This window comes from Phascolarctos cinereus, unplaced genomic scaffold (genome assembly GCF_003287225.1).
Source record: "Phascolarctos cinereus isolate Bilbo 61053 unplaced genomic scaffold, phaCin_HiC Scaffold_7;HRSCAF=346, whole genome shotgun sequence".
NCBI classification, from domain to species: Eukaryota; Metazoa; Chordata; class Mammalia; order Diprotodontia; family Phascolarctidae; genus Phascolarctos; species Phascolarctos cinereus.
In genome coordinates, this window is record NW_027556180.1 from 88,470,173 (window position 1) to 88,614,351 (window position 144,179).

The 144,179-nt window shown below is 40.0% G+C and overlaps 2 protein-coding genes across 3 annotated transcripts; one reads left to right on the forward strand and one right to left on the reverse strand.

The window, feature by feature from the left end:
- Positions 1-3,582: 3,582 nt before the first annotated feature.
- Positions 3,583-42,885, reverse strand: GPALPP1 (GPALPP motifs containing 1). Of its 2 annotated transcripts, XM_020971503.2 has the most exons (9): positions 42,682-42,885; positions 36,897-37,038; positions 30,955-31,062; positions 26,340-26,448; positions 17,010-17,144; positions 16,655-16,819; positions 10,871-10,969; positions 7,897-8,116; positions 3,583-6,438 (listed from the first exon to the last, which is right to left on the reverse strand). In XM_020971503.2, exons 1-8 carry the CDS (start codon positions 42,764-42,766, stop codon positions 7,898-7,900), a joined length of 1,062 nt encoding a protein of 353 aa, XP_020827162.1. In that variant the 5' UTR covers positions 42,767-42,885; the 3' UTR covers positions 3,583-6,438; position 7,897. The 2 variants fall into 2 exon arrangements, with proteins under 2 accessions (XP_020827162.1, XP_020827157.1); XM_020971498.1 differs by lacking the exon at positions 3,583-6,438 and having other exon boundaries at positions 7,714-8,116.
- An 84-nt stretch (positions 42,886-42,969) lies between these two features.
- Positions 42,970-95,401, forward strand: NUFIP1 (nuclear FMR1 interacting protein 1). The gene is made up of 10 exons (XM_020971517.2): positions 42,970-43,337; positions 47,068-47,153; positions 48,963-49,061; positions 50,168-50,230; positions 50,702-50,778; positions 68,181-68,273; positions 73,247-73,506; positions 83,703-83,819; positions 91,959-92,191; positions 94,424-95,401. The coding sequence occupies exons 1-10, from the start codon at positions 43,064-43,066 to the stop codon at positions 94,571-94,573; spliced, it is 1,452 nt and encodes a 483-aa protein (XP_020827176.1). The 5' UTR covers positions 42,970-43,063; the 3' UTR covers positions 94,574-95,401.
- The last annotated feature ends 48,778 nt before the right edge of the window (positions 95,402-144,179 follow it).

Sequence of the window (144,179 nt, forward strand, 5' to 3'; positions counted from 1 at the left end):
GTCCACTGGGGGGGAATGTGACATGGTTCTAATGGGTGTGTAATGAACCAGAAAGTGAGACACTTCCTCCCCTCCCCATGATACCCAATAATGGGGCTTGTCTCCAACATAACCAAATAGCCTTATTCCCCCACTCCTTCTAACTCCATATGTAAATCACCCACTTGCACAGGAGGCTCAATCCCTCAGGGCAGCTATAATCTAACAGCAACTGCACAGGGATCATCGGAAAAATCTACTATTCAGCCCCTTCCCACAGTACATCTACCTCTTGTCCCCCAGATCCCTTCATGGCTCTGGTAGGTACCTTACTGGAAGGGAGGCTATGCTCTCTATAGCAGTAATCAGAGTAAGGGCCCTGCCTGTTTTCCTTTTCATTTTGGGTGATACAGAATAAGCTATTCAAGATGAGCAAACCTGGATGGGTACCACCTACATCACACATTTCAGTACATTATATTATCTACCCTTTCCTCCCATTCATCCCTCTTCCAAACTTCCCCGTTACTGTCAAAAATACCACCAGCATTCCCCTCAGGTTCACAATGGCCATCCTTGACTTCTCAATGACCTTCACCCCACCTGTCAAATAAGCTACCAAATCTTGTCAGTTCTAACCTTCCACACTTCTCACTATTCATACTCACCCTTCTTTTCATTCTCTCTACTCACAAAGTCTATTTCAGGTTATCACTTGTTTACTGGATTTTGGCAATAGCTATCCCCCACACAGCTGCCAAAGTTATTTTCCTGAAGTGCACTGCATTCCCCTATTCAACAAATCACTGCCCTCTATTGACCTCAGGGGCAAATGCTATCTCACCTTCATCTCATTTTCTAAATTTCTATTTTTCCTTAAGTTTTATAAAGTACATAATTATTGGTTTAGTGCATGTATGTATTTTAAAAAGTAAATATACACAATAGATAGAGACTGGGCCTGGAATCAGGAAGATATGAGTTTAAATCTGGCCTCAGACACTAGTGGTGTGACCCTGGGCAAATCATTTAACCCCATTTGCCTCAGTTTCCTCATCTGTAAAATGAGCTGCAGAAGGAAATGGCAAACCAAACTTGTTTGCCAAGAAGACCTCCAATGAGGTCACAAAGAGTTGGACACAACTGAAACGATTTCAATAACACAAAAATTCACAAAGTGAAGAGATACACTCATTTTAATCTGACAGGGAGGGATAGATGATAAAAAAAAGTTTGGAAAACACTGGTCCAGATAATGTCTGATACCCCTCATAGCTCTATTATGATAAGATGTATCAGTTCTCAGAGCAATTTAAGTACTAAGGCCTGAACCCTTTCTTTCTTTTGCTTTCCTACATTACTATTATTGTCCTTTCAGACAGTCCCTTTTCCCTTATATTCGGAATTCTTATGCCCCAGGAGATCATATTTATTAAACAACCATATTTATGAAATGACTATTAACAAGACTTTGTCTTCTTTCACTTCAAAACTCATTGGTTTCTTTCTTGGTTTGTTTTTGTCTTTTTCAAACTGGGTCTATTTCACCTAAGCTGGAAGTATATAGCAGCCACTCACAGCTTGACCTAACCGTGGATCGGCATGAAAATTTTGACCTGTTTTTCTGACCCTAATGCTAAATCTAGTGCAGACACCTGATTGGCTTAGCGATACTGCAGCTCAGAACTCATGAGCTAGAGCAACCCACCAACCTCAGCCTCCCCAGCAGCTCCCCCTGTGCAATCACAACCCCTTCTCTACCATTAATTCCTCAAATCAGATGTTACCTGATTCTGGGTTAAAGGGAAGAGGTCCTACCGACTACTACCTGCACACCTTGAACCTTAGAGAAATCCTTGGTTTCTTTTAAGGCTATATTCACGGAAGCTTTTCTTGAGAAATGAAACAAATATTTATTAAGTGCATCATGCTAAGTATCAGGGACACAAATAGAAAAGAGACAATCTCTGCCCTCCAGTTTACATTGTAATAGAGAGAGCCAACACTTACAGAGGTTGGGGCCAGGGAATGGAGTGTTTCAAGAGTCACAGGGATGCTGTGTTGATCCACAGAGCAGCTGATCAAGAGAGTCCTTCTAACAATGGTAGAATTGGTTTAATTTCTATGCCCAGAGTAAGAGGAGGGACAAGGGGAGATGGGGCTGATGGGTGGCTGGCTGGGATGAGATGCATGGTCTGGCTTGAGGCTGCCTAGGTATAAGTGGGCTAGTTGAATCAGACCTTTGTCCCAGTCCTCCCAAACAGGAGGGGAGAGGTGCTGTTCCAGGTGGTGAGAAGCAAGGCAGCTGGAAAGATGGCTAGAGTGGTCAGCTAGATGGAATGTAAAGCATGACCTGATAGGTCTGGTCTGAGGCCAGCTATCGAGGTAGTTGAATTTGTGCTTTTCCTCTCACTGCATTATCTTTATTTACTTATTTGTGTACATGTTGTATCCACCCAACAGAATAGAGTAAGTTTGTAACTTAATTTTTTACTAAAAAAATTTTAAGGAACAAAAATCTATTTTCTCTCCCTCTCACCTCCTTTCACCCCCTCCTCCTTGAGGGGAAAAACCCTTATACCAAAGATTCACAGTTAAGTAAAAACAATTCCCACATTGTCCATGTCCAAAGTCTATTTGTCTTCATGCTGCACTGAGTCCATAGCCTCTCTGGTATTGTGGTTAATTATTGTGTTGAACAGAGTTCTTAAGTCTTTCAGGGTTGTTTTCACAATGTTATTGTATAAATTGTTTCTGGTTCTTCACTTCACTCTGCATTAGTTCATACAATTCTTCCCATGATTCTCTGAATCTGTCTTTTCTCATCATTTTTTATAGCATAATAATATTCCATGGTATACCCTAATTTGTTAAGCCGTTCCATTCCAGAGGATCACAGACTTAGCTGGGACCTCTGAAGACATCTCATCCAAGCCCCCGATTTTTAGTTAGGGAAACCAACGAGGAGGCTAAGTAGTTTTTCCAAAGATTGTGAATGGCAGTCTTTTCTTAAACCTAGCCCGCTGAATTCAAATCCAGCACACTTTGGGACAAAGGTTTTTTATGTTTTCCCCCCCTGAATTCCCCATATCTATTATATGGTAGATGCTTAAAAAATGTTTATTGAATTGAATTTGTAGTAGAAAAACAGGATTTTAAATATGATTTAATGTCTGTCCTCTTCTTCCTTCCCCCCCTAAACTGCTTGGTGTTTTAACAGCATCTTCATCATCTCTCTCCTTGCCTGGCTTATATGTTTAACAAATACTCAATACTCACCTTGATGCTGAGATAACAGACAACCCCAAAACTGCCATCACCGTTAGTGTGACGGGGGAGAGAAGCAGGTGTTTTCTCCCAATAGCTCAAATGATTATAGTTGATTTGTAAGTTGAAGAAAATAACCTTTGTGAGAACCATTTATACCAGAAATGCTGACAATTTTTAAAAAAAATCATCTTACAGGGGCTGCTAGGTGGCACAGTGGATAGAGCTCCAGCCTTGGAGTCAGGAGGGCCTGAGTTCAAATCTGGATTCAGACACTTGACACTTACTAGCTGTGTAACCTTAACCTCGATTGCCTCACCAAAAATAAAAAATCACTTTACAATATTAAACAAACCTTTTATTTCGAGGTTAAGAATCACATCTTGGGGAACAGTATTTTTTCAAAAACAGTTCTTAATTGTAAAGTTTATAACGATAAGGCTGTATAAAGCAGCATATACGTATTTTGCCACATTGATATTTCACACCAGAGATAAACTTAAAGTGATTTGTGAGTTAAAAAAAATTAACCTTTGTGTATAGAGCACTGGCCCTGGAGTCAGGAGGACCTGAGTTCAAATCTGGCCTCAAAACATAACACTTACTAGCTGTGTGACTCTGGGCAAGTCACTTAACCCCAACTGCCTCACCAAAAAAACCAAACCAAAACAAAAAAAACAAGCCACCTTTCCCGCAGAAGGAAACAATCTCTTGTGACTTGAGTTTAAATCCCTTGACGGCATCAAATGCAAGTTCAAATAAACTGATGAACTGGAGTAGAAACTCCACAAATTTGTTTCTGTTCAGTGGGCAAGATGTCCTTTTCCTCCATGATGACTCTTATTAGGAATGCCTCAAAGGAGAGTATTTCTTCTAGCAAAATGTAGGAATGCCCCAAACACACAAAAGGAGAAGAGATAACAGTATCTTGAAAATCAGTCTTTGGTTTCTGTACAGTCCATCTTCCAAGGCCCTAGATTCTTAAATACTGTTAAATAAGTGTTAATACTCTTAAATAAGTGTTATTCGTGACAACTAGCAGCTTTGTTCAAAAAAAAAGATAGATTGTATATTAATGCTGCAACATTTTTACAGTCAAATGGCTCATACAGAAAGTCTAATGAATTTTGAGGCCCTATGGTATTAATAACAGATGAACTTCTATCAACAATCTCCACAAAATCCACACAGCAATACCTAAAACACTACTATTTGACAATTGTCAAAGCCAGACAATGATCAAAAATATTAGTGAGAAGGGTATCTGGAGGACAATGACTAGTCCAGATGTACAAGCATAAAACTCACAAGGGTTTGGTTTGTCTAGCAAAAACGGCATTATTATCTATATCTACATCATATACTTTTTAGTCCAGAAAAATTTTGTACACATACAACCCTTTACTTACCTATATCCTAGATACCATGATGAATATCTGAATCGATATGACTTATCAGCTTTTCCCACAATTTAAAGGGATGGCTTTATGGACAATGTTAAATGTTCCCTGGGACAATGTGAAATGCTAAGCTCGACAGGAAAGAATATTAAAATACTTCCTATACATTTCATTAATCAAGGCTCTTTTTCGGTTGAAAGTCCCCTAAACTTAACTTTTAGTGTGCAGGTAAGCCCAAATCTCTGATCAGAGACTGGATTTCAATAAGCCTTCTGCAGGACTGAACAACAGGAAGAACGCTGTCCTTCTCTGCATCTATCCATTCATTTTCTGGGCTTCTGGCAACAGTCAGTGCAGCTTCTATAGCAGGACCAGTTTGGCTAAGTTTAGGGATGCTGGCTACACACCTGGCTGACCACATCATCACACAAATGGCTCGCGCTTTCTCTCTCTCTCTCTGTCTCTCTCTCTAGTGTTGTCTTTCTTAATACTGACAAATGTAAATAGTAGCTCACTAAAGACGAATTACCACTTTCTAAAACAGAAGACCAGTCTCAAAGACCAGAAGAACAGCCATCAGCCTTAGTGGCAGGAGTACTAACCCTGAGGAAACCACAGACCTCTGAAAGCTCAAGTCTGGCAGTTGCTGCTATGCTTCTTACACTGTCATTAAAGGTGGTACAGAACAACTTGCTGGATCTAGCGTGTCAAGGTAAGTGAGCACTTCAAAACACATAAATGTAGGAAGCACAGCCTCCCTTTGGACCTGGGGCAGGTGACAAGTGCTCCCCAGCACGAAGAGAAGAATGGTAACTGTAAGAAAGAGCTTTGTGCAGAAATATCCCTTAAAATCTAAAATATTTTACTAATCATAGTAAATCTATGTTTAATAAGCAAAGTTTCACAAAAGAAAAGTTGAATGACTCAGTGGGCTAACAGCAGGGCGGAGAATCTTTGATTCTTAACTTAGAACTCAGTTTTCCTGCCAGTAAAGAATATGCCCATAAAAGAAGTAACAAAAAAGCCAAAGATAAAATTTTCGTTTCAAACAATAATAAAGCTTTAAAATTTCATGAAGATCTTCTTCAGAATTCCTGAAAAAAGGCAGCTGTACATAAAGACTCTATCAAAAATATTTGTGGCTTATCTTGGTGAAATATTTTTAAAGACAAAAGTAAAAGGAGACCAAGGAAGCCTCTGTGTTCTAGAAGACGGAGAGAAGAAAATGTTGTACTCTGCATCTTTGTCCAGTTGACTTTTTTTTCCCCCAAAGTGAAGTTAATCTTTGATTAGTGACATTTCAGTGAAACTGCTTGTTCACTCTGTTTTAGAAAGTGGTAATTCGTCTTTAGTGAGCTACTATTTACATTTGTCAGTATTAAGAAAGACAACACTAGAGAGAGAGAGAGAGAGAGAGAGAGAGACAGAGACAGAGAGAGAGAGAGCGCGAGCCATTTGTGTGATGATGTGACCTAACAGTTCATTCCATTTATATAAGGTAGTGAAAAGCTGAAATGGAGTTTTCAATAAAAATTAATTTTCCCATTACTGATGTTAGCCCCATATGCCTTTTCCAAACCAGAACAAAGAAGCAGTGGAACAAACATGATTAATTTGTTTAAGAATATGGGTAATGGAATTTGCATCTGAAATTAGAGTTTTATGTCTAACATAGTAAGGAGAAATGTTTAAAGCATTGGTAAGTTATCTTAATACCTTCATTTGGGCAGCTGAAATTAAAGGTTGCATGAATTTCCCATTTACGTTTCTCTTATTCAGGGGATTTAGCCATCTGTAAATAAAAAGGCATCCATGACTGTTCTTTTAAATGTTTGTGAACAAACTATACAAACTTACCCCCTGACAAAACCCAAAGATGAAGACAGCTTTGTCATAAGACCTGAATGAAAAAATGATTGCTCTCCTTATCTCCAAGTAAATATGACAGACCTTATTTCTATTAAAAACGAAAACAACAATAATTTTACTTAGGAGTGATTACTGGCACAAGCAGCTGTTTAGAGGGAAATGCCCCTCAGTCTTAGATTAGAGGACCCATTGCAAATGTTTCCTTCACACACTGATCCCAAGGTAGACTGAATCATGCAGGCACAAACTGTGGTCAGAGCATGGGAAAGGATCAGCCAGCATACAGGGTGTCGGTCCTTGGCACAGGTTTAAACCTTCACAGATTTCACAGCAACACCCAGAGGTCGTTAAGCTTTTATGGCATAATAAAATAATGATGAGATGAAAAGCTCATAATAATTATTTATAGAAAAGCCCATCCCAAGAAGACGGAGCAGCCAGGGGCTCTATTGGATTCTACATATGGGCCACTATTTTCTTCTGCTTTCGCATTTTAAAGGCCACAAGAGATAATGTAGGATTTGTAGGTTTACTTGAGTATGAAAGAAGAGACTCTAAAAACAGACTAACACAAAAGAATAAAGGTAGAACAGAGAGACTGATCCTTCACTTACTTTTACTACATGGAATTATAATTCCTCCCCACCCCATCCCATTCCCCAAGAGGCAAGGAAGAAAAGGTTTGATACATTCATCTATGGCTATAGCTTTGTTTTTTCTTCCCCCTTAACCACTAGGTAAAATAACTGCTATTGTTTTAATACGGTTTTTAGTTTAAGGTAATGAATAGATTATAAAGGTAAGTTTTTAAAGAAAGAGACGCCAGATACTTCATCATTTTCTTAGTCCTTATGTTATTGATACACGTCAAGTATAGCTAGGGAATGAGTATAAAAAAGAAGCATCTTGGCCTTTAAGAACAGTCAAGGCAATGCACACTACTTTTTAAGTAGTGTTTTTTTGGTTAAAGTAAATGTAAGAAAATGCTTATTTCTAAAAATGATTGCTGCCAAGTCTCCTTTCTCTAAGCTTTAATGAGCTGTGTTTCCCAGGGCTCCAAACTACAGCTTCATGTCAACTTTGCCCCTTATGTTTATATTTGAATTTTCTTTAACATTTCTGACAGCAATGTTCTGTTTTTGACTATTAATCCCAATGCAACAGTATGTTATCATTAAATTACATTTTCTCTTCAAGGTTGAGTTTCAAAAACCAAAGATTTTATTTATACAGAAAGGCGGTATTATAATTGGCTCTCTTTTAAAATAAAATACATTTTGTATACAAATAAAAGAATATTTACATATCAAGTAAATGAATCCATAACTTCAAAGTACAGAAGTATGAAAATACACCTTGCTGTAAAGAGTAGGATACTCACATCATAAAAACATGTTGCCTTTGCCATGTGAAAAGCGGCTGTTTAGTTCTCTAGATTTCTTAATCAGAGCTTTCTTCTGGGCTTCATCAAAACGGTTGACTTTGAGATCCTGATCGCGGTCAAATGGCCTTCTCTCTTGGGGCTTATTTTTTTCTTCAGTTGTCTTGTTCTTTAATTTTTTGTGATGTATGTCCATAAGAGATTCTGATCTTTTTGAATCCTGGGGTGGAATGGAAAGCGCCATATGGGGAAAAGGAAATGAAAATCTTAGCATGACATCATAATGATAAAATCTCTTGACAAAGTATAATCATTGGATAACAGTAGTCAACATCAAAAAGAGTGGTGTCTGACTCCCTGCTGCCTTTTCAAAACCCAAAGACAGGTGGAATCTGCAGGACATAAGTTCATGAAAATTAGACACAACTTGGGACCTACATTAACTGTAAACACTGAGAAAAAGAGATCTAGGGGGGGTCAAGCAAACATTTTAATATTCCAGTGTGCAGAATTGACATTAACAAAGGAATACTAAAAAAGGGAAAAAAATTATCATAGCTTACTTTATTAGAGGCTCCTAAAATGAATAAATCAAATGATGCTAAAATTTAGATAGTATATATTCCTTAATAATACTGATAGCAGACAGTCATTACTATACTATTACATAAGAGGGAAATATGGAAAAGGTGAATGAATGGGCTAGAAAAGCCAAATTTTTATTTCAGGTCTATAAAAGACGGTGGTTTCAGAGTCAGTATATGGTCTTCAGAGACAGTCACTTAAACTCTGACAATACAAATCAGGAAAAGAAGATGTTCAAAGAAAGGTAAGAGTGATAATTACAAACTAAGAGGTTTTTGACTACAAGAAATCGAGAGACACAAATCTGAAAAACAAAAAGCCAACGTTAACTGTAACAATCAAATACATGAAGAAATAAAAGAATATATTCATCATAGGTCAATCAAGTATCTATGTACAAAATAAATTAAATACAGTCATGTACGATCTGGAAAGGACCTTGGAGATCATCTGGCCCAACTGCCTCATTTCACAGATGAGGTTAAATGTCTCCCAGTCATTCAGGTTGGATGTGGCAAAGCAAATGTGGACTTTATAATCCCAAATCCAGCAATTTTTCTACTGTACTGTTCTATTACCAAAGTAACATAATAAAGTTTAGTTTCATTTCTAGGCTATGATATACATAGCACCAAAGGTGCTAAATTTATTGGGGGGGGGGAATAATCGTAAAAATATAATAAGAAGCACCAACTCAAAAGAGAAAACAATTAGGAAAAATGTCTGGAATTTATGTGGTAGCTGTCAATTTTCAAAACAGTATGAAAAATAAGGGAAAAAATTAAAAGTTTTTATTTTCCCACATAAGCATAATTCTTCTAAGATTATATATTTGTGAATAAAGCAAGGCTCTGTAATACCTCTGCTGGTGTTCTAAACTTTACAAATTAAGAAAAGAGTAACAACCTAATGAGTTAATAAGCTATGGATTAAAAATGGAGGACCATAAATGTTTTTTTGCTAGAGTTTTGAAAGACTTAATATAGAAGCAGAAAGACTGTCTCATGTATCTGGTGCAAAGACACTTTCAAGTGTCGTACTGAGAACATAAAAGCATCTTCCTTTCAGCTTCCAAGCTAGCAGGCCTACTTTAGTAATCATTAATGTTGCAGAGAAATGCCCCCTACAGTTCTGTGTGTCAACGTAGGAAAGAAGAGCTCGATATAAGGAGATAAGATTAACTAAGATGCTAAATAAAAATCAGTTCTCAATAATCATGTAAGATGAGGCACGATAGTTCTAAATAATGAATCTTATTTGACTTTGAAGTGCAGTCAGAGATACAGACTCAATGTGAAACACATATCCTCAACCAGGGATCCCTAATTCTACTCAGCTCTGCTCTAAGACTGGCAGCCTGGCATCTGGCTGATGGCATGGGAATGGGTTGCTGTGGATAAACCACAAACTCAACAATCAGAAAGACGACCAGAGTAAACTGCCGGGAAATCCATTTTTGGCAATGGAAACCAGAGTTTCCTCGAGGGAAATAATGAAGTAAGGCTGCGGCCATTAACGACTGATCAATGACTAAAACGCTTCTTGCCTTTCTTCCTTTGGTGTCTTAGTAATGACAGAGCAAAGAGTGGGCTGCTCCTTCTGCTACAGCTGCTGTGCCTGTCTGAACTGGAGCACAGGAAGATTATCCAGCAAGATGCTCATCAAGAATGCCGTGTACACTGTAAGCAAGGGGCAAGTTTGACCAGCTATGGTTTTAAGATTTTGGTGACAACCACTGAAATGAGTATCAATGAGGAGTAAGGGAATTTTCATAAAAAATAAATGAAAAAATGTTTTGGGTTTCAACAGTCTCAATGATTTGTATCAGTTTCTTGAAGTTGGAAAGGGTTTCTTAGAAATACTAGAGAAAATAATAGAAAAGAGAAAAGACAATGAAATTCTCAATTAATCTGTTAGCGGTGATTCCTTTAGACTACTCTGGGTTTAGACTTTTACATCAAACAATTCAAATCTATTTCCCCTTTAAACAGCTCTTGAACACTGATGAAGATCTGTATAACTCTGGGAGGCTCTTAGTTTCTGAAGCTGTCTATCCCCTATAATGGAAGTTCTGACATGAGTCACTTCAATAAAATACAAACTGAAAATACACATAAAAAAGATCCTACACAAAGGGGTATTTTTTAAAAAGTCTGACATTGCCTTCAGCAGCAGTTAAAAAAAAAGGCTATAGTGATATTACCATGGAAACCAAGAGAGTTGGGTATTTTTCAAGAGAGACAGAAAGGAAAGCAGGGAAAGAGACAGGTGTACATGTGTGCATGTGTATGTGTTTGAAGGAGGGAAGATGAGAGTGAGGGTGGGTAGAAGATAGAGAAAAAGAGAGAAGTTAAGATAAAGGAGATGGGCATTTTACTTTATCACTCACATTGTATGAAGACACCTGCTCAGCCAATCTCTTATCCCTTCCTGATAATACACGGTCCTCCTCACTCTTACCCGTTTGCTTCTTTGCTTCCTGTGCCTCCTAGTGAATACAAAAAAGACGGATCATTATCAAATCATACAAGAAAAAAATAAATAAAAACAAATCAATACCAGTCATATTCAGGTTAAATTACAATAAAATACTGAATTTAGACTGGGTCTGATGATACTGCTAGATAGAAAACAGATGGGCAGAGCTAGGATATAAAGTTCTTTGTATTAGTATAATGATACTGAATGATTTTGGTGAAACAAGAGAGATGAGAATTTTGTTTTTATATTCAGGGTTTTGCTTGTAAGGCCTTTGTAATTCTACCAGCACCAAGAAATTATCTTTTAGAATCTGGTAATGTCATACATGTTTCCATAAGGATCACATCAGCTCCTTATCTATAAAATGAGGGGGTTGTTCTAAATTATTCCTACATTCTCATCCATTCTAAATTTATGATCCTAAGTAAAGCCAAGTTAGAGACACCTAGCATCACACAAGTTTTTTCCTAATCTGGGCTTTGGTGTTTAAATTAGGATGTTTCCTCCGTTATCCATCTTGGTTACTGAATGAATAAATTAAAAAGCATTTACTAAGTATTTATTCTGTGCAGAGCAGTATGCTTCAGTGCTGGGGATACAAAAGGAAGAACATTCCTTTGGGGGAGATGACACAGAGAGGCTTCATTTGCAAGCCAGAAGGAAAGCTCTGGGGGTCCTTCCCAATCTCTTGTGTTTTGAGAGGCAGCTAGCTGCCAGGTCCCGACTCTACAAGAGCTGCTGGATAATGGTTGCTGGGGATGGCCATAAGCAGTGCATGAAATTAAAAAACATTACTAACACTTATCCTTTCTCATCTTTTCAAGATGCCCTGACTTTCCCAAATTTTCTAAGATGGACGATGACACAAAACGTTTCCGCTCCTCTCAAATTTTTTTCTTCGGTTTCTGGTCTTTTAATTAGGAATGCTTAAATGTCCTCTATTTTGTTAAATATCCATTTTTTCCCCTGAAAGATTATATTCAATTTTGCTGCGTAGGTGATTCTTGGTTGTAATTCTAACTCCTTTGCCTTCTGGTATATCATAGTCCAAGCCCTCTGGTTCTTTAATGTAAAAGCTGCCAAATCCTGTGTAATCCTGACTGTAGCTCCATGATGTTTGAATTGTTTCTTTTTGGCTGCTTGCAATACTTTCTCCTTAATCTGGGAGCTCTGGAATTTGGCTATGATGTGCCTAGGATTTTTATTTTGAGATCTTTCAGGCAGCGACTGGTGGATTCTTTCAATCTCTATTTTGCCCTCTGGCTCTAATATATCAGGGTAGTTTTCTTTCATAATTTCTTGATGTTGTCCAGGCTTTTTTTTTCTTTTAATCATGGCTTTCAGGTAGTCCAATAATTCTTATATTATCTCTCCTGGATCTATTTTCTAGGTCAGTTGTTTTTCCAGTAAGAAATTTCACATTTTCTTCCATTCTTTTTTTAAATTTTATTTTATTGTATTTTGATGTCTCATAGAGTCATTAGTTTCCATTCAATTCTACTTTTTAAGAAATTATTTTTTTCAGTGAGTTGTTGTACTTCCTTTTCCATTTAATTCCATTTTTTAGGGAGTTATTCTCCTCAGCAAATTTTTATATCTTTTCCCATTCTATTTACTCTTTTTTTTCATGTATTAGTCTCATTTCTTTTCTCAATTTTCCTTCTACTTTTCTAATTTGCTTTTGAAAATCCAGAAATTCTTTCTGGGCCTGAGACCAAATTACATTTTTCTTTGAGGCTTCACATGTGGCCATTTTGACACTATTGTCTTCTTCTAAGTTTATGCCTCGATCCTCCTGATCACCATAACTTTCTGTAGTCAAGCTCTTTTTTTTGGCTCATTTTTTTCCTGTCTTTTTTTTGTGTGCGTGTGACTTGGTGTTTTTTACATAAGAGTCGGTCTCTGGTCCTGCACTGTCCTGTCTTTTTGTGTTCAGGCTCTGGGTCTTACTGTTGACTTTAGGGCTTAGCTGCTTGCTTTCTCTGGAGGGTAGGCATCCCTTCTGGCTTGCACTGGGGGTGGGGGTGGGACCTCCCTGTTGGCCTCCCCTGGGTATAGATAGGGTTTAGCTGCTGGCCTGTTCTAGGGGTGGGGCCTTACTGCTAGGTTGCTATGGTAACAGAGTCTTTCTGGTGGCTGGCCCTAGAGGAGGGATCTTGTTGGTCATGTGCCGGATGGGTGGGGTCCTACTGTTGGGTTGCTATGGAAACAAGGTCTATCTGCTGGTAGGTCCCAGGGGCAGGGTCACAAGTTGCTAAGCTTCACATGCTCACATGCCTAGGAGGTTGCTGGCCTGCAGGAGGGTGGGGCCTCACTGGTGGTCTGGCTGTAGGACCCCTGCTGTGAAGCTGGCTGCTGCTGCTCTTGGACCTGGCTTCCCTCCCAACTCCAGTGAGACAGACCTTCCCTGCCATGCTGGTAAACTCCTCCCCTGCTCCTAGATCAATTCTGAGGTGGTATTCTAGTTGTCTGGAGGGGAATCTGGGAGGGCTTCAGAGGTTTCCTTCTTCATTCTGCCATCTTGGCAACGGGAAGTACCCATAAAACAGATTTATAGAAAAAAAAAATAAAGCCAGATCATCTTGAGAATATCTAAGAATGAAACATGAAGGAGGAAGCAAAAAAAAAAAATGGTTAAGACATGTCAAGATTCCTTTAAACAATTTTCTCCATCAATGACAATGGAGCTGCCACATTTGGACTCCACTCTAACCCTGATGTGTGACGTGAGGTGAAGAGGGAGAAATGGAATTGAGGCAAACAAAGCTAGGAAGAGCAGCTGGGCCAGAACAAGACTACGCAGAGGAGGTGCTGGAAGTGGCGAGTGTTTTACATAAAAGATAAGAGGATCCAAATGTCTGAGGGGAAAAAGAAATCACCTAAGCTTTTACAACCGAGAAAAGGCAACTGATAAAATATCACCACTTATATGCATATGCTTACTTTTTCATTTATATAAAATCTTTATGAGAATAATCTACATGTAAACCAAGAAGTTGGATGAAGGTATGACAGGGAATCAGGCAGACTTTTACAAACAATATCAGATGGTCACACTTATCCACTGAAAGGGCCTTACTTACTGAGTGCTTGATTTGGTACAGCAAAATGCCCCCAACCCAACGTCTCTCCTCCCAGTAAAGATGCTCTTGTGCATATGCTAAGACCACATAAGATTCCTCGAAAGATTACTCTGCCGAATGTCCCTCTGATTCTGAATATCAAACAGGGATATGTATGCTTGCCAAAGGCGTTTGCCTGCCTCACAGAGAGAGCCCATCACAGAGTCCAAACTGAAGGATTCCCTCTAGATGAGGGTTCTGTTTGTAGATGACTGCATATTGATTACATTAAGTGCCAGTACATTGCAGAATCTCCTAGATGAGATCCATAGCCACTCGAGACTCTAACCGTCTACACTGGAAAAGCCAAGTGGGTAAAAATTCATATTGTCTAGACCAGGGTCTCGAGGCCACATGTGGCCTTCTAGGTCCTCAGGTGTGGCCTTTTCACTGAGTCCAAGTTTACAGAACAAATGCTTTTATTAAGGGGATTTGTTCTGTGAAGTTTGGATTCAGTCAAAGGGCTGCACTTGAGGACCTAGAAGGCAACATATGGCTAGACCACCCCTGGTCTAGACTATGATATGCAATTCAAAGGACGGCCCACAGGTTGCCCCATCAATATATAACTTGGACAGACAGAGTGAATAGAGCTGAGTACTGACTAGGAGGAAGAGAAACGGCTGGATTGTATTTGGGTAATTGTGTAGTACTTTTAATGACCTGTCATTGTATTATGCAATTAAATTATACTACACAAAGTACTGAAATGACAGTATTTTAATGAGCTTCTTACTGAAACAAAGGCCCATATTTTTAATACCAATATTTTTCCAGTCTGAATAATGAATAATGGGATATCACAATCTCTGAAGAATAAATACCATGAGTCACCCAAAATGCCACGGAGAAGTGCATGGTGCATACAAGCACACCATGGTCTATTACCAGAGAAGAGCTGTTCAGAAGAAGCAGTGCAGAAGAAATTAGAAAGTTGTGGACTGGTCCTGTAGCAAGTCTGAGAGGGAAATGATGGAAAGTCTGAATGGGATGTAGTCCCTAAGTAACATCAACAGACTTAGGAATGGGGCCCTGAGTACAACTAATGGGCTGCTTGTGGCAGATTTATCAGAGAACAGACAGGAGCTGTACAGGATGAAAAGACATGGACAGATGAGCTGTCATTGGTATTGTTGGCTGGAGGTACCCACATTGATGGATCAAAGACTCCTGGAAGTACTGAAAAGTAGGGAAACAACGCACCCCCCCCCCAGATTATATACAGATTGTTGAGTAGTTTTAGAGAGGGAGTAGGGGACAGAGAGCTGGCCCTGGATCCAGAAAGATGTGGGTTAAAGTCCTGCCTCTGAAACATACTAGGTATGTTACCTAACCTCTTAAATGTTCCAGTGGCTTCAAACTCAAATAGAAACTTAACCCTGAGAGGCAGAGCCCCATACTGACTTAGAAAACCCCAATTAACATTGTCTATGTTGTACTGTATTGAATAACAGTCACCTGACTGAATGTCACCGAATTGTTAGCTTTGTTCAAGACTGATCCAGACTGATAGGAAGCCAGTTTTCTGCTCACATGACTGGGGCCAGCAGGCAGCAACAGGCAGCTCTTAAGTATTTAATTCCTCAGATGGGGGTGTAAAGATGCTGCTCTTTCCTGTCCTGCCTCGGACCTCTCTAGCTGCTGCTTCTGTCTCCTTTACTTAAAGTGGGCATTCCCAGGTGCTCATCTGAGCATCTCCTCTTCTTTGTTCCTATACCTCCTCCCTTAACAACTGAATTAGATTCCAAGGCATCTATGCCATGAAGTCACGCCTCAATTTCTTTCTCCTGGACTCTCTCAAAGCACTCGACCTCCCCCCCAACCTCCAGCTGCCATAAGGCCTCTCTCTACCCAGCTATCTCACAAGTACTTCAATTCAACATCCTTAAAGACTAAGCATATTTTCCTTTCCTAATAACTAATATTTCTCCTTCTGACTTCACTATTTTTGTCATTCAATTCAAGAAACATTTATTAAGGGCCTATGCTGCACTATACACTGAGGATAAAAAAAATCTAAGTCAAATATTCCCTGTCTTCCAGAAGCTTACATTCCTATGAAGTCACAGGTCCAGATCTGTGTGCATAAAAACACAAGAAAAGCTATGATAGGACAAAGCCCTCCAGGAAAACAAAGGAGAGAGAACACTTGAAGCTGGGGGAGGCTTCAGGGAAACAGCCCCTAAGGGAGGGAGGAAGAAAGACGTTCTAGGCATGGCAGATAGATGGCAAGTCATATCTGGGGAACATTTGAGAGTTTGACTGGAACAGAGGAATGTGAAACAAAGTTGAAGAGGTAACTGCAGTAAGACCATGGAGAGCCTTGAATACTGGACAAAGGAGTTCGCATTTGATCTCAGAAGCAGCAAGAAGATAGTGTAAGCTTTTGAATTTGGGAGTGACCTGGTCAGACCCATATCATACGAAGATCACTACAGATTACTAGCCATTATCACAAATTAATAGTATATTTGACCCTTTTTTCTCGCTCACACCTCTTGAGTAAAATTTGTCTTATGTATTATTATATGGAAAATCTGTATGCCTAGGGTAAATGAAATCATGCTTACCTTAGCTTTTCTTTCTTTGTCGGCCGGAGTATCCGTCCAAACCGATCGATCGCCAGATTTGTCATCAGCTCTTCTCTTGAAAGTTCTTGGGCCAAGACCAAAACCTTTCAGTTCTGGAGGGAGCTCGGTCATCCATGATTCCCTTGTAACTGGTCTGGACCCATCCTTCATTAGATATTTAATTAAAAAAAAACATAAGAATATACATAACATTTTATATCAATTAGTATACTTTTCGACTGATATTTTTGACAAAATTGTTGTCAGTTAATATTCAACCAGTGAGGAGTAACTGGACTGCTAAATTTACAACCAAGTATTACTTAGGCACCAAAGAGATATTTAAAACACTTACATCATCTCCTTTGGTGAGTTTTTCTTTCATTCTTTGAGCTCTCCATTCAAATTCTTTAGTTACACTATAATCAACTGGTCCTTTTGTAGGCATTGGTCCAATGATGGCCTCTTCATCTTCACTACTCTCAGTTCCCTTTAAAAGCAAAACATAATTACTACATTAAATAAGTTAGAAGGATCAGTAGTATTAAAAACAAAGGAAGGGCAGCTAGGTGGCACAGTGGATAGCGCACTGGCCCTGGAGTCAGGAGGACCCGAGTTCAAATCCCTGGCCTCAGACACTTAACACTTACTAGCTATGTGACCTCGGGCAAGTCCCTTAACCCCACTGCCTAGCAACGCCCCCCCCCCAAAACAAAACAACAAATGAAGTTTCTAAATTATAGTTTTACTTACACCAACTGCCTAGCACCATAAGTACCATCAAAAAATATTTGTCAATCATATAACTAAGTGCTAAGTGCCATAAGACGAGATCATAACTACCTTTTAAAATGAGATAATGAATGTAAAGTGTTATATAAGAAATAATAATAGCTATCATTATTGGCATGTAAAAGGTCTTTAGCCATATTCTCTACTGCCTAGGCTATCAACTGTACAATAAGGTAGATGTACATTAGGGGGTCTGGGAAGCAGAATTAATTTTTATTGGTCAACAGGAGCACAATTCAGTACAGTTAATGAAAAAAAAATGTAGTATCAGAGTTAATGGAGACAATAGATCTGAGAGTTAATGCAGTTTTCCAAAACTTCAAATGGGTGTAGTACATGCCCTAGTAGAGTCTATGTATTTTTATAACTGAACCCAATTTATCTTCATTGAATAAGTTTTGGAAAGAACACTCACAAGTATGATACTTTGCTCTGTGTCACTTACAACAAATCTGGGATTGCAGAAAGAACACGGAATTGAAATTTTTAAAAAATTCCAGTTACGTATTCTAGCTCTCCAATAAGTAACCTACTGTGTGATCTTAGGTCAGTGACTTAAACTCTCTGGGACTTAGACTAATCATCTGTACAATGGGGGAGCTGAATAAGCTGCCACTGAGCTAGATGCTGCTGCTTTCAGTTCTGTGTACAGAAATAAATGATAGTGCTTCCCTCCTGTTTTACCTGCCCCAAGGTAGCAAATAGTATTAAAAGTAGCAGTCGCTCAATCTCATTAGAGATTTTTCACTTGGCGAACTGGTAATTAGGATTTTAGTGGAGGTGGTTCCTTAGTTCCTACTCACTCCACCATTTCCCTAGAAATGCACTGCCAACATTCTTGTACAAATAGTCCATGATTGGATTTTTGCATTTTCCATCTTCTCCCTATTCACTCTACCCTTAATTTGGTTTTGGCCTTCTCGAGTCTACTGAAAACTGCACTCTTGAGTGTCCACTATGACCAACAGTCCCTCCTCAGTCCTCATTCTCCTAGATATCTTTATGGTAATTGATACTGTTGACTCTTCTCTTCCTTGGCTTCCATGATAGTTCCCTAATAGAGGGGACAGAACCTTGGACTTGAGTTAGAAGACACAGGTTCTAATTCTGAAGGCCACTAATGAGCCACGAAATCTTGGGCAAGTTATGTTATGTCTCTAAGCCTGTTTCTTCGTTTCTAAAATGAGGGGGTTGGATTAGTTATCTCTAAGAGCCCTTCCAGCTATAAAGATCTATAGTTCTACTATTCTACTTCTTCTCCTAGCTTTGTAACTACACCTTGTCTCTCTCACTAGCTTTTCCTTCTCTTTTCCCTTAAATGTGGCCAGTCTCCAAGTTTTGGTTCGTAGACGTCCACTTTTCTCGATATTCTGTTTCTTAAAGATTTAATCCATCCTACTCTCATTTCTCTGTGTATGACTACCAAATCTATATATTTATGGCCTTGATGTCTTACTTCATTTCCAGACTTACTCATCCCAAATGTTTTTATGTGTCGTTAAATTTATAATGTTAAATTTAATGCAACTAAAACTCAACTCCTAATTTCCTCCTCTGAAAGTAGTTTCCAAACTGTACTTTTCTATTTTTGTTTTCCCCTACCTCTAATCCTCAGTCATCTTTGATGCCTCCCTCTTCTCCATTATGCCCATGTTATCTTAAAAGAATGGAAATATATATATATATATGATACAATGTATCAAATGGCATCAAGTTCCACAATAATGTATTGCATTATATCAAGCACCACAACAATTTTGTAGACATTTATATCTTCCATTTAAAACTGTTTTCTTCCTTTTGCTTATACATAAATGTCTACATAGGCTTGTGTGGGAAAGACATTCTCCAATTCATTACTCCAAATAAGTATTAAATAACAACAGCTCCATAAAATCTTTCATTAGACTATTTTGGGTTTCATTCCTGAAATGATCTTTCAGACCACGTCTTCTTTACTCTTTCTCTTCCTTCCCCGAATAAGCCAATCAAGTGTAAAGATTTAAGTTTCTGAGATAAAAATTCATTATTTTGCAAAAACTGGAAAGCAATCTGGCTGAAACTGGGCATAGATCAATATCTTATACCATATACCAAGATAAGATCAAAATGGGATATGTGGATTTAAAGGAAGATATTACAAGAAAATTTGAAGAACATGGACTATATTATCTATCAGACTTATGGATAGGCAAACAATTTATAAATAAACAACAGAGCAGCATGAGGTATAAAATGGGTAATTTCAATTACATTAAATTAAAAAGGTTTTGTGCAAATAAAATGCAGCAAGATCAGAAGGAGAGAAAATTGGGAAAAAATTTTTATAAACACATTCTCAGATAAAGGTCTCATCTCAAACATATAAAAGAACTTTGTCAAATCTATAAGAATACAAGTATTCCTTAACTGATAAATGGTCAAAGGATATGAACAGGCAGTTTTCCAAGGAAGAAATCAAAACAATTTACAGTCATAAAAAAGTGCTCTAAATCATTACTGATTAGAGAAATGCAAATTCAAACAACCTTGAGATATCATATAATACCTACCAGATTGGCTAAAATAATTGAAGGTGAAAGCAACAAATGTTGGAGGGGATGTGGAAAAACTAGGACAAAATTTATTGTGGGAAAACTGTGAACTGCTCCAACCACTTAGGAGAGAAATCTGGAATTGTGCCCTAAGAGTTACTAAACCACCTATACCCTTTGACCCAGCAATACCGCCACTAGGTCTGTTTCCCAAGATGATGAGGGAAAAAGGAAAAGAACCTGTATGTTCTAAAATATTTATAGCAGCCCTCTTCATTGTGGCAAAGAACTGGAAATTGTGGGGATGCCTCTGAATTGGGGAATGGCTGAACAAACTGTAGTATATGACCATGATGGAATACTATTGTGTTGTAAGAAATGATGAGCTTGATGATCTCAGCAAAACATGGAAAGCATTGCATGAAATAATGAAGAGTACAATGAGCAGAACCAAGACAACATCGTATATAGTGATAATATTAAGAACAATTCTTAGTGACTAAGTCATTTTGACTATTATAAATACAAAGTTACTATAAAGGACATATGAAGGAAGATACTATCTGTCTCTGGAGAAAGAACTGATAAATAGATGTACAGAATGGTTTTACACACACACACACACACACACACACACACACACACACCCTTGTGTTTAATGGTAGCTATCTCTAGGGCAGGGGAAGGATGAGAGAGGGAAGAAAAAAAGGAAAAAAAGAAAGTTACATAACTTCATTACATATTTTAAAAAACAGCAAGTTGTACTTAATAGATTTGCAGTTTCACGTACAATCATCTTTTCCCCTATTCTACTATGCTATGAAAATGCTTGTTTTATTTCCTAAGTTCAGAATAAAATAAGTAAAATAAAATAAAAAATGTCAAATGCTGGAGAGAAATGAAAAAAGCAGGGGACTGAGAGAAGGCCATTTGATCTAGTGAGAGCAAAGTCAGAGAGCCAAGTGATGAGGTCGGAAGCCAAAAGGCCAAGAGCTAAAGAGTGAGTGAGAGGGGAAAAAAAAAGGAAACGTGGTACAGACAGTTTTTTATACAAGTTTCTTTGCAAAAGGGAGGAGAAATAAAGGATGACACATTGAGGGGATGGCAGGGGCTATTAACATTCTGTCAGGATTAGAAATTTTGTAGTTTTCGATTCTTGAAGTAGAATCCACGTGGGTGATGTGAGATGAGGTCATGAGAGTTGAGGCCACTGAGTAACTGGGAGGTTAGAATGCTTAAGAGAACAACAACATGGATCTTGGAAGATCCTTGGCATAAGGGCCAGAGTTAAGGTGGAGAGGAAACCTGGGAGCCAGGTGCTAAGTTTCTTGGGAAAGGAGGGAGAATGCTTTGGGGAGCTGAAAAGAACTGTTGCTAGGACCTAGATGGGGTGATAAATTCTAATAAGAAATTATAATCACCTATGTAGAAAGATCCCTCCATTGGGAGTCAGAAGATGTCAATTTTAGTCCACACTGTGCCATGGAGGTGATACTAGCCTTGGGCAAGTTACTTAACCTATGAGGGTTTCAGTTTCCTTATCCTTAAAATGAAAAGCTGAGATTGGAGGTATCAAACACGTGGTCCACAATCCTCTCATGTGCAGCCTGACCCAGATTAAAATGTAGTCTCTTGTCCTATCTGTTCCAAAGGGCACAGGAATATCGTCACAGTGCCCCTCCTCTGCCTCATGGGAGACATACACACATTAATAAACAAAGAAAACACTGGTCACTCAGAGACAAAAAAAGCACACTATGGAGCAATGAGATGATTTTTCTCCTTCCCTGCCATCTGCTGAAGATGGCTGCTACAGAAAATCTTTAAAAACATCTTTGGTGGACAATGGCTACCACCTTAAATCTTTTTTAACTAATCAACTAGTAATTCAATTAACTTCTAATTCTGAAAAACAGCTTTATCTCTTGCCCCATAAAGACAAAAGCATATATAATAATATCTAGTAAGTTCTAGGCCTATGAATATATTTTAGAGAAAGGCAGCCATGAAGATGCTCAATTAAAATTTAGTTCTCATTGCCAAAAATTCCTCTAAGCACAGAAAATCTATGCTGTCCCTTTCTAAGGTCTATTAATGCTACTCACTTTCCTTCTTATGTTCTCCATATTGCTATAAACACTATCTTTGCAGGAAATACACTGAATTTCCCCCCAAAATTAAAAAGGGCCACAGAAAAATCTGTCTTCTTTCCAATTACGTCAGGCCCAGTGCCTTATGTACTTTGTCCAAATATCGATTTGTTTGGCTGAACATGTGAAGAAGGGGACCCAAATACAATAAGGAAAGTCTATGTATTGCTAAATTAAACAAGCATTTCAGAAGAGCCATATTTAGCAACATTTGCTAAAGGTCACAAAAGCAATAAATTGACAAAAGCTCCCTGCAATTTTATGGGGCACTTTTCCCAAAGCTGTGATGAAACAAAGTGAATCCTGAGTATTCAAAATTCTATCTTAAGGCAGGATTCCCCATATAGAAAAAAAAAATTACCACTATATTTAGAGGGGGGAAAAAAGAAACTAAGTATATCATGTGGCCTGCAACCATGCTAATTATTTTATGTCTTTCCTGCAGCATGGACTACAATGAACCATACATAACACATTTGAATGTTGACTGACTCTATTGAAAGTAAAATTACTTTAAAATTCCTGCAGCAAAACTGTTTCCCAATAGGAATAATTTTCTTTCAATTTGCTCTATAGTCCTTGATGAATAATAAGTGGAGTAATTTTCTTTTTTACAACATACTGACAACCTGACTTTCATGGTGCTCACAATCATGAATATAGCTGATGCTTAATAAATATTTGCTGAATGAATGAACCAAGAATTTTTCAATAAGAAGATAACTAGTCATTATTTACTAATTAACCATACTTCAACCAAGTATTATAAGATGTCACAGCATCATTCTTCATAGAGACCCTGACAAAAAAGAATGCAAGAGTTGGAAAAATGAATATATTGTCAAAAATCACCCACCAAAGAAAGCCTGTGATAATTATCACAGTCTCATAATTTTTTTCTGAATCCTAGTGTCAGCAGTAGTCTTTCCTGCTTGTTTCACAACGCTGGTAAAATCAGTGATGTATTATATATATATTTAGAGTAGGAGTTTGTATTTGGTTGTAAATCATACAAATAATTGACACTGCTTCCCTTTCACTTCATCCTCCAATAAAAAAAAAGTAGCAGCAGCTAGCAGAAACATTAATAAACAATGAAATATAGCACAAATAAAAGAAGCAAGAAGAGAGGATAGAAAAGTCAAACAAATCATAAAAAAAATCCTAATTCTACAAAGGTATATTAGATCCTTTTGAGATGAAAAACTTTTTTAAAAATAATATTTTATTTTTTCTAATTACATGTAAAAAACAATTTTTAACATTTTTTAAAAAAAGTTTTGAGTTCCAAATTCTATCCTTCCCTTCCCTGCCCCCTCCTTGAGATGGTAAGCAATCTGATACAGGTTATACATGTAATAGCATGTAAAACATTTTCATATTAGTCATTTTGTTCAAGAAAACTCTAACAAAAAAGAAAGAAAGGAAGAAGGAAGAAAGGAAGAGTATGCTTCAGTCTGTATTCAGACAACATCGATTCTTTCTCTGGAGGTGGATAGCATTTTTTCTCATGAGTCCTTTGGGATTGTTATGGATCACTGTATTGCTGAGAACAGCCAACTCTTTCACAGATCTTTATTGTACAAATATTGCTATTACTGTGTATAATGTTCTCCTGGTTCTGCTCACTTCACTTTGTATCAATTCATCTATGTCTTTCCACTTTTTTTGAAATCATCTTGTTCATCATTTCTCATAGCACAATTATATCCCATCACAATCACATACCACAACTTGTTCAGCCATTCCCCAATTGATTGGCATCTCCTCAATTTCCAATTCTTTGCCACCACAAAAGGAACTGCTATAAATAATTTTGTTCAATCAGGATCTTTTCCTTTTTTTTTTTTAATCTCTTTGGGATACAGACCTAGCAGTGGTACTGCTGAAGCAGAGTTTTGTAGCTCTTTGGGCATAGTTCCAAAACAAAAACTCCTTATTTGTCTCAAATAGTTTTGAAATTAACTGTTCTTTAAATGTCTGGTAGAATTTCCTTGTGAATCCATCTGGCCATGGGGACTTTTTCTTAGGGAGTTCATTGCTGGCTTGTTTAATTTCTTTTTCTGAGATGGGGTTATTTAAGTATTTTATTTCCTCTTCTGGTAAGCTCGGCAATTTATAATTTTTGTAAATATTAACTGAAAAACTTTTAAATGTATAGTAACTCTTTTCTATGCTCTCTATGTTGGAATGGTCACACTATCTCATGTTATATTTAAAGGGCCCATGAATAGAAGTGCTAAGGACATTTTGAATCTAAATACAAGGTACATTAGTAAGTCAAGAATTAAATCAGGCAATTATGGGTTTAACATTGCCAGAGTTCAGCAACCCTCCGGTGCAGGCTGGCCATTCAGCCAAGAACTGGTCAAGTATATTGCAATGCATGAGTTAACAGATACTATCAAGAGCTCTCATAGCTCCTTGAAAATTTCATCAAGCAGAATAAATGATGTGAGGACTAAAAGAAATAGGGACATCTCTCCAGCATGGCTGAACTCCTTTACGTTGGTCTAGCTAAGCATGTCCCTCTCTCTATTCTTGGCTAGTAATCCTAGTGAAAGCACCAAGGACTTGTTTTAGCCCTTCGGGGCCATCTCCACACCACAATGCCTGTGCTCTGGCCAGTATCCTCATCTTCTTTCCCACTAGAACCTTCGACTCTGCCCCTGGGGACAACACACTATGGGTGAATTTTCACTGTATCTTGCCCAGGAGCAGGCTTTCACCCTGCTTCCCAGGTGCTTCTGCGCTATGCTGCTGCTGCATGCTCTCCTCTTCCAACTCTACCTGTGGTCCATACATAGACGGAAGGAACTATCCACTATTTTGCTTGCATTTGTATACTCAACACTCAACACAAATCGCTTAATAAATGTGCTCTTCCCCACCTCTTTTCTCTCCATTCTCGTCCCCCTCCCTTCCCCTCTCTGTCTCTTCCCCCTCTCCCCTTCCTTTCCTTCTGCTCTTTGTCTTAATTTCTCTGCTGCTACACAGCTGGGGCTACGTCATTTACCGGCATCTTTGCTTTAAGTCATAGAACATCAGGAGAATGACTAAGAATTGGACAAGAAGCTAGAGAATTGTCTCCTACCTAAGAAGTGACTTCCTACCTTGGGATGAAAGGAACAAGAGGGATGAGGGCCATCTTCTCTTTTCAATTTGGTACTCACCCTAACAATGTAGGCAACCATTACCCAGACCTGGCCATTCAGAATTCAGTTATCTGTGGACAGTTTTAGGTACCCATAAAAATGGGTATCCTGTTCTTTTCTTTTCTTTTTTTTTTTCAGCCAAAGACAAGCTTTATTAAAGATTCGCCATACTGGCCAGACTCTTAGGGAATCTAAACATCTGTGAGCTACTGGCTAGGTTTTAAGAACCTGAGCCTATTCTGTCATTTTCTAGAATGATCTAGTTCACTGGTGTCAAACTCAACTAGAAATGGATCCCTGGGAGTACATATTGACTTACAAAACCATAAATATTATCTATGTGGTGTTATATATATTTTTTATTTTGTTGAACATTTCACAATTACATTTTAATCTGATTCAGCCAGCACTAAGAATTTTGTGGCCACAAGTGTGATATCTCTGATCTACTTTATTCCAATGGTTTCAAGTAGAACTCTATCTTTTTGTATAGAACTCTTCTACACTCTTAAATTATTATTTAAGTCTTTTATTGTTATTTAACTTTTTCTATCTTTTCATCTCCCCAGCTCAATTATAAGATCTTTAAGGGCAAAGAAGATACCTTTAAATTTTTTTTTGGCTTTTATTTGATATAGGTCTCTAGCCTATATTTAAAGATAGTCAAAGAAGGAGATTTTACAACTTCCTTTGTAACCCATTACAGTATTTAATAATCTATTCAGAAATTCTATCTTATCTTTATTCTAAATCATTCCTGTTAAATATACAGATCTAGTTGAGTTTGTTCTGTCTTTAGTGGAAATGGGAAATTGTTGAGTATAACCTTCTGGACTATAGTTCTTTACTTATTTAAAGACCAAGCATAAAATTTCACCTGGGGGATACAAAAATGGCTTAGAATGGTCCCTGACCTCATGGTGATTAAAGGTTTGGCAGGAAAGATCAAACGAGTACAGAATTGACTGTGAAGTAAGTTACGATATGAAAGTTTGATAAGAGAGGCACAGAGTGTTCTGTTCATCTTAATTTTTAAAATTCAATTTTTCCAAACCTCAGAGTTGAAAGATGATGACGCTGGTTCTCCTAGGTCATCTCTGTTTTCCCCAGCCTTTTGTGCTCGGTTATTAAAACCAGGTGGCAATGCAGGACCAATAATTGGCCTAAAAATAAAAGTCAAGTTTATAGATGTTCATATATTCAACATAAAAGTATATAAAACTAGGCTAATTAAAAATCAGGTATGTGGAAAAAATTCAAATTATCCAAATGTTATTTTGAAAAGGAACTCTCTTCTAAGTGTTTTTCTACCAGAAATCAGAAAGAAAACCATTTCACTTTAGTTCTCTGTTAGTCAACAATTAGATCTTCTTTCAGTGATTCTCAACCTTTGAGCTGTATATGAAACTGTATTTTAAACATTAAAAAAACTGGAAATTTTTTCACATTAAATTACCCTTTAATGCCACTTATTGTCATGACATGACCATGGATTAAGTGATATATGACCCAAGAAGTGTACTTGTACCCACAATAACTTAAAAAATTTTAAGAAAGCGAGTTGGACAGATCCTCTTTGGAGGATTTAGGGTGAAACATGGACCAGAATTGCAAAGTGTGAAAGTGCAGATGGATTGTAATTTGCTAATGGTTGCCAGGCATTCTTACATGAAGAAGGTTACTGGGCCACTAGTTACTGGAGAATACTATAGACTGAATCTGGGGAAGTCTGTTCTACTATTTGCCTAGGAATTATCTAAGCCCTCACTTTTGGCAGTCATTTTCCAATGAATGAATAAACAAAAAAGCATTTATGTTAAGGGCTTACTATGTGCAAATAACTATGTTAAGTGTTAGGGACATAAATAAAAATGCAAAACAGGTCCTGCTCTCAAAAACTCACATTCTTATAAGGGGAGACCACAAATATAGGAGTGTTCAATTGCAAGACAGATGGAAAGGTTCCGTGGATCCTGGGATATAGAGGCAAAACAGATGATAATGTATTCATTTTCAACGTCACTTCAGTTAATAAAACAACATGGCTTCTGACAATGAACCATTTGACAGTGCCCAGGACTCTGGGGGTGAGAACTTTGTTTTCCAGGTCTTCAGTAGTTGTGGCTGTAGAGGATGTGAGGAATGCTACATTTGCAGAGGAAGCTGTGAGTTCCCATGTGCACAGGGCTGCTTCCCTGGACTATAACTGCAGGAGCCAGGTTTGTGGTCTGAGGGTGGTGATGCTTCAGTTTCTAGAGGTCTTGGGCTTACCAGCCTACTACTGGTAGTAAGTTGTCAATGGGCACTGTTGGTAGTGGGGACCCAGGCCTCTTCTCCCTAAGGGTTTCTCCCCTTGTTATGGTTATACAAAGGGTAGGTTAGAAGCAGGGCCAGTGATCCGGGGGCCTGGCTATTCCTCAGCTCTTATAGGCTTAGAGGTTGAGGGGAAGGCGGTCTTCGTGTGATACCAATAACGAAATCTATATTAAGAGTCATTAAGGTTATAAGCAGAGGTACTTATGGACAGATTTGGCTCTGGCAAGGATTACAGATTTAATTTCTAACAAGCAGATCTAAAAGGAGCCAGCAACAAGTGAAAAGACACAGCAATAATGAATAGTATTCACAATGTTAGCTAAATTAACTTTCTCAACATCTGGGCTGGCTGGAAATCACAACTGTGATCTCTGACTGGAGCCCAGCACAGATGTCAACTTGAGTTCTTGGTTCTATTTTAAGCCTCTTGACCAGGGGTGGGGAACCGGAAGCCCTGAGGCTACCCGTGGCCCTGTGGGTCCTCCTTTGACTGAATCTAAACTGCACAGAACAAATCCCCTTGATAAAAGGATTTCATCTGTAAAACTTGGACTCAGTCAAAAGGCCACACTGAGGACCTAGAAGGCCACATGTGGTCTTGAGGCTGCCTTGACCTTCAAGTAGGAAACTCCAGGAAGACAAGAAAGAAAACTTCACTGCACCTTTTCGGCTTTTCATGATTCTTCATAGTTTCCTACAAATCTCAAGGTACTGCTAACTATTTTCTCAATGTCTTCAAAGAGGCAGGACAGTGTAGTGGAAAGAGCCCTGGGCAGGGGATCTGAAGTCTAGAAGTCTACTCCCAGCTCTACCACTTCTTGGCCACTGACATAAAATGAATGACCAATTACTTCACCAATCTGAGCCTCAGTTTCCTAAACTTCAAAAAATGAGTTAAGTATCTGTTCTGATATCTATCTAAATTTATTTTATTATTTTGTTTTGTTGATTTATTTTAGATATCTATCTAAAATATTAAGAGTATTTTAAGAATCAAATGAGATAACATGTGAGAATGGAAAGTGTAAGGTGCCATATACCTTTAATGTACTGTTCTCAGGGAAGCAAGAGGTGAAGGTGAGGGAAAGAGCAGGCAGGCAGGCAACAAACATTTATTCAATGATTATTCTGTATGAAGCACTATGCTAAGACAAGCAAAAAGAAAAACAATCCCTGCCTTCAAGGAGTTTACATTTTAACAGGGAAAAACCACATTAAAAAGCCGAAAAGTTGAAGGGATAGGGAGAAGATACTTGTATGGGGGCTTTGAGGTGAAGCCCAGGGAAACCCAAAGCATAGCTAGAACCAAGACTAGTCTGCCTGGCAAACAGCCCCCCCCACCCCCCCCCACCCCCCGGAACTCACCAATAGGAGAAGGGGATCAGCAGGGTCGAGAACATGCCAGGCACAAGGGGCAGCCAGTGAAGAGGCACAAATCAAGAGACAGAATTTTGTGTATAAAGAACAGCAAGAAAGAAGTCTTGCTGGATCATAAAGTATGTGGAATAGAGTAAAGCATTAAGAAGATTGTAAAGATAGCAATGGGCCAAGCTGTAAAGGGCTTTTTATGGCAAGGCATTTTATATTTGCACCTCCTGCCCCAGGCCCACTCCCTCACTCTAATGGGAAAGGTGGAGGATACACATTGGAGAGCTCCTCCCAGATCCCCTACTATTTTAGTATAGTACCCAAGGATTCTCCTCATTTCCCACCCAACTACTTTCTTGGACTTCATCATCTCAAGAAACTCATCATCCTACAAGATAAAATCTACTAGGAAATCCACATTATCTTCAAATCTTTTCCTGCTCTGGCTACATGACTTCATCACACTGCCATGCCAGGTAACCCCACCCCTCCCCCCAACCCCATCCCTACTTTTCAGTTTCTTTTTATTTGTTGTCTCTTCCATTAGACTGTGAGCTCCCTGAGGGCAGAGACTGTCTTACACTGTTATCTGTATCCCCAACTCTCAGCACAGTGCTTGGCACACAGCAGGCACTTACTATGTTGCCTTACTCTGATCCTAGAGATGACAGAGAGCCACTGGAGTTCACTAACTGGAGAGATGGGAGAGGAAATGACATAGTCAGATGTGTGTTTTAGGAAAATCACTTTGGTAGCTCAATGGACGATGGATGGGAGTGGGAAGAAACTAGAGGCAGAGAGACCATTCAAAGACTAGGAAAATAATCCAGGCATAAGGTAATAAGGGCCCATACTGTGATGGTGGCTGTGTGAACAAAGAGAAAGGACCATAGGAGATACATGTTGTGAAGGTCCAAAAAAAATGACTTTGCAACAGATCAGAAATGTGGGATGAATATAAATGAGGAGTCAAGGATGACACGTAGGTTGAGAGCTTGGGCAGTTAGGAGTATAGTACTGCTACTGACAGTAATAGGTAAGTTTAGAAGAGAGGAGGGTTAGGAGGGGAAAAGACAACTAGTTCTGTTTAGAGAACATTGAGTTTGAGAAGCCTAAGGGAGATTACATTAGAGATATCCAACAGGCTATTGGTGATGCCTGACTAGAAGAGAGAGACTGGATTAATAGATCTGAAAGTCATCTGTAGAGAGATGACAACTGAACTCATGAGATGATAAGATCACCTAGCAAGAAAGTGTAGAGGGAGAACAGAAGAGGGCCCATAATTACTGGTGGGTGACACCCATAATTACTGGTCATAACCTGAATGAAAATACAGCCAAGGAGATTGAGGAGTGGTCAGTCAAAGGAATAGAACCAAGAGAAAGCCATGTCATGGAAACCTAGAGAGAAGAGAGTGTGTGGGAGAAGAGGAGGAGCTATAGTGTCCAAGGCTGCAGTGGGCCGGAGAAGAATGAGGACTAAGAAAAGGCCATTAGATTTGGCTGTTAGATCACTGGTGACTTTGGAGAGAGCAGTTTTATTTCAATGATGAGGCTGGAAGCCAGACTGCAAAGGGTTTAGGAAAGCGTGAGAGGAGAGGAGGCGAAGATACCAGTTGTAGACGGCCATCTCATAGAGTTTAGCCACAAAAGGGAAACATTATATTAGGAGTAAAAATCTTTAGGAAATTAAGAGGATAGGGACAAAAATTGTAATTCTACTGGCATAGAGAACTTATGGTCAGCAACTTCCCTCTACCAATGAATGCCAAGCCTTCTCTGCAACTTTTAGTCTTACAGAGTATCCTACAGCTTTGAGGGGTTAAGTAACTTTCCTAGTTACACAGCCAGTATGTGTCAAAAGTGCGGCTTTAACCCAAGTTTGCTGGTTCTCTAGCCCTGAGAACTAGGACATAAAGTATGTTAATTAGAAGAATCTCACTTAGAAAAGATCAACCTGTACTATCATTTCACGTTAATTACCTCTGTGGAGAATCATCCTGTTTTTTAAATCCAGGAGGAAGAGCTGGCCCAAAAAAGCCATCATCATCGTCATCATCATCTTCTTCATTTTGATTTCTTCTCTGTTTTCTGAAAAGGAAGCAATTTCACTTCGTTTACACATGAGAGAAACAACCACAAAATTACTTCAGGAAAATTTGTCAGAAAAACTCTGATGCGAAGTCATATACTCAACTGATTAAAACACTAGACTGAAAAAATTGGAAGTCATCAAAGAAAAAATGAAGTAATTTGACACAGCACATACATTTTTATTGAAACCTTTTTCTGGAGTTTTTTTTTGCTTGCCTAAACATCAGTAAGAAATCTCGTTCTTCTTCATAACAGCAAGAAATCAACTACATCTGAAGTGTCTCTTATAAAGATGTTCTAAGCCCATGAGTGGGCGTACTTAAGCCAAAAAGTTAGCAATTCTACTCTTAAGACCGTATGAGGAAGAGATGAGGGATTGGAAGGTCTGATATTTTCTCAGGGCACAAGAAAGCCTCACTATCAAATAACTTGCCAGATACCAATTGTTTATATTAACCTGTTGATACCTGGCCACAATGACACTGTAAAGGTGGGCTGAAGTTGTAAAGAAATTCAAAAGGTAAATAGAGATTTAGTTTATCTTCAAGCCATCAAATCTGTGCTTACGGAAACTTACTTTGGAAGCAGAGAGAAGGATGCACTGTATTAGTAACTGTCTTAAAGCTGGAAGACCAATTAAGAGGACATTGCAATATCGGCCTCTTTTTGTATTCTTAGTGCTTAGAATGGCACCTGGCACGTACTAGGTGCTTAATAAATCTTTACTTTTTTTTTTTGCGCAAAGCAATTGGGGTTAAGGGCAACTGGGGTTAAGTGACTTGCCTAGTGTAACACAGCTAGAAGTGTCAAGTGTCTGGTCTGAGATCGGATTTGAACTCAGGTCCTCCTGACTCCAGGGCCGTTACTCTATCCACTGCGCCATCTAGCTGCCCTGCCCTCAAAAAGGGCAAAAAATAAATCTTTACTGAATGAATGAAACAATATAAATAAGAGGTGGGAAGGCCTGAAACTAAAGTAGTAATTGTGTGAACTGAGAGAAGACGTTCCATGAGAGATATTTTGTACAGGTAGGAAAGGTATGATTTGGCTCCTGGTTATATATGTGGAATGTCAGAGAGGGAGAATCAAAGATAATGCTGAGATCAGGAAACTGGGCAACTGGATGGATGGTGATGTTTTCAACAGAATATCTGGAAGAAGGGATAGTTTTGGGGAAAAGATAAAGAGTTCAGTTTTGGACATTTTGAGTTTAAAGATACAAGTGTCCAATAGACAAATGGTACGATGAAACTGGTGCTCAGTGTAGAGACTGGAACTAGAGATGTATAAAAACAGATTTATAGATATCTATAGATATCTTTCTATCTACAGATAGTTATATATTCACACATATATACATATTCATGTTAATCGACATGGAAATGATAATTAAGCCCATGAAAGCTGAGGAAGTTTCCAAAAGAGAGAGAGAGTTCAGGAAGAAGAGAACAGGACCTAGAACAGTGTTGGGAAATACCTACAGTTACAGGGTATGGATGATAAGCCAATAAAGAAAATGGAAAAATAGTGGTCAGACATGTAAGAGGAGAACAAAGAGAGTGGTGTCAGAAAAGCCCAGAGAGAGTATCCAAAAGGAGAGAGGCGGGGGAGAGGTCAATAGTGTCAACTACAACAGACAAAGTATAAGGGCTGAGATATTGCCACCAGATTTGCTGATTAAGAGACTGTTGATAATTTCGAAGAAAGCAGTTTCAGTTGAGTCACGTAGCTAAAAGTTAGATTGCAAAGGGCTGAGAAATGAGTGTAGAGATGAGAACAGAGAAAGTAAAGGCAGCAAGTACTGACAGCTTTTTCTGGGAATTTAGCTGAGAAAGGGAGGACAGATTTAACAACAGTTTGGGGAAATGGTATGGTTTAATATAGGATTTCTAAGGATGGGGGAGGCTTGGCTATGTTTGAAGGCAGTAGAGAAGGAAACTAGGATATAGATAGATGCTGAAGAAGAGAAAGACAGACAGACAGAGGGAGAGAGAATGGAGTTTGAAATCTGCTGCAGAAGACAGAAGGGGATTTGATCTATCACACATGCAGAGGAGCTGGCCTTGCCCAGCAGAAAAATTACATCACTGTTAGAGACTGGGGGAGAGGAGCCAAGAGTGAGGGATGATATCAAGAGGTTCTGAAACTAATAAAATGAGAAGACTTTTCAAATGGCCTACTTTTTTCAGTACAAAGATGAGATCCTCACCTATGCACCAGGAGGATGGGAAAAGTATCTCCATTCTTCAGAGTTCAACACACTGAGTATGTTGTGCTCAGCTAGTTCAATAATAAAATAACAATTTTAGGAGTTCCTCTATTCCTTCATGGCTTTCAGGGAAAAGCTGGAGAAGACCTGGGAAAGGGGTGGAGAACCTGTGGTTTCAAGGCCACATGTGGCCTTCTAGGTCCTCAGGTGCAGCCCTTTGACTGGTTTCAAGTTTTACTGAACAAATCCTTATATTAAGGGGATTTGTTCTGTGAAGTTTGGATTCAGTCAATGGGCCACACTTGAGGACCCAGAGGGCCACATGCGGCCTCAAGGCTGCAGGTTCCCCACCCATCACGTGGGAAACTAAGACCCCAGATGATTGAGGGATTGTCGCAAGGTCACACAGTCCATCTGTGATAAAGTCAGAACTAGACTCACATTACTAACTCCAGGTCCAGTACTGTTTCTGCTTGTCCTTTAATTTCCTGCACAAAGCAGTTTGACATATGCAGCTATAACACAACAAACATTTATTGTGTGGCTGTTCTACAAAAGGCACTGGGTGTGACACTAAGGATACAAGGATGGAAAAACAACAGTTTCTGCACTCAAATTTAAAACATAATAAGGGAGGTATGACGTGTACATATATGAGTACAAACATATATGAGTACAGTGTCAGTAGAATGTTATAGAGGTACAAAGAGGAGATTTATGCTAAGAGTCTTAGGAAAATCTGAGGAGAGGTTATTTTCATCTGAGGGGATCAGAGAAGGTTTTCTGGAGGAGCTTGTACCTGAGCTGGGCCTTGAAGAGAAGGATCTCAACAGGTAGAGATTAATCAAAAGGTCACCATAGTTATGGGGGGCAAGAATGTACTGAGGTAGCAGACAACAAGGACCAGACAGCAGCTCAATTTGGATGGAATACAAAGACTAGTATGAAATAATGCTGAACCAGACTGTGGAAAGCATTAAATCCAACATTAAGGAATTTGTAGTTTATCCCAGAAGCAACAGGGAATCTCTGAAAGCTTTTCAGCATCAAAGCAATATGATCAGGCCCATTTGCTAGAAAGATTATTTTGCAAGCTATGTGAAGAATAAGGTAGTGAAAGGAAAGAATGGAGGGAGGGATACTAGTTACTGAGGTATTATAAGAGTCCAGAGGAGCAGTGATAAGGGCTAGACTTAAGGGAGTGGCAATGCAAACAAAGAAAAAGGAACATATATGAGAGATGTTATGGAAGTAGAATTAACCGGACTAGAGTCAAAAATAACATCAAGGTTTCAAGTCTGGGAAGATGTTGGTGCTATTATGAGAAATAAGGAAACCAGCATTAGGGAACAAGGTCAGATGATTTCGGACGATAATGGTAAGTTTGTGGTTCCAATGGAGCATTAAGGTTGAGAAGTTTAGCCAACAGTTGGAGAAGTGTGAAGCAAGAAAGGAGGACTAGATACAGAGTTCTGTGAGGTATTTCCTCCATGATTGAAGTAACAGGGGTGAAAGAGCCTGTCTAGGGCTAGAGTATAATTCTCTCACTCTCTCCCTAAACTGCTTTGTATTTACCTCGAATACATTTTGCATTCAGTCATGTTGTTTCCCCCTCAGTAGTACGTAAGCTCCTTAAGAGAAAGAGTTGTTTTATTCTTGTCTTTGTACCCCAGTGGCTCCCACAGTTTTGGGCACAAAATTAGGCACTCACTAAATGCCTGTTGAATTGAATTTATGGGGAAAAAAAAGAGGACCAAGGACAGAGTTTGGGTTGGGGATGGGGGTGGTGGTCAACTATATTTAGGTACATGATGATGAACCAGACAAACAGTAAAAGAACCAGGGGACAGCAGTGACAGGGAACTCAAGGGGAGAGTGGTGATCAATAGTGTCAAATACAAAAGTCACAGAGGACAAGGACTAAGAAGAGACCATTAGATTTGGCAATTGGGTCACTAGGGATACTGGAGGGATCACTTTCCACAGGTGTGAGATTAGCAGTAAGAGTAGGAGAGTTGACTGGGCAAGTAAGGAAACAGAGGAAGTAAGTGCAGGCTACTTTTTCCAGAAGTCTGGTGATGAAGAGGAAAAAACACGGGAAGATGGCTTGAGGGGATGACAAGAATGGCTTTTTTTGGGGGATGGTGGGGCTTCAGCATACTTGTAGGCAGCAGGAAGGAGATGGCTGATACATGAAAAAAGAAGGCAATTGTCCAGAGTCTAGGAGGAGGGCAAAAGTGGAGGCGTGAACAAGGAAAGGGGCAACTTCAGTTCTGATACTAGAGCAAAGAGAGGATGGATGAGGGTCCAGAGAAGTTGTGAGTTATGTTAGACAGAAAATGAAGGTATTCACAATTGATGGTCTCAATTTTCTTGGTATGAAGTAAGATCATTTTCTGAGAGACAGGGAAAAGTGATGGAGGGAAATAAAGGTGAACTGGAGACTTGAAGACAAAGAAGGAGCTTTGAAACAGTTCCCGTGGAAAGTGTGACATGTGGTCACTCATAATTAATAAAATGATTGCAGTGCAGGGGCCAGGGAAAGTGAGGGTCATCAGGTACCATGAACTTCTAATGGACTAAGTCAGCAAAGTTTCCTAAGTTCCTACAGAAGTGTTTTGGAATAGAGGTGAAGAAGGCTGATGGTGGGGATGACCCTGGGCTGGGTATTTAAAGGGCAGTAATAGGACAAGCAGGAAGGGAGAGATAAGAATAAAGTACAGACTCTCATGGAAATGGCTAATGTCTTGTTCAAGCCCATGACAGGTGGGAAATAAGGCCAAAACAGACATCATCACTGCTGAAGATGAGATGAGAGTGAAAAACTGGTTCAGAAGTAGTCAAGCTGTGAGAGCTAGGAAAAAGACAGGAAATTACGCTTGGTGGACTGCAGAGTCAAGACCTTACAGGTAGCACAGTTTCAGGTGTTCAAATAGTCTAAGGAATGACTGACTACTCATGCCTTTGGGTGAATGAATGCAAACAACAACTTAGAATTTAGGGTGGCTCCTTGTAGAGACAGGCCTAAGTAAGCAAGCTTGCAACAGAAAAGTGGTATGGGGAAATAGATATAAATCCTTCTCCAAAAGGGTAAAAATAGAGCAATGAGTACAAAATAGGATATGTATATTTGGGAAGGCTGGATTTAAAGAGATGTTCTGTCTTAGAAGGAAAATCGTATGCTCAAACAAATTTATATATATGTGTATATATATATATATATATATATATACATATATATATATATGTATACACACACACATATACACACACATATATACACACATATACACACACATATACACATATATATCATAAACTTCTAGACAGATATTATTTTTTGAATCTGGTTGGAATAGTTGTTTGCAAAATATCTCTAGGACAAGTCCATAAATAAAAGGCAACTGGTTGAAACACAACAGCTCCACGTTACACTTAAATTAATTTCCCTTTAATAGATTCAATTTATGATAACAGAGTGAAATGAAATAATTTCTACCTTTTGGCATACACAAATTCAGATGAAAGGTCCTTTTCCCAGATGTCTCTTCATTCAACTGTTCCACTATAGACAATCCTGTAGGGAAGGTTTAAACAATGACTCATGCCCCAAATGACTGACCTTGGGGTTGGACCAGCGTCACATTCCTCTTCAGAATCTTCCTTTCCTCCTTGGTGTGGCAAAGGAGAATCACTGTCTTCATCACTGGATGATGAGTCTGAACTACTGCTCTTATAGTTGGGAGGCAGTGCTGGTCCTGCAACTAAAGAAGATTTGCTAGGGATTCTGTAAGCTTCAGGAAAGCCTTCCTAACCACTCTGAGCTCTCCTATGTACTCTCACACTGCTGTCTACCATTCACTTTGGCACTTAGCATATAGTATCTGGTATTGTTTACTATCATGTATGCATTCAGCTTGTATCCCCAGAAAAGGAACAACATCCTTTTGTATTCTCAGCACCTAGGAGTAGTTATATTGTGATGGTTATCTGATTTCCTCCATGTGGACATACCCTCCACAAAGACAGATCCAACCCCCTCTCATCCTGTGCGGTTCCTGTCTGTCTTCCTTACACCCTTCAATGAGGTCCCATACAGAAGGACCCTTCACTAATATCTTCCTCTGATGTTTATAGTGGTATATAGATGCCCGAGGTTCTAAAACTATGCCAGATAAGTTGTGAACTCTGATAGGCTCAACCAAGCTGGAAAGCCCTAGAGTAAGAGTTAGGGGACGAGGCTGGGCAAGGACGAGCCTCACTGATTCCAGGACACCTCATCTCCAGGTTGGGTAAAAGGCAATGAATTTGTGCTCAAATTAGTTCTACAAAGTAATACAGGGGTTGCAATCAGCATCTGCGAAGGAAATACACTGAGAAAATCGCAAACCTCTGAAGTAATCAATGAGATCTTTCCAAAGCATGGGAGACCTTCTTTTAAGTCTGTTAATATTTTATGGCTACCAATGCAATGTTCAGATTGCCCATCATTTTTTCTTTCTCTCACTATGTAACTTTTCATGTGTATTTTTTACAATTCTTTTCTCTTTTCGTGTGTGTGCACAAATCCATCATTGACAATACGTTGCAATCTACTTACCGGAGTCTTATTTCTCACTAAATACTTAACACAATGAACTTGAAAGCTTATCTGCTTTAATATTTTCAATACTTTGATAGAATTTCCCTTATTGTTCTTTTATATCATTAAATAGAACAGGTTATTTTAGAATCTACCCTAGAATTCAGTAGATTGCAAATTCCTTTAGGAATTTACTGGGTTATCTTTCACCTTTATATTCCCATCACTTAGCATGTTCTTTGCACATAGTAGGCATTTAATAAATGTTTGATAAACACTATACTTTGGAAAATGCCTAGAAATGACTGTTATATAGTGGAAAGACTAAGAATCAAATTATTTTAGACTGAATTATTTGGAAAGATACTTGAATTTTTGTTGCCTAGATTTGCTGAGTCTATAAAATTTTTCCCCTAGTTTATAGAATTCCTAATGTATCTCTGATTTTTCATTTACCTCTTAAACAAGGAATAGCACCACCATCCAGGATGAATGGAGATCATCCCCAGAATGGGGATGCTGTTTCAATTAGAATGCTACTTCAGCATGCTCTTCTCTCACTCACACTAATGGTCCCTTCTTTCTTTCTTTGCTCTTGATTTTAAAGTTTTAAGCAGGAAGGTTTTTTCCTTCTCTTTTTTTCTTGCTTTCCTTGCCCCTTATAGTATAACATTGAAACACACTACGCCTCTAGGTGATGGCTTAGTGGACAGAGCATTGGGCCTGGAGTCATGAAGACCTGAACTAAAATTCAGCTACAGATACTTCCTAGCTATGTGACCCTGAGCAAGTCACTTAACCTCTGATTACCTGACAAAACTATACATTGGACACACTGGAAAAGGAAATGGCAAACCACTCCAGTATGCTTGCCATGAAAATCCCATGGACAGGTGTGATAGGTACCTGGATTTTGCCCTGACCTGTCATTTCATTGGCCTGGGGAGCACCCAAAGAAGAACTTCCTAGAGGCAGCTAGATGGTACAGTGGATAGAGCTCCAGCCTTGGAGTCAGGAGGACCTGAGTTCAAATTCGGCCTCAGACACTTGACATTTACTAGCTGTGTGACCCTGGGCAAGTCACTTAACCATGACTGCAAAAACAAAAACAAAAAACAACCCCCAAAACCTCCTTTAGCCAAGCAGGTTGGGACCTTCTCTGAAACGTATAGTCATGGAGCTGCCTAGAGCACTGAGGTGTTAAGCGATATGCCAAGGGGCATACAGCCAGGATGTGACAAAAGTGGGATGTGAATGCAGGCTTTTGTGGTCTGGAAGCTAGCTTTCTGGTCAATCTGCCGTGCTGCCTTTCATTTGGGTTTGGAAAGGATTTTGATATGATCTAATTCATTTTGCTATATGGTGTGTAGCCATGTGAAGGATGTTGCAAAATGAATGACTATATTAAATATAAAAAAGTATATTTTTAGGAAGTGGTACAGGTTGAAGAGTAATTTAATTTAAAATAGTTGCATAGATATAGTGATTGTAAAACCATTTTAAATTTCTGCTACTGTGAATTAGTTATTACTTTCAACAGACGAGAATAATATTCAAGGAATAGCATATGGTACTATCAAAAAAAAAACCAACTAGAGAAATATTGAAGTGTGAAATCAGCTATATACTGCACATGAAATAATTTAATGTTATTTATATGCATGAAAGGAAATAAGCATTATATAATAGGATAGCACCATGCTGTGAGAGAGATGATAACAGGACAAGTTGATTTGAGTAAGCTATGGTTAGTGATGACAGACAACTGCTGGAGAAGGTTGCTAGCTTTATTTTATTTATATTTTTTACAGAAATCTTCCCTTTTCAAGGCTCTAAGACTCATTAATTTCTCACTCATTCAGTAACATTTACTAGGGACTTATTGTGTGCAAAGCAGTGGGCTAGGTTTTGGGGAAGTAAAAAAGATGAAAGAAAAGTCAAGATCAAGACCTCTAGTAGTGGCAGCCTCCAATCAATTACGTGTCTCAAAGTTTCCACACTTAGGAAGGAAACAGCAAAGACAAACAATCCTTTACACCTGATCAAGCAACAGGCATTTAGATTAAGTGCCTTCTTTGTGCTAGGCATTGTGCTAAGCTCTGAAGAGGCCGAGACAAAAATAAAACAGTCACTACCCGAAGAAGCTTACATTCTGTGGGGTGAGAGGCACACATACAAGCGTAAAATAAATACAAGATAATGTGCCAGAGGAGAGAATCAGGAAAAGCTCCAAGTCGCTTAAGCTGATTTAAAGGAAACTAGAAATTCAATGAATTGGAAGTCAGAAGGTTGTGTATTCCAGGCATGGTAGACAGTCAGCACAGATAATGTGTTGTATAAGGAACCACAAGAAGGCCAGTATGATTGTACCATAGAACGCATGAAAGGGAGACTGAAGTATTTATAGTAAGAGGCTTGAAGAGAGAAGGTTTAGAACAACTATTGTTGTGAGGAGTGGGACAGAGTCAATTAGAGAAGAGTAAAAGGATTTCCACGGTACAGTGAGGTCCCAGTTGAAATAGATAACAAATTTGTAGTGGATTTCCCACAGCTCTGTTCAGCAGGATTATGAATAGTAGTATCAGAGTAGCTGAGGAGTGAAGGAAATGGATGGCGGACACAATGTAGGGTTGGGTGCAGGCAGAAGATCCTGACGAGTTGAACTAGAGAACTACGAGGCAGACATTGGGAAAAAAATGGAGCCAAAGCAACAGTGAGAGCCAAGGAGAGTATGTGAGGGGTGGAGAGACTGGAAGTCATCTAAGCTAGAGGTGTAGTGTTATCAATATTAGGGCAGATGTCCAAAATGGGATTATCACTCTGTAAAAAGATCCTAAAATTGCTGGGAGTAGGGAGGCTCTCTAAACTCTTTTCTTATACTCCCTATAATGCCTAGTGCCATCAAATCAACGTATTAACACAATTTATTAAGTATTTACTATGTGAACGAATCTGACTAATAATTCTTTATACCTAGTCAGTTAACAAGCATTTATGATATATCTGCTATGTGCCAGGCATTGGGCTAGTGCTGGGAGTACTAAGATAAAAATGAAATAGTCCTCAGGGAGCTCATATTTTATAACAGGGAAAATGTATACATACATAACTATATACAAACAATATACACTGTAATTTATGAGGGAAGGCACTAACAGTTGGGGGATAACAAGAAAGACCTCGTTTAAGAGGACAGAATTAGATGTTTGTAAAGCTCTTTGAAAACCTTAAGGTATAAGTGCTAGCAATTATTAATAAACACTGTTTGTGAGGCATTGGGTTAAGGGCTGGTGATGCAAACAAGGGCAAAAACAAGGTCCCAGTCCTTAAGGAGTTCACATTCTTATGGGCTGTATGTATTTTATCCTGGAGGCAATAGGAAGCCACTGAACCTTTTTTACTAAGAGGATATCATACTTCTCTTTATTTTTTTCTCTGTAGCATTTTTTCTCTTCCCAAAACACATTTTTTTATTATTACTTCATTATTAATTAGGTCAGAGAGCTAAGCAATTTGTTCAAGATATAAATAAGCCAATTTCCTAAAAACATAAAATCTCAGCAGGACAGACAAAAAAATGAACTGATAATTTAATTTCAGAAGTTCAAATTCATCACATTTTTGTCCTTAAAAAAAAACACAAAAAATTTAAGGCTCCTTTGCTTTTTTTCCTTTCCTTCACTTGTTTTTTTTATGAGGATCTCCCAATCCTAACCCCCAGGAAAAATCACTATCTTATGATGGAGCATATTTTCCAAGTATGTAGGCCTACTCCTTGCTTTATAATGTATCTGAATGGAATTTGGAAATACCTTTATGTTTATTTATTATTACCCCCATTCACAGATGAAACCAAGTCTAACAGAGGTTAAGTGATTTGCCCAGGGCCGGACAGCAAGATAATATGAACTCAGAACTTCCTAATTCCATGCCCAGAACTATGCACTGTGCCATCTATCTGCTGCCTCAAATGCTTTGACTGACAACTTTACCATCTCACTCTCAGTCTACCCTTCCAGGATGACACATCCTCTGTTCCAACTAAACTGCCTTCCTTGCTGTTCCCTGCATGCCTCTCCTGCCTCCTTGTCTTTAAACAAGGGGTTTCTTTATACGGGTAGACAGATAAAGTGCTGAAACCAGAGTCAGTAAGACCCGAGTTCAAATCTGATTATTAGCTGTGTGAGCCTGGGCATGTCACTTAACCTCTGTCTGCCTCAGTTTCCCTATCTGTAAAATAAGGATCACAACAGCACTCACCTCCCAGGGCTGCTGTGTGAGAATCAAACAAATAATTATTTCAACTACTTGCATTACATCGTCTGCAAAGAGTGATCGTTTTGTTTCCTCTCTGTCTATTCCTATAGTTTCTTTTTCTTGTCTTAATGCCATAGCTCGCATTGCTGTGACGATCAAAGGAGAGCTTACCTACAAACCTTAAAGAGCTATACAAATGCTATGATGATGCTGATGATGATGCTGGCTGGAATGTTCTCCCTCCTCACCCCTTTCCCCCAATCTCCCCTCCAGCAGAATCCCCAGCGTCCTTCAGCGCCCGGCTCGGCACAGCAGGACCTCCCTGATGCTCCCCGGCGCCCCCCAACCCCACCCCCCACAAAGCTACTCTGAATTTCCCGACTTTGCACTTGTTTCTCGTGCATCTGTCTCCCTCGGGTAGAAGGGAAGCCCCACAAGGGCAGGGCCAGAGTCGTTTTCTCGGGGTCTTCCCAGCCCCTCGCCCCGCTCCCGGCACATAGCGGGCCTCGCCACCCCAAGAGGCGCCGGGGCTGGCCTCGACTCGAGCGGGATGGCCCTCCTAGCTTACCAGGACTCAGGTCCGGCTCTTCCTCCGCAGTCCCTCGGGCGTTGAAGCCCGGGGGCAGCGCGGGGCCGATCAGGTCCCTGGCCATCGCGACCCGAGCACAGCCTAGACTCCCTGGCCAGGCAGCAGAACACACACAGACCTCTCACAACACGCACGCGCAGGACCCCTCTTGGTCTCCCAGTCAGGGGAAAACTCCGGAGAGAGTTTTTCCGGCGCCGGGGAAGTAACGTCACGACACAGCTATTGGTCCCTCCGTGTGTTTACTGGTGGAGCGGAAGTGACGCATAATGTCACCGCCTCCGAGGTTAGCCCACGTGCTACGGGCTGCCTGCGAGGTGCACGTCTTGCTTCGGTTTCCCGGTGAGACTTATCCCCGGGTTTCATGGACCCGTTCGGCTGGTACCCTCCGCCCGGGCCGCCCCCGGTGCTGACGCTCCCGGGGTTGGAGTCTGATCAGTCTGCGGACTGGACATCTTGGGTGCTTCCTCCTCCGCCGCCCCCACCGTCCGTTCCGCCATCTCCCCTGCCCCCTCCTCACCTACCCCCCTCATCCGAGAATCCCTGGGACTTCCAGCCGGCCCGGGACTGGTCCTGGGCGCCGGCTCCGGGCTACGACGGCTTCGACCCTCAGCAGGGACACTGGTACCAGCAGCCAGGTAAACACAGGCTTTTTCCTCCCCAGGGATGTGATTTCTAACTCGCATTCCCCATTCTCCCCTCTCCCCAACTCCGAGAATTGATTCGGCTTCCATGCTCCATCCTCCCCCTCCCCCAGATCTCCCTGCGTGTTTTATTAATTTGGGAACTGCATTCTTCTCACTGTCACTCTACTCACCCCTCCCAATTTTTGTATTAATTGGGATGGGGGGGGGGCTTGTTCAGACCAGTTTAAATCATAGCATTAGAACCAGAAGGGATTTCAGAGGTTATCTAGGGGAAGAGGACAGAATAAGCATTTTTATAAATGTTTTCGCTGTGCTAAACAGTACGCATTTTATCTCATTTGAACCCTGGGAGGTAGATGCTGTTATTATCTCCATTTTAGTTAGGGAAACTGAGGCAAACAAGGTTAAGTGACTTGCCTAGGGTCGCACAACTAATAAGTATCAAATCTCAGATTTGATCTCTAGGCTTTCTGATTCCAGGCCCCGTGTTCTATCCACTGCTGTACCCAGCTCTCTCTAACTAATCCGACCCTCTCATTTTAGAGATGAGAAAAGTATAGAACTAGCATGAACCCAAGTCCTTGGACTCCCAAATCCAGCCTACACTGTGCTGCTTCACAAAGGGTTTATTTTGCAAGGTGTCCCACCTTGTATGAGATTTTGCTAATTTCACTGTGACAGAAACTTTGTTCAGATGTTATGAGTTTGTGTTTGAGGTAGAAGTATCATGTTGTAAGTGGATGGAGTGCTGGCAATGGAATCACGAACACTTGGGTTCCTATTCTCACGTCAGACCTTTAGTATTTGTGTGACCCTAAGCAGGTAGAGAAACCTTTCTGAACCTCAGTTTCCTCCTCTGTAAAATGAGGGAGTTGGACTCATGACCTCCAAGGTCCCTTCCTGCTTTATATCTATGATCAGAATGACAACGGTAAATTTTCTTTTGATAGACAAAAGTCTAACCTCTAGGGTTTAATGCCATTTTCGATTTCAAATCCAGAATTCTCCTGATTTCAAGATCAGCAGTCTGCCTCATTTACATTTTTAATATTTAATTTTTAACTTATTTTCTTTGCCCTTTTCTAGCAAGTCTTTATTATTTGTAGGATTATAGAATTTAGAGCATTTTAGATATCATTTGGTACCATCCTTGCATTTCACAGATGAAAGAACTCTTGGGCCCAGAGAGATGTGGTCAAGGTCCAGATCCACCTCCTCCCATTGTAAATCTGGTGCTCTTTACACTTCTGTGCTGCCTCTTTAGTTTAACTTCTTATTTCCAGTCTGGGGCCCATCTTCAATTGTTCTGATCTATATTTGGCCTCTGGACCCAGATGGTTCTGAAGGAGAAAGTGAGGCAGGTGACTTTGCACAGCCCTCCTCACTTAAATGCAATTCAATTGCAAGTCATGGAATCACCTTTCTGATGCCATGGTCCTCTTCAGGAATGAAGGACAGGGGCAGCTAGGTGGCACAGTGGATAGAGCTCCAGCCTTGGAGTGAGGAGGACCTGAGTTCACATGTGGCCTCAGACATTTGGCACTTACTAGCTGTGTGATCCGGGGCAAGTCACTTAAACCCAATTACTTCACCAAAAAGCAAAAAAAAAAAAAAGCCAAGCAACAATAACATTTCCTATCTAAGGCCAGGGAAGTTTTATCTAGATAATAGAAGATATAAACTGAAATAATGTCCACCATTCCATTCTACGTTATGGTAGTAGTGTTGGGAGGGAAAAGTGCGTGGCAAGAGAGCTTAAATGTCTGAATAATAGGAGGTTCTTAAAGCTGCCATGTTTTTTATGAAGGGTCCTTGGGAAGGTGATACAGTTTTAGTTAGCTGGGCAAAATGAGTGCTTGTGGGACGGGACTCTGCTTTAGTGGAAACATCATTGTATGTAGAGTCAGAATGGTCTGTCCTTACTACCCTTGTGACCTCGGACAAGTCATTTTACTTCTCTAGGACATGATTTACTTATCTTTTAAAAGAAAAGGGTTGGATTGTTTCCTATTCCTCAAAATCAAGGTTCTCTAAAGTCCTATTTAGCTTTAAACCTTATTATCCTGGGCTTCAGCAATGTAATTTTCTAAATTGCAGAGCAAGTGTTATACTAGTAAACATTTTTATTAGAGGATAGTCATTTCATGCAAATGAAAAGGGAAAAAATTAAATTTTCTTTAAATATTTAATATTAAATCATGAGTGCTTGATACAAGCTTTTCATTCAACAACTCTTACTGGGCATAAAACTCATGGTACTTAGAGTTGGAAGAGTTAGATAGTTGATATGATAGCAAGAATAACACAGTAACGAAGGCTTAGATATTGCACAGAACTGTTCAGATTTAACAAAGTTTCTTAGAATAAAGAGGATGCAGGGTGACTGTATCTAATATCTATCAATAACAGTTGTTATCAGGGCAGAAGGTGATATGTAGGATGGATCATCTGTAAAAAATAATGGAATCATCTCTTATACAAGCTAAAATTATAGCACTGGTAATGAAAATCCACCAAGAATGCAGTGTCTCACTTTAGTCACTGACTAAATTATCATATGGTCCTTTTCATTTCAGTGACTTGAAAGTTAAGAAAATTGTTGGCTTAACTAGAAGTTAAGTAACTTGGCCCTGGGTTACATAGCCAATAAGTGTCTGAAGCTGGATTTGAACTCAGCTCTTCCTGATTCTAGGCCCAGTACTCTATCCAGTGTTCTACCAGCTGCCTCCAGTTGAAGGCAAATTGAGTTGAAATTCATTATTTAATAATGAGAAAAATAATTCACATGTCTCTAGTCTTTTACAATTTGCAGAGCCCTTTCATCACGATTACCCATGTGGTAGGTAGTCATTAAAACCTGAAGATATTTTTCCTATTGCTTATCATTTATTAGATTGAACAATTCTGATTTTATTAGACAATACTTAAGGATACTTGAAGGATACCTGTTTGCTAATATTATGGAAATTAGTTAAACATCAAACTTGGATGGACACTGCGGATAAATAAAGGGCTGATCCTAGCATTAAACAAGAGAAAGATGAGCAGATTGGGGCATATTTGATAAATTACAATGTTTTCATTGAGCTCAAACAATTCACTGCCTTAGAAACCACTAATAGTCCTTTGGTTATGCTATATGAAGGCAAACTATGAAATATCATTTATATATCACTTTTGTTATTCAGAAGAAACGAAATTACTGGTGACTTAAAGGGCTTTACACTCGTATGGTAGAGTTGGTTGCACCAGGTTACTGGTGGTGTCTTGTGTACAAGGATTGTCACAAGAAGATCATCAGAGAAGTGTGTGATTGGAAGAGCAGGTGAAGCATCACGTAGAAGAGTGAGATTTAACAGATGGGCAGCTGGCCATGGGCTGCCCTGGAATCTCTGGAAGATGAAGACTGAGAGGAGAGGAAGGCTTCTGATGTGTCAGGTAGATCTTCAGAGGATTTCTAGGACATGAACAAGAATATCAGAGGATGAGAAGGGTCAAAACTGCATCTGATGCACAGGTCAGCCAGTGGTTTGAGTCTGATTTTTTGATGGAAATGCCATCTCACCTAACTCATATTCTCCCAAAGGAGGAATAATTGTGTATCTCTGCTATGTCTAGTTTCTCTGCTATATTTCTATTATATCTGCTTCTCAACAGATTCCCTGTGATGTGTAGTTTAAAAATAATTATAAGTAACTGTGGTTCTAATTTTGTTTTGTAGGCAGAAACTATCATTTCAACAAGAAAAACCATGACAGATCAAATCGAAATTTCAAAAATCAACAAAGTGGAAAACAGAAACAAAAGGTATGAAAGAGAAGTCTTCAGAGATAGGCTCTTTGTTGCATGTGTAAGTTTTTGTTTTTGTTTCATGTGAATTGGATTTCTTCTATAGGCTCTTTGTTGCATGTGTAAGGTTTTTGTTTTTGTTTCTTTCATGTGAATTGGATTTCTTCTTCCTACTGTGGTGGTGTTTCCCCTCCAGAAACTAAGTAAATGTTGATCAGGCAGTGGAGAGGGGTGTGGGTGTGGGTATATGTGTGTGTGTGTGGGTATATGTGTGTGTGGGTGTGGGTGTGGGGGGTTGTTAATTTTTTAAGTAAGCTCCTAGAGAGTCCAGTCTTCCTAATTTATAGACCATATCCTTGAGGTACCATTAAATAGAAGCTTTCAGATTAGAAATTAGTTGTGTACTGGATGCAGTGTTATGTTTTTCATAATTTTAATGTGAAAACTTCTATATAAAATAAAATTCCATAAGCATGTTATATAGATGCTGTGTAAGTATTGGATTTAACATAAATACTAAATGTATTTACTTGTAATAATTCTACCTTTGATATTAAAAATCTTTATTAAAAAAGGTTTTAGCTATGTTATTTGCCTTAATTTAATTATAGAATGGTAAAATATGAAAGCATTTAACCTGCATTAAGGGATTCATTTTGTTTTGGGTTAGTGGATAGAAAGATGACCTTAGAATCTGGAAGATCAGGGTTCCAGTCCCTCCTCTGACACAGTATGACCTTGGGCACACACCAGGCAGAATATTTGCTGACCTTCATTGTTAGAAGGAAGCTTACTCAATGCCATTCCCTTTACTGGTGAAATCCTGGGTTTAGTGCAGATCTGCACTTGCTCCATTTTTGTGTCTCTCTTTCCGTCTGGATTGTTGCACAGTGGAATTCTTGCAAAGAAAGGAGGAAACATTCTTTTCTTTATCTCAGTTTTTTTTTAGCATTAAATTGTCTGTGGTAGACTACTAATGCAACCTTGTGTTATACCACACAAAATTTAATTTAACCTACAGATTATGGCTCCTTTTGCTAGCATCATTCTGCCCTTTTCCTTTGTGTCCTATTTATCTAAATGAACAGAACATCTATCTGTAACATTCACAGGTCTCCCCCAAGAGCCATAGATGCTCTGTAAATCAGAATTAAGGAATAGAAGGGCAGGAGGCATTTTAATGTGATTACAGCACATATGATGGGCTGGGTCCTGATAGACTTCTTCATTACTATCTAACTGGCTTCCATCAAACTGAAAGTAATTTTTTTTGACCTCTTATTAAGTGTTCAATGTTTATTTTTCATGGCTGTTTAAACCATAGTAATTTTATTTAAATGAATAAAATTTCTTTATTTAAATGAATTTCTCTAAGTTTTAAGGTTTATCTTTTTCCTTAGCTTATTTCCTCCAGAATTCTAACTATGTTTAGAATTAATTAATTAATTTTTAAGTCAGCAAGTGTTTATTGGGCATCTACTATATGGAAGGCACTATGCCAGTTTCTAGGGATACAAAGAAAAAGTGAGATAGCTCCTGTCCTTAAGGAGCTTACACCCTAATAAGAGACACAACATGTGAATGCAAATATATACAGAATATAGAGAAAATAAATACAAGTTAGTTTTGGGCAGGAGAGTACTAAAGTAGGAAAAATGAACATTTTCTAATGTTAATAGCTCTTAATTAAAATAAGTTTTCTAGTTCTTTATTTTCTAAGTTGTCATTCATGTTCTGATATTGAAGTTCTTTTAGTGGCTGTTTATTAGAGGTTTTCTTTTTAAGGAATGAGAAATAAAAATGATTGCTTTTTTTTTTTACTGACAGAAAAATAAAGAACCAGTTTATACCCATTACTGTGATACTTGTGATCGTGGCTTTAAAAATCAAGAAAAATATGATGAGCACATCTCTCAGCATAGAACGGTAAGTTTTCTTTTCTTATTGATCCCTAATTTTCAGAATAATTCTCTCTACTTTTCTATCTCTTAGCAATTTCAAATTTCATTTCCATGATATTGATAACTTTGATAAATGGAGCATGCTAGTGCTTCCTAACAGTTAGCAGGGTACTCTGATGTTGAGTTGTCACAAGGTTTGATAGATTGACAACCTGCTCTGGGGCCATACCCCCTGTTTTGGGGAGCCTCATTTCTTCAGGGACCAGGCCCGGTAGGTGGTAGTGGGTGGGTGAGAAACTTGTGTGTTTGTTTTTGTTTTTGTTTGTTTTTCTCTTTTTAAAAAGAATACAACTGTTCATATATGCATGCTGTCTCCCAGGGTTGTTGTGAGGGTCAAATGAGATAACTTGTAAAGCATTTTGTAAAATTTAAAGCATCCAAGAATGCAATCTATTACTGTTGTTGTTGTGAGCTAGCTGTTATATTCTTCTCCATGTCCAAAATGCCTTGGAGTGGGGCTCCTCCTTCCTATTCCCTTACACAGCTACCAGGCACTATAGTGTTCTTTGTTACGGTCCTTGATTTTGCTTCAACCATTAAAAAAAAAATTGGCAGTGGTATTACAGAGGGTACCCCTTGGGCGATTTTCTATGGGCCTGTATCCTACTTACAGTGTAACCCTAAGGTTACTGTGTGACCCCTATGGTACTTTATTAAACGAATCTCCAAATTAACCTTATCGCCATGTATGAGAAGGCAAAGAAAAATCACAGGAGTCCTTTAAACTTTCCGTTAAGTCCTCCGTTTCAGTTCTTAAGAGTGGTTAGGCTCCATTGAGAGTGTTTTAACTTTCCTTCTGAGATGATCCTGGCACTCGAGCAGCAGGAGGAACCTATTACTGTATTTGATCTCCATTTTCAGTATACAGTTCCCTTTCTGCACATCTCTCTGCTCTGGAGTGATGTTTCTTCTGTCCTTGACTTCAACACTGAGAAGTAACCAGCTTTGCCTCGAAAAGCTTAATTGACTATAAGAACAGATTGGATACGGGCATTATCTGTGTTGTGGCAGGATAGATTTTGAATGAAAAGTTGTGAATAATGTTTTGTTTTGTTTTTTAAATTACCTCAGTGCTCGGTCGATGGCTGCAGTTTTAGTGCTCATGAGAAGATTGTTCAGATTCATTGGAAAAATGTAAGTTAGCACTCTTAGACTTATGCTTAGATTTGCCAGCCTCTTTTCTTTGGCTGTTTGCCAACTCTACAGTAATTATGGCATAGATTATAGCCATACTTAATTTTTTAGTCTTGTTATCCCCTCAGCTACTCTCATTGTCAAATTAAGAAGATGCATAGGATGCTTAATGTTCATCAGTGATATAAGAGATTTATATGACTTTGTTAAAATGATCTGGTGGACCCTCATTTACTAGTCTCTCTTCCCTGAAAGGCAGCACTGGATTAATCATGACTCAAAACAACTTATTAGGGGAAATTACAATGTGGAAATGATGAAAAGCTACCCATTTGGTAACTTTCTTGCCATGGCTGGTGCTGAACTTGCTTTTCTATGTGAAGTCCCCAGTGCCCCCATGTACTCGGATCAAATTCCCAGTAATTAAAGGCAGACTCATTTTGACACTGGAAACATTTTTTTCCCTCTTAGATGCATGCTCCTGGTGCCAAGCGGATAAAATTAGATACTCCAGAGGAGATTGAAAAGTGGAGGGAAGAAAGAAGAAAGTGAGTAAGAATTCAGAAATGGTTCAGTATGTTGCTGTTAAGGCCAGGTGCTTCAAATTGATAAGTTCAATGGACTTACTGCGCCTAATACATCATTTTTAGAATCCAGGAAATTTGATCCTAGAGAAGTAGGACAAGTAACTAACTGAATAAAATAGCAGTTAGAAGATGAAGGAGGCTAAGATTGGGAGACAGGATCTTTAGCCTTTATTATAACTATTATATATATTTCCTAGGTTTGGGAGGGGGAATGATTTAATGTACTTTATATTTTGTTATTTCTATTACTAGTAATAATACTAGTACTTCTGTGACATTTATTTAGCATTTTTAGGTTTATAATGACATTTCATCACAATAACTTGCCAAGTAGGTAATGTAAATATTCTTGCCTCCATTTTATAGGTGAAAAAACCCAAAGGTTTCAGTGAAGTTCCCCAAAGGGATACCTCAGATCAGAGTATGTGCTCAGGTTCACATCTGATTCCAAGCCTGTTATAACAGGATGTCTTTCTTCTATATTATAGCAGGGTGCTTATGTCTTTGTAAGGTAATGAAATATATTACTCTTTTGGATTGGAAAGAATACTAAACTGGAAGTTAGAAACCTGGGATCTGGGCTTGACTCTACAGTTAGTGATGTGACCTCAGGCAAATAATTTAACCTGTCATCTAGGAAATGAGGGGGTTAGACTAGATGACATCAGATTTTTTTTTTTTTAGTTCTATGAGTCTTTGTTTGAATCCATATATGTAGTGTTTTAATGGGATTTTTCTAGTTTGTAATACCCTAAAATATTTTCCTTAATTTCCTTATATTTTAAACCAGTATCATCATTGTCCTCTGTGTCTCGCTTCTTGGCAAAGACATCAGGTATTTGTTGGCTAAGTTCATTTTTGGGCTCTCTTGACTCCTTGTTGTATGTAGTGATTACTTTATATCAGTTTAAAATCTGTAGGAAATGTTGATAGTCTGTATTGATCTCTTTTCCTTTATCTGTTTTCTATTCTCTGCCATCATAACTTGTTGGAATAGGTCAGGTTGAAGCTCTTGTAATTGTACTGTCTTTTTCCTGTTTTTGTACTTGTAGTTAGTATTGATTTTAACCTTTGTTATAATGAGCAACTAGAGATTGCTGATTGAGAATTGTTGTCTACATTGACACCCCGATTTTTCCTGTCCATTTAGAAAAGGTCCATGACATTTTTGTGATGTTTGATGGTGATCAGAGTTTACGATATTCATCACATCTGAGTCCTGTTTTTTAAAAAAAAAAAAGGGGGTGTGTGTGTACACATTTACAAACTCGTTCCTCTCACCTCTCCTACCCAGTGGGTCATCCATTGTAGGAAAGAATAAAACAAGAAAGATAAGAGAAAAAGCACTTCATCAAAGCTAACCAATCCATTGACCAAGCCTGACAGAATATGCAATCTGAACCCTATTTTCCACCATCCTTAGGCTGTAGTCAACTTTGCATTGATGTCACTAAGTATCAAAATGTGTATTTTGACATGGTTTGGAGGCTCTTGTTGAGATAGAATTCTGCTGTCTCTTATCTTCAGTGATAGCTGTTGACCATGAGCTGCAGTTCTCTTCAGGGTGATCTTTTTGCTTATTCTCATCATAAATAGGGCAAAGTGAGATACCCAATTGTCTCTTGGTGTTTCTTTGGCAAACAATGAAACCAATTTTGCCAACTCTTTTATTTGCCTCTTCAAGCAGAATATAGGGGCCATCTTTCCATTTAGCTGCAACTTTGTTATATATCCTGGTTTAATTTATAGTGAGATTATCAGTCTTAGTATGCTTTAGTTTTTCTAGCACCCAGTTTTTACAAGGATCATATGTTTATCAATAATGATATTTGGACAAGGATCACACATTTATTATTATTGTTATTTAGTAGCTAGCTTATGATTTAAGTGATTAAAATTATAACTTAAGTGACTTATGGTTTGCAAAGCACTTTACAGATTTTGAGATCTTGTTATCACAGTAATGTTATAGAGTAGGAAACTGAGGCTCAGAGAAATTAAGGGACTTGCCCAAGATCACATAGCTTAGTAGGTTTTTGTAATAATTTGGTTTTGATAATCACTTTTAGTCCTGGGGTAAGGGGGATGGTACCTCTAATCCTCTTGAGTTCACCCTTCTGCCCTAGAACTCAAACCAAGACCTCCAGCTTCTTGTAAATGCCTACTACAGAGGCGTCCCCACCACACTGCTTCTGCACTCATCAGGTGTGTGCTGGTTCCTTTTCACCCCCACCGCGTCTCCGCAGCACGGCTGGATCTGGCATTCCTTGTCAGCAGAGGTGCCCTGTATCCTGCCCCGGTCAGACCCCCCAACTCCCTTCACTGTCCTGGGGGAAAGAGTTCCTGTGGCTGAGGCAGAGGCAGCGACAGTGTCTCAAATCAGCTAACCCCAGTACTTGCCACTTGGTGTTGAAGTGGACCCTCGCCTGGAGGTGTTTGCTTATCACAGGGAGGAAATCTTGTCCAGGATTTTTCTTCAGATCTTTTCCAGTTGTCCCAGGAGGACCCATCTTCTGCCCTCACTCTTTTTTGTTTTCACAGCTCTGTGTTCACCCAGAGGGACTATTTTGTCTCTCGTGGAGGAAAATCTTGAGAGGTTGAAATTTTCTGACCTACTTTGCCATCTTTCCAGAATTCTCTCGCTTAATAAGTTTTTTTGTGTGTTTTTTTTTTTTGGTAATTGGGATTAAGTGACTTGCCCAGGGTCACACAGCTAGTAAGTGTCAAGTGTTTGGTCAGGTCAGATTTGAACTCAGGTCCTCCTGACTTCAGGGCCAGTGCTCTATCCACTGCTTCACCTAGCTGCCCTGCTTAGTAAGTTTTTGAGGGGGTTTTGAACTTAGTACTTCCTTACTCCATGTTGAGCAGTCTATCCACTATGGCACCTTGATGTCACAATTCATTAATGTGTTTGTTGATAGTTTAAAAGTTGTGGATGGGGGCAGCTAGGTGGTACAGTGGATAGAGCACCGGCCCTGGAGTCAGGAGGACCTGAGTTCGAATTTGGCCTCAGACACATAACACTTACTAGCTGTGTGACCCTGGGCAAGTCACTTAACCCCATTGTGTAACCCCCCCAAAAAAATGCAGGATTGAGATCATAAAATATTTCTTGAAACACAGATGACTTTATTCAGCATCCTTTGATCATTGGTATCAAATGAAGCCTAAAACAGGGAGACTTAAGCTCACCACAAATATTTACCATGCTCATGGAGGATGTCCTACGTAGAGTTGCAAGTAAAGAGAGATTTCTTACTGGAACTGACTTTGTACTGATTGCAGAAAGTACCAAAACACTATAAGGTGTTGGTGAGATCCATGACTACTTTAAAAAGGAATGTCCATTTCTCAGACTATGATATGCTATTGGATGGACATTCCCATTGAATTAATCTATTAGTACAACTGTTGTGGACAGACATTGTAGATGAACAATAAATTGAGTTGAGGATTAAATCACAGGAGGAAGATGGGCAAGATTATGGGTGGGAAATTATGTCGTGGTTTTACCAATCCCAAGTTGCTATTGACCACACAAAAAACAAATCCTGTATTTTTCACATGTATTCTTAAGGCATTGCTCTATGACCCCAAATCATGAAATACTACAGTCTTTGAAGAATCAAAATTATAGTGACTCAAAAGGTAATGGTAAGACATGGTGGGAGATGGGGCTAAGGTTCTGGCATATTACCAGCAATGACTTGAGTGAAAGTAATTATGTAAAAGATAAACATCTGAGAAATGTATGATTATTGGAGGCAGAGTCAAGAAGGCAGAGTAGCAGAAAGCAGTACCTTGAGCTCTCCTCTGAAACTCATCCAAACAGATCTAGAAGATGCACCAGACTGAATTGTGATGGCAAAATCCAAGAAAAAGTCAGTGAGTCACTTTTCTAGCTAAGGTCAGCATAGGGAGACAGAAATCTGTAGACCTTGATAATGGGATCTGGCCAGGAGCATGCCATTCACAGGGCTCCCTAGTGCCCAGGGAAAAGCTGTGCACCAGGGCAAGAGGGGGTCCCAGCCCCACACCAGGGCACCTTAGGGTGCGGGAGCATGTGCCGCCTGGCAGGTTTCTTGTTCCCTACTCAGTTTGGTTCTGGATTACAGATCCAAGGTAGGTTGAGGAAGGTCAGTTGTGTGCGAAGGTGATATTCTAGGGATAGAGAGCAGAATTTCAGTGACCTTATGAGTAAGACAGGGTCACAATTCCACCTTCTAGCCCAGTCTGAAACCTTCAGAGGAACAGCCAAGTCAGGTATCCCAGACCAAAGAAAAACCTTCAGTTCTGTGCTTCAGAACCAGTGGAGCTCCCCAGCTGGCAAATAGAGGCTAAACCCAGCAGCATCTGCTGTTGCTCAGACCCAGACCCAGGTCAGGGAGTTATAGAGCCCAGGCCAGACTTTGCCCGGATCAGACCACTTTGGAGCACTGAAAGCTTACAGGTCCTCACCTCGAGCTGTTCTTGAGATCCTAGAATAACACCACACTGAGTACCCCAAGAAAAAAGCAACATGATCTGCCCAGACCATCCCTCCAGAAGTGTACAGAGCCCAGCCCTAAAATTCAAGTCCGAAGTCAGAAAGTAGGCTGGAAGAATGAGCAAATTAAAAAAAAAAAGAAAAAATACCACTGTAGAAAGCAATTATGGTGACAGAAATGCTTAAGACATGAACCCAGAAGAGGATGATTCCAAAATGTCTAGGTAGCTGGTCCACAGATAGAGCACTGAGTTTAGAGTCAGGAAGACTGTGTTAAAATCCAGCCTCAGACACTTCCTAGTTGTGTGACCCTGTTTGTCTCAGTTTCCTCAGCAGTAAAATGGGGATTATCACTTGTAAAATGCTTAGCACAGTGCCTGAGACATAACTAATGATGAGACACATTCCACCTACTTCTGATAGAGGTGAAGGCCTCGGAGTATAGGAGACATAGGTACTTCTGGATATAGTCAATGGAGATGGGTTTTCTCAACTATTGTTAGTAACAGGGTTTCCCCACCTTTTGTTCTCAATTAGGGGTTAGGAGTAGGGGGTAGGAGAGAGAAAAGGCAGATTTTTGCAAACTGAAATATATGTGTGTATATGTACATAGATATCTGTATGTATCTAAACAGATGTATGTGTCGCTATCTGTATATCTAATAGAGTATATATGCTCTCTCTGTAGAACGCGTAATATGTGAAACATATATATATGTGTAGGGTATGATTGTCAAAGCAAGTGGACCAAAGAAGTGAGAATATTGGGAGCACAAGTTCATGGACATGAAAGGCCTCCTGAGTGTTGCAAAGCTGCTTAGTGGAGGGTTTCTGGGAAGGCTTGGATGAGACTGCACAGGATAGTTCTCATTGTACTGCATTGCAGGAAAAAACCATGTCAGAGGGATCACGTGTACAGTGAAGTGTTGAAGTAAAGTCTTTTGTGTGTCAGTTGAAGACCTGGATTTCTTTCCCGTTCAGAGATTTAAGAAGTTTTTGTTACCTGTAGTCTTACTGTTTCTCATGAGTGAGGGGGAACGTGTGTCAGTCAGTGTCTGCTTACTTTATTAAAAAGCCTAGAGGGTAGAGTTAGACCACCTCCACAGAAGGGGCTGGGAAATTGAGCTGAATTAGAAAGTAAATGGGCAGCTAGGTGTCACAGTGGATAGAGCACTGGGCCTGGAGTCTGGAAGACCTGAGTTCAAATGTGGCCCCAGACACTTACTGGCTATGTGACCCTGGGCAAGTCACGTATCCTGGTTTGCCTCAGTTTCCTCATCTATAAAATGAGCTGGAGAAGGAAATGGCAAACTACTCCAATATCTGCCAAGAAAACTCCAAATGGGGTCACAAAGTGTTGGACACAAATGAAAATGACAGAACAGTAACAAGAGATATAGACAGTAATTCTAAAGGCTCTTGTGGCACCTTCGCTAATTCAGGCACCACTTCTCTGTGTCTGAAAAACAAAACAAAACAAAACTCGATAGACCTAAAGGGGAGGGAAACAGACATTAGCCAGAGTCTTAAGCAGGCCATGTGAAACTAACCTGGCTGCCGGGCTGCCTGTTGGAATTTCTTTTGGTTTTTCTCTCCTGTAGTTAATGTGATCAACTGAAAATCATTGATTAAAACCTGTTTGTAGAGCTCTAGGATTAAAGTGGATCAGTTATTTTCACTGTTGAGGAGTTAACTTAATAGTTCAACCTAATTCAGGCCAAAAAATCTATTAATGCATCAGGACCATCAGTAAAACAAAAATAAATAGGTCACATATTAGCAAAGAGAGGGTTTGAGTGTTGAGTGAAAGAGGAATCACAGGTGTTAGATTTTTAGATGGGAAGGGGCCAGTTTTTCTGTAGGGACTTGATGGAGATGATGGGATTTTACAGATTTTTTCGTTTGACTCTCTTTTGTTTTTACATCACATTTATTTCTGAATATGGTCCTTCCCCCCTCCCCCTCCCTCCTCCTGCCCCCATGAGCTCCCTTGTGTAAAGATTTTAAAAGAAAGAAAAAACCAGAGCAACAAAATCAGCCACCACATTATTGACTTTGTCTGACAGTAGATGCAGGATCCTCTGGCCACTTTTTTCCATCTCTGCACTGAACGGAGAGAGCTCCATTTTCTTACCTCTTTTCAGGGGTCAAATTCGGATGTTATAAATACACAGCCTTCAGTTCTGGTTTTGGTTCTTATACTGCTGTAGTCATTGGATATGTTGTTTTACTGGTTCTCTTTGCATAAGCACTTTTTCCCGTATTTCTCTGAATTTTTCATTGTCATTGTTCCTTACAGTGCAGTAATAGTCCATTAGTTAGGTGTCACAGTTTATTTAGCTGAAGTTGTAGGATTTTAAGAGCTGCTCTCAGGAAAGTAGCGAGAGATGCTGGCCAACTGGACTATCGGGCATATGGGGGAAAGTTGAATAAAAGTCATCACAAATTAATGAGAGCAGGCTAGAAAGCATGAGGAAGTGATGTGGTCTTATACTGGTTAATCTGCTGAAAATCCTTGAAGCACCATCACTATCAGCATCATAGTAGTCATTCATTTTTATAAGATGCTCCCAAAGTCGTAGTCTAGCATTGAGCTCTAAAGCTTAAACCTGCACTAAGATCTTGGAAATGCCTTGGATCATTTTAAAGTTTACAGAATAGTCTCTTATCCTAGCACTGTTGACCTCAAATATGGGCCACTCCACCATACATAAAGATCCATGTGGACCACACATGTGTTAACTTAGCCATATAATAACATTATTTATGTTCTATTACGTGTGAAGTTTGGATTCAGTCAGCAGGCCACACTTGAGAACCTAGAGGGCCACGTATGGCCTCAAGACCACAGGTTCCCTACCCCTGGTAAAAATGTTGGTCTGAACCTACTTTTTTTGCCACACTGCCTTCCATTATTCCTAGCAAATATTCCTAGCAAATTTCTTGTCAAATAGGGAGTTCTGCGAGTTTTTTTTTAAAGAAAATGAAAAAAATTATACTTAACTTTGCACTCAGAGTTCATCAGTTCTCTCTGGAGGTGGATAATATTTTTCATCATGAATCCTTTGGAATTGTCTTGGATTGCTGTATTGCTCAGAGTAACTTAATCTTTCACAGTTGCTCATTGTACACAGTTTTGTTGATTCTGTGTACAATGATCTGGTTCTACTCACTTCACTCTGCATCAGTTCATATAGATCTTCCAAGGTTTTCTGAAACCATTACTCTCATTATTTCTTATAGCACAGTAGTATTCTGTCACAATCGTATACCACAACTTGTTCAGCCGTTCCCCAGTGGATGAGTATCTCCCCAGTTTCTAGTTCTTTGCCACCATAAAAAGAGCTGCTATAAATGTTTTTGTATAAGTTTGACTTAAATGAGGTCTTTATCAGAAAAACTTACTGTAAGGATTTTTGTTATTACTTCATTGTCTGTGGTACCCTTTGGCAAAATGTAGTTTCCCTGGTTATCTCTTTTAATTAGGTCTATTTTTGATTTTGCTTTGTTTGAGATCATGATTGCTACCCCTGCTCCAAGTTATATTCCTGATCTTATTGTACTTCACATTCAGATATTGAATCATTATACAATAACGACAAAGTTGTAACATTTTCCTCATAGCTTCTTTGTTTTTAATAACCTCAATTCAGTTAAACAGAGCAAACATTTATTAAGTGCCTCTTGTATGCATCATGAGCACTAGAGAAATAAGTAAATTAGATAAAATAAAATCCTTGGCTGTCAGGAACTTATGTGATGAAGAGATTGAAGAATCACAAAGCAATATGTTAGAGCTCGAGAGGAGAAGGTTGCCACTGAGCGTCTGATGGGTGGAGGAAGACATTTGGAAAGTTTTCCTGAAGGAGATGGAGTTGGAGATGGCCTTTTAGAGTGGATGGGTATTCTACAGGAAAGAGGGGCATACTTACTATCATACTTACTGCCAGTAACATTTATGATACTCTTGAGGACAGTCTATTTCTTCATGTATGTGTATATGTCTTTATTATCTCCCCAATTAGATTGTAAAGTACTGTATGTGCAGTATCTAGCACATACAGTGCTATTGGATAGGCACTCAAGACTTGGTCTAGGTTTAGAAAATATTTACATTATAGGTCTGTTTGAATTTGCATATAGCGGAGTTGAGTTATAATTTGTTGGAGACTCTTAGCTAAGAATGAAAATTATTCACAGTCTCTCCTTTTTTATATGCGACTCATTATGTTCAGTACCAATAATTGATAGCATTTCTGTCACTTTTTTTTAAAACACATATTCTCATTACATGAGGCAATCACAGAGAAAAATCAGATGAGTCTGTGTTCTAAAATGCTATTGAGTATTGAAGTAGCTGCTTTCATATTGATGTAAACTTTGCCCTCTTGTGGTTTTGTGTAACAAGTGCTGTTGAAATCAAATTCACCTTGTAAGGGATAGAGATGCATGTTTTGAGGACGGAATTTTTTTGTTCATTCACTTACAGTAAGTGGGTTTGCTTGGCCTTCTGGGGGGTATAAATTGGAGGAAAGATTGTCACGTTTATGGGGAAGAAAGTTGGTGGTGAGCTTTTTAAGGCCTGTGATTAGAAGTTTGGATATTAAGTGAGTGACAGTTGGGAGCCCCTGTAGTGTTTTGAGCTAGGAGACAGTCTAAACCTTGATCGAAGGAGGATTTTTTCAGATAAGCAAACTGAGACCTATAGGGGTTTGAACTTGGGTTCTTCAACTCCAGTGCTGACCTCTTCCTATTACACTGCCTCAGAAGTCTACAGGGCTCCTGCCTCTAGTTCCTTATCATCCAATCTAGCATTAAGAGCTAACATTTAGATGCTTCTACATATACTATCTCATCTGGTCCTTACAATGACCCTGTGAGGTAGGCATTTTTATTATCATCCTCATTTTACCTATGAGGAAACTGAGGCTGAAGAAGTTTGATAACTCGCCCAGGGTCACAAATCTACCAAGTACTGAAGGCAGGATTTGATCATGGGTCTTCCGGACTCCCAAGTCCAGCATTCTATTCTCTATTCCACCTCGCTTAGAAATTGCGATCTTAAGCAGGAGCCTGGCTTAGACCTCATGATGGTAGACTCAAAGTATGAAGTGATTTGGCCATGAAGCAAGGTTGTGACTGTCAGAATTAAGACCAGTGTCTAGTGTTCTGGCAGCCTTACCAACAAGTTGCTCATATGTTGGATTCATTTCAATTTAATTAAAAGGTGACCCCAAGATTGCAAGGCTATGAGGCTTGAAGGCCAGTGCTGGAAACTGGAAATGGGTCTTTTGGGAAAGGATGACAGTATAGGCTCAAATGTAATTTACACTTGTTGATAAATTGCTTTATCATCAGTCATTTCTTATCAGTTCAGTTAAATTGTGTTAGCTCCTGGAAGACAAGAATAAAAGTGTCTTTCTTTTCTTTTTTCTTTTTGGCTTCCCTCCTTAAGCCCTCCCAAGCCAGGCCTCAGCTTGTGTTCTGTACCTAGTTCCAATTAGATGTGGATTCCCTAAGTATTCATATAAAACATTAAAGTTTTGTAGGAGAAAGCATTTTAAACTTGTCTTCAGTTAGGATTTCTAAGTGCCAGAACTAGTTACCAAGGTAAGTTACAGATTTTCTTCCCCTTGTGGCCTTTAAAAACCAAATAGTTATACATCTGACTCCTTTGGAGGTCTTCGTAATATTTCCATTATCTGTCATTTCTGTAGTACTTAACTATAGGCATTCCCAGATGCTTTTATATAGTTTCTAACACATGTTTGACGAATAGAAATTTTTTGGAGTATTGCTTCAGATTGCTTGATTTTTCTCAAAAATACATTTATAATTTCCCTACTCCAAATCTTTGTATTAGTTATTTTGTAAAACCATATTTTTAATGTCATAGTCTCAGTGCATCTTTTTTTTTTTTGCGCTTTTTGGTGAGGCAGTCAGGGTTAAATGACTTGCCCAGGGGCACACAGCTAGTAAGTTTCAAGTGTCTGAGGTTGAATTTGAACTCAGCTCCTCCTGACTCCAAGGCTGGAGCTCTGTCTACTGCGCCACCTAGCTGCCCCATCTTAATTATTTTAAAATGGCATTTGTCTTCTAAAATGAAATAACTTTACAATCTTCTGTTTTCTTTGAACCTGGACTTCGTGTTGAAGTCACCAAGTGTCAGGGTTCACATTGGAGGATCTTGTGAAATGTTTTGTAGATTTTTCTCTGTATTTCACTATGTCATAATACTAATTTTAGAGCTTGAAAGGGGCCTTAGAAATGCTCTTTTCCTTGAGGGGATACCCATCAATTGGGGAATGGCTGAACAAGTTGTGGTATATGAATGTAATGGAATACTATTGTGCTATAAGAAATTATTTAGGAAATTTTTAGAATTTTGGGTATAGGGAATTTTTTTTTCAAAGATTCATTTTGTAAATTACTTCCTTATTGTTGAAGAAAGGTAAGTAAAGGAGGCCTAATGTGCTTAATTAAAAACTAATTTTAGAATGAATTTTTTGTGTCGAGATTTTATGCCAGAGGGTTTTTTCCCCCCTTCGGTAGCATTGTGTCTGGACTTGATTGCTTAGTAAGGCATGGCTTTTTAAATCTCTATCTCAGTCTCTCTATATATGTAGTATGACTTCTCCAGGCTTTGGTGTAAGCAAAGGAAGTGGTAGTGTTTTGTTGTTTAAGTGTGAGATTAAAAGGAGAAAACCAGAGCTCCAGTCTAATTTTTGGGAGTCCACTAGGTGGTGTAGTTATATGCTTGATTTTAGTAGTTAACTTTGGCTGTGAGAGAATTCTGTTGAATGCCATGTCTTGAAAATTCAGATTACCAACGAGGCAAGGACAGAAGAAGGGGAGTGCTTGAGGTGAATGAGCAGCTTCCTTAGGAAGCCTCTGACAAGTGTTGAGTCTAAGGAGAGGACACCTTTGCACTTAATTACATGGAATCGTAGATCTACAGCTGGAAGGAACTTTGAAGATCATCCGATTCAGTCCCTTCTTTTTACAATGAAGAAAACAGGCCTAGAAAGGCTGAGACGTGCCCAGAGTTGCACAGGTAGCAGGCAGATTTGAAGTGAGGGCCTCTGGCTTCTGGTTCAGCTTCCATAGACTAGTATTCCCTGATTGAATCAGGAAATCAGGGCTGCACTTGAGAATCTAGAGGGCCATGCGTGGCTTTGAGGCTGCAGATTTCCCATCCTTGTAACCCCTTTGCAGCCTAGGACAGCATTAACCTTTAAGGCTGCCAGGTCATCCTCCTGATCTTTTCCACCTCTAACTATGAAATATCAACTATTCACCTCTCTCCCATAAATGAATTTTTCAGGTTTAAGCAAAGTAATGACATACAGTGACATGGCAGTCTAAGGCTTTTCCCTTTCTTTGTATCCCAACTGTTTAGCACAGTACCTGGCACACAGTAGGTGCTTAGAAAGCGATGCCTGGAAACAGCCATTGGCATCGTCAGATTTGGGGTGCTTAATTAGGGCCATTCTACCTAAGGGAAGAAATTCTTTGCAGATTTTGATCTTAAATAATTGTAGGAACAAGGAATAAATTATTTTCCTTTCCTTGGTATTCTCTGGGTTTGTTATTCCAAGTGTACTTCAGGAACTTAAACTGTATCCTGTATCAAAGAGCCCTACTGTTTAAGAGGGTGGGTGGCTTTTCCTTCTTCTCACAGCTCCCGCTTCCTGGAGGGTGGAGGGAGAAAGCATTAGGTATTTTGTGTTGGTGAGGTGGGTTCCAGATTGTGAGAGCCTCGAGTGTTTTAGAGACAGCTAAATTAACGCTCAGATTTTTGTCTTTGTTTGTAACTAAATCGAATATTTCTTGTTTCCCTTCTTGAGGTGGCTTTGCTTTCTAATACTCTTGCTTTCTCTATTTATTTCTAGTTTAATATCTCTCATCTGGGCGAGTAAGAAGAGGATAAAACTTGGAAGGAAATATGAACTAATTTCCCAGATTCTTCTAACTATAGACTCTTAGGACTTTGGAGGGGACTTTGTGAGGTCATCTTGCCCTCTTGACCTTCAGCAGGATTATACTGAAACTCTGCTAGGAAAAGGGTCTTAAATACCTGCAGAAGATGAGAATTCCCTGCCTCCCCTCCCACCCCCACCTAGCTGAGTCTTTTCTAGTGCTACTGTGGAAGTCCTGTTCACTCATCATCTTCTCATTGCAGTTTTTGTCTGTTGTCATTGTGCTCCAAAAACATTTGCTGACAGCTAATATGTATGTGTTCTGGTACAATATGATAGGAGTATTTGCTCTGTATTGGAGAGAGGAAGTGTCAGTTGGCATTTATTAAGTGCCTACTATGTGCGGGGCACTGCTAAGCCCTGGGAATACAAGGAACAGCAAAAGACAGTGCCTGCCCTGAGAGAGCTCACAGTCCAGTGGGAGTCAGCATGTTAACAGCCATGTACAAACAAGATATGCACACATCGACTGGAGATACAACAGAGGGAAGGCACTAGTATAAAAGGGGGGTTGGAAAAGTCTTCCTGTAGCAGGGACTTGGAGGAAGCCAGGAGGCCAGGAGGAAGAGGGAGAACATTCTTGGCAGGCAACAGCCGGAGAAGATGCCTGGAGTTGGGAGACGGAGAGTCTTGGGTGAGGAATAGCCAGGAGGTCAGTGTTACTGGATCCCAGAGTACGTGTGGGGGCGGGTAAGGTATGAGGAGTGGGATGTAGCTGAAAAGCCACTGGAGTTAGAATCAGAGACCCTGGGTTCAGATCCCACCAAATCCAAGTGGCTTTAGACAAATCACTGGACTTCTGTGCCTTTGTTTCCTCCTCTGTGAAGTGAGGGGGTTGATCTAGATGGTCTTTAAGAACCAGTCGTTTCAGTTCTAAATCATTAATCCTGTGATCTTCACCAGTAGCAGCCTACAGATACTGTATGCATGCAGGTACACAGTCAGGTGACTTTTAGGAATGGCCTTGAGGGGCTGAGTAGCCCTGGATTTGCGTGCCTGGGCGAGGCGAGGCCGTGGGAAGCTAGCATCTCAGCTCGTCAGTCTCTTCTGCATGCTTTGTCTTCAGATGGAGAGCAGCTGCTACCAATCATCCTCCTCTAAAAAAAGCCTCTCAGTTGTCACCTTGCAGCCTTTGCTCTCACAGGCTGGGTAGTGCCTTTAGCCTTTCTTCATAGGTCTGTTCTGAGTCTTCTTGGGGTTTTTCACATTCCTCTCTAGTTCAGGAGCACAGAACCAGGCACTGCCTCTCACTGCTTCTGGGTAAACAGGTAGCTCTCGTTGACTTAGGTGCTTGAGTTCCTGTTACCAAGTGCCACAAGGCCCTGCCTTAAGCATGTTGGGCTTTGGTTCCGAAGCCTGGTTTGCCTCTGATGTATAGATAGATCAGCATATTCTAGTTCTTTGTAATTCAGCAACCCAAGATTAACGCCTATGAGACCGTCTTTCCCTACAGGGTCTAAGTGGAAGAATATGGGGGTGGGAGGGTGAACATCAGAGACATCCTTTTTATTCTGCTGGTGTTTTCCCATTGTTACTAACAGTAAAAAGTCTTAAAAAACTTCAAAAGCTCTGTGTTCTCTTTTGGGGGATTAGTAATGAAGAAGAAGCAGTATGACTGCTTTCTTTTGGGCAGAGAGCCAGGAAAGGAGGGCAGTCCTGATCGGAAACCACAGGTGGTGGCTGTGACGAGACGAACTGGCTGAGACTGACGGCTGTCACCCGGGGTGGACGCTGACAGCAGGCCATTGTACCATGAGGCTTCTTACCCCATGGGTTCATGGAGATCTTGGCCCCGGCCTGTCACCGCCCTTCGATACCTGGACATTAGTGCCTTCAGCCAGGGTGAGACAGATTGAGATTCTCTGGTAGCCCCAACTTGGAGCTACAAGTACATTCTCCCATACAAGTACTGTTACATGGGATAGCTGGGATCCATGATAATGTTAGTAAGGATTGTACTTCAGTTACTATGTGATAAATTGATTTTCTTCCTTTCTTCTTTCCTTCTTGCCTTCCTTCCTTCGTTCCCCTGGTCTGAGAACCTGATCTCATGTATGACATTGCTTCTGTAGGAAAGCGTGTTCCAGATTCCCAACAAACTGACTTAAAAACCAGCTTGAAACACCGTAAGATGATAGTGTAAGTTGAGGATTAAGTCATGTAGTTCTTAAAAAGCTTCTGGTTGTGTTGTTGGTTCATCTTACTCTCTATACATCATGACCCCAGGATCACTTTCTCTCATTCTTGTTTATAACCAAGCTAGCCCACTCAGGTGGCAATGTGGAATAGTGGAAATAGCACTGGCTCTAAAGACAGAGGACCTGGGTTCATATCCTGCCTCCAATCTTTACTACCCTTGTTACCTTGGGCAAGTCACTTAGCTCCTGCAGTTTCCTCCTTTGAAAAATGAAGGAATGAGATTAGGTGATCTCTGAGGTCCCTTTGGGCTCTTGACCTGTAATTCCGCATCTTGTGTATGTATAATTTGTTTTTTCTTAACCCAAGTAAGTCTCCCTAAATTTCCTTATGGAAATGTATTTATAGTGGTTGTTTTTTCCCCCAATTACATGTCAATTTTTAGCATTCATTTTTACAAGATTTTAAGTTCCAAATTTTTCTTCCTCCCTCCCACTTCTGAAAATAGTAGGTAATTTGATGTGGGTTATACATGTGCTACCATGTACTTATTTCCATATTAGTCACAGTTGTGAAAGGAGAACCGCTATACCACTTTCTAGTCCTCCGTCTCTGGCTCTGAGCCACTCCATCTCACCTAGACTCTTATCATCTGCAAATTTAAAGAACCAATAAAGGAAGCAGGCAGGCATTTAGTAAGCATGTCCTGTGTGTTGAATGCTAGGTACAAGGACGAAGAGTGAGAAAATCCCTGCCCTCAGGAAGCTTACATTCTGAAAGAGGTGGCAGCAAGCCCATAGATAATCATAAATTGATACAAAGTTGTTAAATACCAGGTAGTTTGGGAGGGAGATCATTACCAGTTGGGGGGGACCAGGCGAGAAGGTGGTATTTCTCCCTGTCATTTATTGCCTATTCATCTCTGTCTACCTGTCATGTATATCATCTGTCTACATGTCACTTGTCCATTTGTCTGTCTATCTACATACCTGTCATCCATCTTCATCATTTGTCACAGTTCATCTCTGTCTACCTATCATCTGTCTATATGTCACTAATCCATTTCTGTCTGTATGTGTGAGTCACAGAGGTAATACTTATACCCATGGGAGCTGATAAGGTTACCAGGAGAGAATGTAGAAGAAGAGAAGAGGGTTTGGCAGGAGACCTTAGGGATCATCCACCCCTAGGCGATGTGCTATGGATGATGACCCAGTGAAGGAGGCATTAGACAGGCAGGTGGAGAACAAGGAGAGAGTAGTGTCAGAAAACCCAGAGTGAGCAGAGTTTGCAGGAGGGGAGGGTGGTCCCCAGTGTCTGTTATAGCAGATAGACAAAGAAGGCTGAGGAAGGACTATCAGATATGGCAAATAAGAAATTGTCGATAACTTGGGAGAGAGTGATGTGGTTGGGAATGAGATTGCAGAGGGTCAAGGAGTGAGTGAGAGGAGAGGAAGTGAAGGCAGCAAATGTAGAGACAGTCTTTTCTGGGAGTTTAGCCGAGAAAGGAAAGAGTGAGATGGGACAACAGCTTGAGCAAATGGATGGGTTTAGTGTAGGTTTTCTAAGGATGAGAGAGACTGGGCATGTTTAAAGGTTATAGGGAAGGAACCACAGAGAAAGAGAAGTTGAAGATTCGTGAGAAAAGGGGGTTAAATTCAATAATCGGGCTGCTGTAGAAAATAGGGAATGGGATCGAATGCATGTTCAGAGGGTGGGCTACCTTCTTGTTAGAGACAGCAAAAGGAGGAGAAAATAGAAGATGATGTTGTGGGGGTGGGTTGAGATGAAGAGAATGGAGGAAGAGTGAGTTTACTTTGAAAGGCCTCAATTTTTTCTATAAAGTAATATGATAATAAAATATGCCATATTAAATAAAGAATATACTTTTCTATTTCATTATTCCAGTACAAATATTAAACCAGAGTCAGAACTACATCTTTAGGAGGCTGTTTGTTAGGTCTGCCTTCAGATTCGTACTTTTTTTTTTTGATAGCTTATTGTATAACCAAGTTATGCCTCCCTCCATCCATGGTCATGCGCTGCCGGTCATATTTGTCTAGTTTGACTTGTGTGGCAGCATTGGTGTCCTCGCCAAAGTCAAGATCAGTCTGTCTCTCTTGTTACTCCACCAGCTCTGCACTTTATCATGGGAGGTTAGTTATTCAGGCAAGATTTTTTTTTTAACAGTATTATGTCCTAAAGGTATCTCTGAATTGATTTTATGAATACTTGTCCCAACATTATTGCAGGTAAAGAAGCTAAGCTCACAAAACCAAAGTTTTTAGTTTCTCCTTGTTTTGGGAGCTTATGAGAGTTGTTATGTGAAAAATATATACTTTTTACTTTTTTCCCTCTTCTCAGAATATGTCAGGGGCAGCTAGATGGGCCAGTGGACAGAGTGCCTGGGCTTGGAGTCAGGAAGACTCATCTTCCTGAGTTCAGATCCCCGCTTAGACTCTTACTAGCAGTAAAATCCTGGGCAAGTCCCATTTGCCTTATTTTCCTCATTTGTAAAGTAAGCTGGAGAAGGATATGTCAAACCACTTCAGAATCTGCCCAGCAAACCCTAAATGGGGTCATGAAGTCAGACATGGCTGAAAAACCACTGAACACTATCTCTTCCAGAAGAAATGAAAAGCCTGTGACTTAGCTGTCCCTCTTTGATTTAAATAAATAATAATTAAGTGCAGAAATTTCTTAGTGGCTCAACTGTGGAGATATTGAGAAATCTTTTTAAAATAATTTGAATTCTTTTGTAGAAACTTTCCAACCCGAGCTAATATTGAAAAGAAGAAATTGTTACAAGAGGAGAAAGAGCAGAGAGGAGAAGTGTTGACAACGACCCAGTTTGGGTAAGTTTCCTTCTTGTGAGCAGAGTTGTTCAAGCCCTTTGACTTCCTTGTATTCTCTTGATGCTTATTTTAACAGAATGTATTTATAAACAAGAAGCGTAACATTACGCAGCACCAAGAGCTCTCTAGTCCTTGCTCTTGGAACTTTCCTTACTGACTCAAAAATGGTTATATCTTTGTTCTTGGCAAGAATATCTGATTGATTTGGATGCCAGAAGGTTCCTGGGGCTTCCTTAATTTAAAAAAGTTAGTGTTTATCAGGTGGGGGGAACCTTACAGCCAGCTAAGTGCCTTGTTTGCTGAAATAAGTGGTATTGTACACCTACCTTTGCCATTCAGTTTGTTATAACTTATTTCCTGAAACTACTGAGACCTTATCCTTAATTTACTTTAAAAAAACAAAAGTTTCTCTACTGTCATAACCAGTTCAGGTAAATGCACGTAATCTCTGCTTATTCAGTAGACTGGGTCCAGTCTACCTTATTTGGTCATTGGCAAAAAACACAACGATTATGAAATGTGAACGTAGGTTGTAGGATTTTAAGTGATTTTTAAATTTGGTCTAGACCTGTGCCTTTAATTAACATGGGAAGCATCTGGTGTGGAAATTCCCTACACTAATACAGATCAACAACTCCTTTGTAACTTAGAGTTCTTGAGAGCTGCTTAGACTCTGATGGTCAGTGGTCACAGAGGCACTGAACTTGAACTCGGCTCTTCGTGAATCCAAAGCCTGCTCTCTATTCACTGCCATTCTCCCTTTCATAAAGCAAAGTATGGCCATTGTACCAGGCACTTTAAGATGTGCAAAGTGCTTTATGTCGGCTCATTTGACTGTCACAACGACCCTGTGGAATGGGTACTCTGCCACATATATGATTCCCATTTTACATATGAATATGAAGCCTAGTGAGGGTGGGTAACTTCCCTATTGTTAGATGACTAAAGTGTTGAGGATTTGAGCTCATACCTTCTTGCATCCAGGTTCAGCCCTGTCCACTATGCTGGGCCGACCGTTGCTGTACGTAGTCTAGACATCATAGATCTAAAATTGGAAGTGACTTTTGTGGGGAGGCAGAAGATCTAGTTCAGCCTCTTCCTCTTCCAGGGAGATCTTGCTTAAGTGATGGGCAACGGGGGGTGCAGTGGATGAAGCACTGGACCTGGAGTTGGGAGGATCTGAGTTCTAACATGGCCTCAGGCACTTAACTAGCTTAACCTCCTCCTGCCTCAGATTCCTCATTTGTAAAATGGGGATAAGAATGGTAATTACCGCCCAGGGTTGTGAGGATCACATGAGGTAATATTTCTGAAACACTTCACAGACTTTTCAAGTGCTGTGTAAGCACTGGCTGCTTTTAGTAGTCGTAGTGGGAGGAGGAGTAGGACTAGTAGGAGGAGGAGTAGTGCTCAAGGTCTTAGAGGTAGTAAGGATCAGAGGTAGAATGAACCCCAAGTCCTCTGACTTCAAATCCAACCCCTTTCACCTGTGTTAACTGTAGCAAGTCATTTAGAAAATTCCTCAGATTCAGTTTCCTCTACTATAAAACGTTCAAAATATCGAATTTCAAAGTATGGCTTTAAAAGCAAGACATGATGATAGATGGTCTTCTATGTGTGGTGACAAGTTTTTAGTCGTGGTACCTACTGTGACAGTTTTAGGCATATAGAATCATATTTTTATCTCATGGCAGCACTGTAAACTCAGCCTGCCATTTTCAACTGATTTGAGTTTATGCTCAATGGGTTAGGGATAAAAAAAAATGAAGATTCTGTGGTTGGAGAATTTAGCAATTTATTTTATTTACTTAGCAATTTATTTATGGATGAACAGGGTAGGATAAAATTCATCTTGTGCTTTTGTAGCTCTTTGTGAATTGCTTGTGATATTTAAAGAAGATTTAGATTTTAAGAAATTGAGTATGAATCATATGTACACTGAAGACCGAGTCTAGAAAGAAACGAACGATGAATTTGAAATCTTTTTTATAAGACTTCTTGGTATTTACCTCTGCCTCTGTCCCATTTGTTTTCTATAACCTGCTCTCAGTTTTTACATTTTACAGTACAGTTTACAGTAATTACATTATTATGTAATGAGATTAATTCCATAAGTCACCTGTGAGCATCAGCCTCACTCTTTTATGGTCACCCCTAAAAATGTAGCCTCTTTTCTTTGATTCTCTAGTACTTTCATAAGTATCTTAAAGGTATTGGTTACAGGTAGCCAGTCTCTTTGAAGTAGTGGTCTGTGGAGATTTAATTTATTTGCTCCCTCACAGTGGGATGGGGAAAAGGTGACCTGATGAGTGTCAGCTCTTTCCTTGCCCCCAAAAAGCTGCCTCAGTGTGGGATAATTGGCTGAATCATTGCCAGAGCTGCTATCAGGAGTACCCTGGGCTGTTCCCCAGAAGTATAGTTACAGGGAGTGGTCAGTTGGCTGGCAAGGTAGGTAGTGTCTTTGAGAGAATGTCTGATAGGCTTGAAAGAGCACGGAGTTTGCAGTCAGAGGATCTGAGTTTGAATCTATGGCTTACAACCAATTCACACTCAGACTGTGGCTGCAGGTTTTTCCCTCTGTAAAATAAAGAGATTAGACTGGTTCACCATGCCGTGCTAAATCTGTGATTCTGTGGTCCTCATTTCCTCTTCTATGTATTTTGTTTTAGAAGGTCAGTTTTGATAACTCCATGGACGTTAAAGAAGCAAATTCAGTCAGTTAGACTTTTATCAGCAAATGCTTTAGTTCTCATTTAGCATCTTATGGGTTGGTGGACAGTCTGCTAAGAGCAAGAATAGTAGAGTGATGTGGATTGGGATGAGGCTATGTCAGGAGCTAGAAGGTGGGAGGGTGCTGGAGATAAGTGAATTCTTTCACAGTTTACTAGTCAGTCAGTCAATGAACCTTTATGAAGTGCCCACTAAATGTCAGGCACCACGCTAAGGAAGCACTGAGGATACAAAGAAAGGTAAAAGACAGTCCCTGCCTTCAAGGAGCTCACAGTCTGTTGGGGGAAGATTATACATAAAAAGAAGAAACAGAAGGTGGGGGGGGGGCTATCCTGTGCTGGAGCAGCAGGTGGGAAATGATGAGTTCTCTGCCCTGGGCACTGTCCTTAAATGGAGGATCTGGGCAGAGCTCCCTGATGTCAGGGAGGGAGGGGTCCACGGCAGGTGGTACTGAGGAGGTGTGAGTGTCTGAGTTGACATGATCTAGCTAGGCCTAGACTTCGTTAGGTGGCTTAACAATCACCCATGCATGACATGTGATACCTTTACGTGAGGTTCTCATCCCCCTGAGTTAGATCCGCTGGGTGGGGAATGGGTTTGGAGGTTGTACCTGATTGTATCTTGAGATGCACCTGGACCATTGTGAGTCCTCTTCGAAGGTTTTGAAATTTGGTAGGATGGGGAAGGTGATTTCAGTTTTGGCCTCTCCTGGCGATGACACGCTCCACAGTAGCTGCATAGATCAAGACCACCCTGCCCTTGTGTTGCAGTCTGGGGTATTTGGTGACCCCAGGGTGAATGAAATCAGACTCAGGAGGTGGGACAAGCCCAGGCAAGCCTCAGCAGACTGAACCTGCTGGGTTGGTGGCCTACAGTGATGAGCACTCCAGCCGTTTGGTTATCTTCACCCCGGAGGCACTCGAGGTTGGCACGAAGAACTTCAAGGTGCAGGTCAGTGAATGTAGGGAGACCATCTGCAGAGCTCAACAGGGCCATTCCTGGGTGATGTGCCTCCTGAGTAGATCACTCCTCAGTTTGTGTGGCTAGAGTAGTTCATCCTAGATCAGGGACCACGAGCGGGCTCATGGGCCTGATGTTGTGCCAGGAGCACGGGGCACAGGGTAGGCGTCAGGTATCCAGCATTCAGGCACGAGTTCCAGGGGCAGGTGGGGAAGATTATAATCCTCAGGGAAACTACAGGCCTCACTGATGGACAAACCTCGGGCTGTTCTTAGCATGTGAGGCTGAGATCCAGCTGGGAGTAGGGCCTGTCTCCTGCCCTGCTTGTTTACAGGTATTCTCTCCCAGGGAAGAGAGCGTGTATTTGTATTTCTCTGGCAGTGCTTTCCCTCTCACTCCACAGGATTGTGACAGTCTGGAGACAAGGAAATACCATAGGATCTTTTTGTGACTATTTATGAAGTTCTTAAAAGGAAGGCATGTATCATGGCATCAGATACTAGTTAGTATTAATAACAGGAGCTTCCTCATTGGATACAGTTACAAAATTGCACAGGTATCCCTAGGCCTTATGGCAAACACTTGTCATTTTTTCATCATAGAAAATGCATGTAACAGATCTTATTTTTTAAAAAAAGGCAGATTTTGTAACACTTGGTGACTTTATATTATTTACAAGTTCTTTGTTGGTTGGTTTTATTTGCTTGTTTCAGTAAACTAGATAGGTTTTGCTCCTGAGGGGAGTCCATAGCAAGAGCTGTTGTTTTTACTAGACTCTAAAATCTGAAAGGACAGGGAATATTGTGTCATATCTAAACTTCCTAGCTCCTGGCCCAGTATGTGCCTCATCTAGTAAGTACTTCATGTTTGGTGCACTGAATTTCCCTGATCTGTCTATTGACATCTTTCTTACCTGTGCTCAAAAAACATTTACTTTAAAATAACTCAGCATTACAAGGTTGGCAACGACCTTTCCATTTTTTCTGCCTTTTCATATTTTTAACAAAATTTTGAATGTTTTATTTTGTTTCCAACTCTTCTTACTTTCTTGAAGATTAATGTCACTTTAATAAATTAAATTCTGTGCAGAATATTGTGCTGAAGAGAGAAAGTTTATGTAAGACAAGGTTCCTGCCTTCACTGGGGTTTACATTTTTGTGGAGAGGGCATCAGATGTCACATGGGCTGGATGCTCAGGATTGCATTTCCACCTGAGAAATGTATTTTAGAGAGTTAAAAACAAAATCCTTGCTATTAAGAAGTTTTGTATTTCTTATCTACAGAAAGATGCAGAGGAAGTGGAAACAGCGTCCAAACGAATCAGCCGGTAAGCAGCAGCATGGGAAGCACCGAAAGTGGCAGAAGTGGCAGAAGCGGCATGGCGGCCGGAAAATGCCAGCGGTGGTCGAAGAAGTGGCCAAAGGCGCACCCCCTGCTGTCTCTCCTCCAGGCGAGCCCCAAGCAGAAGAGCCGCCTGCAGCCCAGACAGAGGTCTATCAGAAGGACATGGATCCTCTGGGCATGCTAGCTGACAGCGAGGCTGGTGAGGTCCCAGGGCAGATACGGGATGACATCAGGGCCGTCTCTACCCTTCCACCCCCATTGCCCACATGTTTAGGGTTCTTGCTGCACCTTGAGCCTATCACCCACGTCTATGACAGGAGGTGTGGCAGGTCCTCTGGAATTGGTCCTTGGTCGTTGTTTAAAGAGTTGGTTTTCCCCACACTTCATTTGCCACATTTACCGGGCATCTCTGAAATGATCTCTTTTGTCAATTCTTACAGAGTAATAGCACTCCATTCCATTGACATGCTCCAGCTGGTTCAACCTTTCCCAGTTGGTGGACACCCCCTTAGGTTCTGGTTCTTGGCGTTCTCCTCTTGGATCAGCCACAGGCAGTCTTGTTTTGATGTAAAGTGTAGCAAGTTTGGTAGCACACTTAGGCTCCTGAGTCTAGGCCTGGAAGTAAAGGTTATGTAATCTAATCTGTTCATGAGTCTGGGCCTGGAAGTAGAGGTCATGTAGTCTGATCTGTTCATTTTACAAATGAGGGGCCTGAGGAACAGAGAGGGTAAGTCAGCTGTCCACAGTCACACAGCTGTTAAGTGAACCTGGCCAGGATTTGAACATGCAAAATACTGAGCAGAATGATGCAGCTCTTGGTAGGAATGTGTTGCCATGAGACATCCTCATGCATTCCTCTCTCCTAACTGTTCTGAGCAGAAGAAAGGTATCCGTTGATGTGTAAGATGTAAAAGTAAACAAATAATATAATTCTGGAGCTAGAGGGATCTTACAGATTATTTATCCAACCCTTCATTTTGGAGTTGAGGAGACTGAATCCTATCATCCTGTCATTTCAGACAGCCAGTCCGACCCTGGTCTGCTGACTCCTGGTTTAATGTCCTTTCTGCTGCGTTGTGTGTTTTATACTGTCCTGCCAGGTCTAAATCCTATAAAATCATTCTCTAAAGGGATAGGTGAGTGTGAGTCAGGGACACCTGTCTCTGACTCGTGTTTAGAGTCACCATACTATTCGAGTCAAGTATAGAAAGTATTTGGGCTGTGTTCAAGTGCTGACTTTTTCTACGAGGCTTGTTTTGCTGATAGTTTTTGTTTTTGATTGAAAATTATCTCTGAGTTTAAGGGTTATCAAATTATCAAATGAATAGTCAAAGGACTGTGGACGCTTGGTTTACTCAGTAGTCTAGTCTAGTTCATGTGGGGCAGAGCTGGCTTTCGTGACCCTTTGGTGTGTCGTGGCCTCCCTTGGCTGTCCCTGCAGCCTTTGGTGCCCTGCTCAGGATCGTCTTTTTAAATATACAAGATGCACCTGTCTTGGCGTGCAGTTATTAAACTAGTTACCGAGTAGGTTCAGTGACCCCAGTTGAAGAAGCTCTGCTGTCCACAGTGTGTTTGTGTAATTCTTCTGTCCTCAGGTAGTGGAAAGAAGACAGGATTTGAATTTCTGGTCTGCTGCTTACTGCCCAAGTGACCTTGGGTAGGTCTGGTCACACCTCTAGCCCTTAGTGTATTTAGCTGTAAATGAGAGGCTTGGACCATATGATCTGTTGGTGCCCTTGCCAGGTCTAAATCCTGTAAAATCATTCTCTAAAGGGATAGGTGAGTGTCAGTCAGGGACACCTGGGAGGATTCTAGGAGATCTCCGACAAATCTGGGAGTGACCAGTGGATTGAAGTTAATGATAATGACAGTAATAGTAATTATGTTAACAACAGCTAGCATTTAGATTAGGCTTTAAGGCTTGCCAAGTGCTTTCTATGTGTTACCTCATTTGAGGGTTTTTTTGGGGTTTTTTTGTCTGGGCAATGGGGTTAAGTGATTTGCCCAGGGCCACACAGCTAGTAAATTCCAAGTGCCTGAGGCCAGACTTGAACTCATGTACTCCTGACTCTAAGGCCAGTGCTGTATCCACTGTGCCACCTAGCTGCCCCCTACCTCATTTGATTTTCACAACAACCCCGGGAGGTGGGTGCTGTTAACTCCATTTTACAGATAAGGAAACTGAGGCTCAGGGGATGTGACTTGCCCGGTGTCATACAGCTCAAAAGTATCTGAGGCAAGATTTGAACTCAGGTCTTCCAAACTCCCAACTATTCTAGCACTTCTTTGCCACCTAGCAAAACTATTCATTCATATTTAATTAACATGTGAAACTAGACTATGTAGTATAGTGGGGAAAATCTCAGGATTTGGAGTTAATGGAGCTGGGTTAAATCCCCACTGTGCTGCATTGTGGGCAAGTCCCTTATTCTGGGCCTCCGTTTCCTCATCTGTAAAATGAAGGCGTTGGGTTAGGTGACCCAAGGTCCTTTACAGCTCTGAATCTGTGATCTGATGTGAAAATCTTAAAATCTGGCTTTGTTTTCCTCTTGGAATTTCTGCCCTTCCCGTCATCCTTGGAAACAAGTCATTTTGGTTTGAGTTGAGGTGTCCTCTGGGAGTTCCCCAAGCCCCTGCTCATAGCTGCCTGGCTCCCTATTCACCTGACAAGGGGTCTGAGACCATATCCTGGCACAGAGAGCCCAGCGGGACAGTGAGATCGATGATGGCTATTGCTGGCATAGGGAGCCTGGTGACTAAGGCTCAGGGGACCTAAGAGGACAGTGTGGTAGGGTAGCATGATCTCTCGGATTGGAGCCTCTGATGGGAGCCACCTGCGTGACCTTGGGCAGCTGAACCCCTCTGAATCGCAGTTTCTTCGTTTATAAAAGTGAGCAGGCTGGGCTTCTATGGGGGTCCTTTCCAGCCCTAGATCTGTGAAGGGAGCCTAGCATTGGTCTGGAACTCCGAAAGACTCTTGGTAGCTGTATGACCCCGGGCATATTACTTAACTTAATTATATGCCTCAGTTTTCTGTAAAATGGGGATAATAATAGCACCTACCTCATGGGGTTGTTCTAAGGATCAAAGAAGATAATGGGTATAAAAGTGCTTTGCAGACCTCCAAGTGCCGTATAAATGGGGCAGCTGTTATTCTTACTGTCCATTTGGTGGACAGAGAGTTGTCCAGTTTGGTGGGAGGGCAGACTGTGAAGAGAAGACATGTGGTGAGATAAGACTGGACAGGTTAACAGCTAATCGGTGAAAGCATAATGTCTGACACAGAGATGGTGGTCGTCCTACCATACTGTGCCCTAGGTGGAAGCACGTGCTTATTTTCAGGTGCCACGTGTTAAGAGAGATGTTGACAAACAAAGGGCGGCCATCGGGTTAGTGAGGAGAAGCAGACCCATTTCTGGTAAGGATTAGTTGATCAAGTTAGGGATATTTTGCCTGGAGAAGAGAAGATTTAAGGGAAACATACTAGCTGTCTTTGCTTACTCACTTGTAAAATGAGTGCTTTGGGCTGGATGCTGATCTCTAGGGGTTTTGCCCTTCTAAATCCTAGAAAATCATTCTCTGAAAGGTGAGCTAAATATCTGTTAGGGCACCTTGGCGGGTTCCAGGAGATTGCTGACAAATCTAGGGGTCTTGGCCCAGATATCTGAAGGGCTGCAGGATTCTGGTGGTTCTACTTAGCTGGAGGGGGCAAAATTAGGGTCCATGGGATGGAAGTTAAAGGGAGGGCACATTTCAGACTCAGCATTAGGAAGAGCTTCCTAACAAGTGAAACTGTCCCCAAAAGGAATTGAGCTTCCTTATGAAGTAGAGTTCCCTGTAACTGTAGGTTTGACTATAGGTCAGCGAACTGAGGCTGCATAGTCATTTGTAGGGCCTGTTGTAGAATGAATTTGGTGCATCATTTGGGGTTGAACTGGACAACTTTTAAGGTTCTTTCCAATTCTGAAGTTCTATGACCTGATCCATATTATTTGATTCTCTGCAATATAGACAGATTGAGGAGTGGGGAAGGGACACAAACCCTTCTCAGGAGTGTGTAGGCAGAGGAAAAGGGGATCCTTACCTTGCCAAAATTTAATACTCCCCAAAAGGCTTTCTGTTCTTGACCTTTCATCATTCCAATTCTTTCTACCCCTTGGTCCAGGGGGAAGAGAGATGGTGGTATAGTGCCATTTTATTGTATTGTTTAGTGTTCGAATTACCATTGATGGCAGCAGCAGCAGGCTCACTCTGTTCACCGTCAGACCACAGTAGAGTTAAGTCACTCAGGATGAAAATGTCCTAACACTCTTGCCCATCTTAGTTTCTTTTCTAATTGGCCTGACTGAGAACTTTACTCATACCCTAAGAAGGACATTGATCCCTGCAGCTTGGACCAGCGTACAGATACTTTAAAGAATTTACTGCACTGGGATCACAGCCTGACAAAACCTCTTTGCTGATGGAGTGCTTAGCATTTTTCATTATGGTATGTGATGTCTTTGGCCAGATCTCACTCTAAAGTGTATTTCTTTATTTCTGCTCATGCACATTCACATTTTAGTATCATGACAACTTGAAAGGAGATGAAGAAAGCCCTGAACAGATGGTCTCAACTTGGGCAGCATGGGGAAACCTCTGGAAGCTCCTCTGAACTGAGTGTGGACTCTGCTCCCTAGATGGCATGGAGGGCCGGAGAGATGGATGGGGCATAGGAGGGTTTGCTGGCAACCCAAGCCTTCACCCAACTCATGTGCAGTGCAGAGAGTATACTCTCTAGGTATATAGTCTTCTTCCACTTTGAGCCTTTCCATAGAATCCTGAGAGATGCTTTTTAGACCAGTACTGTCAAAATTCAAATAGAAAAGGCAGCACGTTGACTTAGAAAACCACAAGTTAACATTATCTGTGTCACATTGTATTTTTATTTATCTTGTCAAACATTTCCCAATTATTTTCATCATGTCCAGCCACCCTCTGGATTTTTGCTGTCCTCCAGTTGGGCACCTTTGTTCTAGACACTTAGTGATCCAAAGGTGAGTCTTGAACTGAGGCTGGGAACCAGTACACTCTGCCCTTTTCTCTCCGCCTTTTGTATTTCCTTGAAAGCTAGTTAGCTCCTAGCTCCAAAGTATACTTGTTGAGCTGAGACCTAGACTAGACCATATTCCACAAAAATCTTCATTTTGATGTAGAAATGATTCCTGAGATCTCAAAGGCTGCTGCAGAGGAGCATAAACTCTGGCAATTCTACCCAGTTTAATAGGCTTTGGGTATGAGCCCAGCAGTACACTCTGTCTTCTGAGAACCAGCCCGGCTAAGTTCAGAGAGGGTCATCACCAGGAGGCTGGCAGGCAGACAGGTACGAGATGGAGTTTTCGTTTGTTTTTGTCCTTAGCCACCAAGACAAGAAAGGTTTGCAGTCTTCAGTGGTGGAGATAATGCTCACACTGATGGAACTGAGTATCCTTTGAAGTAAGAACTAAACCACATTTGGGGTTGGGATGGTTGTTTTATCATCATCTTCCTACCTACATACTGTTGATATTAGGTGTGTCATATATCACATTGCAACTATTTAAGATTGTGGGGAAAAAAATGCTATTTCAAGTGGAAAGCCCTTTGGAATACCAAATTGTGTTAATTTCTTGTGTTATGGATTTCTCAAACTTGTCATTTGGGGAGTATGATTTGCCATCTTTTGGTCGCCTTTATAGAGTTGTATTTTTATATTCCTAATGGTGTGGTCAGATTGATGGCTTACAATTACTCAGTTTAGTTTCTTTCTGTCCCTCCCTCCCTTCCTCCCTTCTTCCCTCCCTCCCTCCCTCCCTTTTTAGCTAGTCACAGCCCTATTAGATCACTTCAGGAAGATTATTGGTCTCCGGTCTGAGGCAGAAGAAAAGCATCTGGTCAGTGATGTTGAACTGAGCGCCTCCACAGACCATAGAACCTTCTCCATGTTAGTCACTGTGACAGAACATGAGGAGAGTTGCTGCACTGACTGGTCCCGCTGCCTGGAGTGCTCTCCCTCTTCAGCTCTTAACTCCTTGCTTCTCTGGAGTCCTTCAAGACTTGCCGTCAGTCCTGCCTTTCGCTAGAGGCCTTCCCACTGCCCTCCTCGGGCAGACAGTGTCTCCTCCCTGAGATTACCTTCCATCTCCATGGTCTGGATCTTCTTTGGACACAGTTGTTTTGGTGCTGTTGCCTCCGTTCGATTGTGACCTCCTTGGAGGCAGGGACCCTTTGTTTTGGTATTCCCAGTGCTTGTCAGCTGACTGACTTAGCTAGCTTTGACTCTCATCTCAGGTACTTGCTAGCTGGTGACTGAACACAGTCACTTAGCCAGCCTTTCTGGGCCTCAGTTTTCTCATCAGAAAAATAAGCAGATTGGGTCATGTTTCCTATTTTTAAAGTTTTTTCTTATCTTTTTAGGTTTTTTTTTCACCGTTTCCTCTATCTGCTCTTGGAGGCCTTGTGGCTGAGTCATTCTTTTTTTTTCCCCCGGGCTTCTGCTTGTATTCCTGTGAAGTTGCCCTTCTCCTGGGTTTACCTCTTGGGCAGCTCTCTGTCGATAGCATTTTTTCATTATATGAAGAGGTTTGTTGTTGTTTTGTTTTTCCCGTTTGCTTGCACCCCCAGCCACAGTTCCTGGATTGAGACTTTTTGCCAGGTCAAGGTTTTGTGCCTGTTTGCTAGCACTCCTAGATGGGGTGGCTAGACGGTAGTTTTGTCCACTGTCTTGGGTTGGTGGGCCAGCCAGTGCTTAGATCAGGCTCTGCCCTCTGCCTTCACTTCCTGGTAACCCAGTTTGCACGCAGCCATTGACCCTCACGGACTCCATTGGTACAACAGAGAATATGCTGACTTCTGGCTTCCTGGAGTCCACAAAGAATCTCTGCCTCACCTCAGTCTCTGTTCCTCTGGATGCGACCATCCCATGCCCGAGATTGGTCTGGCTTCAGGCCCTGCTGGCAAGGCTCCCTCAGAGTGCCCTCAGCTTTCTGGGAGGAGCTCATCAGTGTTTTCTGTTGTTTTTATTGATTATTTTTTCCTCTGATGACCTTTGCTGTCTTTGCTGGGAAATTTCTTTAGGAAGCTGGGCTTGACTTGTCACCTTTTACATCACCATCTTCACTGGACACCCGTCTTCTTCATGAAGCCTTCCCTACTGCTATCTTCTCTCTATGCCCTCTCCCCCAAAGCCAGAGTTATCTCTCTCTCTCTCTTTCTCGCTTTCTCTTTCTCTCTCTTTCTTTCTCCCTCTCTCTCTCTCTGTCTGTCCCTCCCTCCTCCCTCTCTCAGATAACGTAGCACTGGCGGTTCTACTGTATTATTTATTTATGTGGCATATCTTTAGTAGACTGTAACCTGCCATGAGGCAGAGATGGTGTCTTATTTTTTGCACCCCCGCAGCACCCTGTACATACGTGGCAGGTGATTAATACATAGATGTTGGGTGACTGACTAACTGGATGTATTTCTGAGTTACCTTCTGGAAACAACTTCCAGGGTAGCTGTAGTTAATCTCATAGAACTCAATCATAAATAGGAAAAGAGAAACCGCTTTTAAATCTAGCAGAAGGATAAGAGGAAGTTTTTGCTGTCAATGTTCAGAAATAGAAACTGAGTTTAAAAACAGATATATTTAGTGATGTGTCCTCAGTTGAGATAACATTAGGTAATATTTGTAAGAAGTACAGTGCCTGGCACATAGTAGGTGCTGTATAAGTGCTTATTCCCTTCCCCCTTACTCCATCTTCTTCAGTTATGGTGTTGTGTTTCGCAGAAGTGAGAATACAATTGGGGATGGTGTTTGAGTGCATGTATTTACTTTTTTGTGTGTGTGTGAGGCAGTTGGGGTTAAGTGACTTGCCCAGAGTCACACAGCTAGTAAGTGTTATGTGTCTGAGGCCGAATTTGAACTCAGGTCCTCCTAACTCCAAGGCCAGTTCTCTATCCACTGCACCACCTAGCTGCCCCTGTGTATTTAATTTTTTTACCGCACATGGTGTTTTAAAAATCAAGATTTTGAGCTAGCAAGAGAATAAATTAATGCCCTGATATTTTTGCAGCCATCATTTCTATAATTTTACTTTCTCACCTAGTATTTTTAAAATGAGATTTAGAGTGTTGTTTTAATTGTATTGCTTAAAAAATAAGTGAAGATTGCTTTGCATTTTTTAAATGTTCTTAAACTTGTCCTGAGAGATCCTTATGGATGGAAACTTGAGCCATCCAATTTGATTCTTCTTAAGGGCCTTTGCTGCCTTAGAGTGTAGAGTGGAATATGCAAGGGAACTAAAAAACAGTTTATATCTTCCTGTCCTTACCTTCATAACTGGCACAGGGAAAGTAATTTTGACCCTGGCTTAGGAATCTAAGCCAGAAACTTCTTGGGTGAGGGCCGTAGCCTGGTCCCTGCTGTGGCTAGGCTCACTGTTGACTCTGCTGGAAACGCCTGTTGTTGGGGATTCTTCACAGAGCGACTGTGGCTGTGATAAGAAGGAATCCTTTTCGGAAGGGACATTTTGAACAGTGCTGACAGGGAGCTGATATTTTTCAAGATGTTTCCTGTGACTGAGCATCTTCATCACTACTCTTTATGCTGGGGGTTTTAACCCCTTTTGGGTTGTGGACCCCTTTGGCAGTCAGTCTGGTGAAGCCCATGGGACCCCCTCATCAGAACGGTGTTTTAAAATGCATAAAGTAAAATGTGTAGAATTACAAAAGAAACCAATTATATTGGCATAAGGTCATCAGAATATTAAAAAGCAAAAAACAAGTGGATGGACTATTGGTTATAGTTTTCAGATATAGGAATAGAGACTAGTCTGTAAATTCATTGATATTGGGAACTCCCAGATGAGAAAACTCATTTCTCTTACTTGTTGTCTTTGAATGACTTTCCCAGAATCACACAGCCAGTAGGCATCAGACATAGGACTTTTGAACCCAGGTCTGCCTAGGGCCAGAGGCCAGCTCTTTATCAACTATGCCATGGCTGTTTACCTTTAAATATACACCTTTAAAATAAGACAGATTCTCTGTAACCGGGACGGGTGGGGGCGGGGGGGATGTTACCTGTGGTGATCCTCCTGACAAGTGTAAACGAAGTGGACGAGAGGGTGGAGAAGTTAAAACAGTGTCAATATGTTGTGGGGGGAGCCCCCTCCCCCTAACACTGTCTTAGAATGATGGTTCTGTAGCTTGGCCTTTCTTTGTCTCTCTCCTATCTGAGATCTCAGCTTTGCTCATGATTATTTTCCCTGGAATCATCTATATAAATATAGCCATGGAATCTCCTTAATGTTCCAAACTGTAGATTCTTCTTTTCATTTCTCTTTAGCGAATTAAGAGAGCAAATTGATATTTAGCATAAATACTGGAGGAGACAATTGTACATGAGAAAGACTTCTGCGTTTTTCCATCCAGGAGAGAGCAGTGATTAGCATGCATGTCATGGAATCTTTCTATTCCTTGATGTATTGGGGTTTTCCCATTAGCTGCTCCCTCTTGAAGCATGTATGGCATCTCTTGTGGATTGGCACCATCTTAGACAAGTGAGTGATTATGCTTAAGCCTTTTGTCAGCCTTCATTTTTTTTGTGGTTGCCCTAAACAAATGTAATGGTATGTCTTTAGGGCAGCCAAGTAACATAGGCATTGTTGACCCAGGCCAACGTGGAGGCCTGCTGCTTGACCTGATACAGGTGCTTCACCTTTAGAAGTAGGCTTTAATGTTAACTAAATTCCCATATGTGGTCCTTTCCCCCCAAAATAGTTTTGCTTTTTTTCTTAGAGTCTTTAGAAGTTCTGAATATGGAAAGCTCTAAATGTCTTCATTTCAACGTAATTCCTTGGCTAAGATTCTACTCTATAGCATTGTTTAAATATTATAGTTTCTTCTAAACATATCTTTTTATTTTAAAATGGAAATACTTCTGCATACTTGATTAGAATTGTGGTTTTGTTTTTGTTTGGAGACTTGGGGGAAGACCTGTACTGATAAGAGTGAACACATTTCTTGTATCATTTGTATGACCTATAATTAATAGCAAAGCCTATAATTAAGTCTATTTGGAGAAGATAGAACTAACATCCTCAGTATATGAGGTGTGCCTGGGCTCTGTGTGGTATCCATTTGGATTTTTCTGTTCCTTCCATTTGGTAAAGAGTATAAACTAAAGAGAGATTTGCTACCTCTTTGGAAGTTTGTCCTTTAGAGAGCCAGAGCAGGATTGCCTTCCATTGACTGCTGGTTAGATTTAAAATCATTTTTGATGGTGCCCTCAAACACAGTATTCATTGAGGCTGGCTGAGGTAGAGAGACTGGGATCCAGCAGTTTCATGGGAATCTAGACAAGATTCTCAAGTTGTTTTCCCTCTCTTCCAGAGTCCGACAAGGAGGAGAAGCCAGAAAATGTCGTCATCCCCAAGGAAGTCACCTCAGCCCTGGGCTTACTGATGACTAACTACGGGAACATGTCAGGGTCAGAGAGTGAGCCAGAGGGTGAGTAGTTGCAGCTTCATTGCATCAGTTTTTTTGCCTGCAATGTAATCTGTAGTATGAAATGCGCTTATTAAATCCCTTTCATATTGTATTGCACATCCTTTATGTTGACTTTCAGGTTCCATTTTAATTTGGCATGAGAGATAAAGTTAAACATGGGAGAGAGAGAAAGCTGGAGGCCTGGGGGATTGTGGGAGCAGACTGGGAGGAGGCAAGTGAGATAGATTCAAGGAGCTGAGCCTGAGCTTATATTTATATCTCTGTATGCAGATATAAACACATTCGATGCCCAATGTGTATATTAAATAAAGACCAGGCAGAAAAAGAGAAGAGAGTAGAGGAGATAAGAATGATAGCCAGGGACTAAAAAGAATGAAGGGAGTGCTAACCAGCATAGCAAAGAGTCATTTATTTTCTTTACTCGCTTTACATCCCTCCTTGGAAAGGTACGCAGGACCAAAGAACCAGCCAGAAAGGCCCATTAAAATGCACAGCACCTCTCAAGGGTGGAGAGAAATTCTTCACGTTGGGTGCTGGCCTACAAAGGTTGGCAAGCTTGAGTGGTGGAAACCACTAAAGCAAACTTGGCTCTCTTTCGTTCATTTTCAGCAAAGCATATGCCCTCAGAAATGGGAGTGATCTTTTATTTAGAAGTGAGTCATTCTAGAAAAGTCAGGGATGTGAAGCATAAATTCTTAGCCTTTGGGGATGAGATCATGAAGAGCAGCCTGAAATAATGTATGTGAAAGTCTTTCAGAAACCATTAAGTGCTACTTATATACAAGATGACTTCAGGGTATCCTAAAAGTTTTAGTGCGGTTTTAACAGATTAACCCTATAACTACATTGAGACTTTGGGGACACCCTGTCTTCGTAATGTTGTTGTCAGCATCATCTTGTTCTTCTCCTCCCTCTCCTCATCCTTGTCCTTCTCAGCTTCTTCATCATGACAATGACCACCCCTTCTCCTATAATGCCACTCTTAGAAGTGTCATGGAGGATAGAGCACTGGGTCTGTGGTCAAATCCTACCTGAGACACTAGCTGTGTGACCTTGGATAAGGCAATTAACCTGTTTGCTTTGGTTTCCTCAGCTGTAAAATGGGGGTAATAATAGCACCTACCTCCTAGGGTTGTTGTGAAGATCAAATGAGTTAATATTTGTAAAGCGCTCAGGACCTTGCCTGGCACATAGTAGATACCATATAAATGCTTATTTCATTCCATCAGATGGACTATTGGCCTATTCCCACAGTTTTGTAGTCCATGTAGATGTAAGTTATGTTAGAATGCTGTGTGAATAACTAGGGTTAATTTTAGTACGTGAGCAGGTTTCTGCGACAGCAGAGGCCGGGTTCCGACCAGGCCATTGGGAGAGTTCGTGGGTTTTTCTCTTATGGCAAGATGACTTAATTTAAAAAGTTGGGGGGGGGATACTATGATGAGGATGAGAGTTTAGAGTCTGAAAGTACAGGTTTGTAGCATGAAAAGAGGGTCAGAATGAAGTTGGAGAGATTGATGAAAACTTTGAGACACTCTTGAGAATGCTCTCTGACACAGTCCCTCTCTTTAGGGATCTGATAACATTCTTGGAGTTGACTGGGCCAGAGTCCCTTGCTGAGGTATTTTGAGACATGGAGATGATTAGGAGAGAGTCTTCCATTGTAAAAGAAGACATTTAGAGCAGCAGCCAACTGGATAGAGAGCTAGCCTTGAAATCAAGAGGACCCGGATTCAAGTCTCACCCCTGATACTACTGGCTTTGTTACCTTGCACAATTCAGTTAATTTCTTAGGGTCTCAACCAATTGTCCAAGTTGCAGAGAAGGTGCCCATCCTCATTGGCAGAGGAAATTCTGTATATGGGTAAAAGCTTAGGTCTGGTTAAAGAAAAGAAAAAGGAAAAAGTGACATTCAGTGTATTATAAACATGCAAAATTGTGTTATTTTCAGCCAGTTGAGTTGAAATTTGACCATCCTGTTTTTACTCTAATAGAAGATCCCTTATCTTTGTTACCTTTGCAAATAACAAAGACTTTTGTATACAGTATTCCTAATGTGAAAGTGAAGTGATTCTTTAAACATAATACCTTGAGTTTCTTTTTTATCAGCTATGTTTGTGACAGAAGATAGAAAAGAAAGCTGTCCCCAGGTTTACAGAACCCCATAAAAACAGGTGCTGTTACTAATAGGGTGCTTTCTTTTGTCTTGTACATGGTGTTTAGTATCTTTGATTTCAGAGTTGTCATGTTGAGGACATCACTATTAAAAAACATAAACAAAAGAATTTTGAGTAAGGTCGGAGGGAATCTCATGGAATTAGAATTAAAATTGGAATGGAAGAGTGAAGGGAAGATAGGAAGATGGCCCTAAATTAGGACATGGTGCAGAAATCAAGAAAGGCATGGAGGTACCAGAGGTACTAATGGTCTTATGCACTTTAATACTCTGCAGCAATAAGCTTTGATCTGTCTTCTATGCATCTGGTTTAGGATAATGGGACCAATGTTTGAAGTGGGAGGGAGTGATAGGAAGCTCTGAGGGACCCAGTTCTTTGGTGGCTGAAATTCTTCCTCCCCAACTCTCTATTTGTAATTGTCATGAACCGCTTTGGAACTCACCTTCTATCCTTCTGTATGTGTTTCTCATCTTTCCCTTCCTGGCATAGCAAAGCACAAAGTAACGGTGCCAGGGAAGTTGCAGGGCCAAGATTGTTATGCTTGTACCAGAAAACCGTCCCTGTACCACCTCCATCCTGAAATGGAAGGCTTCTTTGAGGCCTATAAGAAACGTGAAAATCCATGTCATGCTAAATGTAACACCAGGTAGCCACATTTATTAAGCATATTAAGAAGAAAATTGGCTCTCAGCTGTTGCCCAGGTCCACTACTAGCTAGGTCCACTGCAAAGATGGCAGTGGAGGAGAGGTTCACCTTCTCTTTGGGCCACCAGTATCAGTGCTAGCTCCCTTCCATATCAAAAAGGAGAACTGAATCCTCTATGGGATTGTCTATGCCTTCCACATTTGCTCTCTATATATTTTATGCACAGTTTTATGGAAGAGAGCTTGGAAATATCACAGAAATTAGATTGATCTAATCAATCAGTAAACATTTATTAAGGACTTACTACGTGCCAGGCATTGTGCTAAGGGATTGGGGTACATAAAAAGGCAAAAGACAGTTCCTGCCCTCAAAGTGCTTATGGTCTAGTGGAGGAGATGCTAAGTAAACACATATATACAAAGCAAGCTGTATACAGGATAAATAGGAAATAGGGGTTGAGGAGAGTGGGGGGGCAGGTTTCATGTGGAAGGTGGGGTTTTAGTTAGGATTTTAAGGAAGCCAGGGAGGTCAGTAGTCAGAGTGCAGAAGGGAGAGGGTTCCAGGCAGGGGGACAGCCATAGAGAATGCTGGGGGCAGAGAGATTGCCAGTATCACTAGATCGAAGCATACCTGTTCAGTAGCAGGGTACAAAAAGACTGGAAAGCTAGGAAGGGCTAGATGTATGAAGAAGGCCTTTGAACAGCAGATAGCACTTTGTGTTTGCTCCTGGGGACAATAAGGAGCCCCTGGAGTTTATTGAGTGGGGGGTGACGTGATCACACCTGAGCTTTAGGAAACCCCTTTGGTGACTGAATGGAGGGTGAATTAGAGAGGGGGAGAGACTTGAGACAGGCAGACACCCCGCACCCCCACCCCCAGCAGGCTATTGCAACAGTCCAGACCTGAAGTGATTAGGGCCTGCAATATCAGAGGAGAGAAAGGGGCATTGGAAAGATTTTACAGAGGTGAAATTGACAGGCTTTGGCAATAGCTCAGACATTGGAGAGGGGTGGTGGGGTGAAATAGTGAGGAATCTAGGATGATTTCTGGGTTGTGTGAGCCTGAGGGACTGGGGGATGGTGTTGCCCTCTACAGTAATGGAGGGGAGCGGTTTGGGGGCAAAGATAAGGAGTTTTATTTTGGACATGAAATGTTGACTGGACATCCACTTTGAGATGTCTGAAAGGTGATTGGAGAGGCTAGACTGGAGGTCAGCAGAGAGATTGGGGCAGGAAAGGGAGATTTGAGGATCATCAGCATAAAGATGGTAATTAAATCCATGAGAGCTGATGAAATCACCAAGTGAAGTGGTGTAGAAAGAGAAAAGAGGAGGCCCCAGGACAGAACGTTGAGGGACATCTACAGTTAGAATGAGTGATCTGGAAGAGGATACATACAGCGAAGGAGATGGAGAAGGAACGGTCAGAGAGAAGGAGGAAAATCAGGGGAGGGTGGTGTCCTAAATCAGCAGTGTCAGACGCCACAGAGAGAGCAAGGACAGTGAAGACTGAGAAAAGGCCATTGCATGTAGCAACAAAGATCATTAGTAACTTTGGAGAGAGCAGTTTTGGTGGAATAATAAGGTCGGAAGCCAGAAGTTAAGAAGTGAGTGAGAGGAGAAAAAGAGGAGGCACCCAGTGTAGATGGTCTTTTCAAGGAGTTTAGCTACAAGGGGCAGAAGAAAAATAGGATGAGAATTAGCAGAGATGGAAGAATCAAGTAAGGATAGGGGAGATATGGATGTGTTTATAGCAATAGAGAATGAGCAAACAGAGAAAGATTGAATATAAGTGAAAGAGTGGGGATGGCAGATGGGGCAAGCAGTCTGTTGGAGGAGACAGGATGGAATGGGATCACTGGAACAAATAGAGGAGTTATGAGCCTCGGTAAGGAGGAAGGCCACTGCATCATGGGGACAGTGGTGAAGGAGAGAGTGGAGGAGGCATCACTGAGTGATAGGAGAAGAGGAAGAGGAGAGAAGAGGGAGTTTACAGCAAGCGGCCTCAACTTCTTCTGTAAAGTATGAGGCAAGGTTCTCAACTGAGAGGTTGGTGAAGGGGGGGCCATGGGGGATTTAAGGACAGAGGGATGAGAAGATCTGGTAGAGCTGCTGTGGAGACTGGGGCAGTGAGTTGGTAAGGTGGGGTGGGGGTAGTGTAGCATTGCTTAGCGACAGTGAGGGCCGCTTGAGATTATGTAATACAAATTTGTAGTGGACCCAGTCAGAACAGTCACATGATTTTCCCCACTTTCATTCAGCAGCTCATGTGTCGGAGTGAAGGTAACAAGTAGTGTGAGTGACTGAATTTATGTAATAACACACTGTGTTATGTATAAGGGATTGATCTTGCAATCAAAACTTAAGCAGTGAAAAGGTAGGAAAAAACCTTATAGAAAGGATAAGTAGAAAAATGATGTTTAAAGACCTCATGGTCTTCCTCTCCACCCTGCCATCACCTTCCTGTAATAATCTGATTGCGTGATTTCTCTACCTCCCCAACACTGATGAGTTCTCACACTCCATTTCAACCATATCTTGGTGTGACTGCATGAAACTATACTCCTTCGACAATCACATATCCATCTTCTCTTCCTAGTCTCTCATTTACATTACCATAGGCTCCCAAAATAGGCGGTACTGCCCCCTGGGCGGGGGGAGGTGGCGCTGGAATGATCCAGGAGGACAGTGGTAGCTTCGGGTGCAATTAGGGGGCATTGAATAAAAATAAGGGGGCAGTGGAAGCCAAAGGAAAGAAGATAAAATTTTGAAAAACCATTTGTACGTGTTTCATCTGTTGTGCAACAGAGTTACAGTCATAGTGATTACATTATTTTCCAAATGCACAAAATACAAGTTATAACCAATTAGTGGTCAAGTCTGCAGACAGGTCTTAACAAGCAAGTGTTGGCAAATGAGCGTGTCTCACATTGTGGGGAAGTCCAGCATGCATCGACACAAATATGTGCGTGCAATGACTTGTTTACAGTGCGATACTGTACAGTTACATGATGCATATAGCTTCATCAGAATTTCAGTACAGGAGGGGCAGCTAGACGGTGCAGTGGCTAGAGCTATGGTCTTGGAGTCAGGAGGACCTGAGTTCAAATTCAGCCTCAGACACATAACACATACTAGTTGTGTGACCCTGGGAAGTCACTTAACCCCGATTGCCTCACCTAAAAAAAAAATTTCAATGAAGGAAAAAAACCCCACAAATTTTCAATAAATTATTAAATGTAAGATATGTCATTTTAAAAAAAAAGTTTTATGTGTTTTTTTAATTGATGCAAATTTAAAAAAAAACTATTAAAGGGTTAAAGAAAGTAGATTTCCAGGGGGGCGCTGAGTAATTTTTTTTTTTAAAGAAAGTGGCTAGCCAAATAAGTTTGGGAACCTCTGCACTAGACCTTTTTTTTTTTTTTTAAACCTCTGGTCCCCTGACCAGATCTTGTCCCAAGCTCTCTCTTCCCACTACGTCATCATTTGCTTCCATGACTAGTCTTGACCCTGTGGTTTGCCACTTTGATATTTCACTAGTCAGTACCCTAGAATTCCTTGCCTTTTTACAAGCTACTGTCAAATGCCTCCAAATCCTTATCTCTGGGTAACCCCAACCATTGAATTTCTCTGCTTTCGTGCTAGGGTAACTGAACATTGCTGGAGAAGTTCACATGATCAAAACCATTTTCATCCTCTGTAATTTCTTGATTCATGACTTCAGCTGGGTCCTCCATGATGCTTATATGTTACTAATAACTAACTTTTATTAGTGCCTACTGTATGCCAGGCATTGTGCTAAACACTTTACGGTTATTATCTCATTTGTTACCCCTCTTATCTTACTACTCCTTCATTTCAGTGCTGAACTTCTATACCTTATGAATGGCTATTTTCTTTCACTACTCATGATTTTCTTAAGTCTGATTTCTGTCTTCCAAGACTGTTTTCTCCAAGGTCATTCTAGCTATCAAGTACAGGGTCCTTTTTTCTAGCTTGTATCCTCCTGCGACCTCTCTGTAGTTTGTGACTTGACCACCTTCTCCTAATGGATGTCTTCTACTTCTTGGCTTGCTGGCTTTCTTCCTGACATCCCATTTGGTCCACACAGCAGCTCTGAAAGGGTTTTGCCTGTTTAAAGCAGAATTGTCTCTGTTTTATAAACAAGGGAACTGCGGATCAGGTAGATGAAATTTCTTTCCCCTGGTCACAGGAGAGTAAGGAGCAGAAGTGGGTCTTCAGTCCAGGTCTGCAGATTCTAAGTGCGTGTTGTTGCGGTCTCCCCACAAAAGAGGAGGAAATGGAATTCTTCAGCATGAACTTCAGGAATTGTAGTGTATGTTGGTTAGTGTAGTATGTCTCTCTGTCAAGGAAAAAATAATCAGAACAAAGGGATGAAGGGAAAAATCCCTCATGTGACTTCTAGTTAAAATAGCAAACAATCATTGCTCTTTACTATGCATAAGCCAGTGGGATTCAAAGACAAAAATGGAACCTTCCCTGCCCTCCAGATGCATACATTCTACTGAGAGAGTAAATATGTGCTCAGATGAATAAATCCCAAGTAAGTGTAATGGGGAGAGGAGGCATACTAATAATTGGGAGTTATCATCAGGAGGAGAGGACAGGAGAGCCAGAGCCAGAAGGGACCTTAGAGGCCGCCGTATCCAACCCCCTCATTTAGGAGACTTGTCCAGGATCACATCACTAGTAAATTTCTATTGGGATTCAAACCCGGGTTTTCCTAATTCCATGTACACTCCCGGTCCACTTCCTGCTGCCACTCAAGGAAAGGCCTCATGTAGGAAGTAAGAGCTGAGTTGAGTCTTCAAGGGACATAGGGATTCCAAGGGAGAGCGGCTATCGTTGGGCTGATAGGTTGTATAGCAGATGGAACGATGGACTAGGAGTTGGGAATTCCTGAGTTCATATCTGGCCTCAGACACTTACCAGCTGTGTGACCCTGGGCAAGTCACTTAACCTCAGTCTGCCTCAGTTTCCTCAACTGTAGAATGGGCATAATAATGGCACCTACCCCTTAGGGTTGTTGCAGGGATTAAATGAGATAATAATTATAAAGTGCTTAGCACAGTGCATGGCACATAGTAGGTGCTTAATAAATGCTTCTTTCCTTTGTTTTCTTCCATCCATTCATCCATCACAGACCTTAATTAGAAAACAGTTTAAGAGCCTTGTAAAATTCATTCACAGCAGTTGATTTTTGAAATTAATAAGAAATTCTCATTACATTGAGCCTAGAACCTGGTCTTATTTTTTTTTTAAGTTTTTGCAATTTTGTTTTGCTCTGTTTGTCTTAGAAACTCCCATCAAGACAGAAGCAGAATCCCCAACAAAAAATCAGGTCATCCTCAGCGATGTCCCTCAGAAGCAAAGTCAGGATGTCAAGAAACAGGAAAGAAATTCTCCTGTGGCTAAAACTAAGAGCTTACGGAAAAATTGGATGAGAAAAAATTGTAGGTATAGGAGAAACCTCAACAGAAAGAAGCCAATATCTGAACCACAGAAAAGACGTCCACAGCTCCTAGAGATGGTAAGTGATTTCTTTTCATGATCTGCCATGAGCCTGAAAGGCTTGGGGTTTTTGTTGTTGTTGTTACAATTGATAAATAAATTACAGTTAAACTAAGCCTGACAGCAACCTGAGAGTTTAGGCATGTCAAGGTGGGAGGGAAATATAAATTGAGATTGATTTTTAATGCTTGAGATTTCACTGAGGCGTTGACACAGTTAAAAAGAAGACACGTATTCTTAAACAAACAGAAGATAGAAGAGTGATCATTACCACATTCTTGTAACCACCATCACCACAAAGCCACAGCTATGCTACAGAAAGAAAATCACTAAAACTCCCCTTGGCCATTATAGTTTGTCTTCTTTGAGGACCATTTTCAAATGCATCTCCCTCCCCTCTTCCAGCCCTGGGGTCCTTTCTGCCCTTCCTCTGTCTGGGTGCCCTGTTCTGGCCACATCTGTGGTTGGGAAACAGTCTCTAGCTTGGCATCAAAGGCTTCATAAAATTACATTCTTCAGAAATTGGAGAAAGGGAGTGCTTCCTTTGATTCAGCAACTGTCTGCCTATTGATTAGAAAGAACGAAGTCTCCCCAGCTTGAGGAGGGTGGGAGGCTTTTCCAGATCTCTGCCATAAAACTGTCATTTGGGGCAGCTAGTGATACCGTGGGTGGAGCAGTGGGCCAGGAGTCAGGAAGACCTGAGTTCATATCTGACCTCAAACACTTAATAGTTACATGACTTTAGGCAAGTCACTTAACCTCTATCTGCCTCCATTTCCTCTTCTATAAAATGGGGATAATAAATAATAAAGCACCTACCTCCCAGGGTTGTTTTGAGGATCAGATGAGGTAATATCTGTAAGGGGAGTTATCCCAGACTCTGGCCCACAGTGGTTGCTTGTATATAAATGCTTTTCTTCCTTAACTTCCTTCATTTGATGGTGTATGAAAAATCTGAGTTTCCTTTGGCAGTTAATCTCTTAGCAATGCTAAAATGTCCCTGACCATCACATGCAGTTAATATATGTTTAAATGTAATTTGGTTATATGAAAGTAGAACAAAATGCCCTGTATTTTAAACTGCTTTATAATTTTAAACAGTGCAGCATAGAACTCTATGGTGAACAAGTTAAATCCCTGGTTTTTGCCACTAAAAGATCATTACACTGTCTCCCTGCTTTTATTTAGCATCAGAAATGAGATTTGATAGAACCATTTCCCCTCCTTTGCAAAATGGCAGTTCATCCGCCTGTGGGAGGCACTTAGTGCTTCTTGAACCCCAGGGATTCTCTACCTCTCCAGTGACAATCTCAAGTTAATAGCAGCGGTAGTGCCAGTTTTCTAAAAATAGATTTCTGTGTAGTTTTTCAGAGGTCTACAAAGGTAAACACCTATCTTCATTTCTGTTTCGGCATTTGCCCTCTTCAGAGAGGACCGATTTCTTGATTTTTCTTCTCCTCCTCCCCCTCATTTTCTCATTTTTCTAGCCCCTTCTTCCAAGTTTGCAGACCCAAGTCAGTACTAAGAGCTCCAAGAACCTGGGAGAGCCCTCACAGAGGGCTGAGGTAATTTGGTAGCAGAGCGAGGGGTTCCACTTCCAGCCTAGTCAGAGTTGTTTTTTTTTTTTTTAAACATTGATGGATTCAGGGGGATGAGTTCTGTGCCATGGCAAGTGAGTCTCAAGTGAATTCCATCTCTATTGACTGGTTTCATGTTTCTATACTGTCCTCCCCCAGAACCTCATGCTGATAGGACCCATTCACAGATCACTCATAGATTCTCTCTGTTGGAGTGGAGCCATAGGGTACAAAGTGAAGGGTCTCCACAAAACCCCAATTCTCATCTCCTCAGATTAGGTATTCATGCCAAATTCTAGGAGGTGGCTATCTGGTCCTCTTAAGTTCTGTGCTGTGGCTAAAAGTGACAGATTACTATGTCCTTCCTTTGGGACAGATATCCCAAAGGCCATTCAGATGGCTTGACATCCATGATGTGCTGCTTCCCTTTCTGTTAAAAAAAAAACTCATTTAATAATAATACTCCAAAATAACATCTATTTCAGGTTTAAACGAATAAATTAATCTGTAATATGCTTAGGTTTGTTTTCCAAGAACCTTTAATGTAACTCATATGTGTAGCCCTCCATATATACATGAGTTATTCTCTTGTATACAGATTTGGGGATACTTCCTGTAGCAGACCATTTTTCATTTATCTTTCATTCACTGACTTATCTTTTTTTTCTTTTCAGCTTTTAGCCCAGGACATAAGACATGAAAGAAATGTGATTTTGCAGTGTGTTCGATACATCATCCAAAATGACTTTTTTGGACTCAACTCCAAGAGAGAGCCGCGAGGAAAAGCTGAAAATGGTCAGGTGTCTGAAGTTTCAAAATCATGAATGCACCTGTCCAGAAGTGTAGTGGAATCTTGGAGGCCAGCCCTGCAAGGACGTCCTGACAGAAGAGAGAACTTTTACTCTAGTTGATAAATCTCATGTAAAATATGATCTCGTACTCTCCGAGCATTTCATTGGAGATGCCATCAGACTGTTGGGTCTGTGCTTGAGCTGTTGGCATCAGGCACAAGGTTTGCTGGCAGAATTGTTTTTTCTCTTTTTACTTTTGATGCCCAGGGAAGTTCAGAGGCATCCCACAGGTCAGATTGTGGGACTGGAGTTTAAAATGTATAATTCAGTTAAGCAGAGACTAAGAGCCAGGGGATGAGGAGGGAGGAAAATTGTAGCTTTTATAACTTGTTTGCACAATGAAGGAACAAAGTGATTTGACTTTTGATGAGGGGGAAAGAAAAGAAATAATGCAATTAAGTGAGGACTGTTAAAAGGGTCTTCAAATTTACCTGTTTTAGTCCCAAACACATATGTTCAAATCTAGCTGTGCTCAGCCACATGTTGCACTTTGGAAATGCTTGTGTAGACATGCTCTCAATTTATACTGTAGATTCAACTCAGGTGTCCTTTGCTAAAGTTCAAATTTGGACCTTTGTTTTTTTCTAGTGAAAAAGCATGTAAAATCTAATATTCAATGAGGTTCAACTCATTTAATAGCAAAAGCAGTGTTGATGAAGTAATGTAAGGTTAGGTCTTAAGTTTCAGTTATCATCATAAAGATAATAATTTTATCCTTATTTTTAAGAAATAAGTCTTTTCTGAATAAAGCCATTGAGGCCTTTTGCCTTTTAAAAAAAACCAGGGATTTTTGTTTGTGCGTCCTTTTCATTTTGTGTCACGTTTACTCATTATATATGGCTTTGCACTTTAGTAAGATTGGAAAGGACTGGGTTTCAGAAAATCTGTCTGTGCACTTCTGGTGTTTTTCAGTCCTCATCTTTCTTGCCTCACCTACGGTCTTGGATACTGTTGATCATCCGCTTTTCCTTGATGCTCTTGGTTCTCCAGGTTTTGGCCACCCTGTTCTCTGTCTGACTGCTTCTTGTCTGTATCTTCATCTAGGTCATCTCTAGCCATGAGTGGCCCCCAAGGCTCTGGCCTGGGATTGCTTCTCTTCTCCTTCTATAGTATTGCACTTATTGATCTCATTAGGTCCGATGGAGGTAGCTATCATCTCAATGCCAATGATGCTTTGATGTCTTTATCTAGACCTACCCTCTGTCCTGACCTCTAATCTGGCATCACCAGGAGTCTATTGGACATCTCTTATGTCCATATGTCCATTATGTCCTCTTAGAGGACAAGATTTCCTCTTGTCATTTTAAACTCAACTGTCCAAAACAGAACTCAATGCCTTTCTTCCCAAGCCTTCCACTCTTCCTGTTGAGGCTATCACCATCCTCTCTGTCATCGAGGCTTACAATCTAGGTGTCATCCTTGACTCCTTACTCTCCTTTATCTACCATATCCAATCTGTTTCCAAGCCCTGTCGATTCTACCTTCACAGTATCTCTCAATTTTACCTTCCTGGCATCTCTTTTATAAGTGCTCTTTCTCCTCTGACACTTCACCAATCTGGTACGTGCCCTCATCATCTCATACTTGGACTGTTGCCATAACCTGCTGGTAGGTCTTCTGCCCCAAGTCTATCCTCCACTCAGTTTTCAATGTAATTTTAAGGCACAGATCTTCTGACCTCACTATTCACCAGTGAACTCCAGTGGTTCCCTGTCCCCTCCAGGATCAAATATACAATCCTCTCTTTTGGCTTTGAAAGCCCTTCAGAGAGCTTTGACCTGGCCCCTTCCTACCTTCCATTCTTATATTTCATTCTCCTCCCTACGCTCCAGAGTCAAGCAGTACTGGCCTTCTTGTGGTTCTTTGAACACAACACCATCTTCTCTTCCTGTGTCTTTGCGCTGGCTGTCCCTTAAGCTGGAAATGTTGTCTTCCCCCACCTCAGAATCCTTGGATTCTTTTAAGACTCGGCTCAAAAACCACCTTCTACATTAAGCTTTTCCCAAAGGTTGTTTTGATCTGCTCTTTTTGTGTTTTCTGTGTGTGCTTATACACACACATTTTGTCTCTTCCACTAGAATGTAAGCTCCTTGAGATCAGGGGCTTTTATTTTGCCTTTGTATCCCAAGCAACTCTCACAATTTCTGGCATATCACATCTTAATAAATGCTTGTGTATTGAATCATTCACACTTCAAAGGACTCCCCAACCTTGACTCCAGTAGCTTTGCCTTAGAGGTTTTCTCAGAGATGAAATTTACTGCATTGACTAACACCAAGGGAAAATTTCAGCCTCAGATTGAAATTAGATGCAAATAAATATTGATCAACACTTGAAGGTATTCAGGTGGAATATATTCACATTTATCTCATTCTGTAAGGAAGCGACCTGAAACACATCTGATTGCCACCATAGTGTGTTAATTTAGTTCTATGTTATTTAAGATGCACTTAGATCCCAGTTCTTACCTTCTCATTCACTGTGATTGCTTTATGAACAGTATGCTTTCAAACCATTAATAATAATAATAACTAACATTTATATACTGCTTACTATGTATCAGACACTGTGCTAAGCACTTTACACTTAATATCTCATTTAATCCTCACAACAAACCGTTATGTTTCTGGGAGTGAGATGTTGGCCATATTTTGCAGCATCAGCTGATTGAAGGACTCTGGGCTCTTAGATCTTTTTAGTTAATAGGGGATAACATTGAGGTGAGATGTTTGGATCGCTGCTTTGTTGAACCTTCTCTGAAACAGTGATAATGGTGTTGAGACTGTGATGTGTTACCAGTGCCAAACCCTAAGCAGCGCCTATCCCTATGGCATTGCTAAGATGGCAGGCATATATAATGAATAAGCAAGCTTTGCTTTCTTTTTTTTTAAGCACCTACTGCGTGTTAGGTCCTGGGGATACAAGGACCAAAATGAAACATGCCCTACAAAGGAGCTTCTGTTCTCTAGAGGGAGACAACATATGTACATAGGAGTACGTACAGAATAATTACAAGGTAATTTAGGGGGAATGCAGTAGCTGCTTGAGGGGGTTTTCAAAAGGCTCCATATAGGATTCGGCATTTAAGCTGGTCTTTGAAGGAAATGAGAGATTCCTAAGAGTTGGAGACAAAGAGGGCATCTATTGCTGTTGTGGGGGATAGAAAACAGGCGGAGTGTTGCATCCATCTGTTCTGACATCTTTCCTTCTGCCCTGTTGCTTTCCCCGCTCTCCTCACCTAGGACAACACCCTTCAGGCCAGCCTTCCAGACGCCGTGCTTGAAATGGTTACTCGGCCCAGGTTTGGAACTCTGCTGAGGTTCAGCTGTTCTGAGGGGTGAGTGAGTCTAAGCTCACTTAACCCACTGCCCAAGACCAGACCACACTTCCCATCGCTAGATTATAAGCCCCTTGAGGACAAGAACGGTCCATTGTCTCTTTTTGTGTCCCCAGCATTTAGCACAGTGCGTGGCACAGAGTAGAAACTTAATAAATGCTTATCAGTGGGCATCCATCGACTTGCCATCTGCCTTACCACCAGCCCTCTTTCTTATCTCTCCACTTTCTCTGTGATCTGTATAGATCTGACTGTCAGGTGTATTTCAACTTTAAATCTATGCTCTGGCATTTTTTCTAAAATATGACATCCGTTATTAAATCCTGTATCCAAGATGTGATCTGACCAGGACAGTTCATTAATATGTTCAATATTACTCTCAACTAAAAGTAAGGTTGGGGAAATTTGCTAAGAAAAAACAAGATCTTTTTGTTCTTTAAGATTGAGAGAAGGAAATGCAAATAATGTGAATAAATAACAGCGTTTAAATATGCTGCATTTTCCATTGTTGTGGTGCTGGGCCTCTCTGAAAGAGGCTTACCAGTCTGGAATTTCAGGATCAAGAATGAGATCCTGTTGTATTCTTTATCATGCCCACCATATGCTGCTCCCCAGAGTGTGCTGCATCCTATAAATACATTTTGTGTGGATGTCAGAAACACTTTTTGGGTCTTCTCAGAAAGGCACCAAGTAGACACTTCTTGCTGAGCCTCTACTTTTTGTTGCATCTCAGCCTTTTTGTGCATAGAAGGAAACAAGTTATCTTTTCTTGAGTTCCTTTGGTGGGTTCTATAGGGATTTCCACAGCCTATTTCTTGACATCCCAACATGAGTATCCCTCATCTCTAGCACTTGGAATGTTTGATAGCAGCATTTATTTTACTCTGGAGTCAGACCTCCAGTTCATTGTCTTGTCTTTGATTTTCTTATATTCCCATTCATTTTCCTAGTCCTGACCTGTAGGGTTTTTTTTCCACTAAAAGGATTTAAGGGCATCCATGTGGCATAGTGGATGGAGTGCCAGGCCTGGAGTCAGAAAGACTCATCTTCCAGTGTTCAAATCTGGCCTCAGACACTTTCCAGCTCTGTGATCCTGGGCAAGGCACTTAGCCCTGTTTGCCTTAGTTTCCTCATCTGTAAAATGAGCTGGAGAAGGAAATAGCAAACCGGTTTAGTGTCTCTGCCAAGAAAACCCCAAATGGGGTCACAAAGAGTTAGAACTCAACAATAACGACAGATAGGATTTAAAATTCTTTCTTGAAAGAACCAATACTTTACAGTCAGAATCCTGAACTTTCAGCCTCAGTGGTTAAGGGCTTTGTCATGCCAGCTCCAGTTAGTGTTCCATTTTTAGTTGCTTGTGTTGGGGGGCTTTCCTATATCTGGTTTCATGTTGTCTTATGCAATGGTTTTATTCTACCAGACTAACCAATTAACTGGTAACAGTTTAACAAAGTCCAAGTGCTTTAAATGTGGCCTCAAACACATGTTAGCTGTGTGACCCTGGGCAAGTCATATAACCATTTGCCTCAGTTTCTACATCTGTAAAATGAGAGTCATCATAGTAGCACCTACTTCCCAGGGTTGTGAGGATAAGATGAGATAATTGTAAAGTGCTTAGCACATAGTAGGTCTTATATAAATGTTAGTTATTATTAGCTATTTATTTTAAAGTTTGCAATAATAATAGTTTTGCAGTAGTGATAATAGCTAACATTTACATAGCACTTTAAGGTTTGAAACATACTTTAATAAGAATAATAATAGTAGGCATTCATATGGCATTTTGAGGTTTACAGAGCACTTTATAAATATCTTATTTCATCTTCCCAACAACCTTGACAGGAAGGTGCTATTATTATCCTCATTTTACAGTTGAGGAAACAGGCAGACAAAGTGACTTGCTCAGGGTTGTACAGCTAGTGAGTGTCTGAGGCTGGATTTGAACTCAAGCCTTCCTGACTCCAGGTCCAGTGTTCCTCTGAACCACCATCTAACTGCCTCTGAAATGAAAGCAGTGACTATAAATAATCTTTTTAGGAGTTTGGCTCTGAATAGGAGAAGAGGTACAGAATGATAGAGAAACAGCAAGTAGAAAGAACATGGTACTATATTTGAAGCTGAGAATGGGTTCAAATCCACTCTACAACTTAAACCTTGATTATCCTTGGACAAATTGCTTAATGTATCTGGGCTGTAGTTCCTCATCTGTAAAATAAGGGGACTGAACTAGAATGAGTCCAGTGTGTCTTCCCACACTGAATCTATGATCCTGTGATCTTATAAAAATCAGTGACTTGGACAAAGGCATAGATGGTGTGGTCATCAAATTTGTAGACCACACAAAGCTGTGAAGGATAGCATTTAATACACCAGATGACAGAGTTAGTCCAGAGAATTGGGGTGAATTTAACAAATGAGATGGAATTCAGTCGGGGAAAATGTAACATTATATAAATATTTATATAATCAACTCTACAAATACAAAATGGGGGAGGAATGATTAGATAGCAGTTCTGAAAAAAATCTGAGGGTTTTAGTGTACTATAAGCTGATAAAAATCAGCAGTGTGAAGTGCCAGCCAAAAAAAAGCTAATTCAACCTTCACATTAAGAGAGGAATACCTTGCAGGAATTAGGGAGGCTCTAGGATACATCTACTTTAATTTTTCCTCATCATACTTCATCTTGATTGTTGTGTTTAATTCTCTAGTCTTTAACTGAATGTTCAGATTGAATTTCCCTGTGAACAGGGAAAGATTCTAAGACCTGGTAGCGTGGTCTTCTAGGAATTGTAATTCCAACTGGTCACAAAAAGAAGAAAAAGTATTAAGAGAACAGAATAGAGGGAAATAAAATAATTAACAGTCATATCTATAAATGTGAATGGGTTGAACTCACTCATAAAATGTAAGAGAATAGCTGACTAGAAAGCAAAATCTAACAATGTGGTCTTTACAAGAAACACACTTGAAACACAAAGATTAATGTAGAATTAAAATGAGAAGCATGAGCAAAATCTATGCTTCAACTAAACTCAAAAAAAGAAAGGGTAGCTACTATGATTTCAGATAAATTATGTTACAGTAAATATAGATAAGATTAAAAAATAAACAGGGAAATTACGTTATGCTTAAAGACAACAAGGATTGTGATTTCAACATTAATACTTAATATATATATATGTATGCTTTCTATCATATGCAATGCCATAGAGAAATAGATGGTAAAACTATAATAGTAGGAGATCTTAATGTACCTCTTTCAGACCCAGACAAATCTAACCAGAAGGCAAAAAAGAAAGAAGTTAAGAGCCTGAATAGAACTTTAGAAAAATTAGAGATTGGTTGCTGGCTATTAGTGAATGATAATAGAAAAACTTTCCAAAATTTGATCATGTATTGAAGCATAAAGATCACACCAAAAAATATAGAAAAGCAGAAATACTAAACAGATCTTTTACTGATTTTGATGCAATAAAAATTATATTAAATAAAGGGCCCTTTAATCACAAATTAAGAAGAAATTAGATAACATTCTAAAGAACTAGTAGGTCAAAGAACAAACAATAGAAAATTTAATCAAATAAAATGACAAAATGAGATAGTTAAAACAGTTGAAGGCAAATTTTCATTTGTAAACAATTTTATCAATAAAAGAGAAAAACAAATCAATGAGTTGGACATGGAATTTTTAAAAACTTGAACAGCAACAAATCAAAAATCCTTAACTAAGTAACAAAGTTGAGGTTCTGAAATTAAAGAGATTAATAAAATTGAAAGCAAAAATACCATTGAATTGATCAATTAAACTAGATCCATTTATTTTTATAATTTTTCCTTAAAATGTGAAATAGTGTTTGTTTAAACCTAAGAAGAAATATTACATATAATGGAAAAAAGTTAAAGACTTCCCAATAGAATTAGAGGTAAGATAAAGATTTCTGTCATTGTCACTGTTATTAACACAGTGCTAAAAATGCTAGCTACAATAATAAGAAAAAAAGAGATGAAGGAATAAGCAATGGAAAAAAAATGATTGCTGCTTTTTTGAGGTGATTTGATCATATACTTAGAGAACCTTGACTAGAGGGTCAACTAAAAATAATTGAAATAACTAATAACTTCAGCAAATTACAGGATGTAAACTAAACACACAAATCATCGGGTTTCTATATATAAGCTATAAGATATAGAAAAAGAAATTCCATTCAGAGTAATTGTAGAAGCTATAAAATACTTGGGAGTGTATCTACTAAGATTCATTATAATTGCAGAAATTTAGACCTGAGTAACTGGAGAAGCATTAATTGTTCATGGATAGGTTGAGCCAATATAATAAAAATGACAATATTATCTAAATCAAGTTACTTATTCAGTGTTGTACCAAACTCTCAAAAGGATAGTGAAATTCATATGGAGGAAAATTTAAAGTGGGAAAGAAGAAGATCTATCAGTAATAGATCTCAAATTATACTTAAAAAAAGTAATCATTTGGTAATGGTTTGAAAAAAAGAGTCTATTAGTGGAACTTATTAGATATATAACATATAGGAGCAAACAAACACAGTAATATAATGTAACAGTAACATAATTTTTTTTTCAATAAACTGTTTCCTGCAGAGAGATTTCATTATTTGACAAAAAACTACTGGGAAACTGGATGGCAATAGGGCCGAAACACCTTACATCCATACACCAAGATAAGCTCCAAATGCATATATGAACTAGACATAAAAATTCACATAATAAACAAATGGGAGGAGCAGAGGGGAAATTACATCTTAGATCTGTAGATAGGGAAGAGTTCCTGACTAAACAAGTAATAGACTCAAACAGGATAACATGAAAAATTTTAAGTTTTATACAAACAAATCTAAAGTAGTAAAAATTAGAATGGAAACAGGTAACTGGGAAAAAATTTGCAGCACATTTTTAAATAGAAGTCTCCTAAGATATGTAAGGAATTGGTTCAGATTTATAAGACTTAAGAACCATTCTCCATTATGGTCATATTGGAGATCAGTGAAAAATGATCAAAAGATGTCAACAGGCATTTGTCTAAGGAAGAAATCCAAGCTATCAACAATCATATGAGAAATACTCTAAATCACTAATAATTAGGTAAGTGCAAATTAATGCACTTGAAGTTCCAATTCATACTTATCACAGATGATAAAAAGAAATTGACAAATGTTAGAGTTGTTGTGGTAAAACAGGTATGTTAGTGCACTGTTTGTGGAACCGTGAGTTGGTCTAGCAATTTTGGGAAACAATTTTTAACTGTTCCCAAAGAGTCACTAAATTGTGCATACTCTGACTCAGTTATGTCAACCATTTCTAGGCTTATACCCTAAAGAAATCAAAGAAAGAAGAAAGATTTATATTTACAAAATCATTTATAGCAGCTACTTTCTTTTTAAATTTAATTTAGTATTTTATTTCCCCCCAATTACATGTAAAAGCAATTTTCAGCATTCATTTTTAAAATTAAGTTCCAAATTCTCTCCTTCCTCACTCCCGTCATGGAGAAGTCAAGCAATTTTATGTAGGTTTTACATGTGTAGTCATGCAAACATTTCTATATTAGTCATGTTGTAAAAGAAAACATAGACCAAAATAAAAACCCAAGAAAAATTAAAAAGAAAAGTATATATAGCAGCTCTTTTCATGGTAATCAAAAATTGGAAACTAAGGAGGTATCTTACTGGGGAGGAAGTTCTACTGGATAAATAAATAGTGATATGTGAATGTGATCGAATATTATGCCATAAAAATGATAAAATGGATAATTTAAGAAGCTGGAAAGACCTCTATGAATTGATGTGGGACACAGTGAGCGGAACTAGGAGAACAATTTAATGATGACAGCAACATGATAGATAAAAACAACTCTGAAAGGCAATGATAAACTCAAAGTCCAAAAGAATGAAGATGAAACCTGACATTCACCTGACAGAAAGGTGATAAACTCAATTCAGAAATAAATAGAGCCTATCTGACACAGCCAATGTGGGAATTTGTTTTCCTGGACTTTGCAGTTATATATTGAGAGCTTTATTTTTTTTAATAGATCTTTTTATTTGCTCAATAACAGATTAAGGAGATAGCATGAAAGACTGATTAATAATTTTTTTAAGAAGAGGCAACCAGAGGTATTCGCTTTCCTCCTTTCCACCCCCTCATCCTCAGATCAGTAATTCATTTTTGCTAAAAAGCTAAGGGACATTTGTGGTACATTTTTTCCTCTGTAGTGCCATCTTTTTTGTTAACTCAACTAAAGGACAAGTGTGTTGTTGCCTTTAGAAGGCAGCATAGTGACAACAGCCAACTGAGAATCCTTAAAAAATTTTACTCAGTCTTTGTCCAGATCCAGTGTGAGACAATTATCAGTCACAGCCCCCTGACTCAACCTGAAATAGAGAAATACAGCATGACCCCTCTTTGATACTTTTTTTAAAATTCAAAGTCAAAGGAGTCTCTGGCTTTTTTGCATCTCAGTTTCACTGTGGGAGCTCTGCTCCGCATCTTTGGTGGCCTTGGGGAAGCAAGTCCCTTAGTTATTCAGTGTCTCCTTACAAATGGAGAGGAAAACACTTACCAACAATTGTCAGTCAGCATTGTTTACAGAAGAGTGTGTTGATGTTAAGTATTAGTGGAGAAAAATGGAAATAAATCTATTCTTTGAATAAAATGTTTAAAAGCATGATGTTTCAATTGGTGTTGCATTATTTTATCAGGAACATCCTGAGATCATACTATGATGGGAGGAAAGGGAAAAGTACTGACTGCGAGTCATCTGGCCTTTATAGGGCTGCAAGTTCTTTGCTTCTTATTTCCAGATTGGGGAAAGTTTTAAAAACTGATTTCTGGATCATAGCTAAAAATACCAAGGCTCAAATTAGGTGAGAACTTAGCACTCACACTATTTTTGGTGGTTTCAGAGAAATGGGACAAGGAAATATACCCTGTATTGTTTGGAGGGCTAGGATGTTTTCTGGTGTTGTTTTTAAAAAAAATGAGTATAAACTAAATTCTGTTTTTTAAAAAGAGGCATGGGGAAAATGAGAAAATACTGAATTAAAGCATAATAGAATGACTAGGCAGGGTCTGTGTGGGTTGTCATTTCCTTGCCTCTTCTAGAAAGGAAAAATACTTTGAATTAAGCTTTCACTCTGTTAAATGTGGTGGATTGTATCATAATAGACCATTTCCTCAGGCTGCAGTGTATTGAAGAGAAGGACCAGACAAAAACTCAGACACAGTGGGCTGAAGGACAGTGCTCAGGCTCATGAGAAGCATAGCTATGGAGTGAATCAAGGTCTATTGAAGGGTCTGTAGGCACGGTCCTCACTCAGCAGCCTTGCTCACTAGTGGATGCAGCTTCAGCAGACCCTAAGCTGACAGCCCAATCAGTCATGAGTCAGGAGTATCCCAGATTCTCAATTCTAGAGAGATGGTGAGCCCCACTAGTAAAACAAGGGGAGAGGGGAACTATATCTTTGGAAATGTCTATGATGTAAAAATAAAATATATCAATTTTATTTTAAAAGATAAAGCCATTTCAGATGCACCAGTGGCAGTCAGCCCCCTCGACCCATGTTCTGAGTCACTTGGGCCTTTGGGGGGATGAAGGAGATACTAGCAATTCCCTTGCAACATCCCCTGGACAGTCAAGCAAATTACCTCAACGGAAAGGGCTAGAAGGGATGTGACTTACCACTGGGAGGGGGCTGTAGCAGCAAAGCTAATCATTGGTAAATAGAAACAAGAAAATTTAAGACATGAGTAATTGCCTATTTTATATATGGTATCATATGATATCATATACTAACCTAGTAATTAATGGAGTTAGCCATTACAATGTACAATGGCTGCCCTCCTTACCTACATTCCATGTTCCCCATGACATCTCTATCCTTGTTACTCTGTGCTTTTCTCTTTGGCGGTGGAATCAGTGGAGCTCAATTCCTATTATAACCTTGCAATACAATAAGATGGTTGAATTTGCTGACTGTTTCCCCAAATGGCAGAAGAAACTTATCTTTTACATCCAGAGATTCTGTACTGGCAGAGGTATATGGATAGAGGTGGATGAAGGTGAGGGGACAGAATCTGTTGATATATCAAATGTTTATGACCTAGTGGAGACTTCTTTAGAGTCCAACTTACATTAAACTGAAGCTGGTCAAGCACAAGTAGACCAGAACTTTTCCTTTGTACTCTACACTTTGCAAGTAATAAGAGAAAAAATAAACCTGATATTTGGGATATATTCCAGAAAAGTAACTTCCACATAGGATGTCCTGGGACCAGCCTGCATCCTGCCCAATCTCTTCCACCTTGCTAATCTCCGTCCCATATATCTTATCTATATTGAGATTGTCATCAGCTATTCAGATTGCTGGCCTTGACCCGCTTCCAGATTCACACCCCTACCCCCCCCACCCCAGTTCAAATGTCCCTATGTATAATAGGTTTGCAAACCCCAAAGTGCTGTATAAATGTTAGCTCTCATTGAGATAGGAAAGTGTGCAAACATTCTCATGAACACAGGATGGGCAATAAACAAGTTTTTGCTGTCTGGTTCATTTAATTTTTGTATTAATCTAATCAATGCTTCTCTGCTAAATTCCAGAAGCCTTCATTCAGGAGATGGGCTTTTATTGTTCTCATTGCTATATCTCTAATAGGCTGTGGCATATTCCTAATGATGACTGACATGCAAGAAGTAGTAGGAAAGATATGATCAAGGAAATATCTGATCAGAGAAGTAGGCAGGCCAGTCATTCAGCGAGACTGAGACTTAGCAGTTGGAGAGCCCAGGTGCTGCAATTGGTACCCAGGAAATGCTGAAAAATTTGGAAAAAGATCACTGATGTGTTGGGTAGTTGTATGGGAGGGCATGTCAAGATTCACAAAGAGTGAAGAAGGTGAGAATAGATTGGAATGGATGCCAGGGGAAAGATGGGACCTTAGATCCACCAAAGTAGGACCAAAGCGTTGTTATAATGATCATAGCATCGTAGAGTTAGAGTTGGAAAACACCTGAGAGGCCATCAAATCCAACCTCATTTTACAGATGAGGAATCTGACATCCAGTGAGGTGATGACTTCTTTGAGGTTACAAATATAGTGCCAGGCAGAATTTGAATGTGGATCCTCCAATTCTGAGTCTAGGGCTTTTTCCAGTATACTATGTTGCCCCTGTTATTGTGAATAATGATTATGATATTAATGATATTACAATTAAACAATATTACAAAGCATACAATTGTGCTTTGAAGTTTTAAAAGTACTTGAAAGTTAAAACAGCTTACCCAGAGTCCCATCATTTAGGAAGCATCAAGGCTAAGAGTTGAACTCAGACCTCCTCATGCTACTAAGTCCAATTCCTTCGCTCTTATGCCAAACCACTGCATTAATAAAAGATGGTCTGGAAGACTGGCAGCACATAAAGGACAGTGTCAGTTGCTGGGGCCATATTGAGGTTTCAAAAAAAAAATGAATGTTTTTACTTTCTTAAGGTCTCTATAGGGTGCCACTGTATCTTGAAATGGATATGTCAGTCAACAATTATTTATTTTCAGGTATACCAGACACTGTGCAAAGAAAGGAAAAAAACAGTCTTTGTTCATAAGGAGTTCACATTCTAATGGAGAATGCAACATGCAAGCCTTTATGTACATACAAGATATATACAGGATAGCTACAAGATATATACAGGATAGCTAGAAGATAGTGTTAGAGGGAAAACACCAACATTAAGGAGGACCAGTAAAAGCTGCTTGCAAAAGTTGGGATTTAGCCGAGATTTGAAGAAGCAGAGAGAGATAAGGAAAAAGAGCATTCGAGGCAAGATTCTTTCTAATTCTTGCCATGTCCTCCCCTACATCCTTGAAAGCCGATTGATTCAACATATCAGATTTCTTCCAAGTCTTTCAGTATTTCCTAGGTACCAATCATAGCACTTGGGCTGTCCAGCTGTCAAGACTCACTCCCAGAAGACATGAGTGAAAATGCATGGAGTCAGGAGATGTCTTGTGTGAGGAATAGCAGGACTGGAGTCACTGGATTGTAGAGTACATGGAGATGAGAGAAGTTGGCTGGTGGGGTGTTTAGTTTTTGCCCTTTGTTCTCGAAGAGGACCAGATAATATCACTATGTTGGAGTCAAGGTACAGTGTGTCCAGCTGTGGCTGATCAGACCAATACGAGTTTGGAATGCTCTACTACAGGTCAGGCACAAATAGTCCATATGAGCATTTGGGGTGGAGATGTCTCTAAGAGAAGTATGAGCAGACTGGAGAGGTAGGAAGGGGTTGAGTTAGGAAGGACTTGTAAAAGCCAAACAGGATTTTATATTTGATCCTAGAAGTAATAGGGAGCCACTGGAATTTATTGAGTAGAAGGTGACATGGTCATACCTGTGCTTTAGGAAGATCATTTGGATAGCGGAGGAGAGGATGGACTGGAGTGGGGAGGGACTTGAGGCAGAGAGTCCAGGTAAACAGCAGATTACTGCCATACTATGTTATCATTATCACTGACTATATCACCACTGCTATGAATGGTAATCATTTTAATTTTATCCAATATGCCTATATGAAGCATCAGAGAGCTTCTTGGTGGCCTGTAGAACATTGCCTTCCATATGATTTCTGTCCTCAGACTTTCTAATACAATTGAGATAGGATATGAGTTTCCCAGGGAAAGAATAAGTGAGTTAGGGGAAGAACTACTTGGGCTCAAGTGCCTTTGAGAATGGGGACCAGGGGGAACATGAATAACACAAGTTCACAGGTCATTCAAAAACCCTTTTAGTTCCTGCCTACTTCCACCCCCAATGACCTACCCAAAGCCAGATTCTCTGGACAGACTAGGCACTTTTTTTTCTTCTGGGCATTTTTTATTAAATGACAGTACATTTTTTTTTAACTATAGCATTTGAAGTTTCTGTTATGCTTTGTTTTTTTAAAAAAATAGCATTTTATTTTTTCTGATTAAATGTAAAGACAATTTTTAACATTCTTTTTTTTTTTTAATTTTGAATTCCAACTTATCTCCTTCCCTCACCACCCCGTCTCTAAGATGGTAAGCAATTTGATATAGGCTATTTTTAAGAAGCCAAACCTTGGAGACCACAGCCTACTTATGTTGAGTGATAGACACAGACCACTCAACGATTCCAGAGTAAGAAACATTCCCAATTCAACTCAATTCAATCCCACAGATATTTATTAAGCACTTAATGTGCACCAAATACTATGTGAGACACTGGAGATCCAAAGATGCTATATGGGACCTACTCTCCAGGAAACTACAGGCTGACAGGGGGTGGGAGGGAAAGAAAGGACCAGTACAAATATAAGAAAAGAGAGGGTGGGCTAAGTGCAGAGAGCACTTACCAACATCAGGCAAAGGACAAGAGCAGTTTGAAGAGGAAGAGACCACTTTCTCCTTGGAGGTGGAGGTAGATCATGGAGAAAGGCAGATGAGTCAGGCATTGAAGGAAGAGGGAGACTTCAACCTAGGAGAAAAGAAAGGAGCCATTCCCACCAGGCATGGGAGGGACAACATGAGTACAAACATAGACATGGCAGAGGGGAAGATGAGAAGAAGGGATGGAGTGCACTGCTGTTTGCTTGGATGTAATGTACTTGAAAAGGAATAGCATGAGATTATTCTGAATCTGTGGACTGGAGAGAGGATGTAGATGGCACCGAATGCCTAGCTCGTAAGATTCTGTTTTATTCAGTAGGCAACAGGGAGCCATGACAGGTTTTTGAGTAAGGGAATAGTCGCAGCAGTGCTTTGGGAAGATTATTTGACTATAATTGGGAGGACAGAGATTGGAGAAGAAATAGCCTTGAAGGAAAACTAATTAGCATGCTTTTAGGTGACACAAGGGAAACTAGGAGGTGCAGTGGATAGAGTACCAGGCCTGGAGTCAGGAAGACCTGAGTTCAGATCTGGCCTCAGACACTTACTTGCTGTGTGAGCCTGGGCAAGTCACTCAACCCTGTTTGCCTTAATTTCTTCATCTGTAAAATGAAGTGGAGAAGGAAATGGCAAACCACTCCAGTATCTTTCCCGAGAAAACCCCAAATGGGGTCACACAGAGTAGGAAACAACTGAACAACAACAATAAAATGCTAGAAGAAATGAAGGCTTTAACTAAGAAAATAGAGCAGAGGGGCTGGTTCCCCAAGATGCTACTGACTTCTACTCTCAGATTACCTTCCATCTACTCTGTGCATATCTTGTATATACCTAGTTATTTACATGTTGTCTCCTCCATTAGAATGTAAGCTCCTTGAGGGCAAAGACTGTTTTTGCCTTTCTTTGTATCCCCACCACTTAGCACAGTGCCTGGTGCTAAATAAAATAATTGTTGACTAATTAACTCACTGATCGACTGAATGCAAGAAAATTCCCATATGGTGTATCAGCATTGTGTTGAATGTTCAATACCTTTTTTTGGGACATAGAGCCAACTAGGATTGAACATGCAGATGGATATGGGTTGGATATTTCTTCAGCTTGCTGATTTAGAAGACTCTGAGTGCTAACAGAAGAGCTCTCTGTTTCTGTCTCTGTCTCTGTCTCTCTATCTGTCAGTCTCCCTCTCTCCTCCTCTCTATCTTCCCTTTTATGAGGTTGTATGAAAAAGAGGTGGGGATACAAATAAATGGAATTGGAAATGTGAAAAATCACAGGCCTTGGTACCATGATCTCCCATTGAAGTTATTGAAGCATTACACTTGTAGCTTTCTAAGCCCGTCCCCCCAACCCAAAACAGTTCTGACACTGAAGTGCTAGGTTGAAGCCAACACATCCCTACAACATAATTTACCTGATCCATGATCCTTTGCTTCCCCCTTTTTATGATTTTGGCTTTAAGAAGCAGCCTCAATGGAGAAGCCGCCTTGTTTACAGAAAGCTCCCAGCAGTGTTGCAGTCCTACTGGGCTATTTTAAGTATGTATGATCCAAGTAATCTTTTGAGGAACGCTGTCAATTCTAGTTGCTTCTGGAAGCAGGCCCCATTAGAAATGAACCTGGTAGTAAACCCTGCAAATCCACTCACCACGCCTGGGCGAGAGTAGTAGGTGGTATTACCCAGAAAGCTTTGATAAGAATGATGTCTATCAGTCTGTGCCTACTTTAGATAGGGACAGCCAAGTCTTGTGGTCATTGTTTTAGATGTCCACATAAGGAATGGATTCCGAGCCAAGTTTGGCTTGCTGAAATGGAAACCAGGTCCAAATACTTGAATGACTGGCTGTTGTGAACTTGAATCACACACCGAATCTCTTTGGCTAATATAGATGCCCTGTAAGTACAATGTGTTTTCTTTTTCTCAAGGAGGAAGGAAAAAAAAAAGATCAAACAGTGAAGAAAATGGGATAGGTGCCCAGCATAGATTCAGCCTTAGACACATGGGAATTAATAGCTGTTCTTTGTGTCAACAAGGAGAAGGCTTTTTTTGTGCCGTGTTAAAGAAATGCAGCTCTCTTACTAGGCTGGCCAAACTTCAAAAATTCATGTTGTTTCCTCCGTCCAGGAACACAGTGTTCATGCTGCTGGTTAAGGAGTGGAAGCTTCCACTCTGATCTGCAGCAGGAAGGATTTGAGTTAGATGTGAAGATCTGGATAGAGTGGCTAAGTGCTAAAGCTGGTTTCCCAAGGGGGTTGTGGTGGTACCATATTTCCTGGAGGTCATTTAAAAAAAGGCCTTTAAGATCTGGCCCCAGTGACTCAAGTGAAGCATGTTAGGAGACAGAACAACATTCTGCAAATACCTTTTAGCCCTTAGTTGCTATGATTCCACAGTTCTGTGATTCTGTTACTTAACATGACAAGAGTTTTCTGCACTGTCAGTGTCCCCTTTCACAAGTTGGTATGGTTGCCTTTGGAAAATTGAAAAACAAAAACAAAAATAGATGTCCTTAGAGGGAAGCAGCCACATCAGTATTGTTAGCAAATTTTTTAATTTTGGATTTAGATCTTTTAAAATAATAACAGCTAACATTTACGTAGTGCTTTAGGATTTGCAAAGCACTTTATAAATATCTCATTTGATCCTCAACAACAACCCTAAGAGGTATGGGCTGTTATTATTATTATTATTCCATTTTGCAGATGGGGAAACTGAGGCAGACAGAGGTTAAGTGAATTGCCTAGGGTCCTAGTTAGTATCTAAGATGAGATTTGAACTCAAGTCTTTGCAGCTACAGGTTTAATACTCTCCACTGTGCCACCCAACTGTCCTTTGTGAGTACTAGACAAATGGAAAGATTTTTTCTTAGGATTATGAGTGGTTATTGGCCTTTCATTCTAATACGCATTATGTTTAATAGCTTATGGTACACTCCAAGAGAAATGCTTTCTATGCTCAAGAGCACAGTACAATGGAAGGACCCTTGAACTCAGAGTCAGAAGACCTAGGTTTGGGTCTCATTTCCATCAAACTGGGTTTCACTGATAGCTCTGTGAACTTGAAGAAGTTACAACTTTTCTGAACTTCGGTGAATTCATCTAGAAATCCCCTCAAAGCCAAGAAGACCTGGGTTCAAGTTTTGCCTCTACTATATGCTGGCTATGTGGATGGATCTGGGCAAGCTGGTTAACTGTCCAGTGACCCAGAGGGTATTCCAAGACTAAGCAGTGAAGGTGTGGTTCTGTGCTGAAAGAAGGGGGTCTGTACTCCAATGGAATCATCGGTCCTGAACAACAATGAAAAAAATGTAAAACAAACAAACCAAAAAAAATTTGTCCTGCCTACCTTATAGAATGTTGTGAGAATCACATAAAAAAAATGAAAAGTGATTTATGATCATAAGATGCAATGGAATTCCTGTGAATATGATCTTCTGGAGGAGGCAGGAGGGGTTGGTATCAAAGACACATGTAGAAGGATTTGTGTTTGTAAGGAGTAGGGCCACCTCTCTGTCAAGTACTAGGGAAAGGAGGCAAGAGTAGGGTATGATGTCAAGGGGATTTGAGATGAAGAGAATGATAGGAAAAGGGAAAAAAAAGATGCAAGCTGCCCCTTGAGGACCACTGGTTTCATGGATGAAGCTGTCTTCTGTGCAGAACATTATCTTTTAATTCTAAGGCAGTTAGAAAGCAGAAGTCACTTTTGAACATTCCAAAGTGATTTTCCTAATGAGGAGTGGGGGTAGTGACAAACTGCCTGGTAACTAACTTTAAAACATTTTGTAGTGCAACTGAGAGAATACAGTTATCTCTGAAAAGGATAAAAGCCCATAATGAGTGAGGTAAGTGAGGCAGTCTGTTTTAGTTGATAGAAGGCAGGCTTCAGAGTCAGAAAGGGCTGGGTTCAAGTCCTAACTCTGACATATACTGGCTGTGTGATCCTGCACAAGTCACTTAACCTGTTAGAACTTTAGGCTGCTCTATAAAGCTTTAAGCTGCAAAGAAGATACTGACCTGCATTGATAATGGAAGTCCCTTATCAGGAATTCCCTATCTTAATGAAATCACAAGTCCTGAGAAAGAAAGACAGAAAGGAAGAAAGAAAGAAAGAAAGAAAGAAAGAAAGAAAGAAAGAAAGAAAGAAAGAAAGAAAGAAAGAAAGAAAGAAAGGAAGGAAGGAAGAAAGAAAGACAGGAAGAAAGAAAGAGAGAGAAAGAAAGAGAGAGAAAGAAAGAAAGAAAGAAAGAAAGAAAGAAAGAAAAGAAAGAAAGAAAGAAAGAAAGAAAGAAAGAAAGAAAGAAAGAAAGAAAGAAAGAAAGAAAGGAGGGAGGGAGGGAAGGAGGGAAGGAGGGAAGGAAGAAAGGAAGGAAGGAAGGAAGGAAGGAAGGAAGGAAGGAAGGAAGGAAGGAAGGAAGGAAGGAAGGAAAGAGAATCAAGAAGACTGGGGCTGATGTATTTTAACATTGTGACCCTGGATAAGTCATTTAACTCTCAATCTCTGGGCAACTTTCTAAAATTCTGTGTTACAAGATCCATTGGTAGAAGGCACGCAGGAAGTAAGGGGTAGAATAAGAAAATCAAACTCAGATTCTCTGATTCCAAGTCCAGATCTCTTCACCTAGTAAGGGTTAAGCTTTGCTTAAAAGTTTTCCCATATTAAGTATATTTAGAAGGTTTCATTTTCCTGGGTTTTGTAAGGATTAAGCTCAGTGCGTCTCCCTCCAGAATGAATTGTCTGATGTTAGCAGTAATGATGATAATGATAGTAAAATACTTTACATACATCGTCTCATTTGAGCCACATAACAACCCTATAGGGTAAGCACTGCAGGAATTATTTCCATTTTACACATGAAGACAGTGAGATTCATGAAGTTTAGAGAATCAGTGTTTAGAGCTGGAAGGATCTTGAGAACATTTAGTCCAAACTCACCTTTAAGCAGATGATGCAGCTGAAACCCAAGAGTTTGTCGCTTGACCATGGCCATGCACTGTGCATTAATAACAGAAATAGGCCTAGAATCCAGGTCTCAGTTATAAAATCCAGTGGCCTTTTCGCTACATCACGCTCTTTTACTAGCTAATGAGGCATGTCCTCCCTCATCCAACCAGCTTTCTTTATTCACTTTTTACCCAACCTTTAAAAACCAACACTGATGCCATGTGCCTCATAAGCCTTCTTTGATCCCCAGTAGTTGAAAATGCTCTCCCTCCTCTGAACCTCTGTAGCACTTTGTACCTTTTACGTCCCTTTTGCATTATCCCTTGTATGAAAATAATTTATGTACTTGAGAACAGAATCTGTGAGAGAGCAGGCATTATGCCTAGCACCGAACTTTGAGCATATTTAGGGTCAATAAATAGGTGTTGAATGAATAAATAACATAGCCTTAGTTTCTTTTTCTTTTTCTTTCTTTCCTTTTTTTTTTTTGGCTAGGCAATGGGGTTAAGTGACTTGCCCAGGGTCACACAGCTAGTGAGTGTTATGTGTCTGACGCTGCATTTGAACTCAGATCCTCCTGAATCCAGAGCCTGTACTCTGTGCTGCTGTACCACCTAGCTGCCGCCATAGCCTTAGTTTCATTTCTGTGTGCTGATCATTTCCCTCTCTGCCTCATTATTTCTTTTTGTCTCTCCCTTTGATATGATTCTCTCTGTCTTGGTGTTTCTGTTTAGCTTTGTCTCTCTGTCTCCTTATCTCTGTCTCTTTCTCTGTTTCTACAACTATCTGTCTCTGTCTCTTTCTCTGTCTCTGTCTCTCTCTGTGTCTCTCTCTCTCTGCTCTCTCTTCTCTTCTCTGTCTTTTTCTGTCTCTGAACCTCTTTCTCTCTTGTGTCTCTTTCTTGCTCTGTCTCTGTCCCTCTATCACTCTTCTATCTCGAACTCTTTCTCTCTCTCTGTCTCTCCTCTTCTCCTTTTCCTTCTCTCTCTGTCTCACTCTGTGTCTGTCTCTCTGTGTCTCTATCTCTTTCTCTCTGTCTGTTTCTCTCTGTCTGTCTCTCTTCTCTCTCTTCTCTGTGTTTTTCTGTCTCTGAACCTCTTTCTCTTTTGTGTCTGTCTTTCTCTGTCTCTGTCCCTCTATCTCTCTCTTGTATTTCTATCTCTTTCTCTCTCTCTGTCTCTCCTCCTTCTCTCTCTGTCTCTCTCTCTGTTTCTGTCTCTGTTTCTGTCTCTTTCTCTGTCCCTCTATCTCTCTCATATTTCTATCTCTTTCTCTTTCTCTCTCTCCTCTCTCTCTCTCTCTCTCTCTCTCTCTCTCTCTCTCTCTCTCTCTCTCTGTATCTGTCTCTGTTTCTCTGTCTCTTTCTCTGTCTCTGTTCCTCTGTCTCTCTATCTCTGCCTCTGTCTTCTTTGTCTCTCCTTTTCTCTCCTATCCCCTTTAACCATATCCTCCTTGAGGGCAAGGAGCAGGCCCTTGACTTCCACTCATATTGGGTCCTGTAGGCTGGCTGCTGGTCCTTAATCAATGTGTGGCTTCGAACCAGACAGAACCAGTTTGCACTTAGCCAGCACGAACCTGCAGCTTCTGCCTGATCGTGCAATGAGCTCCCTGGAAAGGCATTACCATTCTGGTCTGAGGGAGGGTGGGGACTGGGAGACCCTAGGATGAGTGGGTAGGGAAAGGGAAATGAGAATAGGAACTTTAGAATTAAGATGGGCTCTGAAGTGTTCCCTCAGAGGAAAAACTTGCTTGCAACTTGTAGCCTAGTGAGGAAATCAAGACCCCATCCCATTTCTTGTACATTCATGGCCTCTCTTGAGTGACAGGAGCAAGGCAGTTTGCTCAAACAGTCCAAACAGGAGGTGACTGAAGCTGAAATGGCCTCCGGCGAAATGCAGTGTAGGCTGAGGGTTTGTTTAAAAAACATCAGGCATGTCCATCCATAATGAATGCCAGCCCTCAGTGTGGGCCTCCAGTTTCCTAAGCTAAGGTTACAGAACACCAGGCCTTCTTTGCAGTAACACAAAATCTGCTCTGAACTGAGCTGCAGAAGAGAGAGGACTTCAGACAGGCAGTGGCAGCAGCTTTCAGGCCAGCTCTGGGTTTGAGCTTACCTTGGTTCACAGGGCGTTTGTGGAGGGGAATGTTGGCTTCTGGGACCTTATGCTCAGCCTGTGAGTCATGGAGAAGCCAGGTACTAGGGAAAGCTAAGGATTCCCAAATATGCCACAAGGGGAAGATAATGAAACATCCCTCCATGGAATGAAGGTGGTGCTCTTCAGTAGTCTATGAAACTGTTTTGAAGATGCCATTTGCTTGGGAAAGAGGTTAGTGTGATTAGCTCACTGTTGCTGAGGAGATAGAGAGGGGGGCCAGGGCCAGAGACACACAGGCAAGGAGACACACACAGATAGAAACAGAGAGACAGAGACAGACAGAGAGGGACAAAGAGACAGCAACAGAAAGATAGAGACACAGAGAAAGAAAGAGATGGACAGAGACAGACAGACAAAAAGACAGAAAGAGACAGAGAAAGAATTTATTAAATTCTTACCATAAACCAGACAACTAAGTAGCTCAGTGCATAGAACAGTGGGCCTGGAGTCAGAAAGAAAAGATCTGAGTTCAAATCCAGCTGCAAACACGAGCTACCTTTGTGAGCCTGGGTAAGTCACTTAACCTCTATCTGCCTTAATCCACTAGAGAAAGAAATGACAAACCATTCCAGTATCCTGGCCAAGAAAATGTCATGAATAGAAAGGTCCCTGGGGTCATGAAGAGTCACACACAACTGAGCAACTGATCTACAACAAAAATGAACCAAGGGATAAAATTACAAGGAAGCAAGAGAATCCTTGCCCTCAAGAAACTTACATTCTCATGGGGAAAGATAAACACATAAAGTGTGGAGAAGAATTCTGGGAGGGGTTATGCTGATGTTCTTGACTTGGAGGCCTGGGACCTGGTGAGATAAGGCAAAAGTTCACTTATTGGAGCCAGGGAACCCAGGGAAGGAATCCCAGATTCTGGTGGGGAGGAAGTGGTATTGGCCATCCAAGTAGAGGAAATATCATGAGGAGATGGCCAGGAAGTGGGGACAATTGGGGCTTACCATGAAGAATTGTCAATAAAACACCAGTAAAGCATTGCAAAGGTTGTCGTACATGCTGAAAAACCCAGTGAATAGACATGCCCTCCTTAGCTGTGCTAGAGTTATAGCCTACCTATTCTGCAGGGTGACTGAGGGGAAAGTTCCTGATAAAAGTGCCATAGAAATGGGTTATTATTGTGGCTACTATATTTGCGCTTTAAACACCAATGTACTCCATAGTTAAGGCTGGCTAGCCAAATATGGCTCAGGGGACCAAGGCTGGAGATATTTTTGTGAATTTTGTCCTAGAGCACGAAAACTTAATATTAGTAACCTCATCAGCTCTCTTGGGTCCAATTGTCATCTCTATGCAAATGATTTGTAGGCGTCTATATTTAACCCCACTCTCTCTCCTAAGCTCCAGTCCCTCACCACTAATTACCTATTGGGCATTTCAGACTAGATATCCCGAAGACATCTTAAGGTCAACACGTATGTCTCCAAAACAGAACTCATTAGCTTTCTCCCTCTTCCAAACGTCTGTAGATTTTGTATTTCTTTAAATGTTTCACTCATCTATCCAGTCTCACCAACAATGACACCAACACTTGGCCATAGAGAAAGAAATCTGCTAGCATATTTCCACACCCTATTCCTAATTACAGAAGACTCAGGGAATTTTAGAACTGGAAGAAACCTTAGTCACTATGTATTATCCCATATTGCTACAGCTAGTTGGCATTTATATATTGTTGTTGATTTGTTTTAGTTGTGTTTGACTCTATATGATCCCAATTGGGGTTTTCTTGGCAAAGATACTGGAGTGGTTTGCCATTTCCTTTTCCTGTTCATTTTACAAATGAGGAAACTGAGGCAGACAGGGGTAAGTGACTTGCCCAGGGTCACACAGCATCATCCTAGACTACCCTTTCTTCCTCATCCCAAGTAGACAATCAGTTGCCAGATCTCGCCATTTTTACCTTCACAACACCTTTCACATTGCATCCCCTCTACGTACACAGATGCCACCTTAGTTTAGGCTGTTATCATTTCACTCTTAGATTATTGCAGTAGTCTCCTAATTGGTCCCCCTGCCTGAAGTCTCTTCTGACTCCAGTCCCTTCTCTGCACTGATGCTAATTTTTCCTTAAATGTGAGTCTAACCATGTGATTCCTCTACTCAATCAATTCCAGCGGCTTCTTACTACTTCTAGGATCGAATATAAACTCTAGCTGTTAAAGCCCTGTCCAAGCTGGCCCCTATCTAGCTTTTGAGCCTCAACAGACAGATGGTATGTGATCCAGCCAAACTGACCTTCCATCTCTTGCCCCTGTCCTTTTTCACTGTCTGTCCTCCTTACCTCCACCTCAGTAGTGCCTGCCAACGAATCAATACTTGATTGAATATCTTGAAACAATGCTTCTCATGATTTACAGGTAAATCACAAAGCCTCAGGATTAGAAGTGTTGTCAGTGACCATCTAATCCAACCCATCCATGAACAATAAATCCCCTTACAACATACCCCACCGATGGTCATCCAGGTCTGAAGTAAGGAAAGAGGAAACCATGGCTTCTTGACACAGCCCATTCCATTTTATATGGCTTAAATTGACAGAGGCGCTTCCTTACGTCACACTTAACACCAGTAAATGTCAGAGACAGCGCTTCAACCCAAGTTGTGTTTGACTCTTCATGATCCCAATTGGAGTTTTCTTGGCAAAGATTCTGGAGTGGTTTGCCATTTCCTTTTCCAGTTTATTTTACAAATGAGGAAACTGAGGCAAACAGGGGTAAGTGACTTGCCCAGGATCACACAGCTAGTAAGTGTCTGAATTCACAAAGATGAGCCTTCCTGACTCTAGACGTGGCACTCTGTCCACCGTACCTTATTATATAGTGCATTTATATAGTGCTTTCATATATATCATATAGGCATTTACATAGTGCTTTATAATTTGCAAAGTACTTTACTTATATAACCTCTTGGGGTCCTCAAAACAGCCCTTAATGTGAAGTAAAGAGGTGGCAAAAATTCACTATTCCACATTTCTATCAGTTCAAAATAAAAACTGCACATGAAGGTGGTGGAGACTTTTTTTTTATTAGATTTTCTCTCTTTTCCCTGTGTTTTCTCATACATTTATTCTTTTTTTTTTGGTAAATTTAAAAATTTTAAACTTAAATACAAAATAAGAAAAAAGAGATAAACTTAAATATAAAATAAGAAAAAAATTGCCATGTGCACAGCAGAACAGGAGAGGATTCAAAATATAAAGCAATAAATTTCCATTTCAAGAAAGTCTATATAATAAGTATTACATGTGTTCAAAGCTATCCATTTTTCTTTACTTCCTTATAGATTGTTCTTTTTTTACTTTTTACTTTTTTCCCCTCTTCCTCCCTCTCCCCCCAAGAAGGCTACAATTAAGTGAAGATATACACACACATATACACATACAAATATGTATATTCACATATATAGACATATACACGCAAACATATATAGACATACATGCACATACATATACACAGATATCTGTAATCATACACATATATGCACATATACATTCATATGCATCTATGTAAGACCGTACTATGCTTTGTACTCTGTCATTTATTCTTTAAATTTTTTCTTATTGTTTACTTTAGAAGCTACACAATTTACACTTCGTAGTTCTAAAGATAGAGCTAAGAATTATGTAAACCAGTTAGTCAGTCAATAAGCATTTTCTGTATGCCAGGCACAGTGCTAGGTGCTAGCACCACAAAGACAAAAAGAAATTGTCAGGGGCAGCTAGGTGGCACAGTGGATAGAGCACCAGCCCTGAAGTCAGGAGGACCTGAGTTCAAATGCAGCCTCAGACCAAACACTTGACACATACTAACTGTGTGACCCTGGGCAAGTCACTTAACCCCAATTGCCAAAAACAAGCAAACAAAAAAAAAAAGTTGTCCCTGCTCTCAAGGAGCTTACATCCTTTTGCAGGAAACAACATGCATATATACAAAATAAGTTCAAGGTAAGTTGGGGCCATTAGCAACTAGGAGGTTCAGGAAAGACCTCACTCAGGTAGAGAGCAAGCACTATTGAACTTTGAAGGATGCTAATGGTTCTAAGGGCAACTAGGTGGCGCCATAGGGCAGAGAGCACTGGATCGAGAGTTGAGAAGACATCTTGAGTTCAAATCTGATCTCAGACACTTATAAGTTATGTAACTCTGGGCAAATCACTTCACCCTGTTTGCCTCAGTTTCCTCATCTGTAAAATGAGCTGGAGAAGGAAATGGTAAACCACTCCAGTATCTTTGCTAAGAAAGCTCCAAATGGGGCCACAAAGAGTTGGACACAACTGAAAAATGAATGAACAATAACAAAAATTATTCTAAAACTTGGAAGTGAGGAATGAGTGCATTTTAGGTATGGGGCACAGCCTCTGCAAAGTGTGGATGACAGAATGTCTACCTACTGTGATATCTAATAGCCTGTCACGTGGAAGTAAGATTAGAATTGTTTTTGCCAGGTAGCAGTGGAAAAAACCAGGATGAAGAAAACAAAATTAAATTCAGAAGAGAACACAAAAAGTACCTCAACCTGCACATAACAGAGGTTCATAGATTATTATACAAACCTCTTTTTTTTGTTCTTCTTTGTATGTTGAAATGTTTGTGTTTATTTGTCACTATTAAATTCATTTTTAACGGGAGAAAATTCAAGAGGCAAAAAGATAAAGAACGGGGAGACCCACGGGGTGGAAGTTTAGGGAGATCAGTGTTTGAGGAGGAAACATCAGCAGTTCCATTTTTTGAGGGAAAAAAAAACATGGAGGTGAGTCAGAAGGGGGGATAATATGGGGGTGAAAAAGGCATTTTGTTCCATTGTAGTAACTCAGAGTAAACAGATCAAAAACCTTTTCTGTGGCAAAGACTGACCCGAAAGGAGACGGAGTCCAGGAGGATTTTGACCCAGTTTGAGTTTATCACTTAGATTCATCTTCTTTACGCTATAAATAACTCAGCCAAACGCAGTTGACAGTGACAAAAGAGTCAGACCACACAGCAAAGAAGAAAATACTGTGAGTGACCCCACAGGAAGGAGAAGACCTAGGGAAAAAGCCCCTAGGAAGAATCTCTGCAGGTGCAACCCCAAGGGTTTATTTCGCTTACTGTTGAGGTGGGGGACTTGTTCCAAGATGCGCATCTTTATTATTGTGCCCAGAGAGCTGGCTATACACCATAACAACTCACATTTAACTACCCCCATAAGGTTTCCAAAATGCTGTTCACACAAGTCCATGAGATCATCCTCATTTTGAAAATGGGGAAACTGAGGCACAGAGAGGTTTAGGCATGCCCAGGGGCACAGAAAATGGTGTGACTTGAACCTGACTCCAAGGTCTCCTGACTCCAAGTTCATGTCCATCCTTTTTTTAAAAATTGTTTTATTTTTAATTTTGGGGATAAAACAAGCATTTCTATAACATAGTATAATAAAAAAATGATTGTACATGAAACTGCTATTCTATTATGTACAACTTGCTATTCCTTTTAAATATGTAATAGAATTATCATGTAAATTTCTTTTTTTTTTCCTTTCCTCCCCGTTCCCCCTTGTTCCTATATCACTCAGTCAAGTTTAGAATGTGAGTTCCTTGGGGGAAGTGACTGTCTTTCTTGCTTGTTTTTCTATCTCCAGTTCTTACTACCTGGCACATAGTAAACACTTTAAAATACTCTACCTGATGGAAAATGCTAACTGCATTCAGAGAAAGAACTATGGAGTCTGAATGCAGATCAAAGCATACTATCTTCATTTTTTTCTTTTTTTTTCTTTCCTGTGATTTTTCCCTTTTGTTCTGATTCTTCTTTAACAACATGACTAATGTGGAAATATGTTTAACATGATTGTACATGTATAACCTGTATCAGATTGTTTGTTGTCTTGGAGAGGGGGGAAGGGAGGGAGGGAGAAAAATTTGGAACTCAAAATTTTACAAAAATGAATGTTAAAAACTATCTTTGCATGTAATTGGGGAGGAACTAAAATACTATTGGGAGGATCTGCATTCAGACTCCATAGTTCTTTCTCTGGATGTGGATAGCATTTTCCATGATGAATCTTTTGGAATTGTCTTGCATCACTGTATTGCTGATAAGAGCTAAGTCTATCATAGTTGATCATCACACACTGTTGCTGTTGCTGTGTACAGTGTTCTCCTGGTTCTGCTTACTTCACTCATATCAGTTCATGTAAGTCTTTCCAGGTTTTTCTGAAATCTGCCAATTCATCATTTCTCATAGCAAAATAGTATTCCATTATATTTATATACCACAACTTGTTCAGTCATTCTCCAATTAATGGGTATCCCCTTAATTTCTAATTCTTGGCCACCACGAAAAGAGCTACTATAAATATTTGTGTACTTGTGGGTCATTTTCCATTTTTTATGATCTCTTTGGGATACAGACTTAGGAGTGGTATTGCTGAATCAAAAGGTATGCACAATTTTGTAGCCCTTTGGGACTAGTTCCAAATTGCTCTCCAGAATGGTTGGATCAGTTCACAACTCCACCAACAATGCATTAGTGTTCCAATTTGACTTTGAATGTATTCTTAAGAGTGGAAGGCAGAAACTCTCATTGTTGTGCACCTTCCTTCAAGGCTCAACTCAATCAGGAAGTCTTCCTTAAATCCTTGTCCTTCCACCAGTCACTTGAACATTCTACCCCATCTTACAGTATTATCTCTTATTATCTTATGGTATTAACTACCTTACAATTCATACCCTATCTCCCCTCCTAGGCCATAAGCTTTGGGAAGACAAGTACTATATCTTATGGCTCTTTGTATTGCCCATAGGACTTAGCACAGTCCCTTGCATATAGAGGTATTTAATAAATAAATGTTTTGTTATCCTAAGACCGGTGATCTGGTTTTCTTAAGAATGAGACACTTGAGATTTTTTTAAAAATAGGTTTTGAGGAGAGGAGTGCAAGCTACAGAAGAAAGATGGTAAGAAGTTGTTTCAATTTATTCTTTTCTTCTAAAATAGACATTTAAAACTTTCAAGTTAAAAGACAAACTCAGAAACTCATAACATTTCCAGCTGGAAAGGGAAAGCATCAAGTTGCCAGTATAGATGTGTCAAAATAGCTTTCTACATATTACCTTGGGGGTACTCATAGTATGCTATTCCATACTGTGTTATCTGGCTTGCATCTTGAGACATTTGCCTATCGGAAAATCCTGAGAAGCAAAGCTGCCCTTCTTTTCCATGAAGGCTGAGCTCCTGGATGGCTTGTCATCTGGTTCCTATAGCAATGTCAAGGCTGTGAGAAGTGATATTGGAAAATGGCTTTCCAAGTTTCAATGTTGAGTTGACTTCAAAATTTTCTGAGATTTGCTCACTTGGGAGGCAGATTTATCCAAGAAATCTTTATATTTTAAAATCTTTATATTTTAAAAATCTTCAGCATTTTTCAGAGCAAAGCCAAATGACTACTATCCTTTCCTGTAACACATTCTAAAAAATCTTCAGCATTTTTCAGAGCAAAGCCAAATGACTACTATCCTTTCCTGTAACACATTCTAAGTCAAATCTATCTCTTCTTCTTCTTCTTCTTCTTCTTCTCTTCTTCTTCTTCTTCTTCTTCTTCTTCTTCTTCTCTTCTTCTTCTTCTTCTTCTTCTTCTTCTTTTTCTTGATGTCTTTTTATAGGGACAGTGATTGGACCCATGATTTTATTGATATAGAAAAATCTCCCATGAGGAAACTCCCTCTAGCAATGCAATTCTTCACCTTCTCTGAAACAACTGTCTTAAAGAGCTGTCTAGAGCACTGAAAAGCTGACTTGCCTAGAGTCTATCAGCTTCAAGTCTCTATTTACTGTATCAAGGCTACCTCTCTTCTTTTTTATTCGTATTTTTAAATGTACCATAGTCATTCCCCAATATATCCCCAGCTACTACCATTAAACTTTCCCTTGTAAAGAGTGTTGGATGTGGAATTGTAGGACCTGAGTTTAAATCCTGACTCTGTCTCTATTACCCACATGACATTGGGTAAGCCATTTAACCTTTCCCAGTCTTGGTCTTAGTTTTCCAAACTATAAAAATGAGAGGGTTGACGAGGTTACCTCTAATGTCCCTTCCAACTCTAAATCTGTAATTCTATCATATTTAGTCAAGTAAATCTGACTTAGAGAATATGCACTATTCTAGACCCACAGCTACCTATCTCTGTACCAAGAGGAGGGAAACATGTTTCATTGTCTATTCTTCAGGCCCAGGATTGATCACTGCAATTAATCTGATTTTGGCTGCATTTTAGTGTTGGCCAATTCCATCTTTCTCTTGACCACTTTAAAGAGCATTAATGAGGACAGGCTGGACTTTTATCAAACTCAAAAGGACAGAATTGATAGGAAAATCAATATCCTAATATTTCATTAGGAAATGTCTAGTGTACCCAGCTTATTATCTTCTTTTCTGGCTTCTAGTGCAAAGCAATTCATCGGGATTTTCTCATTTTTAAAAAACTTTGTCTTTCTGTGATATGAGCCAGAAGTGTGTGAATGGTGGCAAATGTACTTATCATGGTGATCACTCATGTGTTCTTTTCACAAAATATATTTAGTTATTGAAAAGGGACATTTCCTACCTAGTATTAGGACTAGTGTTTTGATTCAAAGCACTAGGGCTCATCATCTTAACAGAAATTTGCTCTGAACATCTGAAATACATAAGAGATTCAAAGGGGAGTGGATGCTTTCTGAGAGCATGATATCTAATTTGAATCAAAATCATAGTCATGAGATCATGAGCTGAAAGGGACCTAAGAGATCATCTACTCAACCTCCCAAACAGGGGAAGAGCCTCAGCTAAGGTGAGTCAGTGGGAGAGAAAGGATTTGAACCCAGATTCCAACTCCGGATTCAGTCCAACTAAACCAGCATTTATTAAGTGCTTATACGCTGTGCACTGTGTTAGGGGTACCAAAAAAAAAAATGAAACAGATTTTGTCCTTAATGAGCTTGTGTCCTACTAGGAGAAACAACATTACCTCGGACAGTCAATAAACATGTATTAAGTGCCTGCTTTGTGCTAGGTACTGTACTAAGGGCTAGGGATACAAAGAAAGGCAAGAGCCAGTCCCTGACCTTAAGGAGCTTACAATCTAATGGAGGAGACAAGCACACAAATATGTACAAACAAACTATTTACAGGATAAGTAGGAAATAATTTAAGAGAGAGAAGGCACTAGAATTGAGAGGTTGGGAAAGGCTTCCTGTAGAGGTTGGGATTTTAGTCAAGCCTTAAAGGAAGCTAGGGAAAGCAATAGGAGGAAGAGCATTCCTGGCATGGGGGACAGCCATAGAAAATGTCCAGAGCCAAGAAATGGAGTATCTTCTTCATAGAACAGTCAGGGGGCTAATGTCACTGGATCAAAGAGTATGTATCGAGGAGTAAGGTATAAGAAGACTGGGAAGGTAAGAGGGGGTGAAGTAATGAATGGGCACTAGGTGGAGCAGTGGACACAGTGCTGGGCCTGGAGTAAGGTAGACTCCTCTTCCTGAAATAAAATCTGACCTCAGACACCTAGCTGTGTGACCCTGGGCAAGTCACTTAACCCTGTTTGCCTCAGTCTCCTCATCTGTAAAATGAGTTGGAGAAGGAAATGGCAAACCATTCCAGTGTCTTTGCTAAGAAAACCTCAAATGAGGTCACGAAGAGTAAGATGGGGCTGAACAACAATAAAAAAGGGTAATGAGGGGCTTTGAATACCAAATAGAGGATTTTGTGTTTAATCTTGGAGGTCATGGGAAGCCACTGGAATTTATTGAGTGGGGAGTAGGGTAGGGTGGACTGTGATATGGCTGAGCCTGTGCCATAATAAAATCACTTTGGTGGTTGAATAGAAGATGGATTAGAATGGGGAGAGATTTAAGGAAGACAGACTCCCTTCCTTCCCTCCCACTCCCAGAAGGCTATTGCAATAGTCCAGATGTGAGCTGATGAGGGCCTATAGTAGAGTAATGGTAGTGTCAGAGGAGAGAAGGAGGTGTATTTGAAAGATACTGCAAAGCTGAAATCAACAGACCTTGGCAATAGATTGGCTATGGGGGTGGGGGGAGATGGTGAAGAATTAAGTATGACTCTTAGGTTGTGAGCCTAAGCGAGTGGGAGGATGGTATTGTCCTCTTCAGTAATAGGGAAGGTAGGAAGAGGAGAGGGTTTACGGAAAAGATAATGAGTTTGGTTTGGGACATGTTGATTTTAAGATGTCTGCCATTAGCTGAAGGGAGAGGTGTAGAAGAAGGTAATGGAACATGGACAGAGACAAGTCCATAGAATTGGGAATGGAGTCCCAGGAGAGGGTGGCCCAGGAGACAAGGACTCTCTCCCAAGAGTATTAAGAATAATTGAGATTTCCTGACTTGTCTAAAACCCTCATTGTACCAATGAAGAATCAGAACTCCTATATTGTTTTAAAATGGTTGACTTGACTGAGGTCTGGGATATGTCAACTACAAAACTCAATGCAACATTTTCTGTAGGGTGATTGTATTTCCTCTCCCCTCATCCTGATTTCAGACAGTCTTTGAGTCAAAGAAGACAGAATATAAGATACATTAACTTTTTGGGATGCACTTAGAAGCTAAGTGATTGCAATCAGCACAGTTCTCCCATTTGAATCCATGCTTTATTTTTCACTACACAAACACTTTCTGGAAATCCGTGAACCCAGTTTATATGTAGACAGTACCTAGAATATCCAGATGTTTTCAATATGCTTTTAGATTTGGGTGCAGTTATAAGCCCCTGTGATACAGATACATAGAATTCTGTGTATCTCACTGAAAACACAGATTGTTATACACACAGACACATATGTCCATGCATATGTCTGGGCATAGATGTGCCTATATTCCCATGGATATGTTCAGTTTTTTAAAATCCCCTATGAAAAATATTAGGCTTGTGAGTTAACACAGGCAAGGGAAAAGGCAAAAATATAAGAAGTAATTTACCCTACACATCTGGGAAACCTGGAAAAACACTGGAAACCTGGAAAAACACTGGAACAAATTATCAAAAAATCAATTTGCAAACACCTAGAACACCGCAGGATACTGGGTAATCATCCACATGGCTTTGAGGGGGGGAAAAAAACAAAGCTTAGCAGATGAATCTAATTTCCTTTTGTGATGAAGTTACAGGCATGGAGGATTAGGAGAAGCAGTGCATACAAGGCACCTTGATTTTAGGAGGGCTTCGGGGTTTATTTTTCACTATGCACATGTCTCTAAGGTAAGGAAATAAATGAGAGAGGACAGGCACAGTAGTAGGTATACATGGAATTAACCAAAGAGTGATACTCAAGAGAGATTTAGGGTCAGTTTTGGAAGGAATATCAGGGGTGTCCTCTTCCAAGTCTAGTTTATTGTTCTTTACAAAAAAAAAATTTTTTTAGCATGAACTTAACAATTGTCAACAAACAAACATTTTAATAAGCAAAGAGGAACATTAAAGAAGATTGTATGAAATATCACAAACTTCTATTATATAAAATTTTTAACAAAAAATAAAGATTTAATCAATTTAATAAGATAACAAAACATCTGCCTTGCTAAAATTAATAGTATTTCTTTCTTCAGTGATGTGGATGATGAACTAAGAAACAACCTTGTTTCTTTCATAGATAATGATTACATCTGACATTTATATAGTGTTTCAACTTTAGAAAGTGGTTTTCTCAAAATTACCCCATAAGTGAGAAGGCAGCATAAAAAAGTATTATCTATGTTTCAGAAGATAAAACATCTAAAGCTCAAGGCACCTAAAACTTCTCACATCTTAACTCTCCCCCCTGCACCCCAACATGCATTCTCTCTCTCTCTCTCTCTCTCTCTCTCTCTCTGTATATATATATATAAAACATTTACTTTATTTTTCCAAATGAGGTTGCATTTGGAAGCAAACAGGTGTGGACAATACTATTTCTGGGGGAATAGCTCTGTGGCCCTAGCTAAATCACAACCTCTTTCAGGATCAGTTTCCTCATCTGTGAAATGGGCATGATGATATCTTCGTAGGGTTCTTGAGAAGATCAAATGAAGCAATGTGTGTGAATTTCAAAGTGCTTTGATCCAGTGATACTGGCCATCTTGTAATTCCTGGAAAAAGAAACTCCGTCTTCTGATCCCAGGCATTTTCCCTGACTCTTCCTCCCCATGCCTGGAAAGCTCTCCCTCTTCATCTCCTCCTGTGTTCCCTAATTTTTCAAATGTCAGCTAAAATCCCATCTTCTACAGGAAGCCTTTCCCAATCCTCCTTAATTCTAATATCTTTCTTCTGTTAATTATTTCCAATTTATCCTGTATATTGTTTGTACATTTTTTTTTCATCCTTTCTCCCCCATTCACCTGCGAGCTCCTTGAGAGCAGGGGCTGTCTTTTTCTTTTCTTCCTATCTCCAGCACTTAGCACAGTGCCTGGCCCATAGTAGGCACTTAATTAATGTTTATTGACTATCACGGGTGGGGAATCTATGGCCTCAAGGCCACATGTAGCCTTCTATGTCCTGGAGTGTGGCCTTTTGGCTGAGTCCAACTTTTACAGAACAAATCCTTTTATTAAGAGGGATTTGTTCTGTGAAGTTTGGATTCGGTCAAAGAGTTGTACTTGAGGACCTAGAGGGCCATGTGTGGTCTCAAGGCTGCAGGTTCCCCACTCCTCCCTGGACAGACTAGACTGCCTGACTTTTCAATGTTACTCAGCTGATAATTGATGGAATGCGAATTCAAACTCAGATTCTTCGACTTAAAAATCAGTGCTCTCACTACTACACTAAGCTGATGACAAGGGGGGAGGAGAGCGCTGAGCCTAAAATATTGGAGGATGGGATTAGAACTCAAGATCTCTTTGATAGATTGGAGAAATGGATGCAGCCTGACCTGGAATGATGTCATAGGACCATGGATTTAGAGCTGGCAAGGACCCTATCAGCCACTAAAGAACAAACTGAAAGTGAAGTAGACAAGAGAGCTTAAATCCATGTAAGCATCTTCAAGGCTGAAATGCAGTATGTAAGTAGGACAGACCAAGATCCAGGGATTTACTGGGTCAAAAGCCGAAGGTGAGTCAAAGGATGATACTTGTTTTGAAAAAGTAAGCATAATACCCTATGATCTAGCAATACCATTAACGCATTGATGTTATGAACTGATCCCATCATTCTGGAGAGCAATTTGGAACTATGCCCAAAAGGCTATAAAACTGTACATACACTTTGATCCAGCAATACCACTACTAGGTCTGTATCCCGAAGAGATCATGAGAAAGGGAAAGGACCTACATGTACAAAAATATTTATAGCAGCTCATTTTGTGGTGACAAAAGATTGGAAATTGAGGAAATGCCCATCAACTAGGGAATGGCTGAATAAGTTGTGGTATATGAATGTGATGGAATACTATTGTGCTATAAGAAATAATGAGCAGGAAGACTTCAGAAAAACCTGGAAAGATTTGTGTGAACTGACATAAAGTGAAATGAGCAGAAAAAGGAAAACATTGTACACAGTAACAACAACTTTGCGTGATGATCAACTATGAATAACTTAGCCCATCTCAGCAATATAATGATCTAAGGCAATTACAAAGGACTCATGATGGAAAATGCTATCCACATCCGGATAAAGAACTGATGGATTCTAAATGCAGGTCAAAGCATACTATTTTCACTTGCTTTATTTTTTTCATGTTTTTTTCCCTTTTGGTGTAGTTCTTCTTTCACAACTGTGACTAATATGGAAATGTGTTTTACATGATTGCACATATATAACCTATATCAAATTACTTACCATTTTAGGAAGAGGAGAGGGGAGGGGAGGGAAGGAGGGAGAGAGAAAAATTTGGAACTCAAGATCTTGTAAAAATGAATGGTAAAAATTGTCTTTATATATAATTAGAAAAAATGAAATACTATTAAGTGTGTTATTTAGTAAAGTGGTCATTGGTCTGATCAGCCAACTCAAGAATAGATGAAGAAAGAACAGCTCGATGACATAAGGTCTTACAGCTCTGAACTCGAAGATCTAAGTTCAAATCTTGTTTCAGACGTTGGGTTGGTTTTTGTCCTTCATGCTCAAAGAGGACCAAAATGACATCACTAAGTAGGGGTCAAGGTACAGTGTGTCTGACTGTGGACGCTCAGACCAATACAAGCTCAGAAGGTTCTACCACAGGTCAGGCACAAATACTCCATGTGAACATTTGGAGTGGAGATGGCTCTAAATTTATGCATCTCCCATTTCCCTTGAGCTGCTTTCAATTCTGCTTTGCTCACAGACCAGAGAGCCTTCTTTGATACAGGCATGCTATGCTGGGTAATCCTGTGACAATGTCTCCTATGTCTGACAATGGATTCTAAAGTTCTTCAGAGTGACCTTGAGAGTGTCCTTGTATTGCTTCTTCTGACCTCAGTGTGAGCTTCAGACATTTACTACGTGGATGAACTAGGGTAAGACACTGAGCTTCTATAGACTTTAATTTTCTTATCTGAAAAATGGGGATAATTATAGCACTTAGGTGGTTTTGAAGATAAAATGAGATAACTTCTCACGTGCTCTTTGTAAATCTTAAAGAACTACATAAATACTAGCTATTGTTAGATAAAAGGATCTAGGGCCTCCCTTCAGCACAGCTCCTAAGTGAAATCTACTGACTAAAGAAGGGTGCTGAGGACTCATAGCTTTCTTGATAGAGAATAATCCTTATAGGAAAATGCAAGATTTAGTCAACCACTCCTTGAAAAGCCTAGTGATTCAGAACTAAGGCCATAATAGAGGTACCACCACCCACCTAATAACAGCTTCCCTTGTGGATAGAATGCTGCCTTACAGTCAACTGGGTTCAAATTGTCACATTCCATATGGCCAACCCATATAACCTCTTTGAGCCTCAGTTTCTTAATCTGTAAAAATTGATGTATGCGATGCTACATACCTCACAAGGTTATTTTGATGATCAAATAAGATTTTACGTATAAAGGCCTTTGCATGCTTTCACATGATATATAAATGTCAGTTTTGATTACTTACCCATTGTAAGAGCAAATACCTTGGAGGAAATAAACAGTTTCACAAATGCTAACTAGTAAACCCCCACCTATAAAGTGATGGTAAATGTCACAGGGAGACATGACTCACAATCATACCACAATTAAGTAGCAATATCTAGCAGCATGTGAATAAAGGCTGAAATGAACAGCATGGACTCTAAGTGCTCCAGAGCTCAGACAAGACTTCACTCTGGTCTGACACAATGAGGAAGGCTTTGAGTAATAGGTAGGAAGTGAACAAGGTGTGTCTCAAAGGATGGGGTGAGATATGAATAGGGAGAAAGGAAACAGAATACTGTTCCAAATGGAGAATATATTGAGGAAAGTTTTGAGTTCATTTCAATAGGCATTTATCAAGACCTCTAGTTCACAAGGCACTGTCCTAGGTACTGGAGATACAAATACGGAAATGGAAAGTAGTCTCTAAGAAGCATATTTTCCAGTGGGAGATACAACATGTAGGAATAGGGATAGAGACTGAACCTGTCATTTGATTGGTATAGGGAACTCTCTACCAATATAGGTCAGTACCTTCTCTGCAACTTACAAAGATTTACTTAAAGTGCTAAGAGGTTAACTGACTTGCCCAGGGTCACACGACCAGTATATGTCAAGGTAGGAATTGAACCCAGGACTTCCTGGTTATAAGTCTGATTCCCTACCCACTATGCCACACTGTCTCTTCCTTATATATTCTTATGCAACATGTAAACAGAGAAGGAAATACAAGATAAGTTGAGAAGGGATAGCACACCAACAAACAAGGAGATAAAGGCTTTTCATAGGAAGTGACACTGGAGATAAGGTCCTGAAGGAGACTAAGACTTCTCAGAGGGAAATGTAAGGAGGAATGCCTGGACATGGAGGAGGGAGATGGAATCCAGAGCTGCATATGAGTTGTTTGGGGAAGAATAAGAAGACCAGACTAACCGAACCAGATGGGAGAGAAATTGGGAAATAAAGTCAGATAGATTGGAGGAGGCAGCTTATGTAGAGCCTTTAAAGCCAGGCCAAAGATTTCAAATTGTATTTTGTAAGCAAGCATTAGAGTTTTTTGAGTAAGAAACTAACATGACATTTTAGGAAGACTAGTTTGGTGATCTTGCAGAATGAATTGGAGAAGGAAGAAAATAGAGACAGAGAGATCAATAAGACGACTGTTACTTGATCCAGTTATGAGGTGATGAGTATCTAGGTGTAGAGTGGGGATGAGTAGGTGGCAGTGGGGATAGAGAGGAACTGACATGAGAGCCATTTCTACAAAAGCATCAACAGGATTTAATGACTAATTACTATATTTGAGAAGGGATAGGGAAAAGTAAAAATCGATAGTGCTTTTCCCTTGGGGGACTGGGAGAACAGTAGCATCATTGATAGAAATAGGGAAGTTGAGGAATGGAAGGGAACACAATAAACTCAGTTTGGTCATGTCCAATTTAAGCTGACAGTAGAATGGCCAAATGGAGGTGTGCTGTAGGTAGGAAGTGATACTGAAAGTTAAATAAGATGGTGGAATTTAGGAATCGTCAGCATGATGAGAACTGAAGCCACAAGGCAGGATTATTTCAACAAGCAAGAATATCAAGAGGGATAAAAGCAGAAGGGACTATAAAGTAAGCCCTGGGAACACCTGTGTTAGCATATAGGAGGAAGGGGGAGAGCCAGCAAAAGATACAAAGAGGGTAGAAAGAGAACCCCCCAAATGGAGGGCCATAGAGGCCCACAAAAGAGAGAGTTGGAGTGTATTCAAAGGAAAGTAAGCATGGGGAGGTGGCTGGAAACCTTGTCTTCTAAGAAAGAATTGGATTTGCTTAGGCTAGCGGAGAGAAGACTTAGGAAGGAGAGCTTTCATGTTAAAGGAGAAAGATTTTCATGTTGCTTCAAAAGGTCAAGGGATGATAGTTCCAAAGAGATAGATTTTTCTTCAACATAAGGAAGCATCTAACAAATTGAGCTTTCCAACATTGTAATAGGCTTCCCCAAGAGAGTGAGTTTTCTGTCACTGGAAGCATTTAAGAAGATGATAGATCATCTGTAAAAGGTATTCCTCACTGAGGCTGCATATAGATTTAGGACAGTGTGTCCAACAGTGTAGAATGCTACCACATGGTCAAGGAGAATGAGGACTAAGTAATTTGGACAATAATGAAATCATGGGTGATCATCAAGTCTTTGAGGCCATGAAGGAACCAATTAGGGCATGATATTAGTGTTATAATGCACAACCTAGCTGTATGTGGAGAATTTTGAGAGAGGCCAGAGGAGAGCAACACAAGTAGAATTATAGTATGAACAGTGCTCTTGAAGGGTGTATTTTGTAGTTTATTCTGAGTCCTGATGTTTCAGAGTTCTTTCTCCGCTCTTCATGGCCATTGTCATTAAGTTTTAGGTCGACAAACCTGCAGCTGTCTATAAAAACTGGTGTTAAGAAACAGGAAGCCAATCTAGAGAATGACTAGGACCAGAAATATGGAGCCTTCGTTTCAAAGGTAAGTATCACACTGATTAGAAAGATTATATGATTGTATTTAGCCCAGAAAACAAAACAAAACAGAACAAAACATAGGGGCCATTTAACCATAGATTGTAGGAAAACCATTACTCTCATAGTAACCATAACAAGGAATATAACTTCTGTTTGATTACTGTGAGAAACTTTAAGTTTCTTGGTGTAGTTACTATAAGAATGTGGTGTCTTCATTTATTTATCTTCCTTTTTTCCTATTTTAAAAAATATAGAACTTAATATGCATTAATTAAAATTAGCATTTCTACAGACTAAGTAGAACAGAGAGGGTTGAGCATGAAACTGATCATCCCTATTAAGCTTGCTTTCTATACAATTTGCTTTTCTTTTAAAATATAAGTTCAAAATATTGATTCCAAAGCTATCCTACTTGTTTGTGATTCCTCCTGGCTTTCCTTCTATTATCTTCTGTGTACTTCAAAAATGTGCTTCAATGACCCTCTTTTTTCATCTTTTCTTTATTTTTTGTTTTGGTAACATTAGCCCTAGGTCCCCTCTCCCACCCTACTCTTCCATCCTCACATTTGAGAAAAAGAAAAACAAAACCTTTGCACCAAATGTGCATAGTCAAGGAAAAAAAAATTCCCTTATTGTCTGTGTCTGAAAAGGCACATCTCCTTCTGCAATTTGAATCCACCTCTCTGCCAGGAGGGGGATATCAAGCTTCATCATTGGCCCTGTGGAATCATTGTTGGCTATTGCATTGATCAGAGTTCATAAGTCTTTTAAAATTGTTTGTCTCAGCAACGTTATTATTATTATTATTATATAAATAACACTTGGGGCTCACTCTGCATCAGTTCCTGTAAGTCTTCATGTTTCTCTGAAACCATCCTTTTGGTAATTTGTTATGATACAATAATATTCTATTATATTTACATACCATATTTTGTCTTATCCATTTATCTTCTCTTAGACCTCACTTTCTTAATCTGTAAAATGAGAATGTTGGACTAGATGATCTTTAAAGTCACCTCCAGCACAAAATCACTGAGTGCACTTGTAAGTAAGGGTAATGCTCCTTCCCAATTAATGAAATCACAGAAAGGCCAGAAGTCCTTTCTTGGGTCTACAGACATCATTCTTCTCTTGTCCAAGGAATCATTTTCCTTAAAACTGCTTCTGTCCTTCAGAGATCATCTTTCTGCATCTTTGATATACCACATAGCCACCTAAATAGCAAATTGCAGCACTCTATGTAGGCAAGATGGCATAGTGCCTAATTAGATTCTTGCCCTTGACATTAGCAAGACCTGGGTTCCAGATCAGTCTCTGAAAAATATTAGCTGTGTGGATAGTGCCAAATCACAACTTCTTGGGGCCTCAGGCAACTCTTAAAGACTATAATTTATAGATGATTTGCCAGTCTTTATTAATGAATGAAGTTTCCATTCCGGGGGATCCCTATGCACATAAAATCAAGGGTCCACATTCACCCATCTACCCCTTCTATTCCCACAAAAACAAAACAAAAGAAAAAGAAAAAAATTCCCAAACCCTGCAACAATAGAAAAACAAAAAGCCAGGAAATAAATATGGACAGCATAGACAAATTAAGATATTTAATTCATCACAGCAGTCATGTTATCATAGAACTTTGTCTATGTAGCACATATTTACATTACTGAGAGCTGTTCACTTCTTCTGGGTCTTCAGGATGCTAGTTATATCAGTGATTAATGTGCTAAAGACAAAGTCATACTGAACAAATAAACATTTTTTTATATTCTCCATCACTGAACTTATCCATGTAATGAACATGCTTATTCAAAGAATAGGATATTTTCTTCCTCAAGTAGCAAAAGAAAGCTTGATGAAATAGTACCTTTGATGAGCTTAGGAAAAATAAAAAGGTTTTCTATCTCTCTGGTGCAGTTTCTGAATTAGAATGCTTCTTTCTGATCAGCTGTTTTCTGTCTCCAATAAGGAAAAACTAAGAAGAAATTAGATTAAGCAGCAGTAAGACAGATTTAGGTTAGGTGTAAGAAAATATTTCCTGAGACTTGGATATTGTGACTCTGAAACAGAGGTTATTGGATTTTTTTTTTAATCTTCATTTGCCCTGAAATACTGTTGGTTTGGCCAAGGCTAAAGGCGAATGAAATGGCAAACTACTCCAGTATCTTTGCCAAGAAAACACCATGGACAGTATGGGCATGGGGTCCATAGGGTCGCAAAAGAATTGGATATGACTGAATGACTTAGCAACAATAACAACAACAACAAAGGTAAGGTGGGTGGACTAGAAGAAAACTCAAAATCTCTTCTAGTCCCATGATTTTGTAATTTCCCTCCCAGCCCTTGACCACATTCCAAAGCCAATCTCCTCTCTACATGTAGGGCAGGGATTCTTAAATGTTTTTTTGTATCATGGACACCTTTGCTGTCCTGGTGAAGCCTATGAACCCTTTTTCAAGACATTTTTTAAAAAATTCATAATGGAAGGAAATGCTCCCTTTAGATATAAGGCAAAACAATGACTGAAGTAACGATGTTCTACAGAGCATTATTTTCAACCAGCTTATTAGCATGTGACTTTTCAGAGTCTTAAAATTCGTAATGACAAAATTATAAATCAAATAACTGTGGACTGGGAAGATTATATTAAGTGTGAAAACATACATAAAGCAGTTTACAAATCTAAAGGCACTATATAAATGCTAATGGTTGCTCTTACTGTTGTTACCACTGCTGCTGTTGTTAGGACTATTGTGTTTAAATTTGATAGAAGATGGATTTCTTGAGTTTTACTTCGTAAGGTATGGATGAATCACTGACAACTAGGAGGCTCAGATTGAGGCATGAGAAGCCAGAGGGAAGAAACTATAGGAAGAGAAAGATGGAAGAAGAGGCAGGAGAATAAACTGAGCGCAGGAAGAGTCACAAGAAGCTGGGATCAGAAAACAAAAAAGGCTTTCAGTTGCTTTGCTGGGAACTTGCTGATTAAAAAAGAGATACTGCTTTATTGACTGATTAAAAAAGTGTGGAAAGGCTGCCATAAGCACCTTGGTAGAGTTGAATCCTGCTGCTATATGAAGAACTATGTGGGCTTATTTCTCTCTAATGCCACCAACAGCCTGAGAGAGGAGAAACCTCTTAGGGTGCCTATTTTGCCCTCTCTGCATTAAGAGTGAGAAATAGAAGGGGGAAAAGACAAGCTTTGCTGTGAGAAGAGGTTTAGAATTGGTCAGAGAAAGTAGGATCCCCTGATATTTTCAGATCCGAGGAGCCTGGCATTTCTTCGACTTAAAGGAAGTGCTTGTTACTGAAAGAACATAACACATTTTTCTCAGCACCCTGTTAAGGATGGCTGTGAACAAAAAGACTTGTCACTACTTTGACAGAAGAAAAGGAACAGCTTTTCCTAGTCGAGAGCACTGAGGACTAAAAGGAGACCAATTAGCAAAGAAGCTGCTTTGCACGGTGCAGATTATTTCCAAAGGGATCAAGGACACGAAGGCCTGCAGTCCATGGGCACATGGACTTCCTCATTTAAATGTCTCTGTTCTATAAGTATGTGCCACCTTATTGCCATGGACACTGAGTGCATTGGCAAAACAATGTGACTCAGGTTTATAAGTGGATCATGATGTTTTGATTATTCCTGATTTTGTCTTCTATTGAGTATATATAATCTAATTCTAAAGAATGAGTGGGTCAAAGAACAAATCATAGAAATAATCAATAATTTCATTATGGAGAATAACAACAATGAAATAACATACCAAAATTTGTGGGATGCAACCATAGCAGTTCTTAGGGGAAAATTTATGTCTCTAAATGCTCACATAAATAAAAGAGAGAAAGAACAGATCAACAAATTTGGCATTCCGTGTGTGGGGGGGGGAACCTAGAAAAAGAACAAATTAAAAATCTCCAATTAAATAGCAAATAAATCCTGAAAATCAAAGGGAAGATTAATAAAATTAGAAGCAAAAAAAATGAACTAATAAATAAAACTAGGTTCTGGTTTTATGAAAAAGCCAATAAAATAAACTATTGGGTGACTTGATTTTAAAAAAGAAGAAAACTAAATTACCAGTCTCAAAAATGAAAAGGGTGATGAAGTTAAAGCAATTATTAGGTGGTATTTTGTACAACTATATGCTAATAAAACTGTCAGTCCAAATGAAATAGATGAATAGTTACAAAAATATAAATTGTCTACATTAACAGAGAAGGAAAGCATGAAATTGGGGAAAATTTTTTATAGCAAGCTTTTCTGATGAAGGTCCCATTTCTCAAATATATAGGGAACTGAGCCAAATTTATGAAAATAAGAGCCATTACCCAGTTGGTAAATTTTCAAAGGATGTAAATAGGCAATTTTCAGAAAAAGAAACCAAAGCTATCAATAGTCATGTGCAAATCATTAACAATTAGAGAAATGCAAATTAGAACAACTCTAAGGTACCACCTCATACCCATCAGATTGGTTGACATGAAAGAAAAGGAAAATGTCAAGTGCTGGAGGGAATGTGGAGAAATAGGTATGCTAATGCACTGTTAATAGAATTATACACTGGTCCTACCATTTTGGAGAAAAATTTGGAACTATGTCCTAATGGGCTATAAAACAGTACGTACCCTTTGACCCTGAAATATCACTAGTATGAATATACCCCAAAAAGACCAAAAAAAGGAAAAACACCTATGTATACAAAAATATTTATAGCAACTTTTTGTGGTGGCAAAGAATTAGAAATTGAGGAGATACTTATCAATTGAGGAATGGCTGAACAAATTGTAGTATATGATTGTGATGGAATACTATTGTGCTGTAAGAAATAATGAAGTAAATGGTTTCAGAAAAACCTGGGAAGACTTATATGAACTGATAGAAAGTAAAGTGAACAGAACTAGGAGAGTGTTGCACACAGAAACAGCAATATTGTAACAAGTCAACTGTAAAAGATTTAGCTACTCTGACCAATGCAATAATCCAAGAAAATTCCAAAGGACTCATGATGAAAAAGACAGCTAGACAGCACAGTGGATAGAGCACTGGCTCTGAAATCCAGAGGACCTGAGTTCAAATCTGCCCTCAGACACTTAGTGGCTGTGTGACCTCTGGACAAGTCAGTTAACAATGTTTGCTTCAGTTCCTCATCTGTAAAATGAGCTGGATCTGGAGAAGGTAACTTTGCCAAGAAAAAGCCAAATGGGGTCACAGAGGGTTAGGCATGACTGAAAACAACTCATTAAAAACACGATAAAAAATGCTATCCATCTCCAGAGAGAGAATTGAGGAACTCTGAGTGCAGATTGAAACACAGTTTCTTTCACTTTATATTTCTTGCTCCTCCCCCCCCACCTTTTGCAATATAGCTAATGTGGAAATATGATTTGCATGACTTCATATGTATCATGGGCATCATATTTCTTGCCTTCTCAATGACAGAAGAGGAATGGGAGAGGAGGAGATTACTTGGAACTGAAAGTAAAATTTAAAAAAAAACTTGAAGAGTTAATGCTGTTACGATGACTATTTTTGTGTAAATAGGCAGCCCACTATGATGGTGAATAGTAGGAATATATTCTTCCTATATTGTCCCTTGGATAAGAAAGAGGAAGTTCTGAATTTTTGTTGGGTGGTTTCCACCCTAAGAAAAATGTACAGACCTACCAGCATGGTGATTAAGCCAGAGATAGAAGGCAGAGGGATTTGCCACATCAGGTACCACACCTGCAGGCCACACTGCCCACTTGATTGGAACTGTTAATACGCCCAGGCTACACTAATGAAGGATTTTGAAGATTGATGGTTTAAAGAGCAGAGCTGCTAGAGATGACCAAAGGTGTGGAGAGGAGAAATGGAAGGAGAATTGATGAAACAGTATGTCCATGTGTTTCCAAACATAAGTGTCCAAGGAGAATCTTGACAACCCTGGAATTGAGACAAGAGACTACAATAGATTGCCCTGAGTGTGAATCAAAAGACATCCATTCTATCAAGAAACAGACAGCACTACACTCCTAAGATTTTTGTTACTGAGGTCACTATGTCTCTTCCCTGATATATTCCAGGACTTAGTGGGGATTAAGGAAGAATTATATTATAATTCCCCTAAAGCTTACATTAATTTGTGATTGGGAGGAAGAGAATTATTCTATTACTTTATTCTCTTTTGTAATTTATATTTTGAGTCTTAATTAAGTGCTGTACTATTGGATTTATGGCTTGCATGATCTGTGAATAGAGAATATTTCACTGATGGGTGCTGAAGTCTAAGATCCTCATAATTTACTACCAAAAATAGCCACACTGAACCTGAGGAAATTGTCAAGGGACTCTAGAGTCAGAGTTCTTAGAGGGAATTCAGGCTCCAGGGTTATACATTATTTTTAAAAGAGAATGATATCTGGATAGTCAGGATTACAGACAAAGCAAGGCTTCAATATTATCGAAGCACACCCACTGTTTCAGGAGATGTTGAGTACAGTCTCAAGCCTACCACTTACCAGCTAGGGTCATTATTGTGTGGCAAACTTAATCAGAGCCTTAGTTTCCATTTCCATGAAATATAATAATGATTGAACTACCCATCTCACTGAGTGGTTGTAAGGACATGAAATAATTCTATATAAATGTTGAAGCAGCTGGAGCTTATGGGGATGGTGAGACATTGTGATGTGGTCAAAAAAAAAAGTGGGGGGGGCTAGCTTTGGAGTCAGGAAGACCCAGGTTCAAACCTGACTTCTGACAGCTAGAGGCTTTATGTTCTTGTCTAAGTAACAACCTCAGGTAACTTTCTAAAACTCTAAGTGTAGAACAGTTGCTAAACCACATTGGTGGAGAGAGTGGTCACACCAGGAATTCTTTACTTTAATGAAATCATAGAATCACAGATCCAGAGCTGAAGGGACCATCCTCAGAGGCCATATAGTCCTTCCCCTTATTTTTTTTTTAAGGGGGTGGATTTTTTTAAATTTTTTTTGAATTTTATTAATTTATTTTGATTTATCAATAATCACTTCCAATGCTTTTGAGTTTAAAATTTTTCTCCTCCTTCCTCCCCACCACCCTCCCCAAGATGGCACACAATCTGATATAGTCTATACATTTACATTCCTATTAAACATATTTTCACATTAGTGATGTTGTAAGTAAAAATTAAAACCAATAGGAGGAACCATCAGAAAGAGGAAACCAAACTCAACAGAAGAGAAAAAAAATAGCAATTCAACTTCCATAGTTCTTTCTTTGGATGTGGATAGCATTTTCCATGACAAGGCCTCTGGAGATGTCTTACATCCTTGTATTGCTGGGAAGGGTTAAGTTTATCAATATTAGTCATCTCACAATGTGGCTGTTATTGTGCACAACATTCTCTTGGTTCTGCTTCCTTCACTCAGCATCAGACCATACAAGTCTTTCCAGGTTTTTCTAAAGTCAGACTGTTCATCATTTCTCATTGCACAATAGTATTCCATTACATTCATATACTACAACTTGCTCAGCCATTTCCCAATTGATGGGCATCCTCTCAATTTCCAATTCTTTGTCACCACAAAAAGAGCTGCTATGAATATTTTTGTACATATGGGTCCTTTTCTTATTTGTATGACCTCTTTGAGATATAGCCCTAGAAGTGCTATTGCTGAGTCGAAGGGTGTGCACATTTTTATAGCCCTTTGGGTATAGTTCCAAATTGTTCTCTAAAACAGTTGGATCATTTCACCACTCCACCAACAATGCATTAGTGTTCTAATTTTCCCACATCTTCTCCAACATTTATCATTTTCCTGTTTTGTCATGTTGGCCAATCTAATAGGTGTGATGTGCTACCTCAGAGTTGTTTTGATTTGCATTTCTCTTAATCAATAATCCTTCCCCTTATTTTGCAGATTATGCTTACAGAGGTTAAATAACTTGCCAAGGTCAATGGATTTAGTCCAGCCCTCCTTCCTCCCCCCCCAAAAAAAAGTTTGTATTTTTATGGTTTTTTAACCACTAAAAAAAACCTTCCTGTTACAATAACCCCATGAGGCAGCAGGACAGGTATCATTCCCATTTTACAGATGAATAAATCTGTAAAATGTAAAATGGCAAACTACTCCAGTATCTTTGCCAAGAAAACTCCAAATGGGATCACGTAGAGTCAGACCTGACTGAAACAACTGAACAGCAACAAAGCTAAGACTCAGAGAGATGAAGTCACTGGCACAGCTAGGAAGTGCATGACCCTGGGATTCAGACATAGGACTTTTGGCTCCAAGACAAGAGATCATAGTTGATAATGATTGATAGCCTGATTCTTCCTTGGGGATCCTAACATGAGTCAAGAGGAGAAGGCAAGGGACTGGACCAAAGCTGGCTCCCCATAAGGACCCTGCTGTTTGACTGGCTGAAAGGTAGGAATTAGATGGCTGTTTCACAATGGTATGTTCTGAATCTTAATAAGGATACAATGCATTCTTGCGTAATGTTTTGGGCTTTCTGATGATTGGTATTTCTGCTTCAGTAGGCCTGCAATTTGATTTGAGAGATGTCCCTCACTGAATGATGAAGACCTGCATGACATACAGATATGGCATTATACTCCTGTGGCATAGAAAACATTGGTGGCTGTTGGGTTTTTGGCAGTTCTGTCCTTGTCTGTCTCTGCTGATTAGTAGACAATAATAGGACCATGAGGCTTAGTTTGTTGTTCTTCAGGGACCCCTATTAGTGGGTTTCAGCAATATCAGTCAAACAACCATGTCAGTTGGGTCGCCTTGTACCCTGGCTGTCTCACTGTTTATAAACTTAGCCAATCCTGGCAAAACCCAGGGAGTCGTCCTATCATTTAAGTTTTGCTTGTGGGTGCCATTTTTCTTCCAAGCATCTCTACCCTGTGCTCTCTTTTTAAATGCCAGCACAAAGGCAATAGGCTTCAGGAACAGGCTCTAGTGTTTAAAAGCATCAAATTTGTTCATTGAATATGAGGTGAGAACAGTCAGCCTGACCATTATCAGAAACTGGAGACTTTTTTCCATGCCTTGTTAAGATTAAGTAATTGAATGTTATTTTCCATGTGGTTTGGGGTTGGGGGATAAATGTAGAGAGGGGAGAGAGATAAGAGAGACAGATAGACACTTTTCAAAGGTGGTGAAGAAAGAAGTAGAATTTGCCAACAGGTTGGCAGTGGGCTGTGAAGAAAAGGGTAGATTTGCTGGTGACCGCAGAGATTAGCAGTATCCCTAGAGACAGAGTGTGGGGCAAAGAGAATGAGATTTGTCTTCTCTAATAAAGCTGAGGTATTCCTGAGATATACAAATAGTGTTTGGTGAGACATCAGAGAATATAGGACCAGCTACATGTGAAGCCAGATGCTTGTAAGGGACATATTTAATCTTCAGAGAAATTTTTTAAAAAATGAAAAGCATTATTCATTGATTGTTTCAATATTGGAGGGTAGAAAGCAAAGAGCAAAACTACACCTACATACTATCTATACCACCAGATCCATGTTCTTTAGGAAATCAGAATAAGGACAGACCTTTCAAGTTTTCAAAAAGACAGAATATATACCACCAGGTCCATGCTCTTTAGGAAATCAGAATAAAGACAGATCAAGGTCTTCAAAAACTGCAAAATACCTGAGCTTGGATCATGTACCTGCAGAACTGGACATAGAATTCCAATGCCTGCAAACATCGGGAAACAGATAGAATAATAATCCCTGCTTCTTGGTTAACGCTAGCAAACAAGGCCAAACCTTCTAACTCCTTCAATGACTTAGGATCATGGGATCACAGTTTTAGGGCTGGAAGGGACCTCAGCAATCACCTTGTACAACTTCCTCATTTACAGATGAGGAAAACTGAGGCCCAGATAGCTAAGGGACTTGCCCTAAATCACATAGGCAGGAAATAAATGAGTTAGATTTTGAACCCAGGTCCTCTGACTTCAGGCACTTTCCCTTATACCACTCTGCCTCAGGAAGACTAAAGTAAAATTACTATTATGGCTGTAGAATGCATATATTCATTCAGGTTAATTACTTGTAACAAGGATCTCTTTTGCCCCTGGAACCTCTGTTAATCCAGGTTCAGAGTAAAGCATTTGGTTCAAGACCCCATCAGTGCCTTCTTTACCAACAGACCAAAAGTTAAATGGCAAAGCATTCAGTGTAAACA

Coding starts and splice junctions, on each gene's coding strand:
- NUFIP1 (XM_020971517.2), top strand. CDS start 43,064: ATGGACCCGTTCGGCTGGTACCCTCCGCCCGGGCCGCCCCCGGTGCTG. Junction 50,231..50,701: donor TTCAGATTCATTGGAAAAAT/GTAAGTTAGCAC, acceptor TTTCCCTCTTAG/ATGCATGCTCCTGGTGCCAA. Junction 83,820..91,958: donor GTCAGAGAGTGAGCCAGAGG/GTGAGTAGTTGC, acceptor TGTTTGTCTTAG/AAACTCCCATCAAGACAGAA.
- GPALPP1 (XM_020971503.2), bottom strand. CDS start 42,766: ATGGCCAGGGACCTGATCGGCCCCGCGCTGCCCCCGGGCTTCAACGCC. Junction 31,063..36,896: donor GACGCTGGTCCAACCCCAAG/GTCAGTCATTTG, acceptor CTTCCTTTTCAG/AAAACAGAGAAGAAATCAAA. Junction 26,449..30,954: donor CAGGATGATTCTCCACAGAG/GTAATTAACGTG, acceptor TTTTATTTTTAG/GCCAATTATTGGTCCTGCAT.